Consider the following 115,408-nt stretch of genomic DNA (forward strand, 5'->3'; position numbering starts at 1 on the left):
AATCTGACATTTATTTATTGATTAATTAATGCATGCAAAGTGAATTTTCTCGACCTCAAGTTCACATTTTATTGTTGCTTTTTTTGTCTGTGTTTGAAGAAGAAAACCACCAGAAACACACAATGGTAGATGATAGGTAGATGATGATTTCTGAAGTTAAGGTCACTATGTCACTATCGAAACATGGAGAAGGAAACTGCACTGGTTGGAGGAGGCATACAACTGCATTGTTATAATCCTAAACTGTAATGAAAACAATCTTTGTTATGACGAATGTGGCTCAAGTATAAAAGAGTTGTTCCTGTACTTGACATCCTGTTAGTTTGCTGTCTGTGTTGATATTAAATGAACACCAAAGTTTCCAGTTAACGGGATATGATGAGTCAGAAGTTATGGCATCATGTAAAGTAGTTATGAAAAACCACAGACAGACAGGGTGGGCTGGTAACTCAACTGTGTTGGTGGCATCATATTTCTATTTAAATATTTATAAATAAAAGTGAGAACTTGTCAACCTCTTGCCAGTGAGAGACGCTGCCTGTTCCCATACATTCATCCCTTTTATTTTCATCTATCAAAGACAAATGACAAATTTTCACTGACTGCAGTTTTTCCTCTGTTTTCTGTCATTGTTTGAACCACAAAAGTTTCCTCATGGACATGAAAATGTAATAGAAAATCACAATAATCCTAATTTTCTGTTTCACGCTCCCTCTCCCCCCATAATCCTCCGCAGCACCGAGTACATGCTGCAGTTTGAGCCCCGGGACCTGAAGGCCTTCTCCGTGGAGCCGCTGCTCATCTACCCCACCCACTACACCGGAGAGCCAGGCTACATCAGCGACACGGAGACCTCCACCATCTGGGACGACGAAGCCGTGGCCACGGACTGGGACCGGCAGCACGACCGCAAGACGGCACAGCAGGGACGCATCCGCTCTGTGGCACAGAACAGTGTCACCGGGGACTCGCCGCCTCCTGCCGCTCGAGCGTCACGTGACGAACTCTGATAGAGGCACTCACCGTAAAAGACTTGTGTTTATGAATAAGCCGTGTACACTGTGAAAGTCATGTGTACACACACTTGACAAGACACTTGAACTACAAGCCGAGATTCTAACCATGCATTTACACACACACACACACACACAGACAGGTATCCGAACGGATGACAGAGAATTGAGATGTCAGTCTAATCTGCTGCCTGATGAGTGGACACCGAGGAGCAAAGGGAAGAGGACGAAGAGCAGCAGCTTCACTCATTCCTCATGTGCCTCTAAGCATGTGGATTGCGGAGCTACAGCCTGAGAAAACTCAAGCAGCACAATTCGCTGGACATGAAACATTCTCACAAATCAGTTTTACTTTTGTTTCAAGCAGATTGTGGTTATTTAAAAAAGAACAAATGTGTTTTCAATGGACAGCTGAGGAATAAAGGAATCTGAACGCCGTCTGAAAACAGCTGTGGGTGTGAAGCTGTTTGTTTGTGCATGTGCAAGCGTGCACACAGACACAAATATATGCATATATCTGAGCAACTGGAGATGTTCAGCGCAGCCTTTTCTTTCCAAGCAGCAGGCCAGTAATGGATGCAATTAGGGTGCAGTGTTACCATTATTGCAGATTTCTCACCTTCACAGCAGGCTGGTCCTGCTGGTAGTCATTTCAGAGCACCCGTCATACATTACATGTTGCCTGTAGTGTGTGTGTGTGATGTGCAGTCACATCTACTTCGAATATTTCTTAAAAACTGGATTTTTGAATTTTTCATGTCCTGCACACAGGCTGTTTATTTCCCTTCAGTTGTGGTGCCGGGCAGAACCAATAAAACAAATTCTTTATTTCTGTGTTTTCACTCACTGAGCAGAATGAACTGACACAGATGTCGCCCATCTTCTGACAGTCATTTGGATTATTACTGGATTATTGCAGAGATGAAAAGATCCCATGACATGACACGAATCAACAAGAAGAAATGCACGGCGCCCTCTGTGGGACGGAAATAGAGGCTTCATCAAGTCATGTATATTATTGTTTAACTGGCTGAATAGAAAATATAAACAGCACCGCGAATGTTCCCACAACTTCCCTCTACGGAAGACAGAGTTTTTCCTTAAACCCTGTGGCCTCACACAAACTGGCATTAAAACATGAAAGGAACCACAACCACCCAATAAATTTGGGGGTTTGAGCAGTTATCAAATGCTCTGCGGTGGGTGCATGTTGGCTCCCACTGTTCACTGCTGAGTGACAAACTGCTCAGTGTTTTATAGTTCATGTCAGTGGAGGTGAGAAGGGAGAGGGAGGTGAGGTGGGAATAAAGAAGAGACACATGATTAGGTGAAGAGGAGTATCGGCCACAAAGGAAATCCGTTTGGAGGTATTTCAGTTCTTTGATCAACACTGGCCTGGAAGTTGTGTTTTCACCCCTGTACGTCTGTTTGTTTGTTTGTTTGTCAGCATAACTGACTTCTGAAATAGATATCCATGGATCTTGGTGGAAGGATGGGCCATCGGCCAAGAAATAACATATTACATGGTATAGAATTAAGAATTTATCTCTTTCTTTTACTTTGCAAGTGAAAGTCTATTTTAACCACATTCCCAGGAAATAACTTGTGGATCTTGATCAAAAAAATCTGCCCTAATTAAGAGGATTGATATCTATAAGTATGAGTCACGTGACTTTAATTTTGATTGTTGGGCCCTGGTGGAGGAATGTGGAGAAACCTTTGCCTCCTCAGGTATTGTTCCTTTTCAGTGCTGCAATTCTGAGGAAGGATGCTGCTCTCTGTTGGTCATATGTGGAATGGCAAGTAGACCTTTTGTAAATAACACACTTCATATAATCTAAAATATGATGGTAAAATTATTGACTACAGGCCTTTATTAACCAAAGTAAATCATAGATTTTATAAAATATTTTACATGGTATGAAATTGAAATTAGTTTCAGGCATTGAATAAAGTGCAAGTTCTCATTCTCTGTCCCTCGCTGACATAAACACACACTGCTACATAAAGGGATGTGAAGTGGGGACTGAAATCATTTTTTCAGTAACAAACACACACAATAAATACACATGTCGTTTCACATACACCTATTGTACTTAACTGACCTCTTTCTCAAGTAATTTACTGTATATTTTCTACACATTGACATCTACAGCTACAAAACAGGATTTTGTGGCCTAAATCTTCACTGGAAAATACTGTATGAGTTTTGTCGAATTAGACAGAACTGAAAAGGGGGGGGGGCAATGGTACAGTGTATTCACAGCTGCTGTGTGGATTTATCCTACATACATATCTCCTCCTCCTCCTCTTTGTCTTCATTTACTATAACTGTGATAAAGATAAGTGCTGTTAGTTCATGGAGGGATTCTGCGATCAGGTAAGAGAAATATCACAGCATCTAATCAAAAATCATAATTTACAGGCTTAAATGTCACTGATCTCCATGTTTACTGGATTTACTGGTTTACTTGGTTTTCTACTGGATAGTTGGTGATTAAATATTGACTAACATGATCATATTACTTATAACTATGCACAGGGAGAAGAACACTGCCTTTCTACATACGTGACACATGTGTGTCTGTAGGTGGAAACTCATGTCTCTATGCTTTTATGTTTCTATGATTTGGTGTAAGCGGGTGGCATCTTGGTGCAGTGCATGTTCTCCCTGTAGCTTTCCTCTTGCTTCTCCTGAACTGCCCATGTGTGTAAATGGTTTGTCTCTAAATTGAGTTAGATTTATAACCCACCACACTGCACCGGGTAATTGTTAACGTGATGGTAATTGTTGGCTATTTTAATTAAATGTCAAGCTACAAGCTGTACTAATGTAGTTATTGAAAGGAGTGTTTCAAGGAACTAAAGGACTTGGAATATACAGGGACTAAAATTCAAAATAGAAAAATAGAAAAGAAAAGTGAAAATAAACTGGGAACGCTCAAATCCCAGATCAGATCTTGACGAAAAAACTATTCAAGTGGAAAATCTTTACTGATGTGCATTGTGAAATTGTTGAGAACAAAATTGACGTAAGATTTGTACATACATAATACATGACACAAAATGTCCCATAGGTGCTACATTGGATTTAGGTCAGGGGGACATGAGGGCCAGTCAATGGCATCAATGACATGGAGCACTGTGCGACCGTCCAATGATATGCTTCCCCAGACCATCACTGACTCACCGCTAAACCGGCCATCTCTCCTCCTGTAATGGCTGGTTTCCTGGTGTCTCCTCCATGCTCCTTACGACTGCATGTACGGAAGTGCCGTCCTGGAGGAGCTGGACTTCCTGTGCAACCTGTCTGGGCTGCAGGCTTCACCTCATGCTACCAGTAGTGACAAGGACAGCAGCAGAACACAAAACAAGAGAAGAATCGTTCAGTTTTGGGGGTTGTCTTGCTTTTGCTTCTCCATTGCACCTGTTGTCACTATCGTTTGCACCAGAACTGAAATTGATCACTTGTTTAACTATATGAGCAGACAATTGAGTTTTCACTTTGACATAGTACCTACAAATTGGACCCAATACACACAATTCATGAAATCTGATATGGAAAATAATGAGAGGGCTAACTGATAATTTATTAGTTTGTCTATTATGCAGAGATACAACATGTCAATTCATATTCACCAGAGGGAACAGCGTGAACTGTGTTACTGGGAAGGATTGCAATGTTTGGTAATGGTTTGTATAAAAAGTGATATTGTTGCGTAAGTGGATGAAATGAGTCCAGTGCTGAAGAAACTGGGTGACTAACACATACACACATTTATATAGGTCCATTATTCACACATGAACACACACAGGGGGAAGTGAAAAGGGAGAAGGAAATGGACAGAAGATTACTTTGCTCCTGAAACACTCAGTGTGCCTTCGCCTCCACATATTACTTTTTCTTTTTTTCTCCTTTTTCTCTCAATCGCTGATCCAGAGAAAGTGTCTGTTGTCTTCCTCACACTGATAATGACTGTTCAGTGTCAACAAGAGCTGCTCTCCTCTCCTCTGCCTGTGACTGTGAGTGTGTGTGTGTGTGTGTGTGTGTGTGTCTGTGTGTGTGTCTCTGTGTGTGTGTGTGTGTGTGTGTGTGTGTGTGTGTGTGTGTGTGTGTGTGTGTGTCTCTGTGTGTGTGTGCGTGTGTGTGCAGCAAGTGAGGGTAAAACTGCCAGTATATACAGCACTATAGCAACAATAATCACAGCTGATGGAGAGACAAACATTCTCAGTGTAAACATTCTATTAATCTCATGTTATTCATGTTTAAACACAATGATCTAAAATAATCCCACAAGACAACAAGAAAGCTTGAAGAAAAAAATATTATATAAAATTATAAAACAGAAACTTGCATTTGAGTTCATAATGTGTTGGGTTCCCATGTTCACCAGCTGAGGGCAGTGTGGAGTTGTGAAAGTGTGAACTGAAGTTATCCACCATTTATCACGACTTGTTCTAGTGGTTGTGTATTTTCAAAAGAGAAAGTACAACTTATATAAATGAAACTTACATTAGATTTTAACACATTATTATTTGTGTTTGAATATTTCCACATCCTTTAACTTTACTGTATATTTCAGAGGTGAACATTGTTTTCAATCGTTACTCCACATGTATTTGACAGCCTTTGGTAGAAGTCTAGTAAAACCAGTTTATTCTAAATACAGATCATATAGTCAACTTTCTATTAAGTTTGAACACAGGAATTTGGCCATATAACTATATATATTATTATTTCTTTTTTTTACCATCGCGATGCTGTGGCTTTTTTAAAGAATCTGAACTCTGCTTCCACCTAAGTGTTTTTCTGTAATTTACTGAGTATGTTTGCTCCAGTTGTACATGATTCACCATTGTCTTTTTCAAGAGAACTGTCTCCTTGTGTGAGGGAGAAAATTAGAGCGAGAGAGAGAGAGAAAGATGGTTTGTGTTTCTGCTGATCCAGGAGACAGGATCTCCAGCGTGTAGTGTGTGTGTGTGTGTGTGTGTGTGTGTGTGTGTGTGTGTGTGTGTGTGTGTGTGTGTGTGTGTGTGTGTGTGTTCGTGTGTGTGTGTTCGTGTGTGTGTGTTCGTGTGTGTGTTGTCAATGTTTTTAGAGCTTTACCTTCCCAGCTGCGTAAACTGGTTCTGGTCACACTGTGACTGTGTCAGCAGACGGGGGCAGAGGAGAAAAGCAAGAAAAGTTCAGGAACAACATGGACGAGTTCCACTGAAGTGGTTAAATACATATGAGTGAGTGAATGGAGGTGATGAGGGACACGATACAATTCAATTCAACTTTATTTGTATCACAACATACATCAAAACAAACACATTACATGGTAAAATCAAGACCTGACATAGAAACCAAACAGTTATAATGAGCAAGAACTTCGGCGCCTGTGAGTTAATAATAATACTAATAATAATAATATTATTATAACTAATTATAATTAAAGTTAATGCAGTCAAAACCCAACTGAAATGCAGTGAATGTTTTAGTCAAGGAGCACAAGGGAGAGAGGAAACGGGGGAGGAAGCAGCAGACGGAGGAAGGCAGAGAGTGGAGGACAGTTCAGTGGAAGTCCATCCAGACAACAGCCTGTTAGTCACTCTTCCTGCCTGTATCACGCTCTCATTCATTCCCAGCAGTCACTCTGGCACTCGAAGTCGCTGAGAGAGTCATGGTCAAATGACTTTGCCACCCTCCTCCTCTTCCTCTTCAGACACTTGATTTATCTGGAGGGTGATTAGAGAGGCATTTTAAAGTTTGATGTTTTGTATTTGTTTATATACCAATGAGCTCCAGCCATGAGTCAGGGCTAAATATAAACATACTTAAGATGGAGAATCATTGCATTTTTGTGTCAAGGATTTGAGAGGATTTCATCACGCTGAGTCATGGTGAAGGTCTGAGTCACAGACATCGCGGCTCAAGTATTTCAAGGGAGGCTATGATGCCACACAGTAGTAGAAAGTAACTGAGTACATTTACTCAAGTACTGTACATAAGTACAGTTGTAAGTTCCTTAAGTTGAGTCTTCAATTTTCACTTTAGGGAAAAAATGTTCTTTTTTACTCCACTACATTTCCATATCCAACACCTGTATTACTAGATAGTTTTCAAATTAAGAATGTAGAGTAAAAGATATGTGAAGCTAATGAAATACAATATATAAAACCTATTACAGAAAGCTGGAGTATCTAGTAGAAGGATCTTTGTCAGGTTTCAGATAAATGGAAGTTCCATTGAAGTTCCTCCAGCTAAACTTATCTTTGAGAACCACATAACTGAACTAGATTAATGGTAGTACTCTATTACCTCCGCCATGAAGGTTATAATATCACCCCTTTCCGTTTTTTGGTTTGTTTGTGTGTAATTGTGTAAAATTAGCTTGACTGAATTTGGCCTCTCTACTGTGCCATATGGTTTTATTAAAGGTTTGGAGTTTTCACTTGAGGTTTTCCTCCACTGACATAACAGCAGTGATTTCTCGTTAGTGAGATCTAGTCAGTGATTGAGGGAGGACTCGTGTGTGTGCGTGTGTGTGTGCGTGTGTGTGTGTGTGTGTGTGTGTGTTTGTGTTTGTTGATCCAAAAACCTCTGCAACTTCACCCGGATGCTAGTCTGGCATCACTGTTTTTCTAACAGCTGTTGATTCACCTGAGAAAACAGGAAGCGAAGTCTGACTTAATGCTGTAGTGTCATACTCATTTCACTTTGTTCAATATTAACTCTTGAATATACTTCCAAAGTGTGTGTGTGTGTGTGTGTGTGTGTGTGTGTGTGTGTGTGTGCTCTTATTCGGATGTCTTTGTGAGGACCACTGGACTATACCTACGTAGTGAGGACATTTTGGGAAAGTGAGGACATTTCATTTTCTGACCCCCCTTTAATGGACTGTTTGGGGGTTTCAGACTTTTTGGGGCCTAGAATTAGGTTTAGGTTAGGGTTTGGGTTAGGCATTTAGTTTGGATGGTTGGGTTAGGGTAAGGGGCTAGGGACTACATTATGCCAAAAAGTGTCCTCAGTAAGATAGAAGTACAAACGTGTGTGTGTGTGTGTGTGTGTGTGTGTTTGTGTGTGTGTGTGTGTGTGTGTGTGTGGTGTGGTGTGTGTGTGTCGGAGCACTGCCTGGTCCCACATAATCCTCATCACAGCAGCTGCAGTGTTTTTACACATGACTGATTCTTATTCCTATTCTGAACTTGATCTCTCTCTCTCACACACACACACACACGTTTGTGCTCTCCATAATTGTTACACATTAATTATGGTTTGACCTTTGCCCTGCAGCCACCACGCTTTGCTCTATGACAGAGAACTGAATCAGTAACTTTGTGAAGCTGTCCACACATCTAAAATAAAAATGAAACACGTTTCACAAACTCTAACACACTGTTTAGATTCAAAAAGGACCTAAGGAAGGAACGTGCGGCATATGTGGAGATGAATGTCTGAAAGCTTTGTTTGTGGATTGAATCAGTGAAGTTTCAGCGGTTTGTAATTGAGACCAAAAGTCACCGCATCATGGAAAGTATCCCCCATTGTTTGTAATTCTTGGAATTATTCTATAACATCCTCTTCTCTATCACAGCTTTCCTGTCTTTCTCTCTCTTCAAATTCTTCCACAGTCAACTCTCTTTAGTTCGAGGGCAGCTTTTTTTGTAAAGGGGCCGGGCCATGGAGTTGCAGCTCCTCCCTCTCAGGCTGGGATGAATGCAGGGGGTGAGAGAGAGAAGGAGGGGGACAGAGAAAGATAGAGACAATAGACTTTAATCACTCATGTGGTAGAGAGCTGTTGGCAAGCCGAGTTCCACGCGTGCCGAGAGGGAGAAAACAGAGGAGGGAAAGGCTGAAACTGTGTATTGTGAGAGGAGAGTAACAAGAAGGGAAAAGACTGAAGGAGACAACTCAAGAGGAGAGTTATCATTAGTCTGAACCAGACTGAGGAGAGAGGAGGAGGTGACCAAAACATCTGACCTGGAGGAGAAGAGAGAAGCCAAAAACTTGGAGATCCTCTCAAGAGCTCCACGTATTCTGCTGTCCAAGCTGGAGAATGCCCTGCCATCCCTGTCACCCCTGTCGCTGACTCAGGTGGTCAGCATGATCTCCCACTACCCTCTGGCCACCCTGATGCCTTGGCCTGCGAGTCCCCACAACCACTGTCCCGACCTGGACTGCACCCTGCTGCTGGAGGGGGAGGGAGGTGTCGCCCTGCAGAGGTACCAGCCTCGCTACCCGGAGAGCAGCCCACGACACTGGGTCAGTACAGTACACGCTGTGAGTGCGAAAGAAAAACTGTGTCTGTTTTGTGGGAGTCTGTTTTTTTAATGTTATTTCTGGGAAGCACAGGTAGTTCCAGGCCTGTTAAACAATTTGGCAGATGTTGGCCTTCACATGAACGGCCTTCCTGTGCCTGCTGTTGTTTGGAATGAGGAGTCGCAGGGATATTTTGTGTCAAGGATTTCGATAGATTCAAGGATGGGAAGTGAAGTGGTTGGAAGGTGAGGATTGTAAGAGAAGCACTGAGGAAAAAGATAAAGTGAGGGTTGGGGATTTCAGTTTGTATGTCCTCCAAGGTCTGTTTATTGGATGTGTATATTGTGATGGTGAGAAAGTAGAACAGAGCGACAGAAAAATAAGTGTTTTTGCATGTGTGTGTGTCTGTGTGTGCATGAGAGAAAATAAGTTGTCCACAGCTGAGGTGTAAATCTGTGACTGCTCAGCCGTTCTGCCTCGGCTGCTGGTCACATGGTCATCAAACAGCGTTTTCATATAGAAACTGACAATCTACATTTCATGGCCATCACTTTACAACCAAATGAAAACTCCAGACAAATCAAGTACCGCCACAACTTTTCGATTTGCCAGTCTCAGAGATCACTTCCTCTGTTTGACCCCTGCTCAGTGAAATTTTATGCAATAAGGTGACAACTCACAGAGCAATTATGCAAACGAGACAGTAACCTTTGGAGGCACAGACGACAGCTGACCTCTTGTGAAAGGCAGTGATTCTGATTCACTGCATCTACTGCTTATTGGTCACCATGAAAGTGAATGAGTGTGAGTGTGGTAAGTGCATTTATGTGTGTGTTGCTGACTTCTTAAAATTCACCCATTACAGACTTTACACTTTAGAATCCCTAATAACTAAGATACAGTATATGTATGTAAAAAAACATGCAGGTATACAATAAGCTTCACTTTAAAGTACACGCTTCTCTTATTATTGTAACAACTTTATCTATAAATGTAATGGCACATATGAACATGACAAAGAAAATAACCAGCTAAAGGGACAGTACAGTTAAATAAACTGACATGTCGATAAATAAATATTAGTTGAAAAAAAACTGTTTGTACGCGTCATGTAAAAAATGGTATGAGCTAATACATAAATATAAAGGAGAGACACGAGAAAAAAATAAAAAGGGGGGAAAGGGGCTACTTGAAAGGTGGATTTCACAATAGGAAAGTTTTGTTTCTTTTATCGTGTCTATAAGTCGTAGAGTTGATATGTTGTTTAAATTCACATAGAAATCTTTAGAAATTTTGGGTATTGTTTATCATTCTGCATTTATGGACGTGACAGGATAATGTAATCAATGTTATAAATCTCATCTTTTAAAAGTGTCAGAACATTTTGTACACTAAAATTCGCCACCAATGTTTGAGTTACGCAATAATCCTTCAGCCGAGACAAAAGCAACTGAATGGATACAATGTTAGAACAAGCTGGTCAAAGGCTCTTGTCATCGTTGTTTTCAATATCAAAAAATTGTTTGTTGACGTGTTTTTAGTTTGTTTGTGAGGTCACAGATTCTTTACAACGGTGTGATTACCAGGAAACCAACCTGCAGCGGAGGCTTATTCCAGCTTAGTCGTGGCTACTTGGTTTTATGCACTCACTTACGGTATCAAGGATTTTGTGAGGAGAGAAACTGAAATAAGAATGCTGAAGTGTCCTTGAGCAACACATTGCATGGAATGTATACAAATACAACACCACATCATTAGAGGTCAAATGCATGTATAATCCTTATGTGTGAACAGTAAAAAAGCTAATTCAGTTTCACTTCTAGAAAAACGTTGACTATAAAATCTTCCTTGCTGATAAGCCAGGTAAAACGGAAAGGTCTGTAACATCACTCTGCACCTTGGACTGTTCTGTGCACAACGTCCAGCCCACAAGCAACAGAAAGTGTCAGTGTATTGTAGAACTGATTGAGGAGGACTCACTAATGACAAGGAATAATTTCTGAGAAGCTCTGGAGCATTAACAAAGGAAACAGACCCTTCCAAACAGGCTGGCTAAAACAGAACACTGCAATAAACCCTTTAATAAGCGATTAATGTGATAGTTATAAAAGTATCCGTCACATGACAATCACACTATGGTGCCTCAATGTATGTTTTGTTGGGAAGTCATCCTCCTCGCTGCCTATCTGACATCCTGGCCGACGTGTCCTCCCCCCCTCGCTGCACTGTTTCCGCCAATTGTTTGGAAGGGGGTAAGGAGAGTGGAGGTTAGCTCGCAGACTCTCAAACTCTCCTCATGCAGTACGCCTAAGCAAATCATACATTCATCAACACTGCATGCCACGAATTCAATTCCATGTGAGGGATTGTACAGTATCCAGATTGAGATTGTCCTCTCACGTGGGACATGGAGCAATAAGGGTGGTTTTATGGAGAGGCAAGTGCTTTCCATAAAGTTACGCAAGTACCAAAGAAAACCCCCATTCACCCCCGTCATCATTAAACTTCATTAACTACTTAAGTGCTGCTATTTGCAGCAGAAACCAGTATTTCGCCCCAATGAATTCACACAAACTGCATCATTCTTGTTATTAAGATAATTTCACAAGCTTCTCCTTATTTCATTGTCTGAGTCCGAAGACTTTGCCTTTGCTGCTTTCATGTGTTCTTGCTCCAATCCGCATGAGGTTATGAAACCACGTCGGCCATAAAGGCTGCGACTGGAGTGATTACCTCTCTGTAATCACTGTGCCAGGTCCACAGTTCAGGTCAGGGACGAGGGAGGAGTGCTGAGGTGTCAGTCATTATCAGCTCTGAGAACAACGAGTGACAGAGACAGGAACACAGAGCAACTAACACTGAAGATAGTAGCTAATACTTCACAAGGAACAAACTTTAATGACCTCCACCAAAGAGGTTGTGTTTTCAGCCCTGTCCGTTTGTTTGTTGGCTTGTTTGATTGGAGAGTTTAGGCAAAAACTACGATATGAATTAGCACATGACTTGGTGGAAAGTTTTGGAATGGCTCAGGAAAGAACTCCTAAAATTTGGGTGTGGATCCAGGAATTTATTATCGCTCTCTCTCTCTCTCTAACATTGTAAAAAAAAAATGTTTTCACTGAATAATTAATGGATCTTGATTTTAAAAAGTCAGGCATGTTTAAGGCACTGGTATTTATAGGTGATTGCAATTTGGTGAGGCTTGACTGAATTGGCTGTTGGACCTTTGCGGAGGTGTACGCTCCGCTGAGAAACATTCAAGTATTCAAAATAAACTTTTATTATTATTCAGGTGTTGGAGGATGTGTCACAAGAAGGAATGACAGAGGACATAACCGGGTTTGAACCCAGCTGCGCGGAAGTGAGAGTGTCAACGACTGCACACACACACACACACACACACACACACACACACACACACACACACACACACACACACACACACACACACACACACACACACACACACACACACACACACACACTCTCTCTCTCTCTCCCTTTCTCAGCAGGTTATCACAGAACATTTCACTGCTCTGACTGCATTTTGAAGTCTGCAGCATTCGACGATGTAATTAAGCTGCAGGTCGATCAATCAAAACTCCACTGACGGGAATATTCACCACTGCCTCACATCCGCTGGCTCACAATAACCAGCAGGGCAGTTCAATAACCTAATTCTCTGGAAATGCAGAAGTGACTTTATACAGGGAAAAGGGACAGGGACAAAGGAAGGGGGGGGGGGGGTGCAGAGAATTTCGATGATGCCGTGTTTTCCATTGAAAAAAGTCAGAAAGCTGAGTTAGCACTCCTCCTTCCTCTTTCTTGTCTTTTTGAGCAGAGAAGTGCACGTTTCTGGTCGATGCTCTGTGACGTCTCAGTGTTTCCAGTCCTTAGCCTTTCTGCTTCTCATGTGTTTCAATGACTTGAGAACGATTTCAACAGGTTGTGATTCATTCATCCGGCTAAGACAAGTTCTGTCGCTTTTAACCGGTTTGTTTTCTGACTTTGTATTCAAATAAACCCAAATCGGACTCAGTAATGCTCCATCACATCTTGATACATTTTACAAGCAACTAGTTTACATCTGGAAAATCGACAAAGAAATGGAAAGTATAAAGACTATTTGGATTCACCAAGTAAATACTGACAGTACAACCCACAGCTTGAGACACAGTAATTTACTTCTGTCCAGTCGTATCTGTCCATGCTTTTGTCTAAAATTGGACAAATCACAAAGTGCCAGACTTCTCTTTTCTCTAAAATCCAGGTTTCTGTCGTGCTTTCATTCAGCCGACCACTTATGATTGTGTTTATACACTAGGGGGACCCCCGGCGTGTCAAGTTGTCTAGTCGCCTGCGGCTCTCGAGAGGTCCATATTGTGATCTTAGGCCTAATTGGGTCACATAATAGGACTGGTGTGAAAAGTCAATACTGTGTCCATTGTCCCCGTCACCAGCACGTCCATCCCAGAGCGACAACAACAGGGGAGCAGCTTGCTCAACTGGGGCAGAAACTCATCAAACCATATGGGAATGGGTGTGTGTGTGTGTGTGTGTGTGTGTGTGTGTGTGTGTGTGTGTGTGTGTGTGTGTGTGTGTGTGTGTGTGTGTGTGTGTGTGTGTGTGTGTTTAGGGGATGGTATTGGAGTAAGCAGAAGGCAACATGTGCAGCAGCAGATCTTTGAGGTAGATTGGTTTTGATTTTGAAGGTTTGGCAGCTTTGTGGCCATGTGTGTGTCAATGTGTGCGTGTGTGTGTGTGTGTGTGTGGCCGTGTGTGTGGCCGTGTGTGTGTGTGTGTGTGTGTGTGGCACATATATGTACCCATAAAATTCTCTGTTCCTTTTCCCGCTCAGGCAGGGGATGCAGCATTAGCCAGGACGCATGACTAGGATCAAGCTGGCATTCTGCGGTGTGTATTAGCGTGTGTGTGTGTGTGTGTGTGTGTCCATGTGTGTGTGTGTGTGTGCATAAAGCTGGTGACTGCTGGTGGGCAGTTATTAATACAAATTTTGCCGAGGTAAAAAACTCTGTTAAACAAAGTGAAACACTAACTAAGAACACGAGTGATGTCCAGTATTTAAGTTAGACATTCAATTTAGAGTAAAGTAAGTTCTTGATCTGGTCAATAAGATATAGTACAAGTAAAATCAGGCTTAGGGTTAAGAGATGCTGGGAGAGGAGAGGAGCATCTAGAGACCTACACAGTGTGTATGAGCACAGTCACACACATGAACACATTGTTCTTTAAGTGTTAAAATATTCGTATATTTTGGTCAGTGTTATGGCAACAACTGCACCATAAACACTTGTTTTTTTCGCTACTGCCTCTTTTTTTTCAAAGCAGCTCTGACGTGTGTGTTGCAGCGTGCATCATTTACGCAGTTTCATTTCCTACAGTGCACATGCTCCATACTTCACTTTGACACCAACATGACTGCAGACGAGTGTGAAATGTCCAACACAGGCAGCAGAAATGAAACAAAACAAAGTGTCTCCCACAGTCAGAACAAACCATTTCACAATGTATAACTGGAAATAACACAACGCTTGAACTAAGTGTGACTCCGCACATTCTGATGAACTGAGAGTCGGCTCTGTGGTTTCAGTTTTTGGCAGCAAAGCACCATTGTCACCAGTCTGTTACCAGTTGTTGTTGTTGCGTACAATATAGACACAACGTCAGGGCGACATATATTTGTTGGGCAACAGATGGTCCTGCTCTCATTAGCTGGGGAGGGGTCAGACAGACAAACCGAGCCAGTCCAGACCGATTCATTCAGGCTTAGCCAGGCTTAGATCTCGAGGGGGGTCAGGGTACAGGGGCCCCATGACAGGGGAGGGGCGCTCTGGGTGTGTGTCTGTCTTGTGTTGTCTGTGCTGGTGCTTGTCCGATTTAACGTAACTCGTCCTAATACACCTGTAAACACCTTTTAGTGGATTAACCTCGATTTAGGGGAAGGGACCAGCTGAACCCATATGTCGGCCGTTGTTAATATCATGCAGTCTAAACATGATTTGGTAGATTTAATACTAATGAAACTTAAAGCTGCACTTGACCTGAACAAGACTTTTCCTTGATGTGTGTTGCTTTTAGTCTTGATGTGAAGTGCGGAGGAGTAGGAGGGGGAGGAGGAGGAGGGGTCTCTTGTCTGCAGCTCTGGACTTTACTGGAAACCAATGATGTCACCAGTCCACACACAGGGAGAGAGAGAGAGGGAGGGATAGCTCCACAACAGCCAGGACAATAGATGTGAGGAGCAGGGATATGACATAAGTGCACAGGGAGAGAGAGGCAGACAGAGCTTTTAATGTGTTGAACAAAGGCTTCAGTAGAGCGATGAAGAGACAGAAGCAGTAAGAGAAAAAAAAATAAGAAAATGCAGCTGTGTGTCTCATGAGGGACGACCTGACGCGTCCTTATCCATCTCTGTTGTTATCGTTTTTACCACTGGAGTGCACTGCCGACCCCATTCCAGTTATTTACAGTGTCTCATGGTTTGGTTTATTGAGTTCTAGCTGATCATCCTGACCCTGCAACATAAATCCAACCCTCTCGGGGGTTTAGATGCTGTGGCCTGGTCTGGTTAAGATCTCTGCTGACTCTGGACAAACCCCAGTGGTTCATGAACTCTGCCCTCTACTGGGCAGTATGCTGTGGAAACACAAAACCGCTGCAAAACCACACAAAAACAACATAAGGGGAAATGCCAAGTGTGATAAGTACATTTGACCCGGCAACCCCCCCTACACACCCACATACACACACACACACACACACACACACACACACACACACACACACACACACACACACACACACACACACACACACACACACACACACACACACACACATACCTTTATTTTTATGAGGTCATTCATTGACATAAACCTTTGCCTAGCACTAACCTTATTCCAACCTGAACCCTAAATCAAAGTCTTAACCCCCAAACAGTTCAATAAAAGTGATGAGCGATCAAAACATTTAAAATGTCTTAAAGTCAAAGTGTTCCTGACAAAGAAGTAAAAGAACAAGTATAGTACACGAACACACACGTATACACAAACATGACCTAAAAACATTTATAAAGAGGCCAACTGCTGCACTGACACATTTTGTTCTCATACAGTGACAGAAAATAACCTCTTAATTTTACGCAACAACTTTCCACTGGAGATGTTTGCAGCTGTCACAGCTGGTACTCCTCCTGCTGCCTGGAACGATGAGTCTCCTCTGCTCTGCGTATGTGTCTGCAGCAGGGAGGAAGAAGGAGTGTGTCTCTGTTCTGCTCCGAAATGTGAAATCAGTCTTTCTGTGGAAGCCAGCACAGGATGGCCCTGTTGCCTCATGCTTGTCTCTCATCCAGTGTGGATCCTCTCAGTCTCTGACTGTGCTGTGAACTCTTTCCTGTCTGTCTCCGTCTCCTCCTCACACACTCACAGGCAGAGATAATGTCCTTTCAAGTTTATCTCAATGGTGTCTTATGTGCTGTCTTGACTACACAACCTTCTTATCTCTGACGTAAACACTGAGACATGCGACCCAGGACCCTCTCATTCGTTGTCCTCATTTTATTTTTTTCACCGTAGTGAACTGCAAAGTTTCTCCAGCTCTATCTGCTTCCATAAGGAATCTTCTTATTCCTCCTCTCCTCCGCTTTCTTATTGGTCTGCTTTTATGAGCACGCTCCGGGCCAGAGAGGCTCTGCAGCCAGTCAGGTATGAGGACAGCAGCCTTGCTGGAGTCAGGAGGCTGGAGGCAGGAAGTGGGAGATTTCCTGGAATGTGCGTTTTTTCCCCACACTGGTGCAATAACAGAGCGAGCAGTGCTCCTCCTGTTTTTGTCCCCTTTGTACATGCGCTGCAGTTCCCTGTTCTGACTTTGTGGAACAGAGAGAATTAAGATCCGCTTTACGAAGTCCAGTGATGGCAGGGACCCATCACAAACAAAGAAAAAGTGCTCTGTCCTCATTGAGGGCTTCCCTAAGGGTAATTGCGTCATTCGTCTTCCATGGAAGGAGAACTTGGAGTAAGGATTGTCCTGTACTGTAGTGCAGGAACATCATGTGCATTATCTATTAGCCTTTCAACCATAGAAACATGAAGAGGGCAATCTTGTGTTATACTTAGGTAATGTTGTACTCAACTCAGATGTATTTGCATTTTATACCTCCACTAGTCCATGCCATTTCATTTTTTGATAGCTATAGAGATATATTAGTTAGACAATTAAATGTATTTTATTTTTTATAACCCAAAAAATCTACTTCAATTGGTTAAACGCAAAGGAATTACAACTTCTCAAATCGAATTCAGTAATTTGTTAAAACATTTGTTAACATGAAGTTGAAGGTAATTAGTTAGTGTGTTAGCAATTGAAGCATTTTTTTAAGTTGGTCCCTCAGGTTCATGTGTTACGTACGATTAGTACAGGTTAAGGGATGTACCGTTGGAAACAACTTAGATCAGCTTCAGTTATTATTGATTAATTTCATATTCATTATTAAACTATTTTATGTTAATGTTAATTAAAGGGAACTGTTGGGCTTCTCTATAATTTGTTTAGGTTTTGACCTGAGTAGTTGGTGATAATGCTTGTTGTGATTTGGTGCATACAATTAAAATTGAAATGAAACGTACATTGCTTTGGATATTTTGTATTTTCACCTTTTGGCCTGAATCCTTCCTCAACAAATGATGATTCTAGACTTGACATCTCAAGTTGAACGCGTGCACTCATCTGCTCGTCCATCAGCTGGAGCAGCATCTGTCACATTAGTCAGACCTCTGGTTTTCCCTGAGCTATGACATCACTCCCACTGTGAGACCAACACTCCAATCCCCCTGGGGCAGAGCTGGGGGTCGTACGGGCCACAACCTTCCCACTGCCCCTCTGGGCTTCCCAGAGCTCCAGGGACCCTGGTGGACACCGGGGCAGCTTGGCCTGGGAACTGGAGCCAGTCCAGATTATACAGCATGATGAACAGTCAGCGAGAGGGAGAGCTGATAAAACATAATGTCTGATCGCTGACGGAGAAAAGGCTTCCCTGGCCCTTTGGTGCACTCTCAGCTAAGATGAGGCGGGGGTAATGATGCCATGTGGCGCCTTTTTGTGCGTGTTTGTGGGTGCATCAGTATTTGTGTGTGTGTGTGTGTGTGTGTGTGACTTTCGGTGACGCTGTGTGACGCTGGAGTTACATGTTGGTGCTATGGGAGCAAGACGATTGGGCAGGCACATCACGTACACACATACACACACACACATGAACAGTGGATGGCAGCAGGTCTCCCACTGATCCCGGAAACAGTGGTTATCATAAAGTTCTTATTGTTGTCTTCTGACACTGTATTTGATCATCTGACTGATTGGAAATGTAAATGTATGAACCGCTGCTTGTTCACAATTGATTCATGATTATGATACAACTCTGTAGAAAAAGGCCCCTCACAAAGTCAGTGTTTGATTCATATCTTCGCCTTTATTCACACAAGTGGGCAGACTGAGTATATGTGCAGGCACATTCACAGTGGAACAGTGTCGTCCGTTCTCACACACTCGGCCCATTCTCCTCTCCCGTCTCTGACAATACACAGTACGAGTGACGGCATCCACAGCCTTCCTTGTATTGTCCCACGCAGGGTGTGTGAGGCCACAGCTGCTTCACACACAGGACGGCTGTAGGTCCCCCAGCACGTCACTTCACCCTCTCAGAGTAAGTGATGGCGGCATAATCACAGCAAATCTACAATTGATAGTCAAGTGAAGTGGGTGTCTGGGGATCTGCACAAACAAAGAGATTTTGAACGGAATCAATCTCGAGATTCTGACTAATTTGTGCAATTCAGACAGTCAAAGCCTCTTTTTTGGATTCAGACATGATAAAAATTGAGAAAATACATTTAAAGAAAATAACTCAAATCACTAAATAATTCAGATTTGCCCAAAAGTTACCACCCCAGTCTGTGGGTTGATTTGTGTGTTTGTGAGCAAGATTACATAAAAACAACAGAATAGATGACCATGAACCTTGGTGGAAGGATGAGGTATGGGTCAGGGAAAAAAACATACAATTTTGCAGTGGATCATTTTCACCATTTTCCCAGAGAATAATCCATGGATCTTGATTTAGAGTAACCATGAATAATAATTTAAAAATAGATCACTGAGGCATACAAACACAAAATTATGTTTTTAATATTTAGGAAAGCCAACGATCATTTTCATTGTCTGTTTCAACACAATACATGTGTTGTAAACCTTTCTTTTCTAAAGATCGAGTCAAATTAGATTATTAAATCACTAAATTAGTAACTGGTAAATTGACTAAAATATTACTAAAACCAACGTTTCTTTACTAATAAAATAAACTCACTATTTTACTTTTGTGTCATAATAAACTTTACTAGCTATTGTAAATATTTGTGTCCATTTCATTACGAGAAATGAGGAAATGTGTAATTTGTTCGCGATTAATTTTACATGAAACAGGTTGATGGATCTGTCGCGTTGCGCAAACAACTCTCAGCCGCGCGTCAGAGCGCGCACGCTGTTGTCAGTCTGACGAGAGTCTGGCAGGGGGGGGGGGGGGGGAGGAGTTCTAACGGGACTGTTGTGAGTGAGAGCAGGAGGAGGGGGAGGAGGAGGGGTTTGCTTTAGATACGCAGTAGAAGAGGGGAGAGTGACAGTCAAAGAGAAGCAGACCGAGGAGGAGTGTGTGGGAGAGAGAGAGAGAGTGCGGTTGGGGAGCAGGAGGACCCAGATCTTTAAAAGAGGAACACGTCTTCTTCTTCTCCTTGTCGGATTACCCCCCGAGCTCTGATGCTGTCCTCGGATCATGAGAGAAACGCTCACCATGAAGTTCGCCTGGAAAACTAAAATGGTAATAGAAAGCAACAACATAAAAGAAAGAAAAGAAAGAAATGCTCCTGGTTTTCCATCCTGTGCGCTCTGTTGTTGAGTTTGTGGTTTTGAGGAGAGGGAGGAGAGGGGGGAGAGGGAGGGAGGTTAAAGGGGGGAGAAAGGAGGGGGTGTCTTTAGGCTTGGGAAAGTAGCGGATAAAGGGGGAGAGCAGAGGAGGAGGAGGGGAAAGCGGGGGAACTGTTGAACATTGAGTGTTAATCATTTAAACCAGATTTGAACCGCGGTTTCATTGTGAAGTTGGTGCGTAAAGTTTGGGAAACGTGCGTAAAAAGAGGGAACGAATAATAACCAAGAAACCGCTCTCCTCTGCTGCAGCAGTGTAGGGACTCGATCTGAGTTTCCCCTCCCTGATGGGGGATATGCACACTTTTGTCTGGGGGCCTGCAGTGAAATAGAGTGGGAACAATTGCCGAGCCCCGGGGCCATCACTGTCTCTCTCCGCGGCTCCCAGCTGCGTCCAGCCGAGAAAAGCACAAAAGCCAACAGATCAGCGCCCGAAAGACTCGACTCGGCTGCTGTTGTTATCTCAGGAGTGTTGTTTCACACACATCTAATGGGCTGATAGGCAGATGAGCTCTAATGCATGAGCTGAGATAGGGTCCTCCGTGCCCGTGTGGCCTCCATGCAGTGTCCTCACTGTGCACTTATTTTGGAGCATCTTCTGTGGGAGGATACAGAGTAAACATGTCGTCCTCTGTTTACACCTCACACAGCCTCATCTGAAGGCCTCTGTAGCTGCTCCCTATTGTTTCGGATAGCTCCATATTCTGGTGAATGGAAATATGTGACTGTTTTGGTTTCCAAGCTGAAATCAGACCAAGCTTTTGTGCACATAGTGAGCACAGCTTCTCCTTTTTAAACCCTGCTCTGAAAAACATCTCTATGGCAGGCTGTGTGTGTGTGTGTGTGTGTGTGTGTGTGTGTGCAGACTGTGAACTCAGCAGCCGGGCCGGCCAGCACCGAGACCTCCCGCTATTGTTTTGGGAGTGTGTGGACTGCATGACTCATGCACTGATGTATTTATTTGTCTCTGCGCCAGCCATCCATCCATCCATCCAGCCTGCCGGCCAGCAGCAGCTGAAGCCAGCAGCAGATAGAGAGACTGCATGTTGCTGACCATACAACCAGGACGCTGGGACACACATGTTTCAGACAAATACAGCATCTGACCTTCAAAGACAGAGACATGTCGTCCCATTTCATCTGTCAGCTCCGGTTAAAATCCCCCGTCTTTTACTCCTCCTCTTCCTTTCTATCTTTGTGTTTTCAGTCTGTGGACTTTCTTTTCAATTCTGCAGCACATGTTTCTGTTCAAACCCAAACACGGCCGAGTCATGGCTGAGTGCCACCAGGCCTCCAGGACGGTCCGTTCAGCCTCTTAATGCCGTCTTTGACCTTTGACCTCTTTTCTGGCGTGCCCTTCTGTTTGGGCAGAGGCTTCGGACTTTGCCATTGAGACTGTGCAAATGAAAGTGGGGACAAGTGAGAGTGATCTTGGCTGATGCTGCCTGAGTGCATGTGTGTGTGTGTGTGTGTGTGAGGACTTGGCCTTAATACTGCACGCGTGGTTGTTTCTGTTTGGCCAGTCCCTCTCCTTCGCTGTCTCCCTGCCTCTGTTTTTGTCTGCGTCTGTTGATGTCTCAGCAGATCTCTTGTTTGCTCTCGCTCGCTCCCTGAGCTTGAGATTTGTATTTTGATTTCTCTCTGCTCCCTCTCTATTTGTTTGTGCGCTCGGCTGTTTATCAGTGATTTACAACCAGAGACAGACTCACCACATATGGGTCCACTGCTGCCACTTGAGCTCAAATCCATTTAGTCTTACAAGATGATTTTAACATGGTTGAGCTCTGGAGACGCCGATTTGTAATCAAACTCTCTCGGCTTGTGTAATAAGGCTGAAACAACAGACAGAGACATTTTCCGTGCATATTTCGGCGCGGTTCATCCTTTCTGGTTCTTATCTCAAGTTTTTTCAGGCTGCTCTGACTTTAGCTCCAGAGAGACATGGGGAAGGAGATGGATAGGGATTAATAGAGGGAGTAAAGATGGGGAGGGAAGTAGGTAGGGAGGCCTGGCGAGCAGCATTGGTGGGGGTTGGGGAGTCGGTCATTCTTGATGTTTTACTACATCTCAGTCCCTCTCTACTTAGTTTGTGTGAGTGCTGTGGTTGTGTTGTCTCATTCTTCCTTCTGCTTTCCTCAATTAGGTTTCCAATAAGGCAAATTCCTATCAAAATGACACGTGCTGTGGAAGTTGTGGCTCTGCAGCGAGCAGGAATTCGTTGTGTATTTTTTTGAGGTGTCCTAATATCTTTTCTCCCTCTCTCCCCGCAGAGCTCGGTGCAGGACTGGGGGGAGGAAGTTGAGGAAGGAGCCATCTACAATGTGACACTGAAGAGAGTTCAGATTCAGCAGGCGGCCAACAAGGGAGCAAGATGGCTGGGGGTGAGTAGAGGCCTCACTGACGTCTCACACTGTGACACAGCTGATGCTGAGCTCCGGTGACACGGATTATACAAAACCTTTTCCCACTTTCTCAACCTGTTGTGATAAAAATGGTAAACCCCACAGGTTTATTTATAGTGGAACAGGTTCTAATGTGGAAATGATCATGTGCAGATGGATTATGAAAACACCCCAATGAGTTGTGTGCATCCTCCAGAGCTTAATAAAATAAAAAAAGCTAATCTCTATTGTTTGAGATAGACTGCGTCTTTCAGCCGAGGGCCGTCTCTCAGCCCTGTGCTCCACCGGGGCTGTTGTTGTTCTAACATCTGAGCTGTAAATCTCTCAGTGTAGACTACACCTTTTACACTGCACGCTGAAAATCAACAGTTTCCCCAGACCGGGGCAGTTCAGCCAAAGCATGTGATTTCCTGGCTTTTCCAGCTGCCAACATTGAAACGGCTCGCTCCTTTGTACGGCGGTGTTTTATGAAATGCTGCTATGACAAAAAAAAAGCGGGGTATTAAAAGTTTTCCCTTGAGTTGTGCAGTTTTCTTTTCAGCGCATATGAGGCATTACTGTTTCCTCCTCCGTGCTGTTTATATCAGCATAATAAGATGTTACGCAGTGTATTATTATTGTACACTGAAGGGCCAATTAAAGGTATTATCCCCAGTTTTCTCTGCAACAACTACAAGAATGCAGGAGTTAACAGAAAGTCGGATATATGTGGTCTTGCTGTGTTTACTAGGATTTAAAAAAAGGTTTGTCCTTTAGTGTTTGACGGTTAGGGACCGGCTCATGAGAGAAGAACTAGCTTGGAGGCTTTAAGACTGTATTGATGTATTGACAGCGACAGAAGCTGCCAGCTCTACTCCAGCTAATTAAAACAACATGGCTACTTTCTACAGCAGCAGCAGCAGCAATCCCATCAGAGTATTTACTCCAAACAGTCAATTGTCAGCGAATAACAGCAATTACAATCAGTGGGATTACAGGCCTATGCTCTGTGTATTGTTTACAGTGTGCGTAGTAATTAGCGGATTCGGTTGCAGAATTGGTAGATTTGAATGTTTTGTAAATTCCCCATCTGTATGAGTGCAGAGCCGGCCACCACGCACAGATAAATAATCGTGTTTGTGCTGTGTCCCGAGCTGTTATCAGTGGGGTTTTGTTGGGAGAACTTGGCTCTGCTGCTGTCCTCCTCTCTGTCTGGAGGGACATGTGGAGGAGGGGCCCGCTGTGATTAAAAGCAGATTGGAGCGTTTCCTGTTGTAGTGAGCTAACTTTACCAAGGTCTCTCTCTTTCCGTGTCTCTGCCACCTCTTCCTCTACTCCCTCTCTGCTCGTTGTGGAGCTCAGCTCAGTGTATTTCCTCATAGACAAGAAAGCATAATCGTCGGATACATCTGGACAAATGAGAATCAAATGGGTAACTGTTGTCCTCACTGCTTCTGCTCTCCATTCATCCACTTGGTCCTCTATTGAATTGTGTCACTCCTATTATTGAATTGTCGGACTCCTGTTGTTTAACAGTTTGGAGCTTACCTGTTCTCAGATGTCAAGTGAATGCAAATCACAAGAATTAATCAACGATATAGGATGTCACATGCATACATCCGCCAACGGTCCCCCTAAATTCATGCCATCGAGCTACACCACATTTCAAACAGTCATGGATATCAGTTCCCTAAATGTTTCATCAAGATCCAGGGGAAATCTATGAAACTGTGATAAAATGCTCTGTATCGCAAAGAAAGTGAAAGTAAATCCTGCTTCTGATCCAAATCTGCACCAAACTTTAATTTACATTTTTAACCTTTCACCAAGTTTTGTGCTAATCCGTCCATGAACACATGGCAGAGGTAATAAATAAATTGGCAGTCACTGTAAACCTTATTTAACTGTGTACAAATATCTGTGTTCAGGCGGAGGGGGATCGTCTGCCTCCCGGCCACACGGTGAGCCAGCTGGAAACCTGCAAGATCCGCAGCATCCGCGCGGGAACGCTGGAGCGACTGGTGGAGACGCTACTGACGGCTTTTGGAGACAACGACCTCACCTACACCTCCATCTTCCTGTCCACGTACAGAGCCTTCACCAGCACACAGACTGTGCTGCGGCTCCTGCTAGACAGGTAGGCACGAGTGAGGTGTTTTAAAAAGCCACAAATAAAGTACTGACTTTACATTGTTGTGGTTTATATGTATTAATATATGTATATATGTATTTAATTATGCATTCTCCTCATTCTCTGCTGCAGATATGGATGCACTGAGGAAAATGAACAAGACACAGACAGATGTCGAGGATCTGAAACCAGAGGAGCCATTAGGAAGTGAGATACATCTAAAAATACACATCTCTGTTAATTTCACATAAACAGCCTTCTATTGTATTGTTGTTATCTGCAGTATTTCTAATGTATCTCAGCTGTTCTCCCGTCACTGCCTGCTCTCTAAACTCAAACGTTTCCCTGCGGTCTCCACAGTGCCTTGGCCTCCATCCTGCGTTCCTGGCTGGACCAGTGTCCTGAAGACTTCCAGGAGCCTCCCGAGTACCCCTCTCTGCACAGGCTGATGGACTATCTGCGCATGGCCCTGCCCGGCTCCGAGGCTCTGAGACGAGCGCAGGGTCTGCTGGAGCAGCTGCAGAGTCAGGCCGGCATGGACGACTCTGATGGTAACTAACAAAATCATCTTTCATTTCTATTCTCCACAGTACGCTTTAGTTTTTCATCTCAGGCAGCAAATTCCTAATCAACCCTGTTTACCTGCTTTTAGCTGGTTTCCATGGCAACAGTTCTTTCTGCCTGGGGGAAGAGGAGGAAGTGGAGATGGAGGTCCACGAGGACTTCCTGTCGTTTGATGCGGACCTGGTGGCCGAGCAGCTGACGTACATGGACGCAGTGAGTGGAGGGAAATGTGCTGGACACAGGGGAGAGGGGCCAGTGTGTGTGTGTGTGTGTGTCTGTCTGTGTGTAAGTGTTACATCGCAGGTTACATCCCTGCAATGTTGTTACAGTGCTGTCACACTAACATCAGCGTGTTTTTCCTGCTCCAGCTGCTGTTTAAAAAGGTTGTGCCCCACCACTGCCTGGGCTCCATCTGGTCTCAGAGGGATAAGAAGCACAACAAGCACAGTGCCCCCAGCGTCCGAGCCACCATCACCCAGTTCAACGCCGTGGCGGCCTGCGTGGTCAGCACCGTGCTCAAACACAAACAGATCCGGCCGCACGTTAGAGCGCGGGTCATCCAGCGCTGGATAGACATCGCTCAGGTGGGACGAAACACACAATTTCAAATCTTCAGAAATAACAGTGGATTCCTGACTGACCTGGGCTGATCTTCTGTTACAGGAATGCCGAATACGCAAAAACTTCTCATCTCTGCGAGCCATTGTGTCGGCCCTGCAGTCCAATCCTCTGTACAGGCTGAAAAGAGTATGGGCCTGTGTGCACAAGTAAGCCCCCAATTTCTCAACTATGCAGATAATCTCAAGGGGTTTCGGTAGATGAATCGGCCTTTTGGCAGAATTCGACAGGTTCTCCTCAGTGTTTATGTATTTTGGCTGCTGTGCACGCAATCCTTACCTAACCTGAGTCTGTGTTCGATGCAGAGACAGCATGCAGACGTTCGAGGAGCTGTCGGACATTTTCTCCGACCACAACAACTACCTGACGAGCAGAGAGCTACTCATGAGGGTGAGTTCTCACTTTATCATGTCTGAGGAATCTGAAACTTGAATATAAGCTGCTTTCAGAAATCTTCTGAAGGAGCTGTATGTAAGATCGAAAATGTTCAGGTCAGGTGATCTGGACACAGCAGTAAAATCCACATGAGGCAAAACTGGAATTAAAACAACAAAAACAATCCAAATATCTGAGGGTGATAAGGAGATGTCGTTCACGTAGCAGACGCCAACGGAGATGTCAACTTGGAAAAATAACCAGGCTTTACAGCTTTGGCTATAAGGGCATACAAAATTTTACAAAAACAAATGATCTCCGCAGCAAAATGTATCCGTCATGTCCTGCTTGCTCTTCCCAGGCTCCACCCCTTCCCTGAATGTATCTGACATTTTCCTGTTGTTGTGAATGTGTCGGACAGGGACAAGCTCCTGCTGCATTGTTCATATGTGAAAGGATAACTCTGTACGCTCACTGGAGCCCCAGTCTAAAAAAAGCAGTAGACTCAGCATTCTATGTAAAAAAAAAAGGTTTAAACTTTGTAGATGTTCCTGGGTTTTGATCTGTGAAAATCCTGGAAACATTTGACTCGCTAGTATCTTGAGCACTGAAGCCTTTTTTTTCTCTGTTTGCCTCACAGGAAGGCACTTCAAAGTTTGCCAGTCTGGAGAGCTGTGCCAAGGAGCACCAGAAACGCACCCACAAGAGACTCCTGCTGCAGAGGGAGATGGTGAGACAAAAGTGCTTTAACAACCAGTGCCAGACAAATGGATGTCTTCTCAGAGCTTTGTCATTTTAAACAACACATTCCTCCAAAGCAATGTACTGCAAAGTGAGTTCAAGCCGCTCCAGTATGATGAAGCCACGTGGTTAACATTGTTTACTCAATGCACTTTGTTCTGTACTTGCATTAAGCCTGTGTTGTAATTTACAAACTCTCCTCGCCCTCTCGCAGTGGAAATAAATCTCTGACTTTATTATGTGGCATCGCAGTGAATTTACTCGGTTGTTAAAGTAACCGAATTACTCTTTCCTCACAGGGAGCAATGCAAGGAACGATACCATACTTGGGGACGTTTCTTACCGACCTGACCATGTTGGACACAGCCCTGCCGGACCTAGCGGAGGTAGGAAAAACAACTCCCCTAACACCTGCTGAGTGTGTGTGTGCCTGTTAGCAGCTGTGTGCGTCTTTCGATATTTGAGAGCGTGTGTGTGTGAGAGAGTTTACACAACTCGGCAGATCTGAGAGTCTGTCTGTGTAACCACCGTCAGAAAACTGGGCTCCAAGTTTCCGTGTGTGTGTGGAATTTTGTCGGCCCATTTTTGGAGTGGCCCACCTAATGCTGTTTGTCTAAGCGGCCGCTGGTATGTGATGTTCGGGGTCTGACAGCGTGCTCTTTGTGTCCTCCGCAGGGTGGTCTGATCAACTTCGAGAAGAGACGCAGGGTGAGTGCAGCTGCAGCCCCCCCCCCCCCCCTCCTCCTCACAGGGTTATATGTCTGACAATTATCACACGATGAGCTCGTCAGACCCAATCTAACGTAGGTGGTTTTCTCTGTGTCTCTGCAGGAGTTTGAGCTGATCGCTCAGATCAAGCTGCTTCAGTCGGCCTGTAACAGCTACTGTCTGTTTGCGGAGCCCAGCTACCTGCGCTGGTTTAAAAACCACCCCCAGCTCAGCGAGGAGGAGAGGTAACGAGCACTTTCTCTCTCGATCGCACCATTACCCATTAGATAATGAGCACATAAGAGTGTGAGGTCATGGTCTGTTGGATCCATTGTTAAGAAACGCACAATGGAAGCTTCTTTCTCCACGTTGTCCTCGCCTCTCCCTGCTGTTCTTATGTCACGTCTTCACTCCCACCGATCCCTCGTACTTATTGTCTTTACTCTCTGACCTCTCTCCTTTTCTCACTCTTTTCGTTTCTCTCCTTTGACTTTCTCTTTCATTTAACCTTTCTGAGATTACACTGTTCCTAAAAACACTGAGCACATGATGCGATAACAGTTCATAATGTTAAGTTGTGTTATTCATGTTCTTTTTTGCAGCTACTCTCTGTCCTGTGAGATCGAGGGCCTTGGCGATAGCAGTCCGACTTCACCCAAACCTCGAAAAAGCATGGTGAAGAGACTCAGCCTGTGAGTACATCAGAGCATTGATGTTCATTATACTGTGAATGGATCATATTGAGTTGAAGATTTTCCTCGGCTCGGACGTGTCACAGTCTTTTATTCTTCCCCACATGTCTGGGACATATTTATTTTTATTGTCTGATAACTGTGTCCCTCTTCTTCTCAGGCTGTTTCTTGGACCAGACAATAACTCAGCCCATTCTCCGGTCAGAGAGATGCCGCGATCGCCTCCCACTGGCAGCTCAGGGGAGAGCATGGACTCCGTCAGCGTGTCCTCCAGTGACTCCAGCAGCCCCTCAGACAGTGAAGGTCTCACGCCCACGACTCACACCTCCGACTCCCAGCAAAACAAGGTGGGTGGTGACATATAACATTAATCAATTATTATTAAGGTTCTTGCTTCATATAAATCATTTGATCCTAATTTTAGTGTGCCCCCGTAAGACTTGACTGGAGACAACAGATAGAGTAGGCTGTAGAATTAACGCATGTTCATTTATAATCTTTATCTGTTGATTAATGGTCCCTGACTGGATCTAATAGATTAAACAGAAAGAAGATTTAAGATTGTGTTGAGTTTAAATCCTTAATAAAATATATGAACAGAGTCATTTACATAACCATCAAACTTGCCCAACACGGGAAACATAACATTATATCACTAGTTCTGCTTTTTGTTAAGATAGAAGTGAAAGTGGCTTTAGCTGCAGACTTTAATAAAATGAGGCACTTTCTGGATATATAATGTTTTAATAATAGATGATCCAACATCCTGAACCTATTCCGCCACTAAATGATTGAATTAATTCGTCAGAACATAAACTTGTGTCACATGCTAATCACAAAAGACATGTTTCTAATGGAAATATTACATATTTTCCCATTTTTTACTTCCACCAAGGAGGAAAAAGATAAGCAATATTATGCAAAAAAAAACCTACTATGCAAATAATCATGAAACTTGGAAGGATGAAGTGTGGGTCGCAAAAGAACCCATAACATTTTAAAGTGGGTCCAGATCAGGGGGCAGATCTATGATTTGTTTTATTTCTCAGAGAATAATTCATAGACCATAATGAAAATAAACATGGCATGTTCAGGGGACTGATTGTTATGGGTGAGTCATTTGGTGCAGATCCAAATAAATCTGGATCTATTGTTATCTTAATGTGGTTTCATAAGGGGACTGTTGGCGGATATATGCACTCTCGTGATTGTCCTTCTATTTGTAAAAAGAAATGTCATTTGGAAGAATAAGATAAAAAAACTTTGTGCAGTCCCTAAATAAAAATATGTATTATAAGCATTGTTTCAGTGACATTTTGTCTACTGATGCCTAAAATAGCTGCACATCAGATTATCAGAGGTTCAATCTTTGCTATATGTTAAAATGATTTATGAGTTTATGTTTCCATCTCTCTGTATTTGACTTCTCTCTCGTCTCCTCAGCTATCAGAATCCTCCTCGTGTAATTCACTCCACTCCATGGACACCAGCTCGTCGACAGCCAGTGTCTCCATGACCCCGGCCTCTCCCTCCCTGCCAGGGCCTGCCTGCACCCACCGGCGCTCCCTCTCGCTCACGCCCCTGTCCCCCAGTTCCCCGGGCCAAACCCCAACGTATAACACCCAGGCCCAGGACGCCTGCATCATACGAGTCAGTCTTGAGCACGGCAACGGGAATCTCTACAAAAGCATCCTGGTGAGTAAATTAGTGTTTGTGTTGAGTGGGTAACACCGTTTTTCGTTAAACCCTGTATGACTTAATTTTCTTTCCATCCTTTAAATAGTTGACCAATCAAGACAAGACCCGTGCCGTCATTTCCAGAGCGATGGCGAAGCACAACCTGGAGGTGGAGCCTGGGGAAGGATACGAGCTGGTACAAGTCATCTCTGAGGAGAGAGGTAAAACACGGGTTTGCTGTCAAATTGAAGCTTATTATTTTTCCTTCTTCTCGATCCTCTGAGGTTCATTCAAAATCTTGGGTGATCAATGAGAGGTCCCTTTTTAGAACTGTGTGAAGCCTTGTTACTCAAATTACATCTTTCATAGACAGTATAGGGATTTAGGTTCAGCAAACGTTGCTCCTGCTATATGAAGCAAAACTAAATCTAAGCAATTCATCATAATAATTTAGTGCAGTGCCTTTTCTAAACCTGCCTGTTTAGAATGGACTATTTTCTAATAGCACTAAACTCGCTCTTATGACTGACCTTTGTCCTCTGTTATGTCCAACAGAACTGGTGATCCCAGACAACGCCAATGTCTTTTACGCCATGAACACCTCAGCTAACTTCGACTTCCTGCTGCGGGTGCGGGGCACAGCGGGTCGGCCGGTCCAGCTGCGAAGCCGGTGCAGCTCCACGCTCCCGCGGACCCAGCACCGCTCCAGCCTCTCGCTTCGACTCAGCAAAGTCACGCTGTAACCGGACTGTCGTGGCCCAGCAGCTCGCCCTTATACCCCTGACCCAGGACAACACATAGGGCATGAAGTGGATATAAGGGGTTGGGTTTCGGGAGCCTCTGTAGAACAAAATGGACTTGCAGAAGAAACGCAGGATTTTCAACAAGCAACAGATGATCCCAATGAACTGTAAGACTTTTGAAGGAGCCTCACTATGACTCTTATTTTGATCCTCCTGAACAGTGCCATCCCTTTGCCCTGCCTTAAAATAGACCATGGATGTGTATTGGACTGCTGTGCCAGTGGGACTATGCTTAATTTTACTAGTGATGCCTGTGATAGAGCGATACAGCGACCCCTAGTGGCATTTGCTCTTTATGACGACAGGTTTTTGCACATGTGGGAGCAGCCAAACTCCTGACCTCCAACAGTATTCTAAGATGTTCTTCTTCTTGTCCGGTGACGCCTATGTAGCTGAGTTATAACTGTTCTAGTTAAAGAAGAGTGATGAAAGCAGAAAAAGAAGGTGGATCAGAAGGAGGGATGGACTGAGTTTTCAGTCCTGTTGCCTTTATTGATGATTGAGTGGACCTCTGACAGTGATCTGAATGATATTGATGAACTGATTGACAGGAGCTGTGATGTCATTATTTCCCCCTAGTTGGACATGTGGACCCGCCATGTCTGCCCTGTGCACAGTGTGCACAGTGAATTCAACCCCTCTCATATTGTGAGCTGTGTGAAGAATGCTGCGTTTTTTGCGCTCGTTCTGATTGGTTCCAGTACTTGGTTTTAACAAGTCCTCCACGCAATGGCCTTACTAGCCCTGTCTTCAGGGCGCTGAGATGCAATTTGTGCTGCTGTACTCACTTGTGCTTGTTTGAAAAAAAAGAAGAACAGGTGGACAGGAGAGGAAATGAAGGAAGTGTCGCACTGAAATGGAAAGCACCATGCACATTGTGTCAAACTGATGCATACTCGTACCTCTCTGCCCTTCATTATATGAACTACAGAGCTGCACTTGTCAGTTGGTCGGAGATGCCGATGTGAATACATAAGAATGAGTGGCTTTGTATTTTTTATATGTTTTTATTATGCAATTCAGGCCAGAATAGAAGCCAGATTGGAGACCGATGGAGGATTTTAAATGTTGTTGAATTCAGAAAGTGTCATGTTTTAGCCAGTGCAAATTTTTACTGTGATGCATTTGGAAATTATTTACCTCTCCAGCTCATTATACTCACAGAAGCCTCCTTATGCAGTAAAACCCCCCTTTACTTGTCTCATGGTCACAACCATTATTTCCAGCACCACATCACCAACACTCCATCAACCGTTCACATGTGCAGATTAACGCTCGTAGTTTCTACAACGTCACTCTACTGTGCCATGATTTCGTGCAACCAGTTCAGGCTCCTCGGTTGATATCACAATCAGCAGTTTCGCTGTCGGCCCGATCGTCTGTCTCCATGCAGCACTTCATTTCCAAACATTCTCGTGAATTCACCCCCTGCTCCTGTGTTCTTGACTGCCAAAGACTTTTCTTCTACCTGAATAAATAAATTATTATCATTATTATAATGATTGTCCTGTGTGTTTTTGATTTCAGAATAGGATTCAAAATCCTCCTACTCACATACAAAGCCTTAAATAGTCAAGTCCCATCATGTATTAAAGAGCTGATTGCATCGAATTATCCCAATAGATCAATTTGCTCCCTTAAAACAGTCTCACAGATGGTCACCCACACTGAGTTTGGATAAACTGATAAACACATAAACATTTGATTATTCTAGTCTTATTTAAATACAATTCAGTTAACTGTTGATTCAAATTACATTTTTAACATATATTTTTTCAACCAAACAAAGCTCTTCTTGTGTTCCCTGTGCAGCGGCAGCGGCGCTCGGCTTCTGTCAGTTTACCCTTGTATCCTGATGGAAAACATGCTCGGTCCTGTCAGGATTGACATTGTCGATAAAAGGACCAGAGTGTTGTTCTGGACGCAGCCCAAGTCATTTTGCTGAGTGGAAGACATTTCTGCTGACATAAGTGCATCAGTCATGACCTTCCTTTCCTGAAGTAAAGTTTGCTGCGCTAGTCAAACCAAAAGATAATTTAAAATTTATTCCGTAAAATTTGGGATTGAGCGCCACTTGCTGGTGGTTCGAATCCTGGTTCAGAGTGGGGGTTTTCTGTGGGTTGCATGTTCCCTCAATGGTTGCATGGGATCTGGGTACTCCGGCTTCCTGCCCACAGTCCAAAGACATGCAGATTAGTGTTAGGTTAATGGGAGACTCTAAATTGACCGTAGGTGTGAGTGTGAATGGTTATTTGTCCCTGTATGTTGGCCCAGTGATACACTGGCAACCAGTCCAAGGTTAACCCCGCCTCTCGCCCAATGTCAGCTGGGATTGGCTCCAGTGACTTTCAAAGGAGAAGTGGTACAGATAATGAATAGATGGATAAAGGATGGATGAAGGATGGAAGGATGGATAGATGAATCCTTGTTTGTCTTTGTTCCTTTTCTGTACTTTATATACAGAATACATGTATATATAGAACAATATATATTCTATATGAAATATTTTAAACTGACCTCCTTAGGACTCAGATGTTGTTGTTGCTGTGACAACACTGGAACTTCCCTGCATTATTTATTATGAGGAAAGAATTAATCTATTTTCAGATACCAATCTCTTTGGCTGCTGTCATCAGGTCTTTAATCAATTTTTTTTACACATTTTAGTTTTATCGGTTTCACAGATAGTGGGTAGAGACGAGGCCTTTAAATCACTGTCAGCTTTTTTATTGAATTTGATTCATGGCACTCACATTTTAACTGTTATTGAGCTTCAACAGGTGGCTGCTCTGCATTAAGTGCCTACTTGAGGGCAACAAAAGGCTTTTGCTCCCGTGGGAGTGCACATTTGAAAAGCTGGTTCATTACAGTGAGCCTGTTACAGCCATACAGGCACAGATGGATGGTCTCTCACCAACTGGACAAATAAACCCAATATCAGCTACATATAACAATAATGAGGACATTGCTTGTTCAGTTTATACAGTATAAGCCCTGTCTGATAATTTGATAGCTACACAAAGAAGACAATAGGTAATTCTCCTAGTGAGAGCTGTACAGAGCAAAAGTTCCCTTACGAGTTATGACAAACAAAAGCAAGTAATAAACTCAGCATGCCTCCGGCCGACCTGAAATAAATAATGCAACACAACAATGAAGTCGGAAATAGGAAATTGTGTTTTGCTTAAAGCCACGTTGGTTTGCTGCCACATCATACTTTGTGACATCTGCGAACTTTGCACTATTCTCATGTTATCCGTTTTTATAAAAAGGCACTGCAGTCTTTAGAGGATATCCGCAGCCGTGTGTCACAGTCAGGTCATCAGGTCACTGAAACCTTTGATATGTATCAGTCGATTCAGGGTTCACGGTTTTTTTTCTCTCCTGGAGCCTTGTTTCTTTCCTCATGTAGGCCCGTTATACTCTGAGGATAAACAAGGTCACATCAGCCACTGATAGAATCTGTAGCTTTTATGCAAGTTATAGCACATGTTTCTCTAATTCTCAAACTGATATACGGCATCTTGAGTAGGGTTGAACAAATTCAACCAGGGGCCAACCCTGTTAACATGGGTCAGTCGCAGTACCAGCATCTACCAGCTAAAGTAAAAGAGATATTAGATTTTTTATATTGATTTATTTTGGAATTAACTTATTAAATAAAACAAGTGCCTTAAGGATTAAATATGGGAGCAGACTGGTTGTTATAATGACAATAATAAGTGATATTCATAGATGGTATTATTATTAATTTAAGTTATTATCGATAGCAATAATCGTGCATATAATGTTATTATATGCAAATTTTTCCATTATTTGTTTCATTCCATGACTATCAGGTAGGCAATATTACATGTTTAAGGGTCTAATTTGCTCAGATCTTATCCGATTTTTATTAAAGAAATATAAACATACAAACGGATCCACAGTATTTTCATATTTCTCTCTATTGGATATTTGAGAAAAATCATGTAAAAGTTGACATAAAAGAGATAACTTCCGGGACCAAATCTTCTTGCAGGAGGACCAGATCAGGCCCGGGTGGGCACTATTTGAATACCATTAGGCTACAGGTTCACCACACCACTAGATTTAAAAACAGCTCTCGACTGCACAAGTCTCAAGTCTTCCGTTGGCGAGAGCAAGCACAGCAAATTCCCTCTGATACATGACAACATGAAAGGGTTTCAGTGCTCAGGTCAGTATGAGAGTCAGATCATGAGTGTGTGCAGGAGGTGCTTCTGCTGGACGCAGCGGGTCAGGCTGCACTGACTTCGCCTTTAGACAGAGGGATGCAGCTGCTTTTAATCCGTAAGAGCATTTGAGTGGACCAGATTGTTTATGTAGTCCATTGAAAAAGAGCTGGCACAAATGTGTGTGTTGAGGGGGGAGAAGGGCGAGTGCAGCTTACAATCCATCTGTCCCTGTTTTCACACAACTCAACATGGCAGACAGTGAGGGTATGGAGCTGGGACAGACCTGAGTCCTGCAGACCTGAGTCCTGCGGATTCATTTGAAAGGCATCATTTGAACATCTTCGTTGGCTCAGTTGACAATAAGCACATCCCAACACAGATTAAAAAATTAAAGATTCTACACTCAACTTAAACCCCAGCGTTCCGTGGATCTGTCTCATGCAGTCCTGTGAGGCCTTTAGACGTGTCCTGATTCACTGAACACAAGGACTGAGATGGCTAGAATATTAGGGACCAATAATATCTTAACTGTAAAACACAACTGTAAGGTATCAATATTTTCAAAAAGAGCAAAAGAGTCATATTAATTATTAATCTGTGGATACGTTTTATTAGCCTCATGTTCTTTTCAATTCTTGGAAAAAAGACAGAATCTCTAAAAACAGAAAATATGTCGGTAACAAAGGATTACCACCTGTGTTACACCAGAGATCCACACAGTTGAATAAAAGACAGTTCTCATGTGTTCATGAAGCTCCTGTCGTTGTTCCTTCATCATCCCACAGACACTGTATTTTTCTAAACACATCCCAACTCGTTGTATTGCCTATGGTTCCACTCCTCCACAGACAAAACAACACCAACCTTAATATGTGCTATTTAACTTCTGTTCATATTTGAAACCAGACATATGATGATAGAACATAATTATTCAGTCCTATGACACACTTGCATTTAATTTGTATCCAAATGTGAAGTGGAAAAACAATCAGAGTAAGTATAAAGATAAATAAAGAGTTCACAAAAGAGCTTAAACTTGAACAACATTGTCTTTGGTTACAAAGATACAAACATGAAAAGCAGGTAAACTTGGTAAAACACAAATAAAAGTCAGACTTTGGTTCATACATTGACAAGAAAGCCTGAAAATCCTGACTCTTCTTTGAAAACAATCAAACAGAACAGCCGTAACCTAAAACGCTTAACAATGCAACACTCACTCGCTAAAATTTAAATATATCAGTTTGGTTAAAGGTAAAACTGCTTTTGCACTTTTTATTAGTGAGAGCAATGGAGGGCAGATGTCTGAAAGATGATGATTTATCTTCAATACTTCAACAGGGCAGCTAGCGAAAAGAAAACAACGTTATACCTGTTCCCTTTAAATAAAAAAATCGAACAGTAATATTTCCACAAATAATCAGCGAAAGACAAGCGACAAAGGGAAATATAACATGTTTGAGACAGTTTGCTCTTTTGTTTACAATACAGTGCTGGAAAGGAAATGGTTGTTTGAATTATATATGACAAAGAGCCAGACACTGTCCACTCGTCGAATTTCAGTGAACATATAGTGAACATCTTATGATGACTCACAATGTGGAGCTTATTTCTTAGCCTATAAAAATTATAGACAATTTCAACATAAAATAACTACTTGATTAAAAATTGAAGTTTTAGATATTTCTAAATTGACAAAAACTCCCCCGTAACACGGAGAACAAATGACTAAGATGGCCATCGGCCAGGTTTATATAAACAATGACCTGTGTAATTTTAGAGTTGCTTCTACGTTCCAGACACTGAAGAAACAGGAACTTAGCAGACAGCTGTGACCGACTGGGGTGAGACATAAACTAAGACCAACAACAAGAAGGCGTTAACAGCCTCTCAGATGTTTCACTTCACCAAAGAGCTGGAGGTATTTTCAGTCGTTCTTCAACACAGCCAAGCTTGCTCCGTCACTGAGGTACGACAGTGAGAATCCATATGAGCAACAAATAAGGCTTTAATGGCTCACCATACTCAAGGTTTGGGAAATTTAGCCGACTATACCTTAAACAAACCAAAACGACACAAATACAGTGAAAAACAAACTCATCTGAATGTATCGTTTTCATTTTTCCCAGGAGTAAGGACCCGTCACCAGTGGTGTTCACTTCAAATCTACATACATGACGGGTACAGGGTATTTAAAAACACTTTTCAAAGTGATTTAGTGAAATAGAATAACAACAATTAGTAGAACAGGTGTGCAAATCATCCCCTTTGAAACATTCTTTACTGGAGGGCTTTTCTATTGAACTGCATTAGGGTTACAGATGCTCCTTTTCCAATGTTAGGTGTGGTGTGCCTCAGGGGTCAATTTTAGGTACAATTTTGTCCTCATATATATAAGCTAGTCATGTTTTGATCACTTAAGAAATATTACAAATGCTAGAGCCATTTTAAATTCAAGGGATGCAGATCGTTTCATCTCCTCATTCCTTCACTATAGACACATTTTTGTTACGAACCAAAATCAACTTTGAAACGACTACAGACTGTTTCAGACTGTCCTTGCTTCTAATTGGAACTAAGAGGCTCAATCAAATTACACCCGTTTCAGCCTCTTCACACTGGCTCCCCATTTGTTTTAAGATTGATCCTAAATTATATTTTTGTCCTTTCAATCCCGTATGAAGCCTTTCAATCCTCAGGAAGTCTTCTTCTGTTCCTGAGACCAGGTAAGGAGACAGAGATTTTATACTCAGGACCTTAAACCTGCTCAAGGAAATGTTGAAGACGGTCTGAGTCGTCTTTTAAAACGTACTTCTCTCTATCTCTCTACCTAACAGATGGCCTCTGTACTTTCAAGTTTCTGCAAAAAAAAAAAAAACAGTCTAAATGCTATTTGAGTCTTGAGGCATACTGTGCCTTAAAAACAGTACGTGAAACATTACATCATCTGGTGCCATAGTAAGCCGAGAGATGCTTTAGATGACACTCGAAAATGTTTCCATTCAGGACAAAGTAGGAAAAAGGGCGAAGAGGTTGGTGACGGTCAGACGTGTTGTATCGCCAACTCCTGTCCTATGAAGCGGCGCAGGCGCTCCAGATACTGGCTGTATAATTCAATGTCATTGTGTCCCGCCCCCTCTACCCAAAGAGGCTCCACGGCCTTGGGGCAGCGCTCAAACAGAGCCAGGCCGTGGGAGAAGTCGATCACCTCGTCCTCTGTCCCGTGGATGATGAGCACTGGAGACGGGATTTTGGACACTTTCTCAATGCTGAAAGGAGAAATAAGGAAAAGATTAAATGTGACATCAATAAGAGTCAGTGAAATATATTATAAAACAGATTAAAAAAATCATCTAGGAAGCTGTATTTTCTTCTGGACTGCAATATTAATTTGTTTTGAGCTATAAGAGATTTATTTGATTTAAAAAGTAGATACATATTTTAATATTTAGTGTAGTAGCAGTGACTGCTCGGGTTTTATTGCCTCGGTGCTGATAAATGAGCATATGTGCCAATGCAATCATCTATAGCACAGATTTGAAAACAGATTGGATGTTACACACAAGAAAAAATTTGGTTTATAGATTTCATCAGTAGAAATTAACATTTTTTTAATAAATTACATAAAAACATGAGCAGGATGCCAACTGCCCTCTTACTCAATTTGAACAACAGACAAACACCGGAGCCCCTTCTCAGCTCACTGCACACACACAGTGGGGCATTCCCTGGTTTCCTTCCACCTCTGCTGCTCGTCCACTTGTTCCGTTAAGGCTGACGTTGGCTGCGACTGACCTTCGTCAGACTCAGCCACTAAAACTACACTGACAAGGAGAGCAGGCAGGATAGAGCCTGGCTAATGATAGCACCACTCTGAGTTGTTATTGTCTGGCCAAGGGAATTGTTTGGTGTGCATATTTATACATTTCAAGTTTATCTATATTATTACTTTTATAATATGGGAGATATTAATATGGATTACACCAAGGATTAAAAATACAATGTTACAGCACATAACAGGTAACACTCACATTACAAGTGACTTACAAAATCTCAGAGTAGAGCATGTAAGTGAACATGAAGCGTTAAAAATAAGCTTTGTAGGATACAGACTCAAAAGAAAGGACACTCATCACCACCCACCTGTAATCTGTTATAGGACCAGATCAGCAGTCACTATTTAATAAATGTTGTTTGCAATAGTTGTAAATGGATGTTGATTACCTCAGTCAAGAAGGATATGGTTTCACTGACCGTCTGTCGGTTTGTCAACAGGTTTACAAAAAACTAAAGAATGGATTTCTATGAAACTTAAAAGAAGGATGTAATATGAGCCAAATTTTACTGAGTGACATTCTAGTTATTTTTAGTAAAGACTGCAACAACACAGTTCTTCTCATTAAGGTTCAATTTATTTCCTGTTTCAGTGTTTGTTTCTTAATATGCTAGGGTATAACTTTGGTCCCAAACTTTGCCCGAGTAACGTACTTCTCCTAGAAAGGTCACTGTTGGATACAATTATTATGAATATTGGATTTTTTTTTATGGCCAATGATACATTTAGTGAAAAATATTTTTACACCTTGCACCAATTCAAAAAGTTCACAGAAACAGAATTTCAAAACAATTCAATATAGGAAAGTGTCAATCTGAGACTGAGAAGGAGGCTTGTTGAAAAACAGACCAACATTGTGCAGAGACTTACTTGGGGAAAGCATCGAAGCAGTAGGTTTTCTTTGTGTCAGGAAAGGCCACTCTCATGCCAGACGTTAGAGGTGAGTGAAGAACAACGGCAGCGCACTCGTACCGCGACGCCAGGTCTACAGTAGGAACTGTACCGATGCTTTGTCCATACAGGATTATATTCTCGGGGCTTATACCATACCTAGTTAAAACCAAAGAAACAGAGAATACCTCATAAAATGGGCCTTAAACACCTTAAAGGGATAGTTCGCTTGCTGTTTAAACACACGTTGGGTAGACAACCGGCTGCGTCGTGAACATAGTTGTTTACATACTACCAGATGTACTACGCATGTTTAATGATTTGCTCTGCCGGATTAGCCTGCTGATGATACACCACAACAGACACAGTGAACCAATCACCCGGTCACATTCCCTAATATTACTGCTACACCGCCCCTACTGGTCAAGTGCATAGTGCATCTGGCGAACAGGTAGCGTTAATTTCTCAGGACGTGCACAATCGACGCTCTAAATAGACGCAGTATGCGCAAGGCAGCCATCATGAGCACACGTATGCACGCTTAAAAGGTCCTCTGATATCCTCCTGTGAGCCATGTCACTTTAGCATGCACACACACACACACACCAGAAAACCTCACACACAAGCACTCGCCCAAGGGCACCCGTGTCCGCAGGCATCACTACTTCCAGTAGTGGACTTTAAGGCTAAAAGCATGGTGTAAATTACCTAATTTTGACATTAATAATAATGTTGGGGCGTGCAGACAATTGGATGACACCACACAAGCAGTATGGAGGCATGGTGTGTTCTTTTCTGTTGTTTTATTACACCTAAAGAAGGGGTCAGCTTGGATGCAACACTATTTACCCCTGACTTCTAAAGGGTTTGGTGGGACTCAAACAATTCACCCACCCTTCCATCGTCATCTGTGAACTATCCCTTTAAAATCAGCAAAAATATACAGTGGCAAAATCAAAAAATATTACCTTTTATTGACAATAAACCCAAACATAAAAGCACCTCTACCAACTCTTAGTTAGCGATCCTCAGTGTTATGTCCTCTCAGGGTTAAAGCCACATTAAAGCAGGTGCGCTAATGACACGTTATCACACCACAACATCCTGAAGAGACATGTCTCTCCCAGTCTCAGCTCTCCTCCATCAATCTCCCTCTTTTTAATTCCCCTGGCATCTGTCACTGCTCTGATCTCCCCTCTTCATCTCAGCTGTCCTATTCACAACTCCTGCTGCCTTCATCCACCCCTTCTTCACATCTTAATCTTTATTTGACCCTCCTTCTTCTGTCTCCTTTAGTTTTTCACTCACTTTTCTCTTCTCAGAAACAATCTATCCACATTTTTAACATGGTGTGATTTGCGCCTAATCCAAACAATGTGCCCTTCTTGGCAGAGGAAGATGAAGTCTAATAAATCATCCCCCTGAAGGACATATATGGGCCAATTATATCATCACTTACCGTGTGCGCAGGGCATGCCAGGCAGCGTCTATGTCTGCATAGAGGTTCTTCTCAGAGGGTTTGCCAGTGCTGACTCCATAGCCGGAGTAGTCGTAGGAAAAGATGTTGCAGTTGATGCGAGTGCCAAGGCCGATGTAGAAGCTGCTCATCTGGCCGAGGTCGACTGCATTACCATGAGAGAAAAGCACTGTAAACCTAAAAGGAGAGACATGGTCAAAATATGGTCCAGTAGATATAGTTTTCTAGGAAATAGCATGTACACAGTCTAGACAAATGTATCATATTGGCAATGTCTACACTTTATATTGCTGCTAAATATGCTAATTATATCCTTTGCATCAATATTGGTCCTTTATATAAAATCTAAACTAAGCCATAACTACAAAACAATACTAGTCATTTGCTTGATCGAAACTGGTATGAATCATATACTGAATATAAGGATATAATGCCATTCATCTCTATATACAGTCTATTATATAAACATTGGACATACTACTGGACTTATGAAGCAGAGAATTATATTATAATATTAATATAATATATAATCACAGATCTGAGCTGGTAACTAAGTTGAATAAACAAATAACAAAACTATAAACAAGCTGTTTTCAGGATAAACAAAGCCAGGTTACTGAGACTCCACACCAACATATCTTTGTCTGTAAGTGTTGCTTGCTGGAAAATTGGTTTACCACAACACAATGAACTCACATAAATTGTCTCTGACTTCTAGACATTTTGATCAACCTGAGACGCAGCATATCCATCATAGATGCAGGGTAGTCTAGCCGTGGCCTTTCATTCATGAATGCATGTTGTGCTCTCCAGAGAAACCTGATCTGTTTTCCACAACCTGACTGTTTTGAGATCCCCTGTCAGTGGCTCTGTTTTTCAACACACTGACACACCGCCTTTGGCTTCGCTCTTGGCCTTTCCACTGAGAAAGTGGCCCAACAATGATTCTGCCAGATCAGGTTGAGTTTGGATTCATTTTTGTGTAATAGGAGATAGACATTAACCTATATGATGACTGTAACATAAGCCTATCCATTTCTTTGTAATCTATTTGGTAAATTAATCAGCAGCTGCACAGGGTAACAGGATTGGTGTCAAACAGACGTCAAATACTTGTTTATCTCGCAAAAAAAGGTGTTTCCTTTCTTAGACCAAATGATATGTACCCTCTTCTCAAAAACTATTTACCAATCAAAGACAGTAAAGTCAGTGACAAACCTACAGGATGGAAACCCACATAGCAGAACATGTTATGTCTCTGACTCACTGAACACTGATATCGTTATCATGAACCAGAATCCCAGAACACACGGAAAAGTCAACATTCAAGTTCCTACAAATCCCAAGATAAAATGTAACTGTTAAAATGGATGGCAGAGATGCACCGAAAACAGAGAGGAAATCTTCGAGTCAGCTGAGTCAACAGAGAAGTAGCAACAGGTCAAGTAAAGGAAGAAGACATGGATGTGTGTGTGAGAAGATTGACAAGAAAAGAGGGGATGGAATCCCTTCAGAGGAAGTGTGACATTGGTTATAAAATGAATGAGAAAGGTCGAGCAAGCCGAGATTGACAGTTTCAACACGTACATACATAAAGAACTGATAAATTACCCACTGACGAGAAGGTAAACCTTTCAAACTCCCTACCTGGCATTAGGGACACAGCGAATGTACATGCAGCCGACTTTGTTCCCCCGGCTGGATCGAGTGAGGAACACCTCTGTCATGTCCAGCTCCCTCTGCGTGTACTGATACTCTGCTCTCTCCAACAGTTGAAGCGTCCATCTACCTTCCACATCTCCTGACCCTCCGCTTCCAGCAACGGACGCTCCACTCCGTGTCCGCGGGTTCGATGGCCCTGTTGCCCCCGTTGTCCCCGTTGAGGCAGGTCCCGCCTCTAGGTCGGGGAGGAACTTGTAGGTGGGCTCGGGAGGCAAGAAGGCGAGCTTGGCCGCGATGCGGCTGGGACAGGGCGGGCAGCAGAACAGGCAGCAGAGCTCGCTGAAAGAAAGGCCATTCATCCTTCACTGTGCAGGAGGAGGAGGAGGACAAGAGGATCAGTGTGATGCATCCACATCATCCCAGTGTTTACACAATCAGACACTTATTACAATGAAATGTACAGAGCTTCCACAACACTAGCTTTGTTACATCTCAAGACTATGTGGACTAGAACAAGGCGATTTCAACATATATAATTATCACAATGTAGTTTTCATCAAAAGCAATATAACAAAAGCTTAATATACATATAGTGTTTATGCACAGATATGACTTATAACACATGATTTGTAAAATGTTTTGTTGTTTATCAAGTGCTTGTCTTTGTTCATGGCGAATAATTTAAAACCACAACTGACTGAAGCAAAAGTATGTATTAAAACTTTGTCTTTAAACTTAAAAGACTGTATTAAAACTTTGTCTTGAAACTTAAAAGAAATAATGTGACATTTATTTAGATACATTTTTATTATCGACTGATATAACTTATCACAAGATCATTTTTGTCCATATCGTCCAGCCCTAATATTGATATAGATGTATAGCATGAAACTGGCCAATGTTAATTATCTTTATTACAACTTAAATAATAATATTAAACATGTTCTGTTTACAGGTTCTTAAATTATTTATTATTTCATTGTACATCAATGTCTGGACATTGTAGAATGTGTCATTATTACTTTTGTGCAATTTGATAACTTAAAATCCTGTTTTCTGTTTGACCCCTGAATAATTTGATGACTTATGATAAACAAAGAAGCAGATGAACGTTATTGTTTGAGATCTAAACCTGATTTAATCACGTGTGTTGGTTAAACTAAATAAGGTGTGCACAGTTTTTTTTACAACTAATAACATTGTTATCACTGTCACTCGGATTTATTGTGTTTATTCGATTCTGAAGCACATGACATGGATCCGACAGCAGCGGATCTACCTGTTGAACTGAGGAGCTGAGTGGGAGTGAAGACGAGCTGAACGAGAACACAAAGGAGAAAGGCTTCCTCCTCCTCTTCAGACAAACACAGGATCCTGTGGAAGTGTCCCGTCAGCAGCTGACAGAGGGAAATGTTATTTACTCAGTTCCTGCTGTGGTTTCTGTGAGCTGCCTGAAGTCCACGTCACATCCATGTTGTTGAGCACATTCGACGCCCTGGACGTTTGTGGGGAACCGACGAGTTTCTCCGTCCGTGTTGTTGACCTCCAAAACAAAGTGTGGTCGCTCCTCAGGTGCAGTCAGACCCTGTCGGTGATTCTCCCTGGACCACAGACGAGGCTGAATTAACAATGTCGGTGACAGCACGACTCGTTGGCCCGGACGTCTGTCTGTTTGCGTGTAGCAGCTAAACGCTACTCGGGCTTTAAGCTAACCTCCGGACATAAACACGGCTCGGTTCCGCAGGAACTTCGCTCACTGACTCCAAAATTAAAAACAAAAACGTTCAACCTACGTTCGTGTACGTCGGTAATTCCGCAGAGGACGGAGCCGCCGTGTCCTCCTGACTCCTCATTTAAACTAATCCGTGAATGTCCGGTGTTTTCCGACTTCTCCGCTGTTTCACCGCACCCGGAAGCGACAGCTGACAGGATGTCACGTGACGCGCTCCCATTGGACAATGAGGGGAAACTTGTTATCGCTAAGAGAGACGTATTGACCAACCCGACAAGTCTGAACTTCATTGTTCTGTCTCCTCTGAAGAGAAGAAAAGGTGACATGTCGCAGTGACCCTTGTTAATGACATAATTATCTCAGAAAAACTGAGCTTTTATTTTTTTCAAGTGAATGCAATACGCTTCCGTACAAAACGCGTCTGTACATAGTATTTATTTACTTCTTAATAATAATGAACATTATGCATCATCGTTTGTGTGTGTAGGCAACTGATAAAATGGTACTTTACACCACCTGACCTTTCAGGCCCCTGAGTCAGAATGAAGCATAAAGTGACTGTTAAAATACTCCAAACAACCACAAAGAGACACCAAACAACCACAAAGAGACACCCTAATTGCAACTATAACCCTAATACTTCAAAAATTGTGTTTTTCCCTTCAGAAGGTCATAGAAGCTTGGGGATCGGACCAATCGACCGGGAGTGACCGCATTAGTGGGGGTAGATCCTACTTGCAAGTCTCTACGACCTTCTTATCCATAACTGTAACCCTAGCCTTAAACCCTAACCCTAACCCCCCCCCCCCCTTACCCTAATTGCAACCATAACCATAAACTTCAAAAATTTGGCTTTTTCCTTTCCTGAAGGTCGTAGAAGCTCGGGGATGGGACCAATCAATTGGGAGTGCCCGATTTAGTAGGGGTAGAGCCTACTTGCAAGTCTCTACGAGCTTTTTATGCATAAACCTAACCCAAGCCTTAAACCCTAACCCTACCCCCCCCCCCCCTTACCCTAATTGCAACCATAACCCTAACACTTCACAAATTGTTTTTTTTCCTTTGCTATTCAGTATGTAAGTTGTCAGAGAGGTCCTAAATACAGGCATATCAGTCTCTCTGAACTTATTTAGCAAAGTCTTTTTACAGTACTTTGAAGTATCCTGAAATTATCTATTTTCTACAGTGAAAATCCTGGAATGATCTATTCCACAGTGAAAATGTTGGACTTTACTTTGAAAAATCTCCAAATCTATCCAGTAAAAATGTTTGCTATTCAGTATCCATGTAGTCAGATAACTCCTGAACACAGGCATATTAGTCTCTCTCTGAAGTTATTGAGCAGGGTGTTTTGACAGTACTTTGAAGTATCCTGAAATGATATATTTTCTACAGTGACAATCCTGAAATGATCTATTCCACAGTGAAAATGTTGGACTTTACTTTGAAAAATCTCCAAATCCATTTAGCAAAAATGTTTGATATTCAGTATGTAAGTAGTCAGAGGGGTCCTGAACACAGGCATATCAGTCTCTCTGAACTTATTGAGCAAAGTGTTTTATAGTACTTTGAGATATACAGAAATGAACTGTTTTGATTGTACACATGTTGGACTTCCCCCTGAAAAATCTCCAAATCCATTTGGTAAAAATGTTTGATATTCAATATGTAGGTAGTCAGAGAGGTCCTGAACACAGGCATATCAGTCTCCCTCTGAACTTATTGAGCAAAGTGTTTTTATAGTACTTTGAAAGAATCCAGAAATTAACTGCTTTGATTGTATACATGTTGGACTTCAGCCTGAAAAATCTCCAAATCTATAAAGTAAATATGTTTGATATTCAGTATGTAGGTAGTCAGAGAGGTCCTGAACACAGGCATATCAGTCTCCCTCTGAACTTATTGAGCAAAGTGTTTTTATAGTACTTTGAAAGAATCCAGAAATTAACTGCTTTGATTGAATACATGTTGGACTTCAGCCTGAAAAATCTCCAAATCTATACAGTAAATATGTTTAATATTCAGTATGTAGGTAGTCAGAGAGGTCCTTAACACAGGCATATCAGTCTCTCTGAACTTATTGAGCAAAGTGTTTTTATAGTACTTTGAGATATACAGAAATGAACTGATTTGATTGTACACATGTTGGACTTCACCCAGAAAAATCTCCAAATCTATACAGTAAATATGTTTGATATTCAGTATGTAGGTAGTCAGAGAGGTCCTGAACACACGCATATCAGTCTGTCTCTAAACTTATTGAGCGAAGTGCTTTTATAGTACTTTGAAATATCCAGAAATGAACAGATCCTTAAAACTATAGATTAATTCTTAAAGTATCAATAGTAAATACATTTTTATGTTACAAGGAATTTGAGAAAGTACATGATCGAATAAAACTAAGGAATCCTAACACCAAACCAAGAAATTAGAGTCCATTGTGTCAACAGGTTTGTTTTAATGTAAAAATACATCACATTGTTCCAGCTAAAAATGCATCGTTACTGTGAGATGAGATCATCATCCACACTTAACGAGTCACATCATCTATAAAAATGGATATTAGTCTAAAAAAGTAATAAATATAAAATGATGTAGATAAAAATGTAGAAAATAAAGAAAAGACAACACTCGTACCTGACTACTGAAGGTTAAGATTACCACGTTTCTCTTGAAATAACCTTAAACTTACATTTCAGGTACCATAATCTCATATCAACATATGAATGCAGGTGAGGCAGTTCAGCAGGAGTTACCTCAGTTAAAAGTGCGATAACACTGTGTCAAAAAGAAAAGAAATGGGTCCCCTTGTTTGTTAATTCTGCAAAGAGAGAATCACTGACATCCACAACAAACATTCTGTTAATCGGAAAAATGTAAACCGTTGTCTTTAAATTATCTCCCAAGAGGAGGCAGCAGCAATATTAAAAGCCACAATCCTTGATGGGAAGCGACAGCCCACTGCACATCCACTTTGTTTGTTTATAGGATGAGGTTTGATCACTCACCGTCATTCACCATATGTAACAAGCTTGTAACAGTGTATCCACAAAACTCAAAAAAATATAAAGTACGTGAATCCGAAATAACAGATAATGACAGTGCCAGTGCATCTCACTGTTCTTTGAAGGCATCTATAGTAACATTTCTTGTAAACAGCAAAAACCAGAATTGTGCCTTTATAATAAGCGTTACATACTATGACCACGATTCATCAGTAAACACCCATGCTTCTAACAATCGGCCGTCCAAGCTGTTTGCTCCTGTGTTCAGGAAACTTTACATCATCCCAACATTTAATGTTCAGTCGGTCGGACTGTCATAAATGTTCTTACATAATAATGCTTCCCTGTTTCCCTTCTTCTTAATACTCACAAGCACAGTATCAAAATACAAATATTTAATAAGAAATCTACATCAAAAAATAGAAATCAACCCACAATCCCACAGGAGGGTTTCCTAAGCATGGCAACAGCAAGGGGGGTCATGGTGAAGGATTTCACCATAACACCGTTCCCATCAGCTTTGTCTCTAAAAGAGTCCATAAATAAAAGTCGTACTAAAAATAGAGTTTTCCTGTTCGTCAGCATAAAAATAATTAAATCCAGTGTCTCTGTCATACGACCACCTTGCCTTTGATGTCCAGCTTGTTAATTTCACTTGGTTTGGTTGTCTGCTCCTCTGTGAAAGTGATGTAGGAGTACACCATACTGCCTGCAATACTGCAACACACACACAGAGGGCGACTGTGTTACACTTAAGTAAACAGTAAGTGAGAGGCAGGAGAACAAAGCTGTGTAAAGCATTGAATCTTTGTCTGGATTATTGTTAGAAGGAATACAGATACAACACATCATCAATCATAAAACCAGCCCCATCTCTCAACAAGCATACACATTTAAATTCCTGCAGCTATTTGACACATTAACATCAGCTTTCCTCGTTCTTCTCTCGCCACAAAGAGTACCTTTGCATCCAAGGAGGCTCAGTCTGTCTCATTCAATGTTTACAATTAGAAACCCCAAAATACATCCAATACTAAGAAAATGTAATATAGGTGACATTCTTTATAAACATGTCTTGTCCTCAGGAACAGGTGAGCTTGACACAGCTGAGGAGCAGGTTTGATTGGTTAAAGAAATTCAATACAGCTCATAATAAGATATTCAGGCTCTTTGGTGGAGCAGGTTCCTCCTAAAGAGCACATAACAACTGTAGAGCTCACTCTGCCCTATTATATTTGTAAACCTAAAATCATAAATTTGTCATTTTGTATTGCTTTTCTTTTATAGAAAGAACTACATATTTATAGTACATTTTAAACATGGTGAAAAGTGCAATGCATTATTATTTGTGTTGGGGAAATGTCCTTCTTGGGCCCACAAAAACAACTTAGTCCAACCCTGGATGTAATTGTACATTAATATGAATATGTACAAACAAATTTTAATACATCTACATACATAAGACTTTGAGCATTTCAAGCAAACTTAAGCAAATGAACCCATTTCCTACCTGATATTTAAACCTATGAAGTTGGTCCAAGAGAAAATGTAGTCTCCGCTGAACACCATCCCAATGTATGTCACCAGGACATTCTGCAAAACAGCAAAAATATGAATAAAGTTTGTGTAAAGGCTGTGGCTGAGGGGTAGAGAGGTTGTCCACCAACCAAAAGGTCGGCAGCTCGAATACCACATGCCTGAATGGCCCCTCGCTAATTATTAGTCGCTTTGGATAAAAGCGTCAGCTAAATGACATGTAATGTGACTGTTCCTTGACACACACGTGCAGCTCACCTTGATGCAGCCCACGATCGTAGTTGTTAAGGCAGAGTTGTATTGTGTGCAGAGCACAGTGGAATACATCAGGACAAACCTGCCAAACAAAATGTGATCATATTTCTCAATTCAACACCTGTTGGAGCTTGAAATCAGATTTCACAATCTTGATACAATATGGGGTCATTTGAACTACACAATGATGCCATGGCTGAGAGTGTAGATTTCAGCCACTGATATAAGAGAAATTTGGCACAATCCAGATGTTCAACTCGGGTACAGAACACAATCCTGCTTGTTTGTGTGCAAACATGCTCATCATACATAATCATCTGGCCTTACCCCATGATACATGACAGGATGAACTGGGTGAGGAAAAACATGTTGGACCAACCCTCATATTTAATCGCCTGAAAAGAGAGGGACATTGTGAGAACTAGCACTAGCAGTGAAGACACATGCACAAAAGAAGCATAAAAACAAAGGTGACACTAAACAGATTGTAAATTCATGTCGGTGCTTGTCTGATGATTCAGTGGGAAAAAAAACTTCATGAACAAAGAAGTTAGTCGCATTTTAGGGAGTTGGTGTTGTAACACAAATTCAACACAGACTTTCCATTAGCTTTAAAGGATAGTAGTGTGTATCTCTGCTCTGGTTGCTCAAGCAAGGGGAGTTGGAGGCACTGCTGTAATAACTCTAGCTCACTAGGTGCATAATAGCAGCTTTGTGCCTTTCTGGCTGCCGGGCCCCAGCTGGGCAAACCAGAAGGTCTCTGCCAACACTGAACAACAAACACAAAGCTCATATTTACAGTGGACGCCCATGACTTCACATATGTGCTCTCACTTCAATTTGGGATTAAACCTTGTAATAACTGGCCAGCACCAAGACCATGACCTCATGACTTGATGGTTTAGCCTCTGCTTGAAAAAAGATGTTTGGCTGTTTTATTGAATATAACTGGACACAGAACTTAAATAGGGGGACACACCAAACAACTGGAGAGTCAAACTACGTACCTTCTGCACATCTCCTGTCGCATGAGCAAACATAAGAGTGGGAATTATCATAAACAATGCATTGTAGTACAACAATCCATATTTCCCCAGCTCCTGTGAAAGAGAGAGGGGGGGAGAGAGAGAGAGAGAGAGAGTGAGAGCATAGAAACAGATGGACAGGGAGCGACAGGAACACAAAAAATTAGCACAGGGAGAACAGAGAGGGTTATTCACAAGTGTCCCAGTATGTTTCACACTAACTAGCATATGGATGCCATGCAGGGCCAGCCCACTTTACAACCTGGAACCTCTGCATTCACAGGGTTCCCACATCTTCTCAAACATCCCATTCAAGGACTTTTCAAGCACCTCCTGCATAATTCCCTCAAATCCAAGGACCCAACATGGCATAGTTTGAGTCACCGATCAGGGTTTATTTGTGTGACGATGGTAAGAATTTCTATATTGAGAACTCTCTTTACAGAGGGTCACACACCGAGAAAAACGAGGGCTTGAAGGTGTGAACACTTCACAACTGAGCTGTTACAGTGACAGCAAACAATGTGGTCTTTTGTATTTTCTTGCACAGCTTAGCAAAAAAATATATTGTGCAAGAGACAAAGACTTGTTCATGAGTTGAAGAGCTGAGAGACAGTAAAAGAAAAATGTCCCCAAATATATAAATTAGGGTATAAAATAGACTGGAAAATATTTGTCTCTATTCTGAAAAATATTCAAGTATGCCATTTTTCCCTCAAACTCTCAAGAATGTCAAGGTCCTGTAGGAACCTGAATTCATGTGATTGTTTTGTTTATATCCATCTTTGACTCCCTCGCAATGTCAGGCACACACACACACACACCTCTCTCTCTGTTTAGCTCAGTGCTGGCAGATGGTGCTCTACAGACATCGCAGACTAAATCTGGATCCAGTTCGTCCTCTGCTGTAATGTGAGCTGAGCAGTTTGCTTATGTGACACTAAAGACCGACTAAAACAAGCTACAGGCCATTTCTGATATGATCCTCAAACGCTTAGACAGACTAGAGCAGCAGACTAATAAACCTAGACCAATAAAATGAGGAGTGCAGAGAACCAGCTCAGGGTCACCGTGTACATTGAGTTCCTTTGAGCCCGACACTGAAGGACAGTTTACTTTCTCCAAATTCACCAACACCAGCCCAAGGCCAAAAACAGCTCCTGCCCAACAATGGTTACTATTCATCAGGTGGTGCCGCTGCCTCATACCTTTGCATCCAATTTTTGTTTCACATAGACTCCATTGGCTGCAGTCAGCACGTCGTTCAGGAGAATGACCACGTAGCCTTGCAGGTCGAAGGACAAGTCAGCGCTGCGGACGGAGACGATGGGGAAAAAAGCATCCAGGGAGTAAAGAAGTTTTCTGTCAGTGAGAATTTAGCTGCGAGCATGATCTGTTTCAGCAGAGCTCCTTTAACTACAGATATACAACATGTGTCTAATGACCCTGGAGACAACATCTTTTAAGTAGGCACATATATCACGACAGGACAAGCCTTTGTAGTGAAGGTAATTCTGCTTTGGTTAACTGCCGTGGCACCTGGATGCAGCAGAGCTTACCTTGCGGCTATAAACGCCCCGAGGATCATTGTAAATACTGTCAGCTGGACTGGCCTGGAGAATTTCTTCCTGTCAAAGGTCAGAGACAGGAGAGCAATTAAATTCAATCTGAGCACTTTGAGCTGCAAATGAAAGCCAACGATACCAGTCAAGGAGAAAGGCACAGTTTAAATGACAGGGAATGTGAGTTGTCTTACTTGAGCAGAAATCCCTCTGCCAGCAATGTGAATAAGATGGAGAACCTCCTGAGGACAGTAAGCATCGGCAGACTGGTGGAGGTGGAGATAGATAACAATCGTTATTGACACTAAAAAAAAACATTTCTTTGAGCATCATCCAGCCTGGTTAGTGCATGGTGGAGACTTACTTGAGCCTTTTGGTTACAAACAGACCAGTGATTTGATTTCCCACATAAAGAAGAGGTAGAGGAAATGTCTGGGAATCAAGGGAAAACACATGTAGGCATCAGACAATGCAATAGTTTATTTGTTTGACAAAAGCAGAATGTCAAAAGCATCCTGCATCCATGTCTCAAATGTTGTTATACGTACAACCCTGTTGTATTATATACATCATCTGCTTTAAGTTTGACTTACACGACGGTTCAGTACATTTATTTGAGTTTGGGACAAACTGTCCAGCTGAAGAAGACATCTATGGAAGCCTGCAGTGGACATGTTTCATTCAAAAAAATCGAGGAACAGGGTCGTCTCACCTTGCGAGGTATACTCTCATCGCAGTCCGGGAAGCTGATCACCTTCGCAGCCTTGCCCACCCACAGCACGACCACTGTGGCCAACATCTGCACACACACACACACGTTCAGTGGAGAAGGGGTTTGTGGCTCTGCCCGTTTTCAATGTGGGGTTTGATGATGTACACGAGGGAGAAACATTCAACTTACTTGTCCAATGCCGACACATATTGAAGAAGGGAACCTGAGAACAGTTAGAGCCCAGTTAGTCCCAGTGAACCTCACAGGCTGAGCACAATGTAAACTAGCACCTTACGGGGCAATTAGCTTGCTAACTTGCTAATACAAATGCAGCTTTGAAACGGGTCCTCGCTAGCCAAAAAGTTACCGTTAGCTAAGCAGCTCCATCGGGGTCTGGCTCCCCTACTTCAGCCAATACAACTTCCACTAGCTAGCTTAGCTAACACGTTAGCATCTCCACTAATAACCGTTATAGAGGCGTCTCCGACATAAAAGCCGCTCACCCGTAGTTGGTGAGGACGCTCTTGTTCACCACGATGATGAAGAACGAGCTGACACCGTAAAACCCGGCGGCGAACAGCTTCACGAACACAGGTTTGTCCGCCATCCCCGACAAGTTCTCACTCCTCTCTGACTGTCGACTCTTCCCATGCCATCACGGCACCGCTACACGCACGCACGCACGCACGCACACGCACAAACACACACGTGCACACGCACGCACACTCACACTCTGTCATGCGCGCGCACACACACGTTTCACAACTACCGCCCCCTCAGGGTCTGAACATCATAGCCTGAACATCATAAAACCCAACTTTTTGTGCTAGTTTATTGTATCTGCGCAGCTACCACCTGGCTATCACACACACACACAAACCAACATCGGATCACAAGAGGAGTCATGAAAGGGGACTGCATTATTCCATTTAGGAAAAGTACCTTTAGTCAGTCAGCCTTCTCTGTTGCAGCCTCACGTGAATGGAATAACATCCCAACATGTATCAGAGACCTAAACACATATCGGTCATTTAGTTCTAATCTGAAACAGTGGCTGTTTGATAATATGATCTGCCAGCACTAAACTTGACCCGCCTGCTCTTGCCTCCTTGTGTCAGCGTGTCTGTGAATTTGTCCTGCAACTTACTTTGTATGCTTGCTTGTTTGTATGCTTTTTGTAGCTCGTTCTATGTCTCTCCTGTGCTGCTTCATGTACTATTGTCATGTCGACTTTTTGTTAGTTTGTTGTGCATGTACTGTCTGCTTTGGTGGGCTACTGCCTCGATGTCTAACACATATAGATGTCCTCTATAAGTCCTAGTCTACCTTTTCAATTTGTGTTTGTTTGATGCTGACTCTTGTTTGTCCTGCATGCTTCATGTATTTTAATGCTTGAACTACTGAATACTTGTATGTGGTTATAATTAATGTTTTATCTGTTGCTTTTCTATGTTCTTTTTTAAACTCTTTCTGTTATTTGCTTATTTGCTTTTTAGGGAGCCTATTGTTACATCTGGCCAAGGACTGCAGATGGAAACTAACCTTCTGGCTAAATCTGGCATATTTACAGAAATGTCTATTAATATGCACTGTCCCTGTCAAAAAAAATAAACAAACAAACACACGCACGCGCACACACACACACACACACACACACACACACACACACACACACACTTTGGTCGCTTGTTACAAACTTAAAGCAGGAGCTGGATGGAGACATTTACTGAGATCAAGTGAATAAAAATCCCCTTCTGACCAGTCGCTGCTTGTCTATTCGAGGTGTTACGGTACCGGTGCTATGTCACTTGTTAGAAAGTCCAATTAAATACTTGAAGAATACTTTACATTGTACATTATACTATACATAAATCAAATATGATAATAAAAGGCTGTATAAGTAAAATTCTATGTTAACATTACATTACATTTAAAAAAGTGTTTGAAGTCCAAACATGTGATAACTCTTTGATGTATTAGTGTACCGCAGGAGCTGATGATTGATCATCATTTTGTATTTTTCAGCTAATCACAATCTTTGCCTCTGTTTTCATTAGTGTTTGATGTAATGTTTACTGTTCAACCACAAGATGTCGGCAGAACAAATTTTTGACCCTTTAATTCAGAACGTTGTCGTCATCCTTTCAGCAGCAGTAGGGTTAGGGGTTTGAATCTCCTTTGCTAAGCGTCTACAAGCTTTGTGCTGGATTTGAGCCATTTATCCCATTCTTCCTGGGAAATCCTCTCACTCTCCATCAGTTCAATCCAGAACAAATTCACTGTAATATCTTATTTAACATGACTTTTACTAATGTCAGATGCTCCTCATAAAGTCACTTGTGTTTTCATGCAACACAGGATATGCAGTTGTCACAATTTGAAGATAAAAAACCACAAGTGATGCAGACTCAGATGAATCTGTCACAGCCTGTTTTTGCCTTTAGCTGGACGACCAACCCTTTTAATCATGAATCCAATAGAGGTTGGTGGTCTTTTCATTTATCAGAATTTGTCTTGATCTATTTAGCTTGACTGAGAAATGGGCAATTTTATTAATAACCTTTCATTCAAAGAGGTAGGGGGAAAAAAAGATGCACAGTATACTACAATCCTCTAGAGAGAAAAAGGAGAATTGAGCTTTGCTCTAATTTTAAATGACCAGTGAATGAAGGCCAGCTTCCTGACCTGACCCTTGTGTATTTTGGCAGGTGGTTGTGAGAGAAAAACCTGACGTGTCGCTGATAAGGTGTCTCTCTGCATGTGCCACGTTGTCAAACCGAGAGCACAGTTGCTGAATCGAACCCAACATTGATTCCTTTTTGAGGAGATACAGCAGCAGCAGACAACCAATCTGACCTGAGCCATGTCTGGACTGAACGCATCTCTCGGATACTTTGTGGCTTTGGTGATTTTTGCAGCGTCAGTTCGGACACTTCTTAAAAAATGGTCACAGTTGAGCTTCGTTCTGGAGTTTGCCTCCTCTTTCATGCTGGTGGGCTGCTGGCTGGAGGTGCAGACCATAGTCGAGGTGGGTCAGTGGGCTGGGGGCTTGGGTCCTGATGTGACTGTGACCATACTGTTTGTGGTGCTGCTGACCCACGGTGTGGTCTGTGGTGGAGCATCAGGGAATCCTAACCAGGTTGTGCTGAGGTTCCTGCAGCTGGAGGCCTCCATTCTTCCCACTCTGCTGTCCGTCGTGTCCCAGTTCCTCGGGGCCCATTTAGCCATCCATATTGCGACGTACTACTGGAGCCTGGAGCTGACTGACATGCACATGATCAAAAACCTGATGGCCTCGTCGTGCAGCACGTCCCTGCTGGTCTCTTTGCCTCAGGGTTTTTTTACAGAGTGTGTTTGTGCTTGTATCTTTCACCTGGTCCATCTAAACCTGCGACGCAGATCTGCCTTGATCCGGGTCCCTCTGATTGCTGTCCTCCTCACATTCCTGTCCCATACAGGTAAATTTGAGCTGAACATGGAGCAGTCATCTCGAAAATAACACTTCAAAATTCCCTTTTACAACAAAACTTTGTATTTATCAATAATAGAAAATGAGAGTAGGAAAAATGAGAAATTTTTTTAATAAAACATACATCAGATTAGTTTCTCTGATTTGGCTCAGTAAATTTGCAGTAGTCTAAGATCAGAGTCTGTGCACCAACGAGGTAACAGGAAAAAAAAAAAGATTAGACCAGAAGTTTATTGTGATTCTCCAGTTATGAATAAGTCACCACCAGTGTGGGGCTTCAGTTTTTTCTTTAACTGAAGATCCAACTTAAAATAGATGGTAACTCAGTCTGTGAAACTTAGAAATAATCACACAAAATGTTTTCAATCACTTGTTCACAACTAACTTATAAATTAACCTAAATCAATTGGTCTCCACCTTTGTCCTTTTCTTATCATGCAAACATTTTCCCTCAGAGCTTTAAATGTTTGTATTTTAGGTGTTCATGGGAAAGTTATTGTTTCTGTCCCCCTTCTTTTGCATAAAAAAAACCTTGTTTGACCAATGAAACGAAGAACAACTAACAAACTTGATTTTCCTTTTTGCAGCCAGCGTCTTCACCTCAGCTTATATCAATCCATCTTTGTCTTACGGCCTCACCTTCCACTGCCCTGGATTTACCCTCACAGAGTACATGGTGGTCTACTGGCTGGGCCCGCTCACAGGTAAACTGTAGTTAAATTCAATATACATGCATGTCAGTGTCAGTTCTTCAAAGGGAACGTGCTGCTTACAGTGATTGGTCTGTTTTCTAGGCATGATCCTGGGTCTGTTCTTGTACATGGGACATATTCCAAGGATTTTTGCCAAGAACCTTCTCTACTCCCAGAAGACTCGTTTCAGAGCGCCCAAAGGAGACAAGGCAGAGAAGAAGAAAATGTGAAAGAAACAACAATCAGCCCTTTAGGAAAATAGTTAGTAGATCCATAATAGTCAAGATATTTTTTTATCTCAACCATACAAGCATCTACAGACTGTCAAATTATAATAATAAATACTACTTCTAATACCTCAATTTACATACTTTCATTATTTTTGTCTGCTATTTTCAATGAAATCAAGACCATTTGTTGGCATCAATCAGAATGACACAACAGGCAGCTACACAAGCCACAGATGGTACAGAGGCCAAACATTTTCTAAATCAACAGAATGAAATTAATGTATAACAGAAGTGAATAGTTGATATTTAGAAATATACAGCGACTTCGTCTGATTCTGCACGTGCAACATTGCAGGACACACTTTATAAAAAAGAAATATCAGACAATCAATATATCGGAGTCAGAAGAGAGTAACAGTAAGAGCTGTTATGTGCCATCTTTACTCTGGGTGGCGCTGGATTTAGAGGATTGTGACCCATCAGTTTTTTTGTCTTTTTTTGTCTGATGTTGAGCAGAATGGCCTGATTCTGTGGACAAAGAGGGAATAAAAAGAAAAAAATTCAGTACCAAGTGCAACACATTTGAAAAAGTACTTATTCCCTGAGTGGAAGTTTAAAAGTATGAGTTTGTGGCTTCATTCTAATTTCAAATGATTGTGAAGCCAATATACAGTGATAGTGATGTAATGATACTGATAGTGTGTACTAGTGTTCATTTGAAGTTCATCACCTGGTGGTTTTTGTTGATCCATCTGAGCCTTGGGGTTATCCACCCATAAACAATAATCTGGGTTATTCAGCAGCTTCTTGCTCTGACCACAGCTGAGACACGTCACCACTGTGAAGCGATTCTTGCGTTTTTTCCCTTAGGAGACAAAGTAAAAAATAGATTAGCGAATCATAAGACATTTCTTTCTATAAACTAGCTAAATAAACCCTAAGATCTGTCATTACACTTGGTATGCAACACAAACATGGAACTACAGAAATGACTGTAAACTACACTAAAATGTAAACTACTGTAATGACACTGTGCCTCAGTAATGACTACAGTAATGACACTGTGCCTCTCAATGGCAAACTTACTTTGTTGTCTTATTGTAGCAGTTACACCAGGGATAAGTAAAGAGAAGCACTTCTTGCATATTGTCCTCTTCACCGATGGATCTCTGAAATAAAAATGAAACATTAACTCATATGGAAGACCCCATTTATGGCTGGAGAGATGTATCTTGATTAAAGAATAAAGCTTGCAGTATTTCGTGTGTTTTTCTCACTGTCATCAATGCCCCTGAAAATACTTGAGTTGTCCTCTTTAAAAATGTTCCGACTTAAACTAACAAGTCTGTGGCTCTCATCCATTGGTTCTTACAAAGATGCAAATCATTTAAAATGTGCTGTTTCATTACAAAAAGTGCAGTCATTACCGAGAAACACTGGTTGTTGTAATTTTAAGTGAATTTTACACATGCAGGAGTAAACTGTGGATTAGCTGGGAACTATTTTCAGCAAAGGATAGTACATATTTGGTGCTTTTGGTAGTATGGAACAAACACAAAATAAAAAAAAATAAAAAAAATACAGTTCTTGTGTTTATTGTATATAATTAACATGTTGTACAGTGCAGAAGTGTGCCTCTTTGTTTAGTAGTTTTTCGTGGCATTAATACACAGAGGAATATGCTGAAGTACAGATACAATTAATACAACTAGGATCAATTCAGGATGAGTTTTAGTCTTTATTCATGGGGCTTGTTAACTAAAAAATATACAATATCAGAAACTCACGTTAGTTAAAATAACCTGTAAATATTTTATTGTAAATCAAAAGGTCTAAAGGAATTTAAAATAAGCTACAGACAAAACAGCTTCACAGTACTGCCTTCAAAATAAAACTACAAACAGCACCACAAACACCCTGGGTGATATAGAGATGGATGGAACTCACTGTCTGAGAACCAGACGTCTCGCTACGGTTCTCTGGGTGAAGCTGTAGAAACGAGCCAGCTCCACATTCTCTGGGTTTTGAGATAAAACACAGTGAGCGGCCTGTGGAGATAAAACCAGGAGAGTGAGTGAACATCCAGGTGGCTAACGGCTAGCACGTTAGCCATTCGGTTAGCAAGTAGCTTTACTGTTCATTTCCTACCTGGTGCAGGTAGTTCAGTCTCTGGTAAGCTTCTCTGTCCTTAAGCTGATGTGCCATTACAAAAAATGATCAGAGAAAGAAAGGCTTCGTTTCGTCCTCTTGTTGAAACTTCACAGTTCGAGCTACAGCAGCAGCATGAGCTCTGCTAATATCATTGACTGCTATACTTCCGGGGGACTCCTTCACAATAAATGCGCCATACAAATACAAATCTAAACGATGGTCGACATGCTACTTCAAAATAAAGATACTTAGGAGTTCAGTCAATAACATATCAAACATATGGATCATAACTTCCTGTTGAGAATCAGCTTATTATAATAAAAAAAAACTAACACTAATGATTCGTTTTATTTTGGATTCTATCACTTGGTTTGTTTTAATGTAATGCAAAAGTAGAAGTATCAGAACAGTCACCTTTCATATAAATAACATAAGATAATGGCCTTCCCTTGGTTTTTATTTCCTTTCTTTTCTAAACCCCATAAAGATGTATCAGCAACATTCATCATGGGATAAATATGATTGGAAAAATAAAACCCATAGTTATAGTTTTATTCCATTCAAAAATAGCTAATTTTCATCAAACCACTGCAATACATTTTAAAATGGTATTGCATGAGTACAGATCGAGCAGACTGTTAATTATCTACAGCACTGCTTATACTAGTCTATATTTATTTTAATGCGAATGATTTAAAAAAAAAAAAAAAAAGGTGAAATGACATCACACCATTCACGTTCACACCCAAGACACAAAAGCAAGAACAGATGCATTTATTTTGAGTGCACAGACAAAGATGTTAGTCATTCAGATGAGAAAAAGAAACAGTCAACAAATGGCCTTTACCAGCCTTCGACAGCTAATCAGAATAAGGCCAATAGTTTTTGTTTTTTTGTCAAAGTAATTATTAAGTACATAATATACACATGGAGAAAGCAATTTGTTTAGTCCAGAAGAACACAAAGGAACGATTTCAACATACAATACTCATTTTTAATAACAATAGAGAAGAAAGTATAAACCCTGTCAATCTAACAATTTATTAGCCTGTAAGGTGCACCTCTGATAACAGGAGTCTAATGATACAGGGGAGGAACTGGTACAGAAGGTCTATCAGTCTTATCGACACAAACACGACAAATGTTCATGATGCAAATGCACTGAAATGTTTCCTATAAAATTGATGAGGGAAAATGTCCATAAAACACGGGTCAATGTGGAAATAGCAAGAGTGTTCTTTGAATGAGACCCAGTACAGAAGAAGGGGACACATATGAAATTCAAGTATCAAAAAACTAAGACACCGACAAGCTGAGAAGGTAAATTACAAAGGTAGTAAAAATCATGGGAGAAGAGACACTGACACAATCAACAATACATTAGGCAACATTTTGCATTTGTTTAAGGCAGTTGATTAAAAAACTAAACAGAACTAGGCGTCTTCTTCATTCCAAGTTAAATACAAGCCTAGCCCTAACATGTCACCAGGTGATCTGATGTACAAAAACAACTACTACCGACTCTGAATCTAAGCACTTGAGTTTGACTTGTCTTCTGACGTCTGAGTGAGAGTAGAGTTCATATGGACAGCGGTGGGGTTGTGCTCTATGTTTTTGGTCTTCTTCACAGTGAGGTTTGTCAGGGCTTGTAAGGCTGGTGCATCAAGAGCGGCAAGTCAATCTCAGCCTATTGTCTGGCACGAATTCTAAATGGTTGGCACATATCTGTGCACAGCATGGGAAGGCATGGGAGCTAGTTTCATCAGCTAATGATTGCCCTTCATGGCCTCCTTGGCTGCCAGAATGAGAGGCGTGAGGCTGGACAGAGGCTTCGCCAGCTTCAGGAACGGATGCTGCACAACAGGAATAAAATCAACAAGGAGAAGAGGAGGAGAGGGAGAAGATAGAGTAAATTCAAGTGTTAGCTTAACTAATCCATTGTAGATTTAAATGAAAGAGAGATCCAGTAACAGGAAAAGTTAATAACCTGCAGCAGCTCTTTGCCTCCACCTCTTTTCTCGACATCCATTTCCAGGCACCGGTTGAGGAAATCTCTGAAAACTGGTGACAGCTTCTCGGGATTCTGAAGCTCGGGTGTGCCGTTCGTGGCGATCAGGTATAACGCCTGGCAAACGGAACGAGATGAGAGAAAACACAAAGAACTGTGAAATCTAGTAAAAGCAAACAATTCACTTAAAATTGGCCATCTTTTAATAATGAGCTCAATAACAATCGAGCCTTCTGACTTTACAAAAGCCAACAACATAAAGCATGTGATAGGTAATGGGCTGCAAAAAGTTGGCAATGAAGTACTGACAGGTTTTAAGTGTGTGTTTACATTGAAGAGACTTGTAACAGGCAAATAATAGATCAGGTTGTTCAATACTGTGATAGGAGCCTGACAAATCAGCGAATGCTATGTTGTGACCCAATTAGCAAGCGGTTGTGATTGAGTACATCATTGTTCCCAAACATCTCTGTTTCTGTCCGTCCAGACTAAAACCTGGCCACGCACCACTGTCTTTCTTTTAGTTTACAGGTGTGTAATGTTTAATCCCACAATCATACACAACAAACATGATTGCATAAAGGAGACAAAATAAAAACGTAAAACTTCGGTTAACAAAGTTTTACTCATAATATCTTAAAGGCCACTTTTAAGACTATATTTAAACTACTATTGAAATGTGTGTTTTTATTATATTTTAATAATGTGTTTGCTCTGACTCGGCCTTGCTGATCTGCTGCTGCTCGCACGCGGGTGTGTGTCAACCTGAGAATGTGCCTGCTGTGTGCAATATGGTTTTGTTTGCGCTCATTCCAAGAAAGAGAGAGAGAGAGAGCTTGCGACACTGAACAAACACAGAGATCCCGAATCTCTAGAGGATCTAACAGGCAAAATGTTATGAAAAATGACATTTTTGACATATTATATTATTCAAATAAATTAGAATATACAAAATAATTAGAAATTAGATTCTAATGGGATTAAAGAGGAAGATTGATTGCTCTATTAGTCACTCACCATTTTTGCATCTTGATATCAAAATTAAAACACTTACATATCTGTAGTGATTATAAACATTACACTGTGCTTCTAGACGGAGTAATCTCATTGTGCAAGCGTTTTAAATGAGAGATGTTCCAGTAATGAGCACGTCTTATAACCAAGATTAAAATAAGTAACACATTCTGACTGCCTCCTCTTACAACACTCAGAGGATGGAAAACACTGTCTACTCACTCGTAGTGGGTTCTCATTCAGGTAGGGAGGCTCTCCTTCGACCATCTCAATGGCCATAATACCCAGCGACCAAATGTCTACTTTAGGCCCATAAGCCTTCCGGGTCACCACCTCAGGAGCCATCCAGTAAGGCGTCCCAACCATGGTACTGCGTTTGCTCTGCTCGGGAGTGATCTGGGCACAGAAGCCGAAATCGGCTGTCGTACAGAAGAGTAAATACATAGTCACAGTGAAGGGATATGGTGTTGTGAGTTTATAAGGGGCTTTATGATGAGAGCTGTGCAGCACTTACTTAATTTGACGGAGCCGTCCATGCCAAGCAACACGTTGTCACTTTTGATGTCTCTGTGGATGACTTGGTTCGCATGTAGGAATTCCAATGCTTGTAAACACTGCAGGTGTGGAGATGACAAGAGCAAATACAGATTATTTAAAATAAAGCTTTTGTGGGAGTTAAGAAATCGTTTTTTAATATGAACCTCGCTTTAAAGAGAAGTTTACCTCTCGACAGACAGCTGCTATCTGGGCCTCGTCCATACAGGTCTCTGTAACCACATCTGTCAGCGAACCACCAGCCAGGTACTCCATCACCACAAACAGCTCCTCCCCCAACAGGAAACTGACAAGCGCACATCAAACATTCAAGAAGGTAACAGAACATTACAATCCAGACCAAATCAAACCATGATTTAGTGATTGCTTCTTTAAATTATATCATCATTAAATGTCAGGCTGTGGGTTCAAACTGACTCTTACCTGTCTACAAAATTGACGATGTTGGGGTTCTTCATTTCCTTCATCACTAGAATCTCATTGATGATCAGCTCCTTCTTCGGCTGCTTTTGTAGGTTAATCTGTTTAATGGCGACCTGTTGCAAGGCAGGGTAAGAGACCACATGGTTTGAATGAGCCAAATTCATAAATATGAAATGATCTCCTGCTCCGTTGTCTGCACATTTTTTAAACCTATCACCTTGGTCTGATTCTGTGACTGTATATTTAAGCACTTTGTATGTAGGTCTTCCAAAATAGTTGGTATAGTAATAACTATCGCGTAGATTATTAATGAGTTTCTTATGTAGCTTGCATAATTGTATTTGTCCTCACTAGTGGCTGTGTCACTAAAATAATGTATGTATGTTCGTATTCTCTCTGTAAAGTATCACAATCAGATCCACTACATTACTTCACTGTGTCGCTGGTTAATGTTACAGTGTCCATCACTTCTCACCTCCTGTCCTGTGGCAACATCAATTGCTGTGAATACAGTTCCTGAAGCCCTGTCAGAAGAATGACAAGACCAGTTTACTTCAATGCACATTTCAACAAACACTCCACTCAAGCATGTCTGCAGATCTAATAGACAGAAAGGTTTCAGGTTTGCACGCAAAACAGATGACCCTCCGTTTGTGGCTCGTATTCACTTAAACTGAGTATACCACTAATAATTTCAGTAAATGGTACATTTCTGTGCGCTATCATTTTTCAAGGATAGCTGTGCTTACTGTTTGTAGTATGACAGTAATCTATTGATGCTCTTTCACCTCATTCCCATGGTTATGAGAATTTTCACAATCTGGTTAATTACTTATTCACAAAGTACCTTTACAGGTGGATTCATGTTGCTTTTGAACACACCTTGGGCCAAAAGTGAGGAAGCTGTTATACAACAAACTGTAAGAACAAGTGTTCTTACATTTTGTTGCAATGATTTTGAGGCTCGTCTTTCCATTTCCTTTTCTATACACACATATATGTATATATATATATATATATATATATATATATATATATATATATGTTTAAAAATAGAGAGAGAGAGCCTACTTATGAAGCATTCAATGATATTGCAAATTAAACAAGCCTATCACAGTCAGTGTCTTTTAACTGATGATGCTGGAAAATCTTTCACTCAAAGCTGGTTTTCATCTGTAAATCCATATGCTCAGCTTTTTCCAAAAGTTCAAGTCACATATTTACAATCAAGTGATACAGAAAACCAGATGATAATTACAAATGGTTCAAATATTTTTTCTTGGCACTGTAAATTGCACATTCTGCTTCACACAACCGGATTATTCAGATGTGATAATCAGCAGGAAAACCCAAACAGTTACAATTCATAACAGTGACTAGCCTTCATGCTAAATAAAATAAAAACTTAATTTAAAAAAGCTTTGTAAGCATCAAGAAGTTTAAGTTATACCTTAGTGGAACCGAACACTCAATAAAGTCAAAGCCATGCAAATTAGAGAACCTGGGCTTGGGGACCAAATAGTTCTTGTTAAGACATCATTATGAAGGCATTACTAAAACATACATCCTATCACTTGTTATATTGAAAACAGCTGAATATGCACTCACCCCTGCCCTATCTTTTCATATCTGGTGTACTTCTTCTTGGGATCTCCAATGCTGACGATGGTTCCTATGAGCCACAGAGAAATCACATGTAGAATATAAGGAAACGACTAACAATGTGACAGGGGACATTTAAACTGCTGTATTGTTATAATATATTTATATGATAAATAAGGTTTACTCAGTTTATCCATTATCTCCTCATCAGACATCTTGTTCTTCTTCTTCTGTCTGTCTGCAGCCTTGGAGGCAGAATCTCCATCCGGACACGTGCTTGGTGCAGGGATGGGGTCAATGACAGAGCGAGTATACACCTATGAAACAGACCCCCCAAAATAACCAATCAACAACTGATATATAAAAATGAAGTACACAAAGAACTCATAAGAAAATGCAATTTGAATATTTTACATTGATTCCCAAACATAATTATTTCGATGTAAACTTATGGCAGGTCACTTACACTCTTGGTGTATTCTGGTCGTGGTGCCACAACAGGAGGAGGAGTTTCATCATCGTCATCATCATCAATGTCTTTGATATTTGGAGATGAAGGTTCACTACCTTTTTTCACAGGCTAATTCAGAACGGGAAAAGAAAGTTTGTAATTTCTGTAAGTATAACAGAATACAAAACAAACAATATAATTCATGTGCCTTTCAAAAGTCCTACGATACTTACAGACGGAGGCCCTGTGGTGAATGTGTCTTTTTCTGTGAATGAAAAAAAGAGAAGCTTTAAATAAAAAAAGTGTGTATATTTACCTATATGTGATGTAAGTGATGTAAGTGACCAAACAGAACCTTAATCTACCATGTAACTCACCAGAGGATGAGAAGCTGAGGTACTTCTGGCGACCGTTGCCCGTGGAGTCATAGAACTTAAGAACGTCTAACACAGCCTGAGGGTTTTTCTTCTGCTCTGACTTGGTGATGTTTGAGGTCTGGAGTAATCGAGCCCATTGCTCTGGCATACCCTGTGTATGAAAAAAAAAAAGGGAGAAGAGGGTCAAAATGGTAAAATCCTGCATGCCATAAAGTAGGAGTAAGTGGAAGGAAGAAAATTGTCCCAACATGGAAAACTCACAGTGAACTCCCCTGTGACAGCATCAAACCCAACGTGTATGGTGTGCTCAAAATCTGAAGGTGGTGAGATCTCTGGTCGCTCTTTATCTTTGTCTTTCTTTCGGGCACCTGAAAGTGACAGGACAACCCTTAGACTGAAAACAAACACTACTGTAACGTCATGTTAGATTTATTTTTTTCGGTCGTGCCCGATCCTTGCGCTCACCTTTTTCAGCCCCAGAGAAGATTGAGATGATCTTGTTGCGAGGTTTCCTTTCTTCAGGCACAGAAGGCAGCGGTTTAGAGCTGTGGTTGGCTGAGAGGGAGTCTTTGCCAGAGCTGGTGCTGAAGATGGTGCTGCTCATTCTGACCGGAGGGGCTGGAGGTTTATCCTCGGGGTCTCCGTTATCACACATTATTCTTTTAAGTTTTTGGAGAGCCTCACAGGGCTAACCAGGCCAGGGAACACAACAGGGCAAGGGTGGAGAGGGCGGCAAACAGAGAGGGAGCGAGGTGGCGCTCACATCAGCACGAGGCTCAGGTGTGCTCATGCACAATGAGAGGAGGTGCAGAAGGGACAGGAAGCACCAGGTCGTACCTGGGAGAATATGTGACAAAGACAACACACATTGTAAGAAGATATAGCAGGCTGAGTAAAAATAAGGAGCTACTTCCTACTGTATAACAATATAATGAAGACCTACACTCGACACATGTTTCTATCTTTCACAGACACAAAGTGCAACTTATCTGCTTTAAATCAGCCAACGTCTTGTCAACCGTGTCTATTTGTGCACGATGTCCACAAACATCTTTACTGACGACTCATATTGTTTGTTAAGCAAGTTTTGTGTTGAGTCTGTGAATACACTGTAAAACACCGATTGATTTAATGATTAATAAATATTGAGGGTGAGAGACAACAAGGTTAATATTAAAGGAGAGACTGTTGTTGTTGGAGGAGATGCAACAGTAAACACAGCTCATCATGAAACATCTTTGACTTTCCGAGTCCAGTGTTGGTCTGAGAAATGTTGACAATTATTTTTTAGCTAACTACTTTCTATTTAGCCAAGTTTCCCTTTAAGATGAGCCCGGATGAACAAGGGGAATAATTTAAGTTACTCTTCCCACTGTGTATTAGATGCAGAAATGAAAAGCTAACACTGTTGCATCTTGCTAAAGTGATCCGAGGCCACACGTTGGAGTTTAGTCCATTTTCCCCCACATATCAGCGCCTGTAGCTTGAAAAGTGTCCTTCAAATATGTAACATTAGGGGCGGCTAGCAGGCTAACGCTAGCATGAAGTGCTTGGCCAACAAGTGTGCTAGCATTACGCTAGCGTTAGCACGATAAGCTACATTAGCGTCTGCAATCTTTATGGAGGAACGTTAAGCGCTTGGCTAACACCAAATTGGTGTTGCAGCTAAAAGTGAAGTTTCCCACCTGAAGAAGGTAACACTGTGAAGATGTGGCTGAGAAACCACAAGTGTAAAGTAGCTAGCGAGCTAACTAGCGCAGAGGAGCTTTAATTGCCAGGCTAACGGAGCAGGAGCAGCGGAGCTCACCGGAGATTCCTCACCAGCTAAACTTGAACAGAACTTGACTCCTGGACGATCCTCGATGCTCCGGTGAACCTCCGTGAATCCGTCACAAGCACCTCCTGTGGAACATGTGGTGCCCGCCGGCTCACAGAGAACTTAGAGGAAACGCTACTGCAACTATTTACAATTCAACTTTTCTTCTATCTCCTGGGCCCTTGGATAATTCCGCTATGGCGACGGGGAAGCGGAACTACCGACCCAGCCCTGCCACAGCCTATTCAGTCTGTACTGAGGGTTTCAAAGGATCGGTGTCTGTCTGAGTGCAGACATCACAGCCTGTCTGCTCTGATAACACTGACAACACCACTACACACCAGCACACTCAGGAAACTGACTGTGAGAAGAGGAGTTTAGCTCGAAAGCATTTTAGGTCATCCAGTTCATTTACAGTGTGAAGGAGAGGCTGGTTAATATTCAACTTTATCTGTAGTGTAAAAGTATAAAACCCCAGGTCCTGCTTAGCAATGTGTGCAAACTGGACTGAGGCGTGGTGTGAAACTATGAAGTTTGATAATCATGATACACACTTTTATTGCATAAAATGAGTGTGATCACCCATCCAGTCAATTTTATATCAATGTAATATGTCCCTATATGGTGTGTATGTTTTAATGGGTCAAATGTAATTCTGTAGATAAAAAAATATTTATATATGTCCCATTTCATCCCTTTGTTGTCCTGTAGGTGATTGTGACATTTTACATGTTTTGGAGCAAACTTGAAAACACAAGGAAACAATGGGCAAAAATTACATCCATGAACATACATGTATTTGTTTTATTTACAGCAGCCTTGTGTACGTCTGTAATGCTCCTCTGTTTAAACACAGAATCTCAAAATATTTTATTAATAACAATTTACAAAAGCACAAAGGTTGTAGTTAAAATACTGCATGTTAGGTTTATACCTGGCCCCAATATGCACTATAGTTTTATGACATTTTTTATTATTATTTCATGACAACATAAGTAGAACTAAGGCTGGACGATGTGGCTGAAAAATGTCAGTCAATATCAACAATTATCATGATAAACGTCATATTATTTCTGTTAAGTTTAAATACAGTTTTTCGCTGCAGGGCAAAGGTTGTGGTTTTAAACTCTACTTCACAAGCAGAGAGAAACACTTTCAATTAAGTGTTATGCCTCCTCACTGTGCACAATGCATAATAAATATTTAAATATACATTGAACCTTTGCTATCTATTAAAATTGTATTGCAATAATCATTGATATTGTTGTATTGCCCAGCCCAAGGTACAACAGAATAAAAAGAAGCTTCACTGTCAACAAATATTAAGATGGACACATCTTGGCACAGGAAGCTGTGGAAGTTAAGAGTAGATTTTACTTTTGGTTACTTGGATCTTAAATATTATATGCAAATAGGATTAAGAGCTTCCTATAAACATGATAGGTGGCAACACCTCATTCATGAGTTAAGTGTTTCAAACTGATTAAATAAACAAAGGCCATCTTCCGCTATGCCCTAGGCTATGCTACTATCTGTGAGCCATGATTATAGGGAAAAAGAAGATTTACCACAAAAAACATGTTTACTTGCACTAATTTTGGCCTGTTTTAAAAAGTGGGTTTTCTAGATTATTTTGCAGAGAAAATCCAGAAAAATTATAAAACCTGATCTTGTTAGTGTCATCTCAAAGGGACCTTCTATTTATATCTGTGCAGTGTTATCTCTGAATGCCTATTTGATGTTGATGATCCTAATAATATCATAATGATCCCAGTATCAGACAAAACTATTCAATTATGTATACAATTGAGGTATGCTGATCATCACTGAATAATTTGATGATTCCACATGTATCTGGACAGAACCACACAGCAGATCATTGTGACCAGAAGAGTTCCACCGCACACAGGCGTCACCAGAGACCGGTCACCGACTGGGATCCGTAAACTCACGGGGCCACGCTTCAGGATACAAGACATTTTTTTATGGGAAAAAAAGAAAAAACAGATAATTAGTCTAATGAAAAAACGTTTTAACCTTTTTTTACACACAGCATTTTGAGAAGATTTTCAGTGAAGCACCTGATGCTGCTGGATTGTAACCCATGAACAAGTGCTTGAGTTGTCTACAGTGCAGGGGGCCTCCACAACAGTGTAAGGCTCCAAGTTGTTGAGCTGCAAACCTGGAAGAAAAAAATAGTTTTTGATTAACACTATACCATTAATCAATTTCTCTGTCAATAACAACAAATGTGTAGGTAGGGCCTTTATAATTAAGTTATAGACATATAGTTAAACTTAACTAATAACTTCACTGTCTAGTTAGCAAACTTGGACCCCATACCTTTGCATTTTTTTTTTACTGCTGATGGAGCTGAAATATTGATTTCCAAGCTGGACACCCGGGAGCTAAGTGTTAAAACATTTCAATTGCTTGTTTCTGAGAACGAAAGAAGTTGGACCCACGATATAAAAATGACCCACTTACATTTGTCATCCCGTAGCAGCAGCTCAGGAGGTTGGATGTCGACCGATGCAAATGATTTCCCAACTGAAGAGGGCTCATGGTAGCGGCCATGTATTGGAATTGTTACTTTTAGTAGCCTGGGAGTTGGATCATCAGGGCTGGGAAACACATAGCTGACAAATCCTGAAGTCTTTTCAGCAGGCACCTCGAGGTCAATGTCTGAATCCAGCAATATCTTACAAAAAGCAAGAAACATACAGTGAATGTGGTAAGACATATTTATTTCAACAATTTAGTTGTTTCTGTTAAGTTGTGTGGTATAAATCAAAGGTAACAAGATTTTGCATGTATGAGTTTCACCTGCCAATCCCTTTGATCTCTCAGGGATGCGAGCTGGTACGGATCGATGAAGACACCTTGAGGCCATCGATAAACCAGCAGAACTCTGACACTACTGAGCAGAGCAGGGCTGAGCTCAACAGTGGTTATTACCTCCCTAAACATGACAAAAATAATTTAATCATTTCACTCACAATAAGCCTTGAACATAGTTCTACCAGTAATAAAACCGCCCAGCATTTACCTGTGGAAACCCTGTTTACTAAGCTCCACTGACACTGATGTGGATTCAAGCCACAGCTTCAGAAGATCACAATCCTTCGTGTCTGTAAAAAAAAGATGTGCAGGTTAAATTGATGAAGATCACAATAGGAGAGAGAGCACTTTTTATTTATCCTATAAACAATTATAACTGAAATAGTCAGTTTTCCTTGTTTGTATACTTGATTAAGAAGACGCTGCAGGAGCTAAAAAAGCAAAAAAAACAAATTATAAAGATCCAACTGTACAGTCAATACTGGAAGACCAAAGAAACAACAAAGCCATTTTATAATCGTTTTATAATCAACATTAACGCCTTAATTAAACTATGTTCTTCCTTCTTGATGCACAGTGAAACTTCCTGTCAACATCATGTTTATTGTAATTTACCAGAAATTTTACCAAAACTGGGTTTAAAGGTTTATCAAGAGTTAAGCAGTGTAACAATGTATCTTACCCTGTTCGATAGAACATTGACACGTCGCTAACCAGGTCAACGCAGAGAGCAATATCAAATACATCAAATATTAATGGCGGATTTCAACGACCTATTTACACACTATTTATAGTATATATCATAAGCTTCTCAAAGGGTTACAACAGGTGTGATCTATGGGTTTGATTCCCAAACCCGGAAATAAGTGAGAGCTGTTTACGGAAATGAAATAAAGAAGGGACCTTTTGGAATTCCAGGGAAGCTGCAGTAGTGCCTGACTAAAAATATAACTAACACAATCACGGGGGGAAATGTTCTTGGGCACATTTTAAGCACAAATATCCTGATTAGATATTCTGTTTGTTTGATGAAAATATTCACAGTGAGTAGAACTGGGCTTACATTTTTTTTACTCTAAATCTTGACAGGCTTCGCTGAAGACTGAAAGATTTGACCAACGCTGCGGACGAAGCAACGGTTACGTCACAATCCGCATGATTTTGTTAGTTTGTTGCTTCAGGCTCAATCGTTAAATGCTATTGTGGAATATTAATATTATGTTTAAAATGCGCTATTGATTTGGTTAAAACACAGTTGAACCAAGTTTGTAGGAGACGTACACAGAGGATGCTGTACGAGGCAAAGCGATGTGGAGTGACGTTCTCTCCTGCCTCCGTAGTTTTAATTTATCAACACACGGAAACCAAAAAGATACGAAAGAGAATAATACCTTTACGGAACTTCTCAAAGTATTCAGGTAAAACCAGATGTTAATTTTGCAACTTACACCCTACAACTACAGCAATCCCGGTGTTTTCTATCAAAATATAGTATTGTTATTATGAGAATGCACGCAAATATATTATTATTCCCCTAACTTCTTATCGTGTCGTCACTATTCTTCTTCTGCCATAAATGTCGTGCATTTACAGAACATGCGGCTCGGGCGAAAATAGTTTGCTGTGACTTTTCCAAGACTTTTGCCAAACGGTTCGCTCGTAGTCTATATTGCGAAAAACAGCGGGGGTATTTAATGGGAGCCATGGGAGCTTTCATCAAAGGAACGAGTGTCAGTGGTCATATTTCATATGAATTTTCTTGTTACATTTTATTACCAGCCAGGCACAGAGGCCCCACAAACCTCAACAATCCTAGGGACCCTGAAGGCTCCAGATTTGGTAGTTTGTAATGACCCTGTTGTAATTTAATTGACTGTAGATCAGTGGGAATATGGACCAATAAGACCACACGTTAAGTGCAAGGATCAGAAGATTTCGGAGTTGTTACACCGTCTGGAGCCCTGCATAAAAAAAACCCCCTTTGAGCAAGTATTAAGATGGTGCTTGATCAAATTAAAACAATTAACTGACAGGAAGACTTCCATCGTTGAGGCACCCTGTTTCTATCACCTTCAATAGGAAACTGCAGCACCAAGCTACAAAAAAAACATACTAAACATTCACAAAGTTGGAGGATCGGGGGTAATCCCCATAGAAGGTTTATCCATCCTTTAAACTTGTTCCCTCCAGTGTTTGAACTCTTGATGTCTCCTCTCCTCAACCTCCAGACTACAGCCTGGCTGCTGAGAGGCTGAAGAACAACCCTCGGCACAGGGACTACCTGGAGGCCGTGTCTCAGAGCCAGCTCGAGAAGCTTCACATCATCCTGCGAGATCACATGCAGGGCCACAGCCTGGAGCACAGCCTCGCCTCGTTCCAGCTGGACCCCGACCAAGACCTGAACAAACTGGACGACGAGGAGCTGGCTCGCAAGAAGGGCCAAATGGACGAACTGTTTGAGAAGAACCGAAGGCGCAAAGATGATGCTGACTTTGTCTATGACCTGGAAGTGGAGTTCAACAAGTCCACCCGAGACTGCAGCTGGGATGAAGAATCTGATAATGAATTTTAACTGTTCCCACCCTTTATGTATATATGTTATATATAGTATTGAATAGTCATTTTTGTACTTTGTTGCAATCTGCAAGCTTAAGTACCACTAATAAAAAGGTACATAATTCATAGATTAGATGAAAAAACCCTCCCAAGTTTGTGAATGCCGTGTGATCAATTTACACACATGTTCCGTTTCAAACTGCAAAGAAAAAGATGCTGCAGAAATAAGAGTGAATATTTATTTGGTATAAAATACTGAATTTTACAAAATACAAAGACTTTGGCTCTTATTTGTGGCAAACATCTATATGAGGGATATTCACAGTAGAATATGAAAGAAGATGCTAGAATCCTATTAAATAAAATTTGAGTGTTCACGTATAAGTAATACAACAAATATATCTTTGGAAAAAACACAGCTTCCATAAAATAGTTTCATATACAAAATATATATATGTATATATATTTTAGGCATATAGATTTCCATATATGGTTTGAAGCTATGTACTATAGCCGAGTTTTAGATGAGAAACCAAGCCTGCAGTATCAAACCTCTTCAGGGGAAATTTCATTCAAAGTGCTTAAATACCTCATTCAGCTGACAAGACACTGACCGACTGACCATTAGTACCACAATACATTCAAAAATGTCGCAGGTCTTTTCGAAAATAAGTAAAGAATTAATTTACATTGCTTTTCTTGTTTGGTTTAAGCTAATTAAAACACAATTTCTTACATCAGTATTAATTGCAGTCATTGATGCGGTGCTGATGTATTCCCTAAGGAGGTAGTAACAGAAAACACATAATTCCTTTTACCACTATTATTTCTGTGGATTTAGGCGTTTAAAACTATATTCTCAGCAGGCTGTTAATGTATTTAAAAATAGGTATTTATAAAATGGACATTTCAAGTATACTAAAGCCACAATCCAGGATTTCTGAGTATGTTGGTAATGACAATATATATGTATATAGTATATGACATAATGAGAATGAGTTTAATTGGCAATGATTTGTGGATTTTAACTACACTATCCAGAACAATTAACCCAAAGTACACAAAAAATACATACTGTAGGTGAATTAGTTATTTGATAGCTAATGGAAAAAATAATCTTCTTAAAATCCAGACGAACAAACAAAGTAAAGCTAGTATAGGCTGGGATGATGTTGCCACAGGTGTAGCTATATTCCAATCCGGATTGGGCTTTTAAAAATAAGATGTATGACTCAACATTTCTATGGAGATTGATAGAAGGTAAAATATATATATTACACCATTAATCTACAAAAAAATACATACATCATTTCTGTTTCTCTGAAAATAAAAAAAATCTCATTTTTTCTTCTTGTCTTGGGTGCATCTTGGACAAAACCTGAGGGATTTGAGAGAAGAGAAAAATATGTGTTGACACAGAACAATCAGGAGTTATCCATATTAAAATAACGATTTATTAAAAAGGCAATATCTTTGCATCTCTCGGTTAATCTGCTTCTAACCAGCTTAAAGTGGTCTTACCATTTTCCTTTGGGTTTTGTGGCGAGATCAACACAAGCGAAGTGAAACCACTCAATTGGACACTGAAAAAAAAAAGATTGCAGGTTGTTATGATACCTAAATGTGTTAGTTTAAATTCTAGCAAAAGAGAAAAATGATGGAAACCTACATCTGGGTTATCGCATCCAATCATCTCCCCATACGACACCTGATGGCACAGGCAGTAAGTGGGCTCATTGGGATCGACTGGCATGTCCAGAACGTCTGAAGGCTGCATGGGCAGGAGAGCATCGCTCAAGTCTGGGCTGGAAGACCAATAGAACACAGAGCATGATTTGAGTTCAACATAATTCTGAATCATTGGCAGGCTGAATGAACAGTGGACATGTGAATGACACAGGCTTTTCAGGTCTGATAAAATGAGCAGTGCAGATTCACATGTACTAAAGAGCCTGGCTCGACTGAGCCTCCTGCAACATGTTACCTGTTTTTCATCTTTTTCTTCTTGGGAGAATCTTCATCAGATGTTTTCCTTCCCCTTCCCCTGGATGCACGTTTCTCTCTTAGCCCCTTTGATTCACCTTCTATGAAAAAAAATAAAATAAATTAATATGTGTATACATTGGATTTGCAATGTCTTAGGATAAAAGCCTTTAGTTGTCCCACTAACTTTTCAGTGCTCTTCCCTCTGCACTTTCATAGCCGCTCACTTCCAGTTTCTCCTTTAGCTCGTTCTCGAACCGTGCCAGATCGGCATCCAGTCTGCAGATATGTTTGTCCACCTATGGAAAAAAGGTTGCAAGTGGATAAGAGTTTTACTGTGTATAAAGTTTTATTTGCAAATTGTAATACATTATAAAAAGGTAATCAACACAATGTGTGTGTGTGTGTGTTATAATCAACATACTGACTTAATAAAACCTTATGAATACCAGTATATCTGTTTACCATTTCATATGTCTGCATTGCGAGCTGGACTTTGTCATCGCTGAATTCTTTGCACTTGCTGTAGGCGTTTTGGATCTTCTGCAGATGTTCCACTCTCTGATCTGATGCCAAGTTCTTCACATTGACGATGTACTCTTGAGCCAGTTTGTCAATCTCTCCTTTCTTTTCTGCAGAACAACAAGAGCATTAGAGTGCTGTAGAAATGTGGATGGATACCTGTAGGGATGTTTTCTTTTAGTGCAGCAAACAGTTTTATATTTTTTCACATGTCAACACAGGTGTTTGGGTTTGCCAGTTCCAGTGTGCTGATATTGGACATTTAGTCTCACTGGCCTTTTTTATTGGGACAGTTAAGAGACTGAAGCACTGTCAATGTAACTGCTTACACGTGTTCTATTTATCGGCCATGAAAGCACCAAATTAAAAATAATGAGGGTGCACGTTAAGATGCCAATCATGCTCAGTCAGTGAACATCCACCCTGATCACATTGGTGCAGGTAGACCAAGCTTGTGCAGGGGCTTAAAATCCATGAACCATTTGAATGAATAACTTTACTAAATGCTCACCTTCTGTCCTATTGTCCAGGTCCCGCATCAAAGTAAAGTTTCTCTGTAGCTCACATGGTAAGTTTTCAATACCTAGGGAAGAGATAGACAACAGGATGAAGGGAATGAGGGTATACAATGCGCTTTATTCCCCCAATAAACTCAAGTGGTGTCAAGGTTTCCATTTACAATTCAACTATTACTTATCCTAAACTGATTTTAAATGTTAAACTTGCTAATATTTTTGATAAAAATATCAACTCAAAGGTGACCACAACAAATCGATCCTACTATAAGTTGTTTTGTTTAAATGAGAGTGAGTCTATGCTGTTTTTTCAGTTTTCAGAAGGGAGAATATTTAGAAATTGACTGCAATCAATAGATGAAACAACTCATTTACAAAATAAGTGTGGTACAAAAATAAACATATTGTACTTTGTATTTATGTATCTATTTAACTCTCATTATGTGTAGTTTAGTAGTGTACATATTGTGATCTTTTTTATTGTGCTTCGGCACTGTTACTTAAATTCTGTTTTCTCTTATTGCTGTAACAAGTGAATTTCCCCGTTGTGTGGATAAATAAAGAAATCTAATCTAAAAACGTTCGCTACCTGTGAGTTGAAAGCGCATTTACTGCTTTCAAAGAACTTTATCAAGTTCAAAAGGATGGCATGGATCACACAGTTAAAATAATATCACCCCCCCCCCCCCACCCTCGCCGTCACCGTTCGAGTCCGTATACTTTACAATGTGACGCACTTCACAGACCCCGCCCCGGCGCGTAAATGGTTACGTGAACACGGGAAAATGAAACGCGGTAACCAACAGGTTGCAAATACAAGGGGGTCGGCTAACCTGAAGCAGAACACCCGTGCTGAGTAATATGGACACGGTTTTAAAAAGTTGAATTCTACATGTTATACCGCACTGTTAACTCAGTGGTAGCTTCACCAAAGTGACAGAACATGTACTTAACAGTATCCGCTCACCACACACTTTACATGTGCAGCACTGGTCCGGATGGTGACGGCCTGAGCCCTGGAGCGAACTTATCACCACACATGAGTTTGTCAAACTTTATTCCACGATGCTAATCACTTAGCTAGCGAGCTAACGTCAGTGAGCCAAGAGCTACTTGCTAAAGCGGTGCGCCTGTACCTGTCAGTGACCCGCCCGGCGAAAAAGTCTCCGACAGAGTCAAACTAAAGAAACTTCGTACAAAAGCAGGACGTGGAAAACTCCGATAACATCACAGTGTGCTCCAGGTTACTCACTGTCAAGATAATGTTCCAGATATATCGCCGTCGCCATTTCAAGTTAGCTGCTTAGCTTTCGCGCTGCTCCGGTTAGCTCTCAGAGTGTAGGCTGCTGGGGAGCTGTTGGGCTTGTTTTGTAACCCTGGGTCGCCCGCCGGTCAATGGGTTGGAGATACTCGATTTAGTCTGCAGGCCTCCCCTGCGGGCGGGGATAAATATACGGCTGTAAACAGACAGAATAAGTTTCCATTCAGCACACACACACACACACACACACACACACACACACACACACACACACACACACACACACACACACACACACACACACACACACACACACACACACACACACACACACACACACACACACACACACACACACACACACACACACACACACACACACACACACACACACACACACACACACACACACACACACACACACACACAGGATACAACTCAGTCCCTCGCGTGTACTGCGGATAACATTTATCACAACTTATAAGCTTACTTTGGCGCCTGATTTACTGGATCTACCCCGCCTCAGTGAGATGAACAGCTGTTTGCACGCGGATCGTCCACTATGTGAGGGCAAAGAGATGAAGGGGACGTAAAACGAGCGCGCCCTCCCCGCCTTTACTCGCACTTTCCGCTGCTCCGGCGCAGTCAGCTGATACGTCAGGTCAATACAAATAACAACAAACAAGCGCCCCCTACTCTGCCCGCAGAGACTGGGACGTAGTGACGATGCTGCGTGGGCGGGGCTAACGGGAACTTTAGACGTGAGAATAACGCCACTGAACGGACCGAGTCCTCTCGGGTCATCGGCTTCTTTATTTCCCTCCGAGGGTCGCATCGTCGTTTCTCTTTCACATCTCACTTCCGTGTTTGCAGCGTCTTCGACAAAGGTTTCAGCTTTTCTCCAAACACAATAACAAGCGAGTAAGTAAGCGAACCTCCCTCTGCTCATCAACAGTTCTAGTGTTCAGCTAACGAGTTAGCACCGAACCAGTGGATCGTTCTGCTACTGACGTGCTCATCACAACAACGCCAGCTAACTTCGGCTAATGCTAGCTTTGGTATCATAACATAAACACAATCTATTACTACGTTGTTGTGCTTATATTGGCAGGTGTACAAAACCAGCTCAAATCGCTTCATAGGCAATGAGTTGACATATTCACACATGTTCTGTAGTTACTTGAACACCAGTCACTAAGCTAGCAGTAGCAGATCATCCCTAACATTATGAAGGAAGTTGGAGTCCTATTGACGTTAACTTCTTCTGATGCTGTCATGAAGAACCACGGGGTTTTCCATCCTCGTGAACAGCTACTGTGTTGACTTGAGACCAGACTGTTGTTCACTTTTTGTCACAGAGATTATGTGTTGGTCTGATAATGTGTTTGTGGACAGAGGCCAACAGCGTGAACAGTCACGAGGTTTGTGTGACTCGGCCTCGCCCTGTCACAAGACTGGAGATTGCTCCATAAAGATAATAAATACTGTATTTTATATATTTATTCTGTATCGTTGTAGGTGTTGCTTCCAAGATGGCTATGGTGAAGAGTGGCTGGCTCCATCGACAAAGTGAGTGTCCCTCTATACAGAGTCCACCTCTGATCCACATTACATTACATTACATTTCATTTAGATGACGCTTTTATCCAAAGCGACTTACAGTAAGTGGTTGAGGAGCTTTGACATACTGTATGGTTCAGGTTTCAATGTAAGTAGATTCAATTTTAATGTGACCATATTTAAGGTACCATTCTGCGCCGGTGGAAGAGAAACTGGTTTGACCTGTGGGCTGATGGACGACTCGTCTTCTACAATGATCAACAACGCCGTGACATGGAGGATGATATTCACATGAGGGTGGACTGCATTAACATCCGCAGCTCTGCAGCATGTCAAGGTACTTATCATCGGTTGCATGGCGTTGTTAGTGGCTCCTTATTTACAGTATCAACCAACCAGCTGCTCATGCATTTAACTCTGCTGCCTTTTATGGTCCGTCCTCCTCAGAGCTGAACCCACCGGAGGGGAAGATGCGTGATGCTCTGCTCCAAATAGTGTGCAGAGATGGACGGGTCATCAGCCTCTGTGCAGACAGTGCAGATGATGCTCTGTAAGACAACACTTGCATGCTGAGTCTTAATATCGGTTTGCTGAATTATTTTTCGCCACTGTATTTTGTGTCTCTGTTGTGTAAGTTGAAAGTATTAGTTTGAGGTATTCTGTGTTTTTATTTTCAGCGCATGCATTAATATAATTAAAATATGAGATGGTTTCCACTTTTGTTGCAGGGCATGGACCATGGCACTTCAGGATGCCAGAATTAATGCAGTAAGTTTCTGCCATGTCTCAAATTACTTAGTTTTGCCTTTTGTTTTATCAGAATATGAAGACTTCTTTAGTTGTTTTTTTTTTTTTTTTTTTTAAGAAATCAGCTCTTAAACAAGCTGCTAGAAAATATCATATTATTAACATTTCCATGTTTAAGGTTTAGAATTCAAGATTGGTTGAAAAATAACTCTCAACTCTCAGGGGAGATTAATTTTGTTGTTTTATATTTTAAGGTGGTCACCTCTCCTCAGATCGGCTATGCACAGGAAGTAATGGCATCTGCTCCACCCCCCTACTCAGAATATGCACCCCCGCCTCAGGTAATAAGCGTAACCAGGACAGATGTCAACTATTTATGCATTTTTTAAAACAGTAGTTTTGTTCAACTCTGTTTTGGCACAGTGATCCGGATTTCTTCCCGATATCAGGAAAAATTGTTTTTTAATAGCAAGTTACTGTTCAGATACAATATATCAACAATTATGCATTGTGTTTTTTAATATAAACTAAAATAGCACTCAGTAAAGTCCCCTTAAATTCAATCAAGCTGCACCAAATTTCACACACTCATACATATCAGTTGTATCTAAATTTGCCAATAATAATTTGAAATATCTTCTGAGAAAAACTGAAAAATGTCAAAAAAGACACTCTCACAATATTAATGAAAGTAAAGCAAGTCCTTGCTCTTCCACCCTGATACGGATCTATACCAAAATGGAGTGGGTTCTTCCCTGACTCTGATTGCATCCTTTCTTCCTAAGTTTTGTGGTAATCCGTTAAGTTGTTTTGTGTAATCTTGCTTATAAACAAACAAACATTAAAACCAACCAACAAACTAAGAGACAGAGGTGAAAACATTACCTCCTCCACAGAGTTGAATATTTGATTACATTTCCAGCTCGGCTATGGAACTGAAGCACAAATATAAATAGTAAAATGCTTTTTTATTTGCCTCTTTAAAGGGATTTTAACCAAAAGTTATATATATGTTCATGTGTTTAGTATAATATGAATGTTCTATATTCATATTTTTACACTGGATATCACATTAACTTTCTGTATATACTTAACATAACTGGTGAGCTTGGTTTTACCTGAACCTCCTTAAGGGTAAACCAAGGCATGAGGTAAAATTAGAAAGTAAAAAAAAAGCTTACGTAAAAACAGGCAACGCTGTGGTGAAGTAAATAAGCAATTTTAGAAACATAACCTGTAAATCAAAATACACTGAACGGCGTTTGTTGGTACTTCCACCCGATAGAGAGTGAATAGAGAAGTTTTAAAAGTTATCTTTCTTTGTCTCTCTTTCACCAGCCTTATGCTCCCGGCCCGTATGGAGACTACGCTGCACCTCCTGCACATGCGACCCAGATTGTATACTCTGCTGATGGGCAGCCCTACGCTGTTGCTTATCCTTATCAGTACCAAGGTAAATATTTGTCACCGTGTCAACGTAAACCATTGCATTGAATGAAAGATAGCACATGTGGCTGCTGTTGGATGAACTGATGACATTAAACCTGAACCTTCTGATTAAAAAAAGAGCTAATTTAAGCAACTTTAAATCTGCAAAACTGAATGGGACATCACTTTGCTCTTTACCTTCTAGGTGGGTATGCTGCTCCTGGAGGGAACCACGTCATTATTCGGGAACGCCAGCGTGACGACGGAGGAGATGTAGCTTTGGGCATGCTCGCTGGAGCAGCCACCGGTTTGGCACTCGGTTCTCTCTTCTCCGTCTTCTAGTATCTTGACTAACTTATAACTGGTAGCACATTGTCCCCCCCCCTGCACAGCCTTAGGCTTCTTCTACGTGCCCTTACATGAGTTGGAGTGAAATATGTCTGTTTGGCTACTTCCATCGATGAAGCATGATTGTGATGGGCAGGCAAACTACTCCCTATATGTCCTATACACAAATTAAATACTGTTAGCACTTTCTCTTACGCCCTGTGTGGCAGTGTCCCTCTCCCTCTGTGTTGTCTCAATATGAATGTTTTTAACCAAAAATACAAGTTATTCACTTTAAGAGTTATTTGAATGGCAGGAAAGATGCTTCTCTTCCTATGTACACTTTAGGTCCTCTCCGCTGACGTCTCAGTTAGCTATGTTTCTGTATTCATGGAGCACATTTGTCCTTTATATTTGCAGAAATATAACTGTATAACCATGACTTTTTACATGCAGGTTTTGTTTTTCTGTGTTTACAGTACCCTATTTGATTTAGTTTTACTCATATTTGGAATTTGCAGTGTTTCCTCAGCTCCACAGGTTATTTGTGGCGGCAGAGATGAGAGTTGTGTTTGGAGGAATGCGCGCACACACACAAAGCAATAATCACTTTCACTGTAGCACATTGAACGAGATGGACGTATGATGTTGTCTTCACCACAAATAAGCTTGTATGAGGAAACACTGGCTTTTACACGATGTGCTTTAAAGTGAAAAGGGACGTCACTCCTGTTGACCCGTATGTATATTTGCTTGTGTTATTTATGGTCCTTAATTTTCATTGGCAGCTGTCGAGTCAAACTTTTCATTTCTTGTGAAGTGGTATTTTCTTTTCATTTCAATTTACCCAAAATACGTATCAGGTTGATCAGTCCCTTGAGATTTAGCCACATTTCAAAAAGTCATTCATTTTCAAATTAAATGACTTGAATATTTTTCATTTCCAATACTCATCTTAATGAGTTTATTTATTTGATTAAAAACAGCAACTTTGCCAAATGTAAAACACTTTGATCTGCTTTTCAAGACGCTGCATATCTTCATGGCATCTTTTTAATGGCACTAAATGAAGAGATGTACGAGACAAATGATTTCAGTTTTACAAATGATCAGATTGTATTAGCAGCGTAACACTGATGTCATTTTTCTACAGGTCATAAATTTATGTAAAATAAATTGTATTTATCTTAACAAATGTACTAATTAAATAACTGACCCTACATTTAAAATAAAATGACACCTGTTTTGTGTTTATTTAAGTGTGAGAACAAAAGTGCAAATGATCATGTTACGCTTTATTCATGTAACCAATAAGTGACCTCAAGAAACACCAGAAGAAACTCTTAAAGACACATTAGATGGTGACAATGAAAACAGGCTGAGCAAATAGAAGGGATATATAAATAATTCAGAACACAGCAAGTGTAGAAAATGTGCATAGGCACTCACTCGATTTCCATGAACACATCAAAACTCAGAAATGCTTTTAAAAGCATTACAGTAAAATCCAGTGTCCCTTTAAATTCATCAACTGCCGAGATTCAGAAAACACCCTTTATTATTTTTTACAAAGAAAGTACATTTTTCATTGATGCTGCTTTTGCGATGTGTATAATTTCAAACCCTAAAGGTTCAGTGTGTAGAATTTAGTGACATCTATTGGTGATGTTGCATGTTGCAGCTGAATACCCCTCACCTCACCCTCCCCTTCCAAACATGAAAGAGATCCTGTGATAGCCTTCAGTTGTCATAAAAACTCCACAGGTGTTTAGTTTGTCTAGTCTGGGCTACTGTAAAATACATGGCAGCCTTCATAGAGAGGACCTTTTCCAGATGTAAATATAAAGTATTTAAATATAAAGGGTGTGTTGTAGGGTAAATAAAACCACAAGTTGTACAATTTAGATGAAACACACTAGTGAAAATATCACTAGAACTATTTATATTCAATTTCTGCCAAAAGATCCCTTTCACCTGAATCTTACACACTGAACCTTTAAACATGTATTTCTGAGATAGGATAACCAGTGAAGGGTAACCCACATATTTAAAAGAGAGCACACTTTCTAAATGTTTTAGGAGAAGTTTCTATTCACAAAAATCCAACCCTGAAACTAATTCTGTTGAGCACAATCTTCATTAGACAAGGGTGAGAGGTATGTAGTGTTGGAAATGTGCATTTTCCCACAGTCTCTGTTGCACAACCATCGACTCCATATATATATTTAAAGACAGAAAGTTTTCTTTAAAAAAAATAAAGCGATTATCTCTTAAATTTTAGAAATTCAAAAATAAAATCAACAAGTAATAGAAACACAAAACCTTAAAGGCGAAGATGTAAACAATTGATATGTGAGTATTAAAAAATGCTGAAACTTTTGATTTATTGATTAGATTTCATTAATGAATCATCTTATTTGTCACAAGCAACAACAGACATTTGCTGTTGAAGCATTTTTTTTTCATATCTTACAGAAACATATACTTTTTTTTCATAAAGTAAGAAGTTGGAGCTCCAGGAAACCTGCTATAGACCAGACAGATGAATGAATGAATCAAAACCTTAACTGACAGAGATAATCATGAACTGCTTCCCGAGCAGAGTGTGGGTAGTGCTACCCTTCTTGACCAAAATCTTCCGTAAACTTCTTCAGCTTATCCAGGTCCTGCTCGTTCACTGTCGGCTTGATGGTAGTGAGTGACCTCATCATGTCCGCCTGTATGGAGAGGATGGCAGAGGTTGGAATATGTTTGTTAAGAATTCTCATGCACAGATGATGTTTTGTAAAAATTTGAAAACTTCTTTGGTTAAAATTACACGCAGACACTTTGCTACCTGAATCTTTTACTTACCATGCACACGACTGCCTCCGAAAGCTTTTCTCCAGGGACGTCCATCCACGTCATCTCGATGGCGTTGGGATCTCCCGGCGAGCACGGAGTCAGTAGGTCTTCCTCCACAACATCAGGGCTGTTCCAAGATGAGCCCTTGACCTTAGTGAGTGTGGACAGATAGAGAAGAAGTTTAGGGTGAGAGGGACAAAATATATTTTTTAACTGATATCTTTATTGCATGCCTTGTATATAATTTACATAATTTCATAAGTGTGCTTTTATCGGGTCTGAATACATCTTTAACTATTAACCTTTTACGTTTTGTTTCCCTTTAAATCTTATCTCATCTTAATGACTGTTTGAATTATTTATTTAATTGTGTTTTAACTGCTTATCTGTAACATTTTTATTCTAATATTTGTTCTCTGATGTCTAATGATGTGTGGCCTTCAACCTGCTTTTCTTTGTTTCCTATTGTTTGCCTTCAATTTTTTATTTTTAAAGCACTCTGAGGTTAGATTATTTATTTGTCCCTGTATAGAAATAAGTTTGCAGCAATAATCACAGGGCATTTGTCAGAAGAGGGGGCAATAACGTTGTTCAGATGGGAGCAGTTTCAATGAGGAGGTGAGCGGATGCCTCTCATCACCCGCAATGATTCTTGTCCTTGTCCTTCATAACTCTTTCTCTGTATATACTTTCCATACTTTCCGGTCATGTTAATCCCAATAGTTTACTGACTTCTGTTACTGTTTTCCCATCAATCTGGGCCTCATTAGCGTTAACAAACCAAGAGATGATACAGAACATTTAAACACTTTCAATAAAAGCACATTAGAATTAGTGAAGCACTTTGGAATTCACATTAAAAGAAAAACAGGACAGTTTCTTTACTGTGCCTTAGTGCTTAAACATTCAGTTCAGACATCCCATTCCAGCTTGTGGTCGAGCACAACACTGAGGTTATCTTGACTGTATTTTATAAACTTTATTATTTCTCTTTATAAGAATGTTGGAAAGAATAATTTCCATGTCCAGCTGATGAATCTTATATGTTCAATCTTTTCACACAGTTTTTTATCACTTTGTTTCCACCTAGCTGCTGACTGTGTCTGTCTGCTGGTTGGTGCTAAGCAGGTAGTAATGAAAACAGCTTCAGGAGTAGTGAGACGGAACCCCCAAAAAAGTAGCTATAAAACTGACACCAAAAAACCTTTCACATACAGGTATGCATGGATTCCATTGGTAATAAATACAAGTACATACATCATCTATCTAGCTCTGACTATCATTTACATTCTTTTTTTAGTTTGACTTAGCAACCTCCAGAGGAATGCCAACAGTGTAACAGTGTAGCAATAGGTTAATAGATCATTAATCTTTAATCATCAGTGGCAGCGCCCACTCTCATTCTTTTGTGATTGTAAAATTACTGATGAGACGTTATTTTGGAACAACAAATTCCAGCGGGATCCCCAAAGATTTGAAACAGGACAGTTATGAAAACAATCAGAGACAAACTGTTGCTGTGTCTTTACCTTTTTGAAGTGAGTGGCGGACTGGACCTTCCTGACAGGTTGCATGAGGGCGTCCCTGACGATAACACTGATGTCAGCCCCAGAGTACCCTTCTGTCTTCTGGCCCAGACTGATGAAGTCTGCTTCAGTCAGATCGCTGGGGGTGGATCCCAGATGCAGTTTAAACATGAACGAGCGAGCATGCTCTTCAGGCAGAGGGATGTAGATTCGCTTTTCAAATCTGAGATAGTCGGGAGATTCAATCAGACGTTATCAAGCGTTTCATTTATTAAATCCTGATCGTTCTTCCTTAAAACCTGAATTGAATCAAACTAACCGTCTCCTAATAGCAGAGTCCAATGTCCACGGTATATTTGTGGCTCCCAGAACCAGGACTCCCTCGTTATCGTTTCCAACACCTGAGTAGAGAACAACATTTGATGCATTTCTAATCTAAATACAGTTTTTCGATTCTGAAATCAGATTTTCTGTTCTCTCCTCTCGCTCACCCTGCATCTGAACGAGGAACTCTGTCTTGATTCTGCGCGCGGCCTCGCTCTCGTTCTCGCTCCTGGAGCCACAGAGGGAGTCGATCTCATCAATGAAAATAATGGATGGTTTGTGCTCTCGAGCCAAAGAGAACAGGTTCTTCACCAACCTGAAGAGACAAGCGGGGCAGAATCAACAGATGCTCACCTTCTCATATCCCATTATGTTATCATCATGTAAAGAACGAAGTGCTTACTTTTCACTTTCCCCCAACCACTTGGACACGAGGTCGGAGGAGGAGATGGAGAAGAAGGTGGAGTTGTTGGCCTCTGTGGCCACCGCCTTGGCCAGGTAGGATTTTCCTGTTCCTGGAGGGCCAAAGAGAAGGATCCCCCGCCAAGGAGTTCGCTTTCCTACACAAAAAGTTCCTGTGTCATTAAATATGAATCACATCAACACAGTCAAATACAAGGATTAAAGACGGAGGTTTAGACACCTGTGAACAGATGAGGGAATTTGATGGGCAGAATGACGGCTTCCTTCAAGGCTTCTTTGGCTCCTTCCAGTCCAGCTACATCATCCCACTTAATGTTTGGCTTTTCCATGACGATGGCACCTATAAGAGGAGTTTGAAAAACAAAATTCAGTAACTGTGAAACATTGTTTGATTCACACACTCAAAGGTATCAGTTCCCAGAATATTTCAAGATATTTCTTCATGTAATTCACATTTTTTCCACATATTCTTAGAGAAATTAATGAATATGTTGAAAAACACCCTATCTCAAAATGTTACAGGAAGTTATCGGCAGAGTATCTTTTGCGTAATCCCACCAACTAACAAATAAAGAAGAAAACATAACACCACTCATTCACCTGAGAGTTGATTTTGAAACTTCTTTTTCTCTTGGTTGTCCCCGTCATCACTTTCACTCCTGAGATTAAATGAAAAGAGCCAAAGTCATGATTTATTGACCTTTTTTAAACACTAAACCAAACTTTTTTTTAGAAGTCCCACTGTCTCCTACAACTTTTCTACAAAGGAACTTATGCGTTTATTGTGTTGTAGGTTCAAAGAAAAGACTGTTAAGTATTTTGCAGCTGATTATAGGGAAATTGAGGCAGTGTTAAATTTCAACAATAACAACAATAAATATCTTCAAAGATAAATATAAACAACATGCGTTAACCTATGGTTTTTGAATTTTGATCAAACAAAGTTTTTGAATCCACTTTGTTTGATCTTGTGCACAGGAAGTTTGAAACAGGAAAATCTGCACACCTAAAGCTCCCATTAAAGGATTTATTCGCCAGTGACATTTGTCATCAAAAGGTTTTGTTTTACTGGATGTACAGAGGAAAAGAAGACGACTCGAGCAGGTAAACATGGATGTAAACAATGCAGGTTTCAAAATAAAATAAAAAAATCTTTGCTAATGTGTAATAGTGTCTACCACTGAACATAAACACATAAACAAAAGCGCCACAGGGAACCTCTTGTAAACCTGACTTAAAGCTGCCCCAGGACTTCATGCCTATTCTTCTGATTGTTAGTGACAAATTAAATTGTAAAATGTGGAAATAAAGGAATGTAATGCTTTTCTGTGCATACTGCAGGGAACATGGTGGTATTGAGGAGTCTCACCCTTTGTCATCAGACTGGTTCTCTTTGACTGGTTTAGCCGGAGGACTCTTCTCCAGCTTCTTCAGGTGTTGCTTCAGCTGCTCGGCTCGGTCCAGGTAATCTTTACACTTTTCCCTGATGCTCTCCTTCGCTCGTTCACTCTGAGCCTCATCTGCAGCGACAACACATTATGGGGCCCGTTTTAATATGAGCTGTGACTGTGTGGGCATCAAGTGTACCTGCTGTATATGTTCATGCAGGTGCAGCGAAAGGGCTGTCTGACGCTTAATATCAAGTGGAAGTTGTCAGGATCAATAAATTAACTCTTAGCCAGTCCCATCACTGGAGTCTAACCCTGACAGCTGACATACCAACATTATCTGGTTGGTAGATCTTGTTGAGCTGGTCATTTCAAGAGTAGCTCACAAGCCTATAACGTGTGGGCACCCCTGTTGTAGAGCAACAAGATCTGAGCACACTACACAGTTCATAGAACCACGGGTCTGCTGCAACTATTAGCTCTTTTAATTTGACGCTGAGGGATTTTCCTTTTTGCTACAGCCTCTTATTCAATTTAATATATTAGTAATTTCTTACACGCATTCTTATTTGGAATTTATTCTCTAAATAACTCATTTTAATTCCTTTTTAAATGCTTAATTTTTGTATTGTCTTTAACAATTTTACACATTGCCTTTCATATGTTATGAGAAGCACACAATGGCCTTGTTATTGAAATGTGCTATGCAAATACATTTGCCTAGCAGAAATAATTTTTTGCCAGGCAACAGCATTTGCAAGGTAAAAGGTTTCAAGAGGAAATCATGAATGCTACTTATTCTGAAAAGAAATTTGTAAGGGAGGCGACAATGCGCAGGAGAGGTGATCTGCAGGAATGTGACTTTAAACAACAGCATACTGAGTCACCACAGACCAGTCCAACGTGTGTATCTTTCAAGTTATTACGTAGACAACTGGGAGCAATTGCTCAGTATTGACATCACCCTGGTGAAATTAGAGCGAACAGATTACCCAACATATCCTGCTGCCTTCAGGTGACTGCAGGGATTTGATGAAGTGAATGAGAAGATTTATAAATCAGCTGTAAAGACACTGTATGAATGACTAATTTTATACAATTAATAGATAAATGCAGACTGATTTAAAAATAACGTCTTTAAACACATTAAACATCATTTTCTATTATGAATCTACCCCCTCCGTTGGCAGTGGAGTAACTCATGAATTGGTTTATTTATATTTAAAGTATTATTCCATCATGGTGGCATATTTGCCTGCTGCTGATAAAATTACCAATGTGGCAGCAAATTTACATCGTGTCTGCAACAGACGTGTGTCTGTACCTCATGCATCTCATTTCAACCCCCAATAGTCACGGTCAGGAAATGAAAGACAAGCGTAAATCAGGTTCCTCACACTTGACAACATGGAGGAAGTACTGGATTGCATTCTGGTAACATCTGAGGGCTTCCTCGTAGTTCTTGGCTTTGTCCTCCTGTGCAGCTTTGTTGGCCAGATCGATAGCTTTCTGTAAACAACACAAGAGAGAAGAAGTCATCGTTAAGTCTCTCATAAGGCACTTCGTCAGGGTAAGTGAGTAGTAAATGAGTGATTAATGGTTAACGGATGATTTACACATGCAGTTATGTTAGAAATTATGCTGCAAGTTAGTGATAATTCTTCTTTCAGTAGGGTTATGTAGTAATAAATGTTGTTCAGCCTTTGAATAATGGTAATAATGTGAATAAAGCCATTAGTTACAACTTTAAATGAATTTACAAAAGCTCCCTTACAAGAGTGTACAACTAAAATGGCTGAATGACAAACAAAGAACTCATGAACATCCAACTTTGTACAACTTCAGTCCTTGAGTAAATGTCCTCACCACTTTAAAATGGTTAACAACACTGAAAGGGGATTTGTGTCTATCTGGCAACCCACATACCATTAGTAAGTGTACTAGATGAATAAATAACAGGAGTTAAACCATTGGTTATTTGTTTAAAACCAGCAGTAAGGACTTCCTTTCATCTTCAAGGTAAAGATGTTTGTATCTACGTAGGTTGAGTCGTAGTTCAAGTCAGAAACCGGAGAGTTTGACTCAGTCTGACGCAGTAAACTCTGCCTCTCACCTGTAAGTTGCCTCCTGCCATTAGCTCCGCTGAGTGTTTCCTGTCCTTTAAATCTGAACTGCGAACAAACCGTCTCTCGTTTCTTCCTGTTGGTCGATGTTTATTCCTTCATTTTGTGACAAGTTCAGACGGAAAACATCGAGCGAGGTTTTGTTTCTCTTCCGCATTAGAAAAAAATGGTCCACTGTCACTTCCGCAGTGGTCACGTGACGTGACAGTGTTATTGTCTTGTTGAACATCGGCTGTGGTTTTATTTTTACACACATTTAATTGTGTTTGATACAACAACCAGAGTCATTTGAATTTACTATATAGATTATAGATATTTGTAATGAATTACTAATTAATAATATAAATTAATTCAACGAACCGTCAGGTGTTTCAGGTTTCAGATAGGTGGGAAATACTGACCTCTAGTGACTATAAGTCATCATAACACATCAGCAGGTTTATAAATATATCTTTTAACTATTGTAATTGTATTGTTTCTATAACATATAATATCAATTTTTGTTTAGTACTGTAATGTTATGGTCTCAATAATATGTTATATCTGATGGTTTTATTTTTGTTATTTTGTTTTTCTATAATATGTAATCTGTAATTGTTTTATAATTGTAATTTGATTGATTAAATAATATCTTAGTCTTTTATTATTGTAATTGTAGTTTCTACGTGTAAAATCTCATACTTAAACTATTGATTGTATTGTCTTTATAATTTACATCTCATAGTTTTATTGTTGTAATTTAATTGTTTCTCCAACATCTAACATCTCCTTGTTTTATTATTTCTAAGTGTATATTTCCCCTCTGGAAAGGCTTTTTACACCTATGTGACTTTTCAAAATAAAAATAAAGCCACACTGTCACTGCTGCATTAATTAACAAATGTACCCTTTATTGCATTTATTAAAAAGGCAAATAAATAGTGTACAAAATATCTAAAAATCTAACATCACCTGGGAGGTAAACAACAATATATGCATTTGCTGTAGAACACCGGTGTAAATGATAATGCATGGGGACGACGAATGCATTTTGGTTGCACATTGTGTTGCTTAATATTTAGTCCAGGTTTATTCGACATATGACAGCAATCAAAAGCAAGCACCACATACAGTACATGTTGAGTTTGAGTAGATTTGACACTGAGTTGTCACATCAGTGTGGTTCAGGCATGAAGGGAGGAGTCTGGGTTATTATCAGCTGTCTCCGTTCAGGATGCTTGGACGTAAAACTTTGAGGATGCGCTCGCTCTTTGTAAGATCAGCGAAGGTTCATTCTGCTGTAAAAACACACACATGAGGAAAAGTTAATGAGCTGAAATGAGTTATGTTATGTTCTGTGTGTTTATTATCCCACCCTACAAATGTTATGGCCTCACTTTGTTTGGCAGTGTGGGGTCTGCGTTGGCCCCGAGCAGCAGCAGAACGGTTCGCAGATTTCCCCCCATTACAGCAGCATGTAGGGCCGTGGAGCCATTCTGGAGACAACAAAAAACATGTATTCATAAAGCTTGTGGCGTGGTGTTGGTTTTTCCGCTAAAAAACAAATATCCTTTAGATTAGCTTGGATAGATATTTTGTGAAAACAACTTTCCTGGTACAGACTGAACCAACAAAATGTTAGTAAACTTGTTGCTGGATGGATTTTATTATTCCCAGACAAAGCCAAACAAGCTCGTTCCCCATTTCAGTCTTTATGCTAAGATAAGTCAATCAGATGATAACTGTAGCTTTATATTTGGCGTATAGACATGAGTTTGGTATCAACTATCTCATCAGTCATATCAAACATCTCGGATATTCCTATAAAAAGGGACATGAGCTGCAACAGGATCCTCTACCTTGAGAAGGCTGAGTGAAGGAGAAAACTTGAGGAGCTCCTCGATGACACTGCCGTGTCCTTTTAAAGCTGCTTTAAATAACGCTGTTGATCCATCCTCAGGAGACAGAAAAGACAAAAACTCAAGTTATTGAGCATTAATCTACACTCAAGGTCTAAATACTGGTTTGATATAAGGTCATTATGTTTTCTCAAGTGTTGTGGAAATATAGATGAATAAAACAAACCCTTTGTGTGCATTTCTATGTGCTTTAATGATTCTGAATGAACAACCTACTTGTCTGTCAGCATCTCGATCGGCACCTCGCAAGAGCAGCACCCTCACCACCTCACTATGACCCATCTGAGCCCCCATCCACAGGGGGGCAGTGCCATCCTGGAGAAGACCCGGGTAAGGAGGAGGGATGCAGTGACATGAGGAGGAGGAAGAGAAAAGAAAAATAGGGATGGAGGGATGAGACAGGCAGAGAGAGACTTGAACTGAAGAGGGAGAGACTTTACCTCTCTTGCTTGATTGACCTTGGCACCAGAGGCGAGCAACTGACGTATCACCGTCACGTGACCCTCCTGGGCAGCGAGGAACAGAGGCGTGGCACCGTCCTGAAACATAAAAATATATTTTTGTACACTGAGTAATAATTGTCTCCTGTACTCCTGTTTGTTGAAAACCTGTCTAAGTGACAATGTTCCTAAAAAAATAAAGGTTTATTCATGACAAATGATCAAATGAATGCTATTTCATAATGTAAGTTTGTGCTGTCAGGTTGTTTTCCATTGCATAATCCTGCTGAAAGCCAAACGGGTCTGACTCAGCACTATGCAGAAACCTGAGAGGCTGGATTCCAGCTGCTGGGACATTGTGTAACTGCCAGACAGGGAGGCTTTAAGACAGAGAGGTGAAGAGTAAAGAGAGGCCACAGAGGCCAGAGCGGCTCACATGCAGCTGGTCGTGAACATTGGCTCCGTTCCTCAGCAGCTTGTCCACCACCTTGGAGTGTCCATACTGAGCGGCGGCGGTGAGAGCGGTGCCACCATCCTGCCACAAAACATTTGAGGACACACAAGAAGAAAACAACCATTTTAGTGCACTCAGCAGCAGAATAATGACATGTGAGCTGCAGAGGGAGTATATCTGAAGAGGTATACAGAGCATCCTGGGCAGCGTATTCTGTGCATCATTTTTGTTTCTTTATCTCCACATGAAGTTTGTTTCTTTATCTCCACATGAAGCCCTGAGTCTGAGATGATAGCACCGCAGTGAGCGTTATAAAGACAGTGACGCATATCGGTGTGCCCTGTCGCATACCTTTGTCTGGAATTCAGTGGAGGCACCAAACTCAAAGAGGAGCTTCACCACGTCACGGTGTCCCTGCTGGGAGGCGAAGACCAGAGCGGTAGAACCGGTCTGGAGAGGACGACAAAAAAAGATACGGCTGATGTCATTCTATGGAAACTCAACCCCAATGGTGTGCTTTGGAAAATTTGTTGTTGGGTCTACTCTGTTAATCTAGCTTGATGCTTTTTCACTTAATCTGCATTGTCTTAGTTTTGAAGCCTCTCAAACCTATATGCTCAGTCAGCATAAAGAGTAAAGTCAGAGGACGATTATCCACGTATTTGTGTTATAATACTGAGTCCTCTTTAAGATGATAGATAGAAATTGGAAGAAGGTACAACATATCTATGTGACTGGCCTTTAGAGACAGAAAGAGAAGAAACAACAATGGTTTGGTGAGATGAGGCAAGATATAGATATTTTCGTCCAATAGAACAGCTCCACTTGAAAAATAATGGTTAGTTGGTGAAATTATAATACTCCTCAGACAAGGTGATGGCAATACAACTACTAACTTGTTGCTTAGCTGTACTGTTGTTTTGAGACTAGATATTTCCGCTTAAGACGTCCAGAAAAACAACTTGTTTAAATGGATTTATGTATGGAATACAACAATCAACTATCAAACTAGAATGGCACTTGCATACCTCTGCCAAGGCCGAACAATCCTACAAATGAGGCAGCAGTCCATAACCTTAATTATGTGTTTCGGATCAAATTTAGTCCTATCCAGTTGTAAATCATAATCTGTGCATTATTCCTATATGTTGTATTGTTCAACAACATTGTTGTTGCAATGTTAAAGAAAGGAGTATCAGCACCAAATTTGTATGGGTTGACTGGTGACTTCAGATTCAATGTGACTCTCACCCCAGGTAAAATCTTATATAGTTCCCATGGGGCTGACGATTATTTTCCCATCATACCTCTCTCTGGTAGTTGATGTCCGCTCCTTGCATGATAAGTTCTTTGACACACACTTATAATGGCCGCTGTACGACACCACCATCAGCGCTGTCGTTCCATACTGAAGAGAGAGATGCCAATACGAGATATAATTTCTGAAGACATCTTGCCAAAAACTGCTTTAATGAGGCGACTGTTACAGATTCATGCAGATTTTCAAACTTGACACGAACGCTCACCCTCTATCATTGCCACTTAAAACATACTATGGATGTTAAATTGTAATGCACATACTCAACCACACACACACCCCACACCTCTGTCTATGGTTAAAGCGTGCAGCTGAGCAGCCAGGACATGCAGCGTTCGTACACTGTCTCTGCAGTCTGCGTCCACACGGCCGCTGTTGAGCAGCAGCTGAAGCAGAGCCAGGTTCCCCTTCCTCGCTGCCCAAAACACAGCATTAGACAGGGATGTTTCCTTCTGGGGAGTAAATACACACAACACACACTGACCTCAAACCACCGTTATGGTATTATACTCACAGACAGGACAGTAGAGACAGAGAGAAGAGGAGAGAGTGGTTATGAATGAAAGGCAAGTCATCAGAAATACCCACATGCTTGGTTGCAGTTTGATGTCAATTCAAGAGGCCATAATAGGCTGTTGGGGGAGACTCCCAGTGTGCTGACCATCAAACAAAGGCTCGTAAATGAGGCCTTCACGCAATGCTGAGACCAGCCTAGAGTGATCCCCTCTAATAAAAAAACCACATGGAGATAAGATCTCCATGTGGGAGCAAATCACTTCCTGGGTCCTTCCAAGGACCCCACTGTAAGCCGCTCCCTGAGACTTGACTTCTGACCTTCAATTGGCCGATGGCCACACTGACCCTTGACCCCTCCTCCAAGGAGGCTGGCCTCCTCTCAGGGGTACAAAACCCCTGGACTCACAGAAATCTTGCTCTTTTACTCCGATGCTGACGTTGCAACGTCAAGTCTACTCCTATTGCACAACAGGCCTTCAGATATTCTATTGATACCACAAACACACACACACACAGACACACAGACACACACACACACACATACACACACACACACACACACACACACACAGAGTTGTGTCTCCATCAATTATCATCACTAGCCGGACCTTACATTGACCTACAGTGAATTCCTGGAGACTTACTCTAACCTCAACCATGTAGTAACTGCTTACCTAACTCTAACCAAAACCTAAACCGGAACTTAAAACAATCTTCACCTTAAATTGTAATGATTAATATTATGCTGACATGCTGTTGTCCCCATATGGTAGACAAGTCCTCATAATGTATCACACACTGATTCATCACTGACTTAATGCTTAATGATAATCCTTCCCTTAACCCTAAACTTTACCCCTAACCCTTAACCCTTATCCTCGCACCAACCCTTACCTTGGAATTCACCCTTACCTTAACCCTAATCCTTACCCTAGCATTAACCCTTGTCTTAGCACCAACCCTTGTCTTAGCCCTAACCCTTACCCTAGCACTATTTATGCATTTTTTAAAACAGAAGTTTGGTTCAACTCTGTTTTGGCACAGTGAACCGGATTTCTTCCCAATATCAGGAAAAATTGTTTTTTAATAGCAAGTTACTGTTCAGATACAATATATCAACAATTATGCATTGTGTTTTTTAATATAAACTAAAATAGCACTCAGTAAAGTCCCCTTAAATTCAATCAAGCTGCACCAAATTACACACACTCATACATATCAGTTGTATCTAAATTTGCCAATAATTATTTGAAATATCTTCTGAGAAAAACTGAAAAATGTCAAAAAAAGACACTCTCACAATATTAATGAAAGTAAAGCAAGTCCTTGCTCTTCCACCCTGATACGGATCTATACAAAAATAGAGTGGGTTCTTCCCTGACTCTTATTGCATCCTTTCTTCCTAAGTTGTCCGTTAAGTTGTTTTGTGTAATCTTGCTTATAAACAAACAAACCAACAAATTAAGAGACAGAGGTGAAAACATTACCTCCTTGGGAGAGTTGAATATTTGATTACATTTCTAGCTCGGCTATGGAACTGAAGCACAAATATAAATAGTAAAATGCTTTTTTGTTTGCCTCTTTAAAGGGATTTTAACCAAAAGTTATATGTTTATGTGTTTAGTATAATATTAATGTTGTATATTCATATTTTTACACTGGATATCACATTAATTTTCTGTTTATACTTAACATAACTGGTGAGCTTGGTTTTACCTGAACCTTCTTAAGGGTAAACCATGGCATGAGGTAAAATTAGAAAGTTAAAAATAAGCTTACGTAAAAACAGGCAACGCTGTGGTGAACTGCCATCTACTGGTAAAGTAAATAAGCAATTTTAGGGACATTACCTGTAATTTCAAAATACACTGAACTGCGTTTGTTGGTACTTCCACCCGATAAAGAATGAATAGAGAAGTTTTAAAAGTTATCTTTCTTTGTCTCTCTTTCACCAGCCTTATGCTCCCGGCCCGTATGGAGACTACGCTGCACCTCCTGCACATGCGACCCAGATTGTATACTCTGCTGATGGGCAGCCCTACGCTGTTGCTTATCCTTATCAGTACCAAGGTAAATATTTGTCACCGTGTCAACGTAAACCATTGCATTGAATGAAAGGTAGCACATGTGGCTGCTGTTGGATGAACTGATGACATTAAACCTGAACCTTCTGATTAAAAAAATAGCTAATTTAAGCAACTTTAAATCTGCAAAACTGAGTGGGACATCACTTTGCTCTTTTCCTTCTAGGTGGGTATGCTGCTCCTGGAGGGAACCACGTCATTATTCGGGAACGCCAGCGTGACGACGGAGGAGATGTAGCTTTGGGCATGCTCGCTGGAGCAGCCACCGGTTTGGCACTCGGTTCTCTCTTCTCCGTCTTTTAGTATCTTGACTAACTTATAACTGGTAGCACATTGTCCCACTTTAGGTCCTCTCCGCTGACGTCTCAGTTAGCTTTGTTTCTGTATCATGGAGCACATTTGTCCTTTATATTCGCAGAAATATAACTGTATAACCATGACTTTTTACATGTAGGTTTTGCTTTTCTGTGTTTACAGTACCCTATTTGATTTAGTTTTACTCATATTTGGAGGTTGCAGTGTTTCCTCAGCTCCACAGGTTTTGTTTGGCAGCAGAGATGAGAGTTGTGTTTGGAGGAATCCGCGCACACACACAGAGCAATAATCACTTTCACTGTAGCACATTGGACGAGATGGACGTATGATGTTGTCTTCACCACAAATACGTTTGTATGAGGAAACACTGGCTTTTACACGATGTGCTTTAAAGTGAAAAGGGACGTCACTCCTGTTGACCCGTATGTATATTTGCTTGTTATTTATGGTCCTTAATTTTCATTGGCAGCTGTCGAGTCAAACTTTTCATTTCTTGTGAAGTGGTATTTTCTTTTCATTTCAATTTACCCAAAATACGTATCAGGTTGATCAGTCCCTTGAAATTTAGCCACATTTCAAAAAGTCATTCATTTTCAAATTAAATGACTTGAATATTTTTCATTTACATTACTTATCTTAATGAGTTTATTTATTTGATTAAAAACAGCAACTTTGCCAAATGTAAAACACTTTGATCTGCTTTTCAAGACGCTGCATATCTTCATGGCATCTTTTAATGGCACTAACTGAAGAGATGTACGAGACAAATGATTTCAGTTTTACAAATGATCAGATTGTATTAGCAGCGTAACACTGATGTCATTTTTCTACAGGTCATAAATTTATGTAAAATAAATTGTATTTATCTTAACAAATGTACTAATTAAATAACTGACCCTGAATTTAAAATAAAATGACACCTGTTTTGTGTTTATTTAAATCTGAGAACAAAAGTGCAAATGAGCAAGTTACGCTTTATTCATGTAACCAATAAGTGACCTCAATAAACACCAGAAGAAACTCTTAAATAAAGACACATTAGATAGTGACATTGAAAACAGGCTGAGCACATAGAAGGGATATATAAATAATTCAGAACACAGCAAGTGTAGAAAATGTGCATAGGCACTCACTCGATTTCCATGAACACATCAAAACTCAGAAATGCTTTTAAAAGCATTACAGTAAAATCCACTGTCCCTTTAAATTCATCAACTGCCGAGATTCAGAAAACACCCTTTATTATTTTTTACAAAGAAAGTACATTTTTCATTGATGCTGCTTTTGCGATGTGTATAATTTCAAACCCTAAAGGTTCAGTGTGTAGAATTTAGTGACATCTATTGGTGATGTTGCATGTTGCAGCTGAATACCCCTCACCTCACCCTCCCCTTCCAAACATGAAAGAGATCCTGTGATAGCCTTCAGTTCTCATAAAAACTCCACAGGTGTTTAGTTTGTCCAGTCTGGGCTACTGTAAAATACATGGCAGCCTTCATAGAGAGGACCTTTTCCAGATGTAAATATAAAGTATTTAAATATAAAGGGTGTGTTGTAGGGTAAATAAAACCACAAGTTGTACAATTTAGATGAAACACACTAGTGAAAACATCACTAGAACTATTTATATTCAATTTCTGCCACAAGATCCCTTTCACCTGAATCTTACACACTGAACCTTTAAACTTGTATTTCTGAGATAGGATAACCAGTGAAGGGTAACCCACATATTTAAAAGAGAGCACACTTTCTAAATGTTTTAGGAGAAGTTTCTATTCACAAAAATCCAACCCTGAAACTAATTCTGTTGAGCACAATCTTCATTAGACAAGGGTGAGAGGTATGTAGTGTTGGAAATGTGCATTTTCCCACAGTCTCTGTTGCACAACCATCGACTCCATATATATATTTAAAGACAGAAAGTTTTCTTTAAAAAAAATAAAGCGATTATCTCTTAAATTTTAGAAATTCAAAAATAAAATCAACAAGTAATAGAAACACAAAACCTTAAAGGCGAAGATGTAAACAATTGATATGTGAGTATTAAAAAATGCTGAAACTTTTGATTTATTGATTAGATTTCATTAATGAATCATCTTATTTGTCACAAGCAACAACAGACATTTGCTGTTGAAGCATTTTTTTTTCATATCTTACAGAAACATATACTTTTTTTTCATAAAGTAAGAAGTTGGAGCTCCAGGAAACCTGCTATAGACCAGACAGATGAATGAATGAATCAAAACCTTAACTGACAGAGATAATCGTGAACTGCTTCCCGAGCAGAGTGTGGGTAGTGCTACCCTTCTTGACCAAAATCTTCCGTAAACTTCTTCAGCTTATCCAGGTCCTGCTCATTCACTGAGGGCTTGATGGTAGTGAGTGACCTCATCATGTCCGCCTGTACGGAGAGGACGGCAGAGGTTGGAATATGTTTGTTAAGAATTCTCATGCAGACAGACACAGATGATGTTTTGTCAAAATTTGAAAACTTCTGTGGTTAAATTTAAACACACACTTTGCTACCTGAATCTTTTACTTACCATGCAAACGACTGCCTCTGAAAGCTTTTCTCCAGGGACGTCCATCCACGTCATCTCGATGGCGTTGGGATCTCCCGGCGAGCACGGAGTCAGTAGGTCTTCCTCCACAACATCCGGGCTGTTCAAAGATGAGCCCTTGACCTTATTGAGTGTCGACAGATAGAGAAGAAGTTTAGGGTGAGAGGAACAAAATATATATTTTTTAACTGATATCTTTATTGCATACCTTGTATATAATTTACATCAAGTGTGCTTTTATCGGGTCTGAATACATCTTTAACTATTAACCTTTTACGTTTTTTTTCCCTTTAAATCTTATCTCATCTTAATGACTATTTGAATTATTTATTTAATTGTGTTTTTACTGCTTATCTGTAACATTTTTATTCTAATATTTGTGCTCTGATGTCTAATGATGTGTGGCCTTCAACCTGCTTTTCTTTGTTTCCTATTGTTTGCCTTCAATTTTTTATTTTTAAAGCACTTTGAGGTTAGATTATTTATTTGTCCCCGTATAGAAATAAGTTTGCAGCAATAATCACAGGGCATTTGTCAGAAGAGGGGGCAATAACGTTGTTCAGATGGGAGCAGTTTCAATGAGGAGGTGAGCGGATGCCTCTCATCACCCACAATGATTCTTGTCCTTGTCCTTCATGACTCTTTCTCTGTATATACCTTCCATACTTTCCGGTCATGTTAATCCCAATAGTTTACTGACTTCTGTAACTGTTTTCCCATCAATCTGGGCCTCATTAGCGTTAACAAACCAAGAGATTATACAGAACATTTAAACACTTTCAATAAAAGCAAAGTAGAAACTGGACAGTTTATTTACTGTGCCTTAGTGCTTAAACAATCAGTTCAGACATCCCATTCCAGCTTGTGGTCGAGCACAACACTGAGGTTATCTTGACTGTATTTTATAAACTTTATTATTTCTCTTTATAAGAATGTTGGAAAGAATAATTTCCATGTCCACCTGATAAATCTTATATGTTCAATCTTTTCACACAGTTTTTTATCACTTTGTTTCCACCTAGCTGCTGACTGTGTCTGTCAGCTGATTGGTGCTAAGCAGGTAATAATGAAAACAGCTTCAGGAGTAGTGAGACGGAACCCCCAAAAAAGTAGCTATAAAACTGACTTTCACATACAGGTGTGCATGGATTCCATTGGTAATAAATACAAGTACATACACCATCCATGTAGCTCTGACTATCATTTATAGTCTCTCTTAGTTTGACTTAGCAACCTCCAGAGGAATGCCGTATAGCTGATGTAACAGTGTAGCAATAGGTTAAGAGATAATTTATCTATAATCATCAGTGGCAGCGCCCACTCTCATTCTTTTGTGATTGTAAAATTACTGATGAGACGTTATTTTGGGACAACAAATTCCAGCGGGATTCCCCAAAGTTTTGAAACAGGACAGTTATGAAAACAATCAGAGACAAACTGTTGCTGTGTCTTTACCTTTTTGAAGTGAGTGGCGGACTGGACCTTCCTGACAGGTTGCATGAGGGCGTCCCTGACGATAACACTGATGTCAGCCCCAGAGTACCCTTCTGTCTTCTGGCCCAGACTGATGAAGTCTGCTTCAGTCAGATCGCTGGGGGTGGATCCCAGATGCAGTTTAAACATGAACGAGCGAGCATGCTCTTCAGGCAGAGGGATGTAGATTCGCTTTTCAAATCTGAGATAGTCGGGAGATTCAATCAGACGTTATCAAGCGTTTCATTTATTAAATCCTGATTGTTCTTCCTTAAAACCTGAATTGAATCAAACTAACCGTCTCCTAATAGCAGAGTCCAATGTCCACGGTATATTTGTGGCTCCCAGAACCAGGACTCCCTCGTTATCGTTTCCAACACCTGAGTAGAGAACAACATTTGATGCATTTCTAATCTAAATACAGTTTTTCGATTCTGAAATCAGATTTTCCGTTCTCTCCTCTCGCTCACCCTGCATCTGAACGAGGAACTCTGTCTTGATTCTGCGCGCGGCCTCGCTCTCGTTCTCGCTCCTGGAGCCACAGATGGAGTCGATCTGATCAATGAAAATAATGGATGGTTTGTGCTCTCGAGCCAAAGAGAACAGGTTCTTCACCAACCTAGAGAGACAAGCGGGGCAGAAGCAACAGATGCTCACCTTCTCATATCCCATTATGTTATCATCATGTAAAGAACGAAGTGCTTACTTTTCACTTTCCCCCAACCACGTGGACACAAGGTCGGAGGAGGAGATGGAGAAGAAGGTGGAGTTGTTGGCCTCTGTGGCCACCGCCTTGACCAGGTAGGATTTTCCTGTTCCTGGAGGGCCAAAGAGAAGGATCCCCCGCCAAGGAGTTTGATTTCCTAGACAAAAAGTTCCTGTGTCATTAAATATGAATCACATCAACACAGTCAAATACAAGGATTAAAGACGGAGGTTTAGACACCTGTGAACAGATGAGGGAATTTGATGGGCAGAATGACGGCTTTCTTCAAGGCTTCTTTGGCTCCTTCCAGTCCAGCTACATCAACCCACTTAATGTTTGGCTTTTCCATGACGATGGCACCTATGAGAGGAGTTTGAGAAACAAAGTTCAGTAACTGTGAAACATTGTTTAATTCACATACTAAAAGGTATCAGTTCCCAGAATATTTCAAGATATTGCTTCATGTAAGTCACATTTTTTCCACATATTCTCAGAGAAATTAATGAATATGTTGAAAAACACCTCTCAAACTGTTATAGGAAGTTATCTGCCGAGTATCTTTTGCGTAATCCCACCAACTAACAAATAAAGAAGAAAACATAACACCACTCATTCACCTGAGAGTTGATTTTGAAACTTCTTTTTCTCTTGGTTGTCCCCGTCATCACTTTCACTCCTGAGATTAAATGAAAAGAGCCAAAGTCATGATTTATTGACCTTTTTTAAACACTAAACCAAACTTTTTTATAGAAGTCCCAATGTCTCCTACAACTTTTCTACAAGGAACTTATGCGTTTATTGTGTTGTAGGTTCAAAGAAAGGACTGTTAAGTATTTTGCAGCTGATTATAGGGAAAATTGAGGCAGTGTTAAATTTCAACAATAATAACAATAAATATCTTTAAAGAAAAATATAAACAACATGCGTAAATTTAGTGCTGTGGGGGAATGTTTCTATGCATGGGACTCCACTTTGTTTGATCTTGTGCACAGGAAGTTTGAAACAGAGAAAATCTGCACACCTAAAGCTCCCATTAAAGGATTTATTTGCCAGTGACATTTGTCATCAAAAGGTTTTGTTTTACTGGATGTACAGAGGAAAAGAAGACGACTCGAGCAGGTAAACATGGATGTAAACAATGCAGGTTTCAAAATAAAATAAAAAAATCTTTGCTAATGTGTAATAGTGTCTACCACTGAACATAAACACATGAACAAAAGCGCCACAGGGAACCTCTTGTAAACCTGACTTAAAACTGCCCCAGGACTTCATGCCTATTTTTCTGATTGTCAGTGACAAATTAAATTGTAAAATGTGGAAATAAAGGAATGTAATGCTTTTCTGTGCATACTGCAGGGAACATGGTGGTATTGAGGAGTCTCACCCTTTGTCATCAGACTGGTTCTCTTTGACTGGTTTAGCCGGAGGACTCTTCTCCAGCTTCTTCAGGTGTTGCACCAGCTGCTCGGCTCGGTCCAGGTAACCTTTACACTTTTCCCTGATGCTCTCCTTCGCTTGTTCACTCTGAGCCTCATCTGCAGCGACAACACATTACGGGGCCCGTTTTAATATGAGCTGTGACTGTGTGGGCATCAAGTGTACCTGCTGTATATGTTCATACAGGTGCAGCGAAAGGGCTGTCTGACGCTTAATATCAAGTGGAAGTTGTCAGGATCAATAAATTAACTCTTAGCCAGTCCCATCACTGGAGTCTAACCCTGACAGCTGACATACCAACATTATCTGGTTGGTAGATCTTGTTGAGCTGGTCATTTCAAGAGTAGCTCACAAGCCTATAAAGTGTGGGAACCCCTGTTGTAGAGCAACATGATCTGAGCACACTACACAGTTCATAGAACCACGGGTCTGCTGCAACTATTAGCTCTTTTAATTTGACGCTGAGGGATTTTCCTTTTTGCTACAGCCTCTTATTAAAATAAATATATTAGTAATTTCTTACACGCATTCTTATTTGGAATTTATTCTCTACATAACTCATTTTAATTTCTTTTTAAATGCTTAATTTCTGTATTGTCTTTAACAATTTTACACATTGCCTTTCATATGTTATGAGAAGCACACAATGGCCTTGTTATTGAAATGTGCTATGCAAATACATTTGCCTAGCAGAAATGTTTTTTTGCCAGGCAACAGCATTTGCAAGGTAAAAGGTTTCAAGAGGAAATCATGAATGCTACTTATTCTGAAAAGAAATTTGTAAGGGAGGCGACGATGCGCAGGAGAGGTGATCTGCAGGAATGCGACTTTAAACAACAGCATACTGAGTCACCACAGACCAGTCCAACGTGTGTATCTTTCAAGTTATTACGTAGACAACTGGGAGCAATTGCTCAGTATTGACATCACCCTGGTGAAATTAGAGCGAACAGATTACCCAACATATCCTGCTGCCTTCAGGTGACTGCAGGGATTTGATGAAGTGAATGAGAAGATTTATAAATCAGCTGTAAAGACACTGTATGAATGACTCATTTTATACAATTAATAGATAAATGCAGACTGATTTAAAAATAACGTCTTTAAACACATTAAACATCATTTTCTATTATGAATCTACCCCCTCCGTTGGCAGTGGAGTAACTCATGAATTGGTTTATTTATATTTAAAGTATTATTCCATCATGGTGGCATATTTGCCTGCTGCTGATAAAATTACCAATGTGGCAGCAAATTTACATAGTGTCTGCAACAGACGTGTGTCTGTACCTCATGCATCTCATTTCAACCCCCAATAGTCACGGTCAGGAAATGAAAGACAAGCGTAAATCAGGTTCCTCACACTTGACAACATGGAGGAAGTACTGGATTGCATTCTGGTAACATCTGAGGGCTTCCTCGTAGTTCTTGGCTTTGTCCTCCTGTGCACCTTTGTTGGCCAGATCGATAGCTTTCTGTAAACAACACAAGAGAGAAGAAGTCATCGTTAAGTCTCTCATAAGGCATTCTGTCAAGGTAAGTGAGTAGCAAATGAGTGATTAATGGTTAACGGATGATTTACACATGCAGTTATGTTAGAAATTATGCTGCAAGTTAGTGATAATTCTTCTTTCAGTAGGGTTATGTAGTAATAAATGTTGTTCAGCCTTTGAATAATGGTAATAATGTGAATAAAGCCATTAGTTACAACTTGAAATGAATTTACAAAAGCTCCCTTACAAGAGTGTACAACTAAAATGGCTGAACGACAAACAAAGAACTCATGAGCATCCAACTTTGTACAACTTCAGTCCTTGAGTAAATGTCCTCACCACTTTAAAATGGTTAACAACACTGAAAGGGGATTTGTGTCTATCTGGCAACCCACATACCATTAGTAAGTGTAATAGATGAATAAATAACAGGAGTTAAACCATTGGTTATTTGTTTAAAACCAGCAGTAAGGACTTCCTTTCATCTTCAAGGTAAAGATGTTTGTATCTACGTAGGTTGAGTCGTAGTTTGAAGTCAGAAACAGGAGAGTTGGACTCAGTCTGACGCAGTAAACTCTGCCTCTCACCTGTAAGTTGCCTCCTGCCATTAGCTCCGCTGGGTGTTTCCTGTCCTTTAAATCTGAACTGCGAACAAACCGTCTCTCGTTTCTTCCTGTTTGTCGCTGTTTATTCCTTAATTTTGTGACAAGTTCAGACGGAAAACATCGAGGGAGGTTTTGTTTCTCTTCCCCATTAGAAAAGAAGAATGGAAAGAGCCAAAGTCATGATTTATTGACCTTTTTTAAACACTAAACCAAACTTTTTTTTAGAAGTCCCATTGTCTCCTACAACTTTTCTACAAGGAACTTATGCGTTTATTGTGTTGTAGGTTCAAAGAAAGGACTGTTAAGTATTTTGCAGCTGATTATAGGGAAAATTGAGGCAGTGTTAAATTTCAACAATAACAACAATAAATATCTTTAAAGAAAAATATAAACAACATGCGTAAATTTAGTGCTGTGGGGGAATGTTTCTATGCATGGGACTCCACTTTGTTTGATCTTGTGCACAGGAAGTTTGAAACAGGAAAATCTGCACACCTAAAGCTCCCATTAAAGGATTTATTTGCCAGTGACATTTGTCATCAAAAGGTTTTGTTTTACTGGATGTACAGAGGAAAAGAAGACGACTCGAGCAGGTAAACATGGATGTAAACAATGCAGGTTTCAAAATAAAATAAAAAAATCTTTGCTAATGTGTAATAGTGTCTACCACTGAACATAAACACATGAACAAAAGCGCCACAGGGAACCTCTTGTAAACCTGACTTAAAACTGCCCCAGGACTTCATGCCTATTTTTCTGATTGTCAGTGACAAATTAAATTGTAAAATGTGGAAATAAAGGAATGTAATGCTTTTCTGTGCATACTGCAGGGAACATGGTGGTATTGATGAGTCTCACCCTTTGTCATCAGACTGGTTCTCTTTGACTGGTTTAGCCGGAGGACTCTTCTCCAGCTTCTTCAGGTGTTGCTTCAGCTGCTCGACTCGGTCCAGGTAATCTTTACACTTTTCCCTGATTCTCTCCTTCGCTCGTTCACTCTGAGCCTCACCTGCAGCGACAACACATTATGGGGCCCGTTTTAATATGAGCTGTGACTGTGTGGGCATCAAGTGTACCTGCTGTATATGTTCATGCAGGTGCAGCGAAAGGGCTGTCTGACGCTTAATATCAAGTGGAAGTTGTCAGGATCAATAAATTAACTCTTAGCCAGTCCCATCACTGGAGTCTAACCCTGACAGCTGACATACCAACATTATCTGGTTGGTAGATCTTGTTGAGCTGGTCATTTCAAGAGTAGCTCACAAGCCTATAAAGTGTGGGCACCCCTGTTGTAGAGCAACATGATCTGAGCACACTACACAGTTCATAGAACCACGGGTCTGCTGCAACTATTAGCTCTTTTAATTTGATGCTGAGGGATTTTCCTTTTTGCTACAGCCTCTTATTAAAATAAATATATTAGTAATTTCTTACACGCATTCTTATTTGGAATTTATTCTCTACATAACTCATTTTAATTTCTTTTTAAATGCTTAATTTCTGTATTGTCTTTAACAATTTTACACATTGCCTTTCATATGTTATGAGAAGCACACAATGGCCTTGTTATTGAAATGTGCTATGCAAATACATTTGCCTAGCAGAAATGTTTTTTTGCCAGGCAACAGCATTTGCAAGGTAAAAGGTTTCAAGAGGAAATCATGAATGCTACTTATTCTGAAAAGAAATTTGTAAGGGAGGCGACGATGCGCAGGAGAGGTGATCTGCAGGAATGTGACTTTAAACAACAGCATACTGAGTCACCACAGACCAGTCCAACGTGTGTATCTTTCAAGTTATTACGTAGACAACTGGGAGCAATTGCTCAGTATTAACATCACCCTGGTGAAATTAGAGCGAACAGATTACCCAACATATCCTGCTGCCTTCAGGTGACTGCAGGGATTTGATGAAGTGAATGAGAAGATTTATAAATCAGCTGTAAAGACACTGAATGAATGACTAATTTTATACAATTAATAGATAAATGCAGACTGATTTAAAAATAACGTCTTTAAACACATAAAACATCATTTTCTATTATGAATCTACCCCCTCCGTTGGCAGTGGAGTAACTCATGAATTGGTTTATTTATATTTAAAGTATTATTCCATCATGGTGGCATATTTGCCTGCTGCTGATAAAATTACCAATGTGGCAGCAAATTTACATCGTGTCTGCAACAGACGTGTGTCTGTACCTCATGCATCTCATTTCAACCCCCAATAGTCACGGTCAGGAAATGAAAGACAAGCGTAAATCAGGTTCCTCACACTTGACAACATGGAGGAAGTACTGGATTGCATTCTGGTAACATCTGAGGGCTTCCTCGTAGTTCTTGGCTTTGTCCTCCTGTGCACCTTTGTTGGCCAGATCGATAGCTTTCTGTAAACAACACAAGAGAGAAGAAGTCATCGTTAAGTCTCTCATAAGGCACTTCGTCAGGGTAAGTGAGTAATAAATGAGTGATTAATGGTTAACGGATGATTTACACATGCAGTTATGTAGTAATACATGTTGTTCAGCCTTTGAATAATGGTAATAATGCGAATAAAGCCATTAGTTACAACTTTAAATGAATTTACAAAAGCTCCCTTACAAGAGTGTACAACTAAAATGGCTGAACGACAAACAAAGAACTCATGAACATCCAACTTTGTACAACTTCAGTCCTTGAGTAAATGTCCTCACCACTTTAAAATGGTTAACAACACTGAAAGGGGATTTGTGTCTATCTGGCAACCCACATACCATTAGTAAGTGTACTAGATGAATAAATAAAGTTGAATAGAGTTAAACCATTGGTTATTCGTTTAAAACCAGCAGTAAGGACTTCCTTTCATCTTCAAGGTAAAGATGTTTGTATCTACGTAGGTTGAGTCGTAGTTCAAGTCAGAAACCGGAGAGTTTGACTCAGTCTGACGCAGTAAACTCTGCCTCTCACCTGTAAGTTGCCTCCTGCCATTAGCTCCGCTGAGTGTTTCCTGTCCTTTAAGTCTGAACTGCGAACAAACCGTCTCTCGTTTCTTCCTGTTGGTCGATGTTTATTCCTTCATTTTGTGACAAGTTCAGACGGAAAACATCGAGCGAGGTTTTGTTTCTCTTCCGCATTAGAAAAAAATGGTCCAGTGTCACTTCCGCAGTGGTCACGTGACGTGACAGTGTTATTGTCTTGTTGAACATCGGCTGTGGTTTTATTTTTACACACATTTAATTGTGTTTGATACAACAACCAGAGTCATTTGAATTTACTATATAGATTATAGATATTTGTAATGAATTACTAATTAATAATATAAATTAATTCAACGAACCGTCAGGTGTTTCAGGTTTCAGATAGGTGGGAAATATTGACCTCTAGTGACTATTAGTCATCATAACACGTCAGCAGGCTTATAAATATATCTTAAACTATTGTAATTGTATTGTTTCTATAACATGTGATATCAATTTTTTTAGTACTGTAATGTTATGTTCTCAATAATATGTTATATCTGATGGTTTTATTTTTGTTATTTTGTTTTGTTATAATATGTAATCTGTAATTGTTTTATAATTGTAATTTGATTGATTAAATAATATCTTATTCTTTTATTATTGTAATTGTAGTTTCTACGTGTACAATCTCATACTTCAACTATGGATTGTATTGTCTTTATAATTTACATCTCATAGTTTTATTGTTGTAATTTAATTGTTTCTCCAACATCTAACATCTCCTTGTTTTATTATTTCTAAGTGTATATTTCCCCTCTGGAAAGGCTTTTTACACCTATGTGACTTTTCAAAATAAAAATAAAGCCACACTGTCACTGCTGCATTAGTTAACAAATGTACCCTTTATTGCATTTATTAAAAAGGCAAATCAATAGTGTGCAAAATATCTAAAAATCTAACATCACCTGGGAGGTAAACAACAATATATGCATTTGCTGTAGAACACCGGTGTAAAGGATAATGCATGGGGACGACGAATGCATTTTGGTTGCACATTGTGTTGCTTAATATTTAGTCCAGGTTTATTCAACATATGACAGCAATCAAAAGCAAGCACCACATACAGTACATGTTGAGTTTGAGTAGATTTGACACTGAGTTGTCACATCAGTGTGGTTCAGGCATGAAGGGAGGAGTCTGGGTTATTATCAGCTGTCTCCGTTCAGGATGCTTGGACGTAAAACTTTGAGGATGCGCTCGCTCTTTGTAAGATCAGCAGGGAGTTCATTCTGCTGTAAAAACACATACATGAGGAAATGTTAATGAGCTGAAATGAGTTATGTTATGTTCTGTGTGTTTATTATCCCACCCTACAAATGTTATGGCCTCACTTTGTTTGGCAGTGTGGGGTCTGCGTTGGCCCCGAGCAGCAGCAGAACGGATCGCAGATTTCCCCCCATTACAGCAGCATGTAGGGCCGTGGAGCCATTCTGGAGACAACAAAAAACATGTATTCATAAAGCTTGTGGAGTGGTGTTGGTTTTTCCGCTAAAAAACAAATATCCTTTAGATTAGCTTGGATAGATATTTTGTGAAAACAACTTTCCTGGTACAGACTGAACCAACAAAATGTTAGTAAACTTGTTGCTGGATGGATTTTATTATTCCCAGACAAAGCCAAACAAGCTGGTTCCCCATTTCAGTCTTTATGCTAAGATAAGTCAATCAGATGATAACTGTAGCTTTATATTTGGCGTATAGACATGAGTTTGGTATCAACTCTCTCATCTAAGTCATATCAAACATCTCGGATATTCCTTTAAAAAGGGACATGAGCTGCGACAGGATCCTCTACCTTGAGAAGGCTGAGTGAAGGAGAAAACTTGAGGAGCTCCTCGATGACACTGCCGTGTCCTTTTAAAGCTGCTTTAAATAACGCTGTTGATCCATCCTCAGGAGACAGAAAAGACAAAAAAATCAAGTTATTGAGCATTAATCTCCACTCAAGGTCTAAATACTGGTTTGATATAAGGTCATTATGTTTTCTCAGTTGTCGTGGACATATTGATGAATAAAACACACCCTTTGTGTGCATTTCTATGTGCTTTAATGATTCTGAATGAACAACCTACTTGTCTGTCAGCATCTCGATCGGCACCTCGCAAGAGCAGCACCCTCACCACCTCACTATGACCCATCTGAGCCCCCATCCACAGGGGGGCAGTGCCATCCTGGAGAAGACCCGGGTAAGGAGGAGGGATGCAGTGACATGAGGAGGAGGAAGAGAAAAGAAAAATAGGGATGGAGGGATGAGACAGGCAGAGAGAGACTTGAACTGAAGAGGGAGAGACTTTACCTCTCTTGCTTGATTGACCTTGGCACCAGAGGCGAGCAACTGACGTATCACCGTCACGTGACCCTCCTGGGCAGCGAGGAACAGAGGCGTGGCACCGTCCTGAAACATAAAAATATATTTTTGTACGCTGAGTAATAATTGTCTCCTGTACTCCTGTTTGTTGAAAACCTGTCTAAGTGACAATGTTCCTAAAAAAATAAAGGTTTATTCATGACAAATGATCAAATGAATGCTATTTCATAATGTAAGTTTGTGCTGTCAGGTTGTTTTCCATTGCATAATCCTGCTGAAAGCCAAACGGGTCTGACTCAGCACTATGCAGAAACCTGAGAGGCTGGATTCCAGCTGCTGGGACATTGTGTAACTGCCAGACAGGGAGGCTTTAAGACAAACAGGAGAAGAGTAAAGAGAGGCCACAGAGGCCAGAGCGGCTCACATGCAGCTGGTCGTGAACATTGGCTCCGTTCCTCAGCAGCGTGTCCACCACCTTGGAGTGTCCATACTGAGCGGCGGCGGTGAGAGCGGTGCCACCATCCTGCCACAAAACATTTGAGGACACACAAGAAGAAAACAACCATTTTAGTGCACTCAGCAGCAGAATAATGACATGTGAGCTGCAGAGGGAGTATATCTGAAGAGGTATACAGAGCATCCTGGGCAGCGTATTCTGTGCATCATTTTTGTTTCTTTATCTCCACATGAAGCCCTGAGTCTGAGATGATAGCACCGCACTGAGCGTTATAAAGACAGTGAAGCATGTCGTTGTGCCCTGTAGCATACCTTTGTCTGGAATTCAGTGGAGGCACCAAACTCAAAGAGGAGCTTCACCACGTCACGGTGTCCCTGCTGGGAGGCGAAGAACAGAGCGGTAGAACCGGTCTGGAGAGGACGACAAAAAAAGATACGGCTGATGTCATTCTATGGAAACTCAACCCCAATGGTGTGCTTTGGAAAATTTGTTGTTGGGTCTACTCTGTTAATCTAGCTTGATGCTTTTTCACTTAATCTGCATTGTCTTATTTTTGAAGCCTCTCAAACCTATATGCTCAGACAGCATATAGAGTAAAGTCAGAGGACGATTATCCACGTATTTGTGTTATAATACTGAGTCCTCTTTAAGATGATAGATAGAAATTGGAAGAAGGTACAACATATCTATGTGACTGGCCTTTAGAGACAGAAAGAGAAGAAACAACAATGGTTTGGTGAGATGAGGCAAGATATAGATATTTTCGTCCAATAGAACAGCTCCACTTGAAAAATAATGGTTAGTTGGTGAAATTATAATACTCCTCAGACAAGGTGATGGCAATACAACTACTAACTTGTTGCTTAGCTGTACTGTTGTTTTAAGACTAGATATTTCCGCTTAAGACGTCCAGAAAAACAACTTGTTTAAATGGATTTATGTATGGAATACAACAATCAACTATCAAACTAGAATGGCACTTGCATACCTCTGCCAAGGCCGAACAATCCTACAAATGAGGCAGCAGTCCATAACCTTAATTATGTGTTTCTGATCAAATTTAGTCCTATCTAGTTGTAAATCATAATCTGTGCATTATTCCTAAATGTTGTATTGTTCAACAACATTGTTGTTGCAATGTTAAAGAAAGGAGTATCAGCACCAAATTTGTATGGGTTGACTGGTGACTTCAGATTCAATGTGACTCTCACCCCAGGTAAAATCTTATATAGTTCCCATGGGGCTGACGATTATTTTCCCATCATACCTCTCTCTGGTAGTTGATGTCCGCTCCTTGCATGATAAGTTCTTTGACACACTCATAATGGCCGCTGTACGACGCCACCATCAGCGCTGTCGTTCCATACTGAAGAGAGAGATGCCAATACGAGATATAATTTCTGAAGACATCTTGCCAAAAACTGCTTTAATGAAGCGACTGTTACAGATTCATGCAGATTTTCAAACTTGACACGAACGCTCACCCTCTATCATTGCCACTTAAAACATACTATGGATGTTAAATTGTAATGCACATACTCAACCACACACACACCCCACACCTCTGTCTATGGTTAAAGCGTGCAGCTGAGCAGCCAGGACATGCAGCGTTCGTACACTGTCTCTGCAGTCTGCGTCCACACGGCCGCTGTTGAGCAGCAGCTGAAGCAGAGCCAGGTTCCCCTTCCTCGCTGCCCAAAACACAGCATTAGACAGGGGTGTTTCCTTCTGGGGAGTAAATACACACAACACACACTGACCTCAAACCACCGTTATGGTATTATACTCACCGACAGGAGAGTAGAGACAGAGAGAAGAGGAGAGAGTGGTTATGAATGAAAGGCAAGTCATCAGAAATACCCACATGCATGGTTGCAGTTTGATGTCAATTCAAGAGGCCATAATAGGCCTTCAGATATTCTATTGATACCACAAACACACACACACACACCGTAGACATACACACACACACACACACACACACACACACACACACACACACACACACAGACACAGACACAGACAGACACACACACACACACACACACACACACACACACACACACACACACACACACACACACACACACACACACACAGAGAGAGAGTTGTGTCTCCATCACTTATCATCACTAGCCGGACCTTACATTGACCTACAGTGAATTCCTGGAGACTTACTCTAACCTCAACCATGTAGTTACTGCTTACCTAACTCTAACCTTAACCTAAACCGGAACTTAAAACAATCTTCACGTTAAATTGTAAGGATTTATATTATGCTGACATGCTGTTGTCCCCATATGGTAGACAAGTCCTCATAATGTATCACACACTGATTCATCACTGATTTAATGCTTAATGCTAATCCTTCCCTTAACCCTAAACTTTACCCCTAACCCTTAACCCTTAGCCTCGCACCAACCCTTACCTTAGACCTCACCCTTACCTTAACCCTAATCCTTACCCTAGCACCAACCCTTGTTTTAGCCCTAACCCTTACCCTCGCAATAATCCTAATCTTAGCCCTAACCCTTACCCTCGCACGAACCTTTAACTTAGCCCTAACTTTTACCTTAACCCGTACTTTGGCCCTAACCCCAAAACCAAGTCTTAACCCTCACAAAAACACAACAACCCTTTGAATTTGTGAGGACCAGCCAAAATGTCCTCACAATGACAGCATTAGACCAAAATTGTCCCTCATAACTATAGATAGACATGCCCACAGACACACACACACAGCACGTTAAACCTCAGCTCACAGTGATGTACAGTTGATGATGATGATGATGCGAGTGAATGTAGAGTACAGGTTGAGAGGAAGCTGTGTGTTCTGTGCCAGGCCCTCACGGTGCGTGCACAGCAGGATGGATGGACGCAGGGAGCAGCTTTACCTTGACAGACATGGCGCAGACCTCAGTCGTGACTCATGTTTCTTCCTGCGCACTCACTCATTAGAAGCCGAGCTGAGCCTGTTGTGTCGCACCGTGTTTGGGTGTTGGCGGCGCCTGTCCGGAGGCATAATAACAACACAGACAGTCAGCTGAGCTCATCCTCTGCAGTCAGTGCTGCACTCAGCCCACCACCGGGGGGCGCTACCGAACACAACCTCAATCAGCTGACAGCGTGGAGCCAGGGGGAGGATACAGTAACCATGGTGACACATTGATTATTATTGTGCTTGAGCATTTCAATGTTATTATCTATTATCTATTCTAGTACAATTTGTATAAACATGTATTATTTATATGTAGTGATGAAAATGTCATTATTATGAATGATTATGATTATCATTATGATTATCATTATTATTGTTGTTGTTGTTATTCTTATTATATTGCACTTTTATTTGACAACTGCATTGATAAATTATTGTATTAAAAATGGTATATTTAAAATGTAAAATTGCACATATATTTATAGAAAAAATAATCATCTGTTAAAGACTTGAGTGCCATTAAACCATCAAAAATGACTGTATTACATTTTAATATCTTTTTTTTCTCTACAAATGGGTTTTTTCTTTGTAGATGAATGCCTTATATATTGTTTGGACGTTTTCTGTATCAATAAAATAACTAACTAACTACATCACTAAATCACACAAGCGTTATCTCAAGGCACTTTACATAGTAAGGTTGAAATCTTGAAATATATTACAGAGAAATCCAACAGTTCCCACAATGAGCAAACACTTTGCGACTGTGGAGAGAGAGAACTTTCTCTTAAAAGGAAGAAACCAACAACAGAATCAGACTCAATGTGGGCTCCCATCTGCATTCAAAAAGTAGTTTTGATGAGCTTTTATAAGGACAAGGATGTTTCTTTGTTTTGTGACCCTGCAGTGTCTAAATAGAGCCTCTCATTCACGTGTAGAATGGTGTTGTTGATTCACCCCTTTAAATGCCTCAAATGGTTTGAATACATTCACTGTTAAATGTCCAATGATTCTTGGATCTGCCCCCGGATTTGGATCCATTCCAAGACTAACTTGGTTCTTCTAATACTCATATTGCATCCTTCCTTTAAATTGAATGGTAATCATTCAGTCGTTTTTGTCTAATCCTGCTTAAGACATAATATCCAATTGGCAGAGGTCATAAATTAAAAGAAAATTTGTCTGAATTTTTTCCTCCCTCTCCCATAAATCACCTTTAAATCATTTTATCTTGTGACCTCTTGTTTGACCCACGTTGGGAACTAATGGATGATAAACTTAGCATATAAAACCAGTTCAAGCTACATTAAAATAGTTGAAAATCTTTTTGAACTTTCACCCAAATAACATTTTGGAGGCAGAACTTTTAACTGTAATGAAATATTTTTACGATAATAAAGGGTCTGTGTGTTTTTTACACCTCTGC

At 40.8% G+C, this 115,408-nt stretch overlaps 14 protein-coding genes and 1 pseudogene across 18 annotated transcripts in view; 5 read left to right on the plus strand and 10 right to left on the minus strand.

Moving 5' to 3' along the window:
* Positions 1-1,010, plus strand: part of colgalt2b (collagen beta(1-O)galactosyltransferase 2b) — a 31,205-nt gene extending 30,195 nt beyond the window's left edge. For both annotated transcript variants that reach the window (XM_061078542.1, XM_061078541.1), the window contains one exon: positions 737-1,010. In XM_061078542.1, coding sequence (XP_060934525.1) covers positions 737-1,010 — 274 coding nt within the window. The remainder of the gene's footprint in view (positions 1-736) is intronic.
* A 7,951-nt stretch (positions 1,011-8,961) lies between these two features.
* rgl1 (ral guanine nucleotide dissociation stimulator-like 1) lies at positions 8,962-32,436 on the plus strand. 2 transcript variants are annotated; one of them, XM_061078360.1, is made up of 18 exons: positions 8,962-9,261; positions 22,518-22,628; positions 24,557-24,765; positions 24,892-24,966; positions 25,120-25,310; positions 25,412-25,536; positions 25,692-25,907; positions 25,987-26,090; positions 26,247-26,331; positions 26,957-27,046; positions 27,357-27,443; positions 27,733-27,765; positions 27,889-28,010; positions 28,368-28,457; positions 28,618-28,804; positions 29,901-30,152; positions 30,241-30,355; positions 30,690-32,436. In XM_061078360.1, the coding sequence occupies exons 1-18, from the start codon at positions 9,103-9,105 to the stop codon at positions 30,875-30,877; spliced, it is 2,439 nt and encodes an 812-aa protein (XP_060934343.1). In that variant the 5' UTR covers positions 8,962-9,102; the 3' UTR covers positions 30,878-32,436. The 2 variants fall into 2 exon arrangements, with proteins under 2 accessions (XP_060934343.1, XP_060934342.1); XM_061078359.1 differs by lacking the exon at positions 8,962-9,261 and adding an exon at positions 19,966-20,143.
* Positions 32,437-37,965: 5,529 nt separating this feature from the next.
* Positions 37,966-44,896, minus strand: abhd17ab (abhydrolase domain containing 17A, depalmitoylase b). The gene is made up of 5 exons (XM_061077729.1): positions 44,278-44,896; positions 42,984-43,363; positions 41,319-41,513; positions 39,839-40,018; positions 37,966-38,402 (listed from the first exon to the last, which is right to left on the minus strand). Exons 2-5 carry the CDS (start codon positions 43,355-43,357, stop codon positions 38,177-38,179), a joined length of 975 nt encoding a protein of 324 aa, XP_060933712.1. The 5' UTR covers positions 43,358-43,363; positions 44,278-44,896; the 3' UTR covers positions 37,966-38,176.
* A 2,285-nt stretch (positions 44,897-47,181) lies between these two features.
* LOC133010409 (nucleotide sugar transporter SLC35D2-like) lies at positions 47,182-53,471 on the minus strand. The gene is made up of 12 exons (XM_061077983.1): positions 53,329-53,471; positions 53,015-53,048; positions 52,826-52,912; positions 52,478-52,545; positions 52,308-52,379; positions 52,111-52,179; positions 51,760-51,862; positions 50,534-50,626; positions 49,854-49,921; positions 49,530-49,608; positions 49,246-49,328; positions 47,182-48,452 (listed from the first exon to the last, which is right to left on the minus strand). Exons 1-12 carry the CDS (start codon positions 53,430-53,432, stop codon positions 48,347-48,349), a joined length of 966 nt encoding a protein of 321 aa, XP_060933966.1. The 5' UTR covers positions 53,433-53,471; the 3' UTR covers positions 47,182-48,346.
* Positions 53,472-55,572: 2,101 nt separating this feature from the next.
* aqp12 (aquaporin 12) lies at positions 55,573-58,481 on the plus strand. The gene is made up of 3 exons (XM_061077622.1): positions 55,573-56,283; positions 56,882-56,998; positions 57,089-58,481. The coding sequence occupies exons 1-3, from the start codon at positions 55,689-55,691 to the stop codon at positions 57,214-57,216; spliced, it is 840 nt and encodes a 279-aa protein (XP_060933605.1). The 5' UTR covers positions 55,573-55,688; the 3' UTR covers positions 57,217-58,481.
* rpp21 (ribonuclease P 21 subunit) lies at positions 56,384-59,521 on the minus strand. Its single transcript, XM_061077623.1, has 5 exons — positions 59,365-59,521; positions 59,164-59,264; positions 58,303-58,385; positions 57,947-58,081; positions 56,384-57,744 (listed from the first exon to the last, which is right to left on the minus strand). Exons 1-5 carry the CDS (start codon positions 59,419-59,421, stop codon positions 57,644-57,646), a joined length of 477 nt encoding a protein of 158 aa, XP_060933606.1. The 5' UTR covers positions 59,422-59,521; the 3' UTR covers positions 56,384-57,643.
* A 604-nt stretch (positions 59,522-60,125) lies between these two features.
* On the minus strand, positions 60,126-68,008 carry pak2b (p21 protein (Cdc42/Rac)-activated kinase 2b). Of its 2 annotated transcripts, none has more exons than XM_061077991.1 (15): positions 67,619-68,008; positions 66,263-66,634; positions 66,059-66,165; positions 65,798-65,948; positions 65,654-65,685; positions 65,436-65,549; positions 65,154-65,286; positions 64,976-65,039; positions 63,843-63,891; positions 63,368-63,480; positions 63,113-63,230; positions 62,904-63,003; positions 62,612-62,808; positions 61,355-61,492; positions 60,126-61,220 (listed from the first exon to the last, which is right to left on the minus strand). In XM_061077991.1, the coding sequence occupies exons 2-15, from the start codon at positions 66,450-66,452 to the stop codon at positions 61,134-61,136; spliced, it is 1,593 nt and encodes a 530-aa protein (XP_060933974.1). In that variant the 5' UTR covers positions 66,453-66,634; positions 67,619-68,008; the 3' UTR covers positions 60,126-61,133. The 2 variants fall into 2 exon arrangements, with proteins under 2 accessions (XP_060933974.1, XP_060933975.1); XM_061077992.1 differs by having other exon boundaries at positions 67,605-68,008.
* A 395-nt stretch (positions 68,009-68,403) lies between these two features.
* pigx (phosphatidylinositol glycan anchor biosynthesis, class X) lies at positions 68,404-71,304 on the minus strand. The gene is made up of 6 exons (XM_061077938.1): positions 71,137-71,304; positions 70,663-70,744; positions 70,440-70,575; positions 70,101-70,314; positions 69,695-69,795; positions 68,404-69,574 (listed from the first exon to the last, which is right to left on the minus strand). The coding sequence occupies exons 1-6, from the start codon at positions 71,198-71,200 to the stop codon at positions 69,437-69,439; spliced, it is 735 nt and encodes a 244-aa protein (XP_060933921.1). The 5' UTR covers positions 71,201-71,304; the 3' UTR covers positions 68,404-69,436.
* A 287-nt stretch (positions 71,305-71,591) lies between these two features.
* On the plus strand, positions 71,592-73,280 carry cep19 (centrosomal protein 19). Its single transcript, XM_061077620.1, has 2 exons — positions 71,592-71,872; positions 72,683-73,280. Exons 1-2 carry the CDS (start codon positions 71,743-71,745, stop codon positions 73,024-73,026), a joined length of 474 nt encoding a protein of 157 aa, XP_060933603.1. The 5' UTR covers positions 71,592-71,742; the 3' UTR covers positions 73,027-73,280.
* Positions 73,264-77,892, minus strand: ing5a (inhibitor of growth family, member 5a). The gene is made up of 9 exons (XM_061077619.1): positions 77,782-77,892; positions 77,283-77,463; positions 76,027-76,098; positions 75,459-75,625; positions 75,181-75,292; positions 74,995-75,094; positions 74,680-74,815; positions 74,532-74,593; positions 73,264-74,388 (listed from the first exon to the last, which is right to left on the minus strand). The coding sequence occupies exons 2-9, from the start codon at positions 77,317-77,319 to the stop codon at positions 74,349-74,351; spliced, it is 726 nt and encodes a 241-aa protein (XP_060933602.1). The 5' UTR covers positions 77,320-77,463; positions 77,782-77,892; the 3' UTR covers positions 73,264-74,348.
* A 152-nt stretch (positions 77,893-78,044) lies between these two features.
* On the plus strand, positions 78,045-82,587 carry plekhb2 (pleckstrin homology domain containing, family B (evectins) member 2). The gene is made up of 8 exons (XM_061077614.1): positions 78,045-78,212; positions 78,810-78,860; positions 79,036-79,188; positions 79,299-79,401; positions 79,580-79,619; positions 79,853-79,939; positions 80,937-81,051; positions 81,232-82,587. Exons 2-8 carry the CDS (start codon positions 78,824-78,826, stop codon positions 81,366-81,368), a joined length of 672 nt encoding a protein of 223 aa, XP_060933597.1. The 5' UTR covers positions 78,045-78,212; positions 78,810-78,823; the 3' UTR covers positions 81,369-82,587.
* Positions 82,588-82,630: 43 nt separating this feature from the next.
* Positions 82,631-90,142, minus strand: LOC133010152 (vacuolar protein sorting-associated protein 4B-like). 2 transcript variants are annotated; one of them, XM_061077613.1, is made up of 11 exons: positions 89,972-90,142; positions 89,256-89,367; positions 87,840-87,990; positions 87,071-87,129; positions 86,691-86,810; positions 86,451-86,607; positions 86,215-86,363; positions 86,043-86,124; positions 85,727-85,946; positions 84,207-84,347; positions 82,631-84,070 (listed from the first exon to the last, which is right to left on the minus strand). In XM_061077613.1, the coding sequence occupies exons 1-11, from the start codon at positions 89,990-89,992 to the stop codon at positions 83,969-83,971; spliced, it is 1,314 nt and encodes a 437-aa protein (XP_060933596.1). In that variant the 5' UTR covers positions 89,993-90,142; the 3' UTR covers positions 82,631-83,968. The 2 variants fall into 2 exon arrangements, with proteins under 2 accessions (XP_060933596.1, XP_060933595.1); XM_061077612.1 differs by lacking the exon at positions 89,972-90,142 and having other exon boundaries at positions 89,256-89,397.
* Positions 90,143-91,175: 1,033 nt separating this feature from the next.
* LOC133011207 (ankyrin repeat domain-containing protein 29-like) lies at positions 91,176-94,681 on the minus strand (annotated as a pseudogene).
* Positions 94,682-98,230: 3,549 nt separating this feature from the next.
* LOC133010898 (vacuolar protein sorting-associated protein 4B-like) lies at positions 98,231-108,394 on the minus strand. The gene is made up of 14 exons (XM_061078551.1): positions 108,227-108,394; positions 107,556-107,667; positions 106,140-106,290; positions 105,264-105,369; positions 104,547-104,658; positions 103,131-103,281; positions 102,364-102,422; positions 101,987-102,106; positions 101,747-101,903; positions 101,511-101,659; positions 101,339-101,420; positions 101,023-101,242; positions 99,550-99,690; positions 98,231-99,407 (listed from the first exon to the last, which is right to left on the minus strand). The coding sequence occupies exons 1-14, from the start codon at positions 108,245-108,247 to the stop codon at positions 99,306-99,308; spliced, it is 1,683 nt and encodes a 560-aa protein (XP_060934534.1). The 5' UTR covers positions 108,248-108,394; the 3' UTR covers positions 98,231-99,305.
* Positions 108,395-109,427: 1,033 nt separating this feature from the next.
* LOC133011208 (ankyrin repeat domain-containing protein 29) lies at positions 109,428-113,950 on the minus strand. Its single transcript, XM_061078911.1, has 10 exons — positions 113,939-113,950; positions 112,662-112,772; positions 112,312-112,410; positions 111,356-111,454; positions 111,012-111,110; positions 110,576-110,674; positions 110,352-110,450; positions 110,075-110,170; positions 109,611-109,709; positions 109,428-109,511 (listed from the first exon to the last, which is right to left on the minus strand). Exons 1-10 carry the CDS (start codon positions 113,948-113,950, stop codon positions 109,428-109,430), a joined length of 897 nt encoding a protein of 298 aa, XP_060934894.1.
* Positions 113,951-115,408: the final 1,458 nt, after the last annotated feature.

Source organism: Limanda limanda, chromosome 9 (assembly GCF_963576545.1).
Source record: "Limanda limanda chromosome 9, fLimLim1.1, whole genome shotgun sequence".
Lineage (NCBI taxonomy): Eukaryota > Metazoa > Chordata > Actinopteri > Pleuronectiformes > Pleuronectidae > Limanda > Limanda limanda.

What these genes read in the sequence shown, in the direction of transcription:
- rgl1 (XM_061078360.1), top strand. Translation starts at nt 9,103, where the DNA reads ATGATCTCCCACTACCCTCTGGCCACCCTGATGCCTTGGCCTGCGAGT. An exon ending in AGAGCAGCCCACGACACTGG is followed by an intron (nt 9,262 to 22,517) that starts GTCAGTACAGTA and finishes CTCTCCCCGCAG; the next exon opens with AGCTCGGTGCAGGACTGGGG. An exon ending in CAGCTCAGCGAGGAGGAGAG is followed by an intron (nt 28,011 to 28,367) that starts GTAACGAGCACT and finishes TCTTTTTTGCAG; the next exon opens with CTACTCTCTGTCCTGTGAGA.
- abhd17ab (XM_061077729.1), bottom strand. Translation starts at nt 43,357, where the DNA reads ATGAATGGCCTTTCTTTCAGCGAGCTCTGCTGCCTGTTCTGCTGCCCG. An exon ending in CGCTGTGTCCCTAATGCCAG is followed by an intron (nt 41,514 to 42,983) that starts GTAGGGAGTTTG and finishes CTCTCCTTTTAG; the next exon opens with GTTTACAGTGCTTTTCTCTC. An exon ending in TGGCATGCCCTGCGCACACG is followed by an intron (nt 40,019 to 41,318) that starts GTAAGTGATGAT and finishes GGTTTTAACTAG; the next exon opens with GTATGGTATAAGCCCCGAGA.
- LOC133010409 (XM_061077983.1), bottom strand. Translation starts at nt 53,432, where the DNA reads ATGGCGGACAAACCTGTGTTCGTGAAGCTGTTCGCCGCCGGGTTTTAC. An exon ending in TTTGTAACCAAAAGGCTCAA is followed by an intron (nt 52,380 to 52,477) that starts GTAAGTCTCCAC and finishes CACCTCCACCAG; the next exon opens with TCTGCCGATGCTTACTGTCC. An exon ending in AACAAAAATTGGATGCAAAG is followed by an intron (nt 50,627 to 51,759) that starts GTATGAGGCAGC and finishes TCTCTTTCACAG; the next exon opens with GAGCTGGGGAAATATGGATT.
- aqp12 (XM_061077622.1), top strand. Translation starts at nt 55,689, where the DNA reads ATGTCTGGACTGAACGCATCTCTCGGATACTTTGTGGCTTTGGTGATT. An exon ending in CACATTCCTGTCCCATACAG is followed by an intron (nt 56,284 to 56,881) that starts GTAAATTTGAGC and finishes TCCTTTTTGCAG; the next exon opens with CCAGCGTCTTCACCTCAGCT. An exon ending in CTGGCTGGGCCCGCTCACAG is followed by an intron (nt 56,999 to 57,088) that starts GTAAACTGTAGT and finishes TCTGTTTTCTAG; the next exon opens with GCATGATCCTGGGTCTGTTC.
- rpp21 (XM_061077623.1), bottom strand. Translation starts at nt 59,421, where the DNA reads ATGGCACATCAGCTTAAGGACAGAGAAGCTTACCAGAGACTGAACTAC. An exon ending in AGACGTCTGGTTCTCAGACA is followed by an intron (nt 58,386 to 59,163) that starts GTGAGTTCCATC and finishes TTTTTATTTCAG; the next exon opens with AGATCCATCGGTGAAGAGGA. An exon ending in TGCTACAATAAGACAACAAA is followed by an intron (nt 58,082 to 58,302) that starts GTAAGTTTGCCA and finishes TTGTCTCCTAAG; the next exon opens with GGAAAAAACGCAAGAATCGC.
- pak2b (XM_061077991.1), bottom strand. Translation starts at nt 66,452, where the DNA reads ATGTGTGATAACGGAGACCCCGAGGATAAACCTCCAGCCCCTCCGGTC. An exon ending in ATGTTGCCACAGGACAGGAG is followed by an intron (nt 63,481 to 63,842) that starts GTGAGAAGTGAT and finishes GCCTTGCAACAG; the next exon opens with GTCGCCATTAAACAGATTAA. An exon ending in ATCGTCAATTTTGTAGACAG is followed by an intron (nt 63,231 to 63,367) that starts GTAAGAGTCAGT and finishes TGCGCTTGTCAG; the next exon opens with TTTCCTGTTGGGGGAGGAGC.
- pigx (XM_061077938.1), bottom strand. Translation starts at nt 71,200, where the DNA reads ATGTATTTGATATTGCTCTCTGCGTTGACCTGGTTAGCGACGTGTCAA. An exon ending in GAGATCAAAGGGATTGGCAG is followed by an intron (nt 70,315 to 70,439) that starts GTGAAACTCATA and finishes GCTTTTTGTAAG; the next exon opens with ATATTGCTGGATTCAGACAT. An exon ending in GCTGCTACGGGATGACAAAT is followed by an intron (nt 69,796 to 70,100) that starts GTAAGTGGGTCA and finishes TTTTTCTTCCAG; the next exon opens with GTTTGCAGCTCAACAACTTG.
- cep19 (XM_061077620.1), top strand. Translation starts at nt 71,743, where the DNA reads ATGCTGTACGAGGCAAAGCGATGTGGAGTGACGTTCTCTCCTGCCTCC. An exon ending in GAACTTCTCAAAGTATTCAG is followed by an intron (nt 71,873 to 72,682) that starts GTAAAACCAGAT and finishes CTCAACCTCCAG; the next exon opens with ACTACAGCCTGGCTGCTGAG.
- ing5a (XM_061077619.1), bottom strand. Translation starts at nt 77,319, where the DNA reads ATGGCGACGGCGATATATCTGGAACATTATCTTGACA. An exon ending in AAGAAAAAGATGAAAAACAG is followed by an intron (nt 74,816 to 74,994) that starts GTAACATGTTGC and finishes TTGGTCTTCCAG; the next exon opens with CCCAGACTTGAGCGATGCTC. An exon ending in ACAAAACCCAAAGGAAAATG is followed by an intron (nt 74,389 to 74,531) that starts GTAAGACCACTT and finishes CAAATCCCTCAG; the next exon opens with GTTTTGTCCAAGATGCACCC.
- plekhb2 (XM_061077614.1), top strand. Translation starts at nt 78,824, where the DNA reads ATGGCTATGGTGAAGAGTGGCTGGCTCCATCGACAAA. An exon ending in GACAGTGCAGATGATGCTCT is followed by an intron (nt 79,402 to 79,579) that starts GTAAGACAACAC and finishes CTTTTGTTGCAG; the next exon opens with GGCATGGACCATGGCACTTC. An exon ending in TTATCCTTATCAGTACCAAG is followed by an intron (nt 81,052 to 81,231) that starts GTAAATATTTGT and finishes TTTACCTTCTAG; the next exon opens with GTGGGTATGCTGCTCCTGGA.
- LOC133010152 (XM_061077612.1), bottom strand. Translation starts at nt 89,397, where the DNA reads ATGACTTCTTCTCTCTTGTGTTGTTTACAGAAAGCTATCGATCTGGCC. An exon ending in CTTCCTCCATGTTGTCAAGT is followed by an intron (nt 87,991 to 89,255) that starts GTGAGGAACCTG and finishes TTGTCGCTGCAG; the next exon opens with ATGAGGCTCAGAGTGAACGA. An exon ending in TGGTTGGGGGAAAGTGAAAA is followed by an intron (nt 86,364 to 86,450) that starts GTAAGCACTTCG and finishes TTGTCTCTTCAG; the next exon opens with GTTGGTGAAGAACCTGTTCT.
- LOC133010898 (XM_061078551.1), bottom strand. Translation starts at nt 108,247, where the DNA reads ATGGCAGGAGGCAACTTACAG. An exon ending in GTTTCAAAATCAACTCTCAG is followed by an intron (nt 102,107 to 102,363) that starts GTGAATGAGTGG and finishes CTCCTCTCATAG; the next exon opens with GTGCCATCGTCATGGAAAAG. An exon ending in GACTCTGCTATTAGGAGACG is followed by an intron (nt 101,243 to 101,338) that starts GTTAGTTTGATT and finishes CGACTATCTCAG; the next exon opens with ATTTGAAAAGCGAATCTACA.
- LOC133011208 (XM_061078911.1), bottom strand. An exon ending in ACGCAGACTGCAGAGACAGT is followed by an intron (nt 112,411 to 112,661) that starts GTACGAACGCTG and finishes CTCTCTCTTCAG; the next exon opens with TATGGAACGACAGCGCTGAT. An exon ending in ACATCAACTACCAGAGAGAG is followed by an intron (nt 111,455 to 112,311) that starts GTATGATGGGAA and finishes CGTCCTCTCCAG; the next exon opens with ACCGGTTCTACCGCTCTGTT.